The sequence below is a fragment of the Anguilla anguilla genome, chromosome 13 (assembly GCF_013347855.1).
Source record: "Anguilla anguilla isolate fAngAng1 chromosome 13, fAngAng1.pri, whole genome shotgun sequence".
Taxonomy (NCBI): Eukaryota; Metazoa; Chordata; class Actinopteri; order Anguilliformes; family Anguillidae; genus Anguilla; species Anguilla anguilla.
This window is the reverse complement of record NC_049213.1, coordinates 28,339,926-28,466,235: the sequence shown is the minus strand read 5'-3', so window position 1 is coordinate 28,466,235 and position 126,310 is coordinate 28,339,926. Positions and strand designations below refer to the sequence as shown.

General features: G+C 39.1%; 1 protein-coding gene across 18 annotated transcripts; it reads right to left on the bottom strand.

Moving 5' to 3' along the window:
- Nucleotides 1-45,728: 45,728 nt before the first annotated feature.
- chl1b (cell adhesion molecule L1-like b) lies at nt 45,729-120,375 on the bottom strand. Of its 18 annotated transcripts, none has more exons than XM_035388847.1 (31): nt 120,019-120,375; nt 75,645-75,844; nt 74,886-74,903; nt 74,607-74,715; nt 73,987-74,177; nt 70,909-71,031; nt 69,863-70,033; nt 69,592-69,627; nt 69,114-69,225; nt 68,823-69,004; nt 67,946-68,077; nt 67,676-67,816; nt 65,752-65,863; nt 64,607-64,773; nt 64,207-64,372; nt 63,968-64,092; nt 62,860-62,961; nt 62,426-62,623; nt 61,455-61,525; nt 60,428-60,650; nt 59,223-59,338; nt 58,829-59,033; nt 58,503-58,625; nt 57,156-57,335; nt 56,271-56,294; nt 54,425-54,496; nt 52,224-52,337; nt 50,568-50,729; nt 49,651-49,782; nt 48,543-48,615; nt 45,729-47,647 (listed from the first exon to the last, which is right to left on the bottom strand). In XM_035388847.1, the coding sequence occupies exons 2-31, from the start codon at nt 75,736-75,738 to the stop codon at nt 47,446-47,448; spliced, it is 3,876 nt and encodes a 1,291-aa protein (XP_035244738.1). In that variant the 5' UTR covers nt 75,739-75,844; nt 120,019-120,375; the 3' UTR covers nt 45,729-47,445. The 18 variants fall into 18 exon arrangements, with proteins under 18 accessions (XP_035244738.1, XP_035244732.1, XP_035244736.1 ...); XM_035388841.1 differs by having other exon boundaries at nt 56,271-56,312; nt 120,019-120,374; XM_035388845.1 differs by lacking the exon at nt 120,019-120,375 and adding an exon at nt 118,506-118,524 and having other exon boundaries at nt 56,271-56,312.
- Between the last annotated feature and the right edge of the window lie 5,935 nt (nt 120,376-126,310).

Here is a 126,310-nt window from a genome sequence, read left to right as displayed (position 1 = left end):
CATGCTGCTGTAGCATGCACCCTCCCAAATTTACAGATGTGGTTCCAGTAACATTAATGGATTGAAATGGACATGCAAAATGAGGGCGGTATGCTATGTGCTTGCTCCTTTAAGGCTATACAGACCTTGAATATAGGTTCCAGGGAGAAATGAACACAGTTTTCAGCCCATGACTACACTTTCAGCTCCATTAGGGTTTTTTTTTTTGGTATCCTTATGTTAGTAATGGAGCTTGAAGAGGCGATTTAGCTGTTCTCAATTAAAGGTGATAAGAGCGGGCTTTAAGGTGCATAGTTAATGAGCTGCAGTGATCCTGTGCTGACCACAGATGAACTGTGAGTCTTGGTTATGCCCTGATTTGTTAGAATGGGGAGAGCCAGAAAACCAGAACTAAAAGAAAACTCCCTCCCTTTGCGATGTAAAACGTGAAAAATATCCTTTCATTTTAACTACCTCATACTATTTCTGCACACTACATTCACAAAATGCTGCTCATGAAATATTCATGGACACATCATTAAACACCAGCATTAGCATAATATGATTCTATATGATACCAGTGCACACTGGAATGTATTAAGTCAAAAAAGGAATGAAGAAAAAATGGGCTAAAAAGTTCATAGAAATGGATATAATCAGGCCTACCCAAGGAATGTATATTTTGACAAAATATTCGACTCCTACAGAAGAGAAAAGAAGCAAGGATGCATCATACAACTGTTGAGATGGGTAGGGGGATGTTGTGTTTAATTGTAAACACTCTTCCATATGCCTTCACTAAGCATTCCACCACAATGAGACAAAGTGTTATAAATTAGCCTTATCCCATCCTTCCCAGTGTTTTGATCATTGTGTTTGATTTGTGTCCTGAAGGCACGATTGGGTTGCCGTGTCGACGGGTCCGTGGTGCGCATGCTGGAGTCTGGCTGCTCGCTTCGGGGGCCTGACTCTCACTTCCCTTGTTTGATCCTGTGATGAAACGTGGGAGGATTAAGAAGGATGCACACAGCCAGAAATCCCAACATGACAGAGGAGGGAGCCAAGAGCTCATTAACAGCAGCACCCCAGACTGATCCACGAAATGAGCTGTGGGCATAAAACCGGAACCTGCTCTGCAGCTGATATGCATCTCTCCAGAAAAATCAGACCTTTGACAGCATTGACATCAGGTACACTCTACTCATTCTTGATACCTGAACCCCCGCACCCCACCCCCCCGACCCCCCCCCCCCCACCCCCCCCGCCCCCCCGCCCCCCCATTGCGCCCCCTGACAATACAGAATTGCCTGCCGTGTTCTTTCATAACCCGTGACCTCAATGATGCACAGACTTTTTTTATTAAATCTCCAGAGCTAATTAATTGGTCATAAAGTACAGCTGTGACAACCTCTTGAGGATATCTCAAAAAGGATAAATGAAACTGAAAAATCTAGCTGCAGCTTGCGGGCGAAGAGTGAACATTCAGACTTATAACACACCAAACCACCAAAAGGAACTGGTTTCTTTAATGCAGACCAATTTTTGCTTAGCATGTTTAAATAAATTACACATACTGTATGCTGACACTAGCTAAGCAATTTTTCTTGCTATTGTTAGATGTACAAAAATGCATAGCATATATAAGGACATCAAGTATTTAATAGAGAAAAGTAATCTTGCTTTTGAATAGGCATACATATGTGTACAAAAGCCATAAATCTCAAGAGTGAATACTAATACTGAAATGAAAACAGTATATTCTTACCAGCTCTCTTATGCAGAAATAACTATTTCATTTTCATGGGAGATGGCTCACTGTTGAACAAACACAATGTGACAACATAAAATTCAGGCCCAAATGGTCTCGACTGTAAAGTGCTACAGCTTCATACCAACATGAAAACATCTCTGATCTAATTGTGAAAACAAGATGGAAACTATTTCCCCTAGGAACCAAGATTAAAGAAGAAATGAGCAATTCGTTGCCACTGTATGTGTACAAACATGTTATAAAAATTAAGCATGTTTGTTATATACAGCAATATTCCCTTTGTTGCAACCATTGTGATCTGTGCTTGGTGGGGTTTATTTGATCTCTCTCTCAAAACCTCTGTCCATGCAATTTCTTGACTTTAATAATAATTTCCAAGGCCAGTCTCGGGTGGGATAATTTTACTTGAAATAATCTGAACTATATACTGTGTATAGCAGTGCAAGCTTTCTACTGATTATAAGTAGGGGGTGGGCTATAACATAATGAAATACATAATGCAAAATGTGCTTTATTGGTGCTCCTCATATCAGAATGCAGTATCCTTTTCTGCATTTGGAATTATGGAACTCAATTCATACTTCACTTGTAAACCATGTTCAACTTGTTGTATCCTACAATCACAGCATGTTAAAAATGTTCACCAGCGTACATACTGTGGTGCCACAGTGTCTCTTTCCCAATGAAACAGAATAAAGAAATAAAATTTGAAATTTTATTCACGCCTGAAGAGAGGTAAACACAGCGGCAACACAAACCCCCCCCCCCCCCCCCCCCCCCCCCCCCCCACGGACATGCCCCTGGGTCCTAGGTAATCTCAGGTGAAAACAACAGAGGGACAGGAGGGGACAGGAAAGGTTGGTGATGTGAGGACTTGTGCTCAAGCCTTGGAAAGACAACATCCCCAAAGGACAAATGGATTTGGATGAAAAATTGATACAGAGCAAAAATAGAATAGCAGCCAGTGGGAAGTGAGGCCTGTAAGAGAGACTGTCAGGAGAACTGGGCAGGACAGCCTAATTTACCAGAATCAATTATTAACCACAGAAATAAAGAACTGGAGCCAGATATCGGCACAAAGATACACAATTACGAAGACATGAGGTAGAGCATATTTAAAGATACAAACAGAACATGGCTAATTGAGAATGACATGGTGGTGACTGATGCGACAGTGGCAATGCCATTTGTTCAGTTTGTGAGCTCCACAAAGGGTTCCAAGAGCCACATAATTGCTTTAAAGTGAGGGAAAATAATGTCACATCCAGAAATTAATACTGAGGGGATCAGTGCTTTTGACACAACCTTATACTTGTTATGATGAAAACCTCATGTAGTTAGTTAATTATATGACCACATTTCAGAGGCAAAAAGAGCAGGGATCCCACTGATTAGTTTCTTACACAGTAGTATTAAGCAGATTCTCTTACCCAGAGAAAATCTTTAACCATATTATACCATAGCTTATCATACCATCTATTTAAAGTCTGTTTTAACTTTAGAAATACCATCTATTCAGAGTGCTGAGTATTTTGAAGAAATCCAGGTTTAGTACCTTGATCAAGGGCACAACAACAACACCACTGGGATCTGAACCTACTTACACATCTAGGTCTCTAACTATTATACGACACAGCCTCCATGATCATAATTCTGGAGTTAGAATCCAGATAGAATTAATGTGTCATGTGTTGCACTACATGTGCTGTGTTCCACGGTATACAGCTTATGAACATTGGACTGCACGATACATAAAAAAGAAAAGAAAAAAACATTGCAATTACATTGTAAGCTGTCATTCCCTGTGACACTGAACTTGGATCAAATTTTTTTTAAAATGTAATAATCTGTTGTTTTGATTCACAGACAGAATACATTTATCTAACTTCTCAAATCCATAGCTACTTGTGTCTAGTTGTGTTTCGTAATCAGCCAAAAATTTCTGGACTGGAAGCTGCAAATCAAAGACTGAATAGACTGAAGTGCCTCGTTTTTTCTTCTAATCTATTTATACTCTTCTCATATAATCTTGTCTCAGTGTTGTAGCATCCTCCATCAATTCTGGGAAACAGGCAATCATGACTGTGTCTGAAGTGTACCGCCAGCCTCCGCTTCTGTTCGGTACACAGTCCACCAATGAAATGAAAGCTGACCATTCCATCCCATTAGACTAGTAAACTCCATGCAAAATTAGTGTAGGCCTCAACATTTGCACCACTCAGATTTAAGAGAATCCACTCTTCTACAATGGCATAGGGAAAAAAAAACCTGCCCATCTGACACCTGTCCTCCCTGGGTGATGATGCACCATTATTGCACTGCTGTGCTGTAGTAGGCAATGACACAGGATTTGGTACCAAATCATAAAGTGTGTCAGAAGATGAAACCCAGTGTTTTAGCAGGAAGAGCAACCCTGCAGCCTCTGTTCTGTTTGCTGTTTAGCATCCACCAGGAAATGCACATTGCATGAAGTCTGCACTGTAATAGTGAGGTAGGTTATACCTTGTGACCTGGGTAGGACCTTTCTCATCCTAAAACATAATCTGAGGGTGAACCTCAATACATAAACAGTGGGAATTCTGTACTGTATATCAGCCAAATAATTACATAACATAAAAATTTCATAACATGCCACCGACACACATGGAAATAACTTCTATTTGATGTCTCACATGGGATCTGCCCAATGTGGTGCCTTAGGAGATAGCGTACTTAATAAGTAGAGAACTCCCAGTTTGCACAGCCCCATGATCAGTGCTTAAGGCGAATACATAGATAATCAAATAATGACAGTAGGTTTTACATTCCAAACAACCCACGGTGGATTCCCGGCAGTTATTTACAGTGTAAGCGCTATTCATTAATTTTTAACAGACCCTTAAGGTCCCAGTGACAGACAAAGCTGACAGGCCAAGAAAGACTGCACAGTTGTTGTTCTCCCTCACAACGTAAAATATAGTAATGGTTTTAGCCGAAAGTGTTTGGGAATAAATTATTGACTGGGGGATAGGCTTGTTGATGATGTAATAGGTTACTCCCTTGCCTTCCTCAATAGTGAAGTAGATGCAGCATTATTGGATAATCACACATCTACAAAGCATCACTTATAAATGAGATACGTTTTCTGCATTTGCATCGACAGTGTAATGACTTCCTCATCGTAATTACTGCCTCTGTGATTATCTTTGTTCACGGAACACAAGTTAGTGTCATTTGTGCCAGTCCTTCAACAGAAATAAATACATAAAATAATAATAATCCAGTAAAAATGCTTTGCTTATAAAAAATAAATACATCAGTTCTCAGAACCACAGCAGATATTAATTTTATGTGCAAAAACAAGCCAAAAAAAGTCAAGTCAATGTTAAAAATCAAGTGAAAGATAAATTGTTTTATTTGCCCCAGATAGGTTTCATTACTAAAATACCAAAAGTTTTTTTTAAATAAAAATAAAAAAATCTGCAGTAACTGCATTATCTCCATTTCCCAGCTAAGTTTGAACCTCAAAGTTTTTAACATGTCTGTTCTTTTGTACTCTGGCAATGTGAGAAAAATGCATTTTTAAGATATAAAATAGCATGTTTTCATAAAATAATATCCTTGACACTGTATGAATCATTGGTTTCGCTTTGGATAGAAAGGACGCACATTGTTTAAATTACAGTACATTAAAGAATAACCGGATCACTGGATATTTACAAATACGTTCTTTCTTTTTTTTCTGAGGATTGAATAAATCAATAGCAATTCATTTTCCAAGACAGAACACCAATGACAGCAATGCCAAGAATTTGATTAACAATGAAAAAAAATATATATATATTGCCTCACACTCTTGACCTTTAAGAAACTTCAGATAAATAGAGCTCATTCTAATATAATTAGAAAAGGTATACAGCTGTCAGAGTAAATTTGAAAGAAAGATGGGCTGACATTAAGCTGTGAATTATTAGACGCAGAAACATCAGCACCTATGCCAAACAGAAGTGTGAGCTTCTGTGCTGTTGAGGGGCGTGGGGTGGTGTGTCTCTCACAGACATCCGTTACTTTTTGCAGATAAACAGCCATGTCTCTCAGTTGTGCCTTAAAAAGGCAAAGAAACATTGACTGTGCCAGACTAATAAATATGTCAGACAGCCCATAATAATACAGCTGTGTCAGCTCCTAATTATTATCTGTAGGATTGTGCCAATACACATCACGAACACACATAAAATAAGAGTCAAACAATGATATATACACACTTACACATGTACAGAAATGCACATATATTAAAGAGCTCATTATCTACACAGAAACAAATGTAGTTTTATAACAGGCCATCATTCTTTCCTCAGTACTCTTCTGAATTGGCAGTTATTGGATATCATAAGCTGGGGGAGAGGGTCGCAAATTTGAGTGCCATGCCAAAGAAACTGGATATGTAAGAAAAGTTACCATTCAAAGAACTTCTCCATAACAGAAGTCCTATTATGGCATTTTATCTCTGTGTGATGCACTTCACTCTCTATGAGTCACGCATCACAAGGGGTCCAAATAAAGCGAAATGCAAATTAGCTTTCATGCTGGCAGGGAGCTTGGCCCGGAGTTGTCTGTTAAATTGTGGGAGTTTAAAAGTCTATCCGAACGTCAGTCTGATAAAACCCCTACTGGCCCTGAAACCTTTGGTACAGATGCCCCTCTCAGGTGAAAATACAGCTTGTCACCAATGAGAAGACACGCCTGCTCTGTTTTGGCATTGCTTCTGTGCATCTTTTTGTAAGTGTGCAGATGTTCTTAAACCTTTTTCAGTGACGAGGCCATGACAGTGTGTACCCGGTAATCTTTTTTTTCTGGCTAGTCTGGTACAGGTTTGTATTCTCATTGCCGAGGCCTCGGCTCACAGATTTTCCTACATGTCAGTACACCATGGGAAAACTGGAAGTCCTGTTACCTAAACAATGTGCACTTTCTATAGCAAGACCCACTAAAGGTTTTCCTCAGGGCACATGAGAAAATGGGGAAATAACGGTTTCATGCAGTTGCATGGAATTCTGTAATGACTTGAATCATGTGTGTTCAATATAAACAAAATCCTGGAACCCCTGGTTTTTGGGAAAATATATACTTGCAATAATGAGCATGCTACTTCTACTTTCAATGGATCTGTGCTGAAATGTAAATCACTGTTTATTACTCTGCTTTTGAGTGGTCATGGAGTTATTAGTAGCTTTAAGCACAATCACACACATGACTGAGTGGTTAAGTGGTCCTATTGATCTTGTATTTTAAATAATTATGTTTTAACGGATTGTTAATTGGATGTAACATTGATGAATGTAAAAAATATAAGGATCATTGTGGCAGTGTTTGAAAACCCACATCTAGGCATAAACAGCTACACCATGCTTTATTGTCATTACTCTCTGGTGAATACATTGTAACCTAAAGTTCACAATATTTGTCTTATGTGCAAAGTAAAATTTCACAAAATAGCTTGCTCCTTAACATAGTATAATTTTCTGGTGAATTACATATATTGTTCAGGTAATACAAGCTGAGGAAACCAACACAGCCCGTGCATATGTCTACTAAAGCAAAGGACTATGGGAGGTATTGGCTCTTCATGTGAGTAATGGAGTGTTTAGTGAGAGTAACTAGGCTTGAAGAGCAGCTTGAGATGCATTGCATTCATAATGAAATGCAAGTTTAATTTATATTCATCGTGGTATTTGCTTACAGTTAAATGTATGGGCATCCATAAGCATGTTGTTAGGATACAAATAACTTTTATGTGTGTTAATGAAAATGTATGAAATTGTGGAGAGCAACCACAGCAGTTTTTTCTCATGGCGGGTTTTGGTGATTCCACCTTTGCAGTCTGTACTGGGTGCCATGAGGTGTGATTTGTTTGTTTAGCATTTCAGTAGCTAATGCATGGGCTTCACAGTTATCCAACAAAGTCCTGGAACTGATATCTGTGAATGTGTTGCTGATGTGTTGTTTTAATTCTTTCTTGCATTCACAAATGGACCAGAAATATTTTAAAATTGATTCTTGCAAAAAAAAAAAAAAAACTTAGAAATGCTTGTCCCCTTGGTTAAAGGCCAGGTTTTCAGTGGGCAGGGTTAACCAGGTACAATATATGTCATTAAAACACTAAGATCAGTTCAATCCTTTCTACTTGTAATATGCATACACTTTGGCTTGTAGGGCAGTGACAAATCATCTCCACTCCTGTCTGTTTACAGCCAATCCCTGTTCCCAGCTGGGCCCTGGGTTTTTCCATATCAGCCTCCAAAGCTCTTTGCCATGTTGTTTTCAGGCAAATTAATTTTCCCCTGCCTTCGGGATCTCATCCGACTGCTGTCCTGGTGATGGAATCACTCTCCCTCCAGAGTAAACGGTCAGTCCCACACCTCCGGGTGGTCTTTTGGGGCTTTTGGTTGAAGATGATTTTCATTTGAGGTTATTGTGTGGAATCCTGGTTGTGGAATCAAGAAGTCCTCCTTTCCTAAGTGAGTATGCACCACAGAGCTGGCCTCACCACTCATAGTTTAATTTTACTGAATGAGAACAGTATTTGAATGCATCTATTTTGGCAAAAATTTGGTTGTTTGGCTTTATATTTACAGTATATTTCACATCACCCTTTGGTACCAGATGTCCACCCTAAAACCGTAGCCAGAAAGGCATCGCCTGCACTGTAGTCAAATCCTGTCCTGTGACATGCTTCCTGTTATATCTGGATCACACAATCCAGATATAACACAAGTAATGACAAGGTTGAACAACACTAGAAACCCATTTGATTTTATTTGACTTGATTTGTTTTTGTCATTCAGTTTAATGTGCATATGTAACTCTCTAAATTAGAGCAAACACTGTTGATAGAGGGTGAAAAGAGCAATTCTATAAGCTATAGCAGGGGTGGCCAACTCCGGTCCTGGGGAGCCACAGAGTCTGCGGGTTTTTGTTTTGACCTTAAATACAACAACCACTTACACAAAATAAACCAGGTGAGATGAGTTAACTATGTAATCAACTGCTTTAATTGATCGATTAAGTGCCGAGTAAAAACAAAAGCCAGCAGACCCTGCGGCTCTCCAGGACCTGGGTTGGCCACCCCTGAGCTATAGATTTAGCAAAAATGCTGAACTTGTGAAAGTGTGTTGATATTGTATTGCATCCATTGCGAGCCTGAACATTGTTCAGTTATGTACTGTGGAATTGAGATCTGGTCCATAAATCCATGTTCTTTTTGAAATCTGATGCAGTTGATTATGCGCTTTCCTGACCACAATTTAAACAGCTTTCAACCAATGTGTTGGACGTAGATATTGCACAATGCCTTACTCAAGCACATGTGGAAGGACTGGCTGACTGACTACATATATACATACAGATGAGTGAAAAATAAAAGAAAAACCTGAGTGAGAGAAACATACTGAATGCAGATGCTTCCACACAGGTGTACTACAATTAAGCAATTAACATCACATCATGCTCTGTTGGATGTATAAAAATGCTGAGCAGGCCCTGTTACATTTTACACTAATGTACGGGCATCATGGTCATCAAATATGCGCTTTCAATCTCAATTTCCGACCGTAATTACTGTTGTCTTTCCCATAGATCTAAATGCAGTAGTCTATGTGAAGTTGCATAGTCTATGTGAAGCTGCTGCCATCCATGCCCCAATGATGAACCCTCTTCAAAGTCACTTAGATTTTTTCCTCTTGTCATTTTGATCCAAAATCAAGGTCAACTGGGCCCGCTCAGCATTTTTATACATGTCACATGATAGGAGTATGTTAGGATGTTAATTGCTTAATTTTATCATGCAGTACAGCTTTATGGAAGCATCTGCATTTGTTATGTTTCTTCACTCTTTTATTCAGGTTTTTTATTTAATTTATATATATATATATATATATATATATATATATATGTATATATATTTTTTTTTTCCTGAATGCTTTGAGGGTCAGAACAGAGAATGCTAGCTCAGGGCTTACCTTAAAAATATGCATTCAAGCTGTCCTTGCCAGGAGCTTCAGTTATTATGTGAAGTGCTCTATTCAGCACAATCTTTGTACTTCTCCTCTTGTCAGTTGGTGGCCTTGTTTGTTATTAATGACTGTATTTGTTTTTGTTTTCTACTGCTAAGTAGTGTCTTTTTGCAGTCAAGCCCTTGTTCACTACAAGGAGTTTAATCTGACGCTGCAAGGTTATCCAGCAATGGATCAAGCAGCATTATCTGATATACAGAGGTTGACCCTACATTTCATGCCACATTGTCTTGTTCCAGAACAAAAGAAAGTGTAGCCTATTGGTTAAGTGGGACTTTCTTTTATGCAGCTCCTTTTCAGTCTTTTGTTAACATTGTCTTGAACTTCATTTAAAGCTGAAGGATAGTCATGATGGTAATATATTAAATATTTGATTAACTGAAAATTCAGTTATGTTTTATTGTGGCATGGCCAGTTCGTTGACTGAATTATTTAATATGTCCTATTGGATTGTGCTGTTACATTAGTTCCAGAAAACTTAACATGCATAAATCTATTTAGTTACCCATCAACATGAATCCAGCTACCGGCATGCAGTGTGACAAAATATAGCAGGATCCCGGGTGACACGCATATACTTAAGTTGTTTCAAATGCAAAATATGTCACTGAATGATCCCCTTAGAGTTGTAATGCATTTCATTTTCCTAACAATAACTGTAGTGTAACATGTCTTCCCTTTATTGTACTCTAAATAAATCAAAAGGAGCAAATCTAAATGTATAGAAAGTTGCAGGGAATTAATAAATCCTTTATGGGTAACAAAATTTTCATTTGTAGCGAACAACATAAACTGTTAAAAATGGTGCAGCATTGGTCTACGGCAAAGTGTTTCTGTGTATGTGATGCATGTAGCAGTATTGGTGTTTTCTGATTGCTCCCTCACTGTAGGAGGGGGGTTCAATTTAGTTGTGATTGCCCATAAGGAAACAATAATTCCCCCTTTTCCTCAGTAGCCCATAACAATTTTATTTCTGATTTAAATTCTGTTACCTTATTACACCTTCAAATTGATGGAAGGTAGAAGTACCCATCATACTCTGTATTACATGGTTCTTTTTCACAAATTGGCAATATCTTTCTCTATCACTAATTCTATGACTCAAGTTGACATTATCCATGTTTATTTCGGATCACTATAACTTTATCAAGCCCTCCAATAACCCAAAGGCCACTTGGTAGCATTTTAATAATCCTTCATCTGTTATTGTTGCATCCTGCCAACATTTGAAATAATTAGTTGCATGTTACTGGCAACTATGTGTGTTTCTTATTTGGAAATATCATTTCCTTCTGTGCCAAGAATTTGAGAAAGAAATTAGATCCTGTAGAGCGCTAACAAAAACACTTTTTTTTCAGGGCCAATTTTCTTGCTGTAGTAAAAGGGGAATACAATACATTGACTTTGACCTGGGCAGAATTCATCCTGCATTGCACCAGACAAAAATATTACTTGGGGATGAAAGACCAAGTCGATTACCCGCCCTTAGGTTAAGAGAAAATGAAACTACAGCAACCATAAATATGATATGAGGCAAAGATGGACAGGTTATTACAAATCCAAAGTCTGTAAAAATGTCTTTAGAGATTTTATGTGCCAGCCTCAACAAGTCAACTTGACCCACGGCTAAACATTCCTAGATACGTAAGGTTTACTCAAATTATCTTGAGAAGAGTGTCAGTTCCTAGATGTACCTATAACATTGTAAGTGCTTAATGAGGCTGTACACTCCCTTAATAAACAACTTGAAACTAGAGTCTTGCCTGGGAATTTGGATTAGAGTAGCCCCACCCTCCTAGATTTTAGGCTCTTTCAATCACGCTGCCCAATCAAGTAATTTCTGGCATGATTAAAAAAAAAAAAAAAAACTGCATTCATCTCTCTATTAACATAAATCCCAGGAGACTACTGTATTGGTGCATTAGATACATCCAGACTTTTTTTTTTGGCAGAAATGTAAAACTCTGTTTGCTGTTGTAGAAGATAATGATTTTGATTTGATATTTGATATGTGGCTTTTATAAATGTAGGGCCACACAAATAGATTAGCCAGGGATTACACAAATACATTTCAGTCCATTTGAAAAAGCATAGTATTGCTATGCCACCATTTCTAAACAGGCAGCTAGGAATTTTCACAAGCTCAGCAGTGATATGTAAATAAAGACTGGAAATGGCTTTGTACACTGTGTTTTAAGCATATATGTATTAAAAATAGGAACACAGCATAGAGTACGTCGATTTTCTTGATTAACATCAAGTATCTGCACATGTAGGATGTACAAAAGGCAGCCCGTCTTGGCAGTTTATTTTTTGTTTGTTTGTTTCTTGAAACCTTGCATATTGTTCTTGTAAGCTTTTCAGGAAACCTTGTCTGCTAAATTGCTGAAAATATAATTTAGTAATAATAATAATAATAATAATAATACACTCCAATAGCAATACACAGATATTCAGATGATAATTTCTTTTTGAGTATCATACTGTATTCATTTGTACCACAGTCTGATATAGATGTCACAATCCAATTTGTCTGGCATTATTTTAATAACTTCAAGCTCTAGTGGGATGCATTTTCATTCACAACTGACGCCTTTAAGTGAAGTCAAGTACAGATACCTTATTATGAAAGGTAATTGCAATGCCTCAAGCAGTAAACCTCATACACATATCTTGCCATTATATCAATCCCATTCCCTCTAGCATTTAAGGGGAGATTTAGTAGTATTCCTCACATGTAGAAATTATGTTCATCAGAAAATAAAAGTTCATAGCACTTTGTAGTTATTTGTACTGTATAGTAGAGTCACAACAGTGAAAATGAATGACTCCATACTCTTTATATTATTTATATTCTGTGTTCTTTGATGAGGAACATTCCTTGATTTCCAAATTCATTTGAAAAGACTAACACCGCAGAATTATTCCAGTTACCATCATCACCAAAGAAGCAATAGATTTGACAGATTCCTCAGGTCACTTCATGAATGTTTGGACCAAGACCTGCCAAGATCTACCATGGCAGTTAGGCATCACCTAGCCATCCCATTGGACTGTGGACTCATGGACTCTTAGAAAAATGTATGAAGAAGTGCCTATGATAAAGGTACAAATGCTTGTCACTCGGGTGGTACCCTATAGGTACATACAGTTGCACCCCTATCCAGCTATGCATAATTCATATGTGCCTTTTTTTGTTGTAAAAAATAGAACATTTTTGGGGTACATTTCACAAATTTGTTCCCTAGAGAACAAAAACTGTACCACCACTATACCTTTATTTCTGCGAGTGTACTTGTCATTGAATGTGGGACCACATTGTGAAAAGCGTCTAGCTTCCATTCCCTCACTTTCAATCTCTACTTTTACCACTGTGTATAGTCTCATGGACATGCTTCATCTTACACGCACTCATCCCTCAAGTAGACTTACTTTTTCAGATAGCAGATCCTCCAGCATCTGAGACTTCAAAAACACAAATTTATGCTGCAGATTATTATTATTATTTTCATTTTTTTTACTTTGTGACAATCATAGAGATACCACCCTCCATGCTCGGTAGTGTACTGTGAAAAATAATGCTGCACTCCATTGAATAAGGGGTAGTGAAGCTAGGCATTTTATAAATAAAATGATGCATTGCCCTGTCAAGGCTGTTTCTGAAATGTTCCAATCAAAAGCAGTCAAATGCAGATCCGTGAGCCTCTGAGGAGTGCTGATACCTGCCATGCCGGTTATTGCTTCCCCACTCCTGGTGCATGAACCCACCACGTCTGACCTGCTAACCCCCTGAGCTTCAAGGGCTTTGTGGAGAAATGCCACTGAGAGTCGCTCGATTGGAAAAGAAAAAGTAAAAAAATAAATAAAAAAATAAATAAAAAAAATTATTATATATATATATATATATATATAATATTTTCAGGATGACAGACCATAGACGTGCCCATCCCTTTCCAAACCGGCAAGTGCTCCCGTACTTTTAGCAAAGTAAAGGTTCATCAAATCAATCCATAAAAATAATCAATCCAAATAATAGTTTAACAACAGTATATAATGACACATAAAATGAGAATGGAATCGGCTGTGCCTTTCTACTTCTTTTCTCCTTTGTTAGTTGTGAAATTCACTGAAAATTAAAATGTATATAAACAGCTTGTATAGATATAAGAATATATGAGGCAGAATACAGTATGTCATATTCATTATATTCTTCAGTTTCCTGACTTATTGTATGGCTGATGCGAATTGAGGAAGGTAGATTAATCCATTCCAGACTAATTATGCAATTATCACATAAGACTTAGGAACAGAGAGGAGTTTCTCTAGCTTTTGAACAGCAAGATCTTTACACTGACCTTGTAAGCACGGCCTGTGTCTGTTTGAAAAGGACAAGAAAAGGCAAATCACCATGAAAAAGTGGCAACTGCAGTCTGGATTGTCTTTTTTCACACAAAGAAAGCATCCGTGCAATTCTTTAGAACTTATTCATGTTGCATTGCTTGAAAAATGGAAGTCATATTTAATCTACTGCAATAAATCAAAATAGCGCAGACATTTTTTCCAATACAAGGTCTCATTACCAGGAGGATTTTCTTTTTCATACTGTACAAGTATGTGTATAAGTACACAATGAAAAAAAAAAAGTATTTATGCAATTGAAAGATAAGTCCATCTATGTAAAAGTATATCATCAAAAGCCACAGTATAATAAGCACGGGTTTCTATTGGAAAATTATTTACTCCACAAATAAGAATAATAATAATTATTATAATTATAATAAAATGTTCTTATATTATAATTTATGAAAAATGACTAGGTACATGGAAAATAGATGGAGATGGGTGTAGAAGGTAGATGGAACCTCTGGATAGTGTGTTCACCTCAAGTAGCATTTTCAGCAACTCACCTTGCTTAAGTGGAAACTTGTGGTTTAAACCCATGAGCTGAAGGTTCAAATTGCTACCACGTGTATAATTTTGCAACACAACCATTGAATAGCAATTCAATTCCTGAAGTATTTGAGGCCAGGGGCCTCCAACACAATGCGATGTTGTGCATTCCTGCTCAAGCATTGTGCCTCAGCTTGACAAGATCATTTTATGAGGCACTGGTCTACAGGGAAAACTGTTCCAGTTGCACATGCCTTTGTGGTAAATGCACACCCACATGGCCTATGAAGCTGGGACTGCCCGACGTCATTACTCACTGGTCCCTTCAGGTCAAGAGTTATCTTACAAGTAAAGGCATTGCGTATGATGCCAAATACGTGGACGTTCATGGTTTGTTTCACCCTTGTATGGAGTCCTCAGAGTGAGACTGTGGAGTGAAAAAGGATATGAGGTTTTCATGGTTTTAGGCACTGCTTCTCTGCTGATGGAAAGGTTGTGAGTTTGTGAAAGGGCACGAGAACTGCAATGTTTTACACAGGCATGTAAACAAAGCGACAATCACTGTGCCACTGTACTTGAACCCTTTCCGTTGCAAATATGATAGACCTTCATTGAATTCATTACCTTAGAAGGCTGTAATTAAATACAGAAAGACATGGTGTTCTGAAAGTACTGAATCACATCCTTACAAACTGAGAAAAAACATTACCTTAGAAATTTCATGCTGTGGGCTACTGGTGCCATTTAATATTTTTGTATAATAGCTGCACACTTTAGACATTCATATTTCAGCACCACTGAATTAGTTTCCTTAGATACAAGAGTTATTGTGGTCATTATTGAATACTTTACCACTACTGGATTCAAGAATGCATACATTTATAAATTGCTGTTTTGTTTCAGAACCATAGCTTCCATAACTTATGGTGGAATTGCAGTACATGATATTTTAAAATGCATATTGAGAAAATTTTGCACAAAGGGGCAAATTTACAAAGGACAGTGCTAGTTAGAGGCAAAGATGTTAAACAAATGTGAATACAGTACTTTCCATTTAGCATGCATTTATAAACAATAATTATGTGAATTAACAGTCACAGCTTATTGATTTGTTTATGGTATACTGTATACAAAGGACATTTTTTTACATTACATTATAGGCATTTAGCTGACGCTCTTATCCAGAGCGACTTACAACAGTGTAACCAAACTCAGGATCAAGTCCACTTAAGTCCATTGAATAAAATGTAGATAAAAAGCCTTTACTATAGTAGCATACAGTAAGGAGAAACAAGATAATTTTTTTGGTTCAGACTTTTTTTTTTTTTTTTTTTTTTTTTTTTTTTTTAATAGTTATGGGAGAGGGTTTAGGGAAGAGGAGAGAGGTATACAGAGAAGAGGTGCGTCTTGAGTTTCCGTTTGAAGGTGCTCAGACACTCTGCTGTTCTGACCTCCACTGGAAGATCGTTCCACCATCGTGGGGCCAGAACTGCAAAGAGTCGAGACCTTGTTGCTGCTCGTGTAGGGGGAGGAATCAGCCGCCCTGTAGTAGCCGATCGGAGCGATCTGGCCGGCTTGTAGGGTCTGATCATCTTCTGCAGATAACCAGGAGCTGACCCCTTGACTGCTTGGAAAGCAAGCACCAGTGTCTTAAACCGGATGCGAGCTTGCACTGGTAGCCAGTGGAGGGAGATGAGGAGGGGAGTGACGTGGGAGTCACGAGGGAGGTTGTAAACCAGACGTGCTGCTGCATTCTGGATGAGCTGAAGGGGTCTGGTGGCTGATGCTGGGAGGCCAGCCAGGAGGGAGTTGCAGTAGTCCAGACGTGACAGTATCATGGCCTGGACCAGGAGCTGTGTGGAATAATTGGTGAGGAGTGGTCTTATTCTGCGGATATTGTACAGGATGAACCTGCACGACCGGGTAGTTGCCGCGATATTCTCAGAGAGTGCCAGCCTGTTGTCCAGCACAACTCCAAGATTTCGGGCACTCTGCGAAGGGTGTAGGGGAGTGTCTCCTAAAGAAATGGGCAGATGAGAAGTGGGAGAGGTAAGAGAAGGAATATGGAGAAGTTCCGTTTTGCTTGTGTTGAGCTTGAGCTGGTGTTTGGTCATCCAGCTCTGGATGTCACTCAGGCAGGCGGATATGCGATCGGAGACCTGAGTGTCTGTGGGAGAGAAAGAGTAGAAAAGTTGAATATCATCTGCATAGAGATGATATGACATGCCATGGGCGGCAATAACAGGGCCAAGGGACCTAGTATACAGAGAAAAGAGGAGGGGACCAAGGACAGAGCCCTGAGGGACCCCAGTTGTGAGGGGACGAGGAGCTGACACTGCACCGGCCCAGGCAACCTGGAAGGAGCGGCCGGAGAGATAGGACGCAATCCAGTTGAGGGCTGGTCCGCAAATTCCCAATTCTGTCAGGGAAGACAGAAGTGTAGGATGGTCAACGGTGTCGAAGGCAGCTGAGAGGTCAAGAAGAATTAGGACAGATGAACGGGATGCTGCGTGTGCTGCGTGGAGAGACTCAGTGACGGAGAGCAGGGCAGTCTCCGTCGAGTGACCGGGTCTGAAACCAGACTGCTGAGGGTCTTGGAGGTTATGTTTAGAAAGAAAAGAGGAAAGTTGGTTGGACGCAGCACGTTCGAGAGTTTTAGATAGGAATGGAAGAAGGGATACCGGTCTGTAGTTCTGGGTGAGGCAGGGGTCCAGTGTTGGTTTCTTCAGAATGGGGGTGATGTGGGCTCTTTTGAAAGATGACGGGAAGGTGCCAGAAGTCAGGGAGGAGTTAATCAGGTGGGCGATGAAGGGGATGATCTCTGGTGAGATCAGCTGGAGGAGGGTAGAGGGGAGGGGATCAAGGGCACAGGTGGTGGGACGGTGGGAGAGCAAGAGTTGGGAGACATCAGGGAGAGAGAGTGGGGAGAAGGTGGAGAATGTGGGGAGGGTCATAGAGGGGATGGGGGGAGGGAAGGGTGGGGAGTCGGGAGGGTCAAGGGAGCTGCGGATGAGTGTGACCTTTGCTTCGAAGAAGGCTGCGAAGTCTTCAGCAGTAAGGGAGGTCTGAGTTGGAGGTGAGGGTTTACTGAGGAGAGAGGAGAAAATTGAAAACAGTTGCCTGGGGTTAGCAATAGATTTGTGTATTTTAGAGTGGTAGTATGTTGCCTTGGCAGTGGCAACTGCTGAGGAGAAGGAGTTCAGTAGGGACTGGTAGGCAGAGAGGTCCGTTGGCATTCTAGACTTCTTCCAGTTCCGCTCTGCTGCACGCAGGGCAGTCCTGGAAGATCGCAGAACGTCAGTCAGCCACGGGCATGGAGGAGATGGGCGTGTGGGCCTGGAGACAAGAGGACAGAGGGTATTAATGGCAGTGGAGAGTGATGATAGCAGGGTGTCAGAGGCCGAGTCAGAGGGAAGGGCAGAGAAGACGTCAAGAGGGGGGAGGGAGGCAGTGACACAAGGGGCAAGAGAGGAGGGAGAAAGGGCGCACAGGTTACGGCGGACAGAGACAGTAGGGCTGGGTGGAGAGAAGGGGTGTGGGTGGGAGGGAAGGGGGAGTGAGAAGGAAACAAAATGATGATCAGAGGTATGGAGAGGGGTGACGTTTAGGCCAGTGGTGTGATGGAACCACGGTATAGCTTGCAGTGCAAGAGAAACTTCAGTTTTCAGAAGAGGAATTGCAGGTCTTGATATTAAGCCATCATATAGTCACCGTTTCACATATCGTTAATTGTCTCTGAAAAAGATACTTAATTTGAGTACTAAATGGTGCAAATGAATAAATGAAAAAAACAAATAAAAAGTTGTAGTCCAACAAAAATGAATTAAAGATTAGATAGTACTGTATAATTACCCATGACACTGCCTGAAACCTATGCTGACAGTACTCTTCCTGTTGCCAGCATGACCAAAGGTGCTAATGATTTCTACACCTAACCCAATAACATTTTTTGTGCTTGAATGAAGTTTACACCTGCTTTCTCAAGGGTTTATATAATGGCTGCAGTCATTACAGTATGTCACAAGTGTTGCCAACCACCATTGTTTTATCTATTTTGCCCTCACGTTTTTGCAGTCTTAGATTTATAACTCCTCAAATGACAATAAGGAAAACATTTCATTTAACCATTGCAGAAGGTACTTATAAATCTGCCCTTAATATTTAAAGAGGATTTTACCATATCAAATGTCGGTATTCCTTGCTGTTGTAGGAGCACTGATGTGCTGACAGTGCCTTTCTGAATCTCATGCACTAGTATAATCTGTCGAGGAGTCAAGTGCTAAAATCAAAAAAGGAACAGGCTTTAATATATAAACTTTAAATGATAGGTAGTACTCTAGAGTTTCTTTAGACCAAACCATAAATTGCATCCTTTACTGTCACGGTACGGCGGTTAGGACCCAGGCGCAGAGTGGGAAAAAAACACGAAACTCAAATATGTTGATACAAATAAAGACTCACAAAACAGAACAAACAAAGAGCCACGAGGGGCATATAACAAAAACTAAAAGAATACAACAAAAAAAAAAAAAACAGAACTTCACAAGTACAGAAAACAAATGGCAGAAGCACAAGCGGAGACAAAGGCAGAAACGCACAAGCAGGTCAAAAACACGGGCAGGTACATACGGTCAGAAACAAACCCAAGTCGGAAACAAACACAAGGAACCAGCACCTGAGTCAAGGGGACAAAGAACTTAAATAGACAGGGGGTAACAAGACACAGGTGAACTCAAAGAACAATCAAACCAGAAAAGGAGGGGATAACAAGACACAGGTGGGAACAATGATAGAATAACGAGACATTAATGGAAAACAATAATACAATTAACATGGGAAACCAATGAGGGAATGAACAGAAATACAAAAACTGAGAAGTGACGCCAACTGGCGGCACAAAAAGGAAAAATAGAAACAAAAAGACAGAACCATGACATTTACTTTCTCAATCTTTTTGAACTTTTTTTTTTTTTTCAAATTTGTCTTACATATGTATTTCTTATGAATGAAAACAAGATTATTTTATGAATCAAAGACATGTTAAATTCAGGAAGGGACCATAGCTTTGATCTTCATAATTATTGTGCCATGAAAAAGTATTTCCCCCTTCCTGAGTTCCTCTATTATTGCATATTTGTTACAATGAATGGTTCCAGATATTTATCCACATTTTAACATTAGATAAAGGTAATCAGAGTAAATACAAAACACATTTTTTAAATTATTGTTTCATTAACTGCCCTGCCACCATGCTTAGCAGCAATAACTGCAATCAAACTCTTCTTATAATTTGACATCAGTCTTTCACATTACTGTGGATGAATTTTAGCCCACCCTTTTTTGCAGAACTGCTCTAATTCAGACAAATTGGTAGGTTATTGAGCATGAACTGCTGGTTTCAAGATCTGTCACAGCACAGAGCTATTGGGTTAAAGCTACTTCAAAACTTTTTAAATTTTTATTATTTTCAGCATTCAAATTTGGACTTGCTTTTGTGTTTTGGATCATTGTTTTGCTGCATAATTTAAATATGTTTCAGCTTCAACTAGCAGATGACCATATATTTTCCTTAAGACATGGGTGACATGGGTGTTTGATAACTTTTTCATTTAATAAATTAAATAATTATTTACAAAAATGTGCCTCCCCTTTTTCTAATATTACATTTTGTCTAAAGATCTGAAACCATTCAGTGAGAAAAATATGCAATAATAGAGGAAATCAGAATACTTTTCTGGAAAATACTTGTTCACGGAAAGTCTCAAATAAAGTAAAAAATGTCCTGAAACATTCACATTCGATAATTGTGTTCTACACTGCTTTCAGATGTGGCAGTGAAATTATGTATTTTTTTAAAAACTTTTATTTTTGGTTTCATTTGTGGTGTTCTCATGACCCTGAAATGTTGCCTATGAAAAGTTCCAATTATATTTCCTTTAAGCTCATGGTGCATAGCGAAGAGCAGATGTAAAACAACACATTCATGTCTGGTTAGGGCTAACCGAGAAAACAACTAAAGTTTGACACCTTCATCCTACAGTATACCTACCATAGCAGGGCTATTTAGCTGGCAGCCTCAGAGCCAGAGAAAATGGGATAATTAATACGAATCCAGAATTGTGAGCCACACACATTTTACGAAGGTGTCTGTTTTGTTAGTGCTCACAATATATTTAATTTCTATATTGTGTTATAAATGGCATGTGGAAACTGCCTGGTCCATATGCTTCATATACCACCCCCCCCCCCCCCCCCCCCCAAGAATAAATTGAAGAATCAGGCATTAGAGGCTGCAGTGCAGAGGATATTAATACTAGTATGGAAGCATATCAAGAATGGAGCATCATACACATACTATACTATAGCTCTATATCAGACATGCATTTGATTCAATATGAATATAATAATTTATCAGAGTTACAAAAAAACTAATTGATAAATGAGATGTAGGTTTATTTTATCTGAAATTCTACAATATGTGATTAGTAAATAAGGATGAATCAACACAATGTACTTTCGAAAGTTTAGTTGAGGACTTCTCTGGACTGATTTCCAGAGGTCCCTGGATCCTATCTTTGGAAGCCTTTCATACATCAGAGGGAATTGTAATATTTTTAAATTTTAGCAAAGCATGCAAAATCCATAGCAGTTGATAATTCACATTGACACAAATAAAGTCTAATTCCAAAAGTAGAAGCTTTGGAAATTTCAATATGTTAACTTATATTTAATTTGACATGTTTCACTCTGTTAAATTCAACAAATACAATATACTAAGTTGCTGCTGGAGGTGGTGTCTGTGGGCCAGTTTGGGGCAATCTTTCCTTTGGTCAAATAGTGTCCCAGTGCAGTGGCGGGGATGCTGTGCTGTAGGAGAGAGAAAAAATATTTTGGATGAGATGTTTAACCGAGGTCCTGACTCACTGTGGTCATTAATGATCCGGCAAAACGTTTTGTTATTTTAACTGAGTGATGTATGCTTGCACATGATAACAAAATTAATTAAACAACGCAGTAGCAAATGCAGTAGCTAAAATAGTTACTCTAGTTAGCCTAAACCTGAAAACAACAGTTCACAAAAAACAGCTATCTCTGATTCTGAAAAAAAATAAAATAAAATAAAATAAAATAAACATAATACGTATGTATTATCCTCTGTAGTCAGTATGTGTTTTAAAACAAATTTTAAAACGTTTTTCTAAAATTCTTGTGGGCGTTTAGGGCCCCTCTGCTGGTCGGGCTGAAACCGTTGAAAGTGACACAGCACACCTCTGGGTAATCATATTCAATTTAATTTTGTGGTTAAAAATCCATTCTATCAAAAGATTCCAAAGAACAGCTCCTGTCCTTCCAGCATCTCTGGGAAAGTCGTTCATGTGCATCAAACTGCACGGACTATAGGGACATTGCATTCTTACACATCAAGTGTTTAGTAAAGCGTTGCAATTTCCTTTCAATTGAATGCATTTTAGATGTGAGGTTAGGTCTTAGACACTGCTCAAAGTCAGGGTTATTGAGCTGTTCAATACTAAGCATGGGTTTCACCTCTGGAGATTCTTGAATCTATCCTGGAGAAACACTCAGTTCTGTTCTTCTGTGTGACAGCCCTCAAGGTGCAGAGATAAGAAAAATGAAAAATGCCGCCTTGGGGAATGTGGGCACTATTGTTCTGAAAATGAAGTTGCTGGACTCGTTTCAAAAAGTTGTTTGTTCTGCCAGTCGTGCTTTCAAGCTGCAAAGGCTGGTTTCAATAAAAGACCATACTGCATTGGCAAGTGTAACTTTAGCTTTGTCCTCATGGCAAAACTTTTCTTTGCCTTTTTTCTAACAAGGGGCATATATCCCTGGCATTAAATGTGAGAACATTGTCCACTGCTTTCATTTAAGATGCAAGACCATAATGATGTCTGATGACAAGAACAGGCAATTTAGCCTATCTAGGCTTGTTATTTTGCCTTATGATTGGAGTATATGTAGCACTGTATCAAGTCTGTTCTTCAACACTCCAAGGGTCTCTGATTCTTCTACATGAACTGTTCCACAAATTGGTCACTCTCTGTATGAAAAAAAGAAAAATAGATAGCGTCAATCAATATCCATAAATTATGATCTAAAAAATCAACAAAGCCCTATATATATATATATATATATATATATATATATATATATATATAATGCATAGCAAAATAACTATGATGCATATAATAACTGATACAGTATTACTACAGACTATATACTTTCTAACTGCTTGTGGCAGGGTACTCATTGTTTACAATCCAAAACCCATTATTCAACATAGTAATGTCTCACCCACAAATAATTAGACCATTTCCTTTTCATGTCTACATTTTTTCAGCATATCTATAACTGTATTTTACTTCAAAGACCCTTTGTAATATTCTGTTTTGTGTTCACCTTTGTACGTCGCATTGAACATACAAATAAAAATAAAATAAGCCTGAACAAAACTGCTAAGGTGAGCGAGCAGAGATTGTGTGCTCAGGGATGACAGGACTCTGTGTGATCACCCACAGGAGGGGCTGGATAGATGTGTCGTACATCACAGTGAGAGTGCTGACACTCAGCCCTTCATCCAGCAGAGTGCAAACACAGTCAGAGGCAGGAGCTCAATAACTAATCTCATATTGTGAGCGCTGGCCGGTCGTGTCATCTTCGGGGTCGAACAATCAAAACATGCCAACGTGCCGACTGGATGCAGCCCAGACTGCTCTCTATATTTTTACTCTGCAATTACACAGCCAGATGAATAATTTGCAGGCCTGTGAAATGAATGGAAGTCAATTTTTTTTTTGTGCAGACGAGGTGTCCATGCTCAATATGTCATAAAGAGCAAAGAACATAGAGCAGGCAGAGCAAATTTTTGTGGCCAACAGTCACAGATATCTTCTGCAGACCAATGAAAGCTTGGATAGGCAAAATCAGCAGGAGTACTCAGTACTCAGAAAACATGTTATTTTTGTTACTACTGCTTATTTCTGTTACTACTGATGCCTGAAATTCAAAAAATAAAAAGGATATATTTGTTTAGGTTTTAATTAATTAGCACGATTGTATCACAAAAATAAACATTCTAGTGGGACATTCGAGTGGTTTGTGCAGTGGCAGAGACATCCAAATCAATGCAACATCATCACAACATGCAAATCAGAAAACACATTAACAAATTACAAAAACCCAAGTACAAATATGAAAACACAAATGCACTGCATTTCTGAAAAATGACAACGAAAGTGACGCCACCTGCATATATCCTACAGGTAAAACTCACAAATAAATTGCACAAAGTGATTACACAAAGCGCAAACTTCACAGTATGGGGAGTAATGAAATGAGTTATGAATCATCATATAACTGCTTGATTTAGCCATAAACATCTGAAACTAAATGTCAAGTAGCCGCCTGAATAAAACAGCCATTGTATAATCATCCACAGTACTGATTTATTGAGAGTTTCTAACGTCCTAATGTGATTTTTGAATAGCTTAATGACATTAAAGCTATGCCATGGTTCAGACCTCAATTTTTATTGATTCACAATTACATTTTGGTTTATTGGCCTTGCAGTTCCTTGAAATGGCCAATTTATTAAAGGCAATGAACCATTAGCACATCTTTTTAGGCTCAGCAAGGAAACTAGAGAAAGGGGACATTTTACATCAATTCTTAATACATTAATTCTGAGAGAAACTACTGTCCACCAGCACAAAGAGAGAAAAGAGAGATTCTGTTGTCCAAATGTTGATCAGTCTCGCACGCATGCAACGGTAAAAGAACAAATGAGAAGAAGACCGGGTGGCACTGATGACAGAAGCTGTGATGCAATTTCTCCCACATGTTTTCAACAGTTTCACCAACACCTGGATAAGATGAATGTGCTCTAAGTAGACAGTATGTGGAAAGCTTGTCTTTATATAGCTATGGCAGCACAACTCTATTGACTGCTTCGTAATCACCATACACAGTCCCATTTGTCACAGTTTTGATATGGTGTTTTATACAGCACATACTACCCTCTAAATAAAGCAGAGCTGTTCAGAGTGTGAGTTATAAAAGAAGGAAAGTCCTAAAAGTGAAATAATGAGATCCCCAAAACAAACAAAATTTTTAAAATGTGTTTGGATTTTTTTTGTTTTGTTTTGTTTTCATTGTAATTGAAATTCATTAATTATAAGATGACTGTATCACAACTGTACCTTCTAATTAACATCAACCTCTCATCAAATGAGTAATTTGTACTATAATTCAAACTACTGTTGCCTATTATGACATTTTAAAGTTTATTTCCTCAGTCAAATACTAGCTAAAAAGTTTCAAAATTGCCTCACTGCTGTCCTTTACATTTGCTTTAAAATGAGTTTGTAAATTGTGAGCTCATCAATATGCCAGTTAATCTCTAGTTTAAGATAAATGTTCTGTGAAAAGAAGTAAAACACAATTAAAATGCATGAGTCCCCTGTTTGCAATGTGTCCCTCATTGTGTGTGATGGCTCCAATTGGGGCCAATGTGTTTTGTTAAGGGAAGCAGTCCATTAGTAAACAGTTTTGGTGCATCGACTGTATGCGAGTGAGCATATCAGGAGAGACACAGTGCCAGACATTGACTTTCAGTACACCATATCTGAAGAATGCAATTGCGCAGGTGGGGAGCTTTGTGTAGAATGCGTCCCCATTGTTTCTCCCACCTTTCAGTGCTTTTGTGTTCTGCCACTGAGCTGGATCTGCTGTATTCACTGTGGAATTCTAAAATAAGGCTGGCTCATGCAAGTGTGGGAGAAGACTAGGTATTTCAAATATGTTTTTCTTCCATTTCTATCTTTTATTTATGTTTTTTTTTAGCTTTTATCTGGTGGTGGCATGGGCTAGATATTGAACTGAAATGAACTGAAGAGACAAGTGGTTAGCATCCATATCTGAGATCAGTTTAGAAAAGTTATTTCTGCAAAATAAAAAATAATCTCGGTATAAAAATCCCCTGAACACCTCATAAAAGCTAAAACCAGGTCAGATGGCCATCCTTTGTATGGACAGGGGTTAGAGCTGATCAGAATATTAGAGTTATGAGCTGACCCATGATATCTAATGAAAAAAGTTGAGCTCACTTTGAATGTCAATCCACCTGAGCATTGCTAGAGTGGACCTCATTGCAGTTCACATAAATCGCGGTGAGTGAGGCCACTTTATCGAGCAATGTTAGTTGCTCATACATAGTCTAGGAAAAAATGGTTGCAGTGTAGTGGTCTCAAAAGCCACTGCTTGAGTAAACCTGCAGTTCTTCAGTATATATCCAGCTGTATAATTGGATACAATGTAAATGCTACGTAAAAAGTTGTGTAAGTAGCTCTGAACAAATGCCTGTAATGTAAATGTACAAAAATAACCTTTGTATTTTTATACATAACCATTGTATTAACCACAAATGAATTGTTTGATTACAAATCAAAAATTGAGGAGTACAGAGCCAAATCAAGAAAAAAACATGTCTTTGTCCCAAAACATTATGGAATCTCACCGTAGCACTGTGTATCTGTAACTGCTTAAGTACCTCTGCTTCTATGACTAGCACAACAGCTTACAATGTCCCATTGATAGTTGATATAAAAATATTCCATATTTATTCCCAACCAAACTTCCTATAGTCACAGAATCCGGAGAGCAAACATTCTCCTTTATTGTCGACTCTAGTCTTTCTTAAACCCACTGCCAATATAAACGCCATGCCTAGAGTGGTTTCAACTTCAATACAATAATTTATTTTTTCTTTATTTTTTTGAGGATCAGCTTTATTTGCGTCTGTGCTGGATTCTCAGCTAAGATGAAAAAACCTGCTCTTGGCACAGTTTCCCTATATCCAACTCTAAGCTTGACCATGAACCACACTTGAGCTAGGTGATAGAGGCTGTGTCCCAATTCCAAGGCAGCTGTCTCATTGCTTAGATCCTTAGAAGCCTGCTCCCTCTGAAGGCAGCATCCTAACAGAAAAGGAACCTCAAAAGGCAACAAATTTGGGACACACTTTAAAGGCAGGATGACCTCACGGAGCAATCACATACCCACACAAGATCAGTGTTTACTGTTACAGCTGAAATCCTTTACTTACTCTCCAGTGCTGACTGATTAACCAACATTTTTCAGTGTTTAAGTAATTAATAGATCAACGACGGTTCGATTATTTGAATAATTGTATTCATTTGGTGGATAAACGACATTTTTCTCCAAGCTCGGTATGGTAGTTTTTTAAGTTGAAGTTTTTTAAAGCCAGCTACTCAAAGCACATAAATGAGCACCACAATAACTACAACGATCATAATCCAGTGCACCTACAGACATGTAAGTGACGTGACAGCTCGGAAACACAGAACCTCGTACTCACGGGACACGAACGATAGAGCTGGACTGAAGAGGTATATAGGCCTACTGTGCGAATGTAACTAACAACATATATACTGTATACATATTCCATAACAGCACTTCTAACAAATTGGTAGTTTATACTACACAGAATGTTATATCTTCCTCAAAATTGGTCTAATGATTCTGTCAATGTTGCTAGTTAACTGCTAATCTGTCTCACTAGGAACACTGTTAACAATAGGCTAGTAATGATCACCTGCCGAAGAGAAGATCTCGATTTTTTCCAGAAAAAATACTTCCGGAGCCAATTGTGTATGAAAAGGGAGATACATGACATGTGTGAAAATTTTTGAAAATAGTGATAATGCTGCCTTCTAAGGCAGCTGACTTTGTATTGGGACATATTCATTGTCTGCCCCATTGAAATGAACAGCAGTAATGAAAGGGAACAGTAGTCCTGTGTGTGAAATGTCTCCCAATACACTGCTATTCCCAATGTAATAAACAAAGGATGCTTGCTTCCTGCTTTAGTCTTGAAATACATATAGTGGACAAGGTGCATATGTCTGACATGTCTTGAATTGTTTTTATTTTTTAAATTTCAGCTTTATTGATTGCATTTTATTTTTATCCCACTGAGAGGGTTTTAAAGTTTTAAAGCAGCAAATAAAAAGAGCCAGGTGTTAAGGGGTGGAGTAAACCCTGCAGGTGTAATGCTTACCCTTACAACTGCTTTTGACCTCAAAACTAACACCAACTAAAGCCTGGTATATGGAATAATAATAACCCTGACTCCTCAAGTGTGAATAAAATGTAGGTACTTTTTCACTTTTTAGGTTGCTGGCAAAGTTTGCTGGTGTTCTGTCAGATGTCGAAAATAAATAATTTTTTGTTACTATTACAATTTTTTTTTTTTTTTTTACAACACAGGTTGGAGTTGTAATTACAATAGAACCATTGCAATGGAAACTTTCTAGCTTTGATATTCGATGCGATAAACTAGGGGTGAACTAACTTTTGTATCTGGGCTTGGCCAACACTCTCTTGGCACAAATAAATTTGCAGGGTTAATGTCTCCAGCTCACCCCAGGTATATCTGATCAACAGCTAAAGTGGGTGAGTGAAGCCACAGCTCTAGATTCCATAAAGATATCTATGAAGAAAGCAAACAGTAATGTAGTGTCAGGGAGAAGAAAGTCAGTACCGTAGATTTGTAACAGAGGAGTGAGATTGAGTGGGAAGGCAAAGTGAGAAAGGACACATTGAAACTTGGAAAAAGGAAAGAACTGGAAACTGGAAAGAACTAAACAGTGTTGGCAGGGAAGCTTGGTAGGAATTATAGTTAGCCCTTGAGAAGATTGGGACGTAGTAGCTGAAGAGAAACAGACCACTTCTTCAGATGGAATCAACATTTCTGGGAAGGAAGCCTACAATGGGAGAAGGTGAGAGTATTATCAGGTGCTTTCTCAATTATACGTGGTGATCTGGCTGTAGAAGAGATGTTTTCCAGGTAGATGCAGAGGTCCTGGCTTGCTACAGTCAACTCTGCAAAACAGCGCTCACTAGCTTAAGAAGGCTAAAAATAATACCAAACTTGTTCTGCAAAATCACTGAAAGACAAAGCATATGTTTGGAGCCAATGGAAAATATTAATTGGCTGTAATTGAATTATATTATGTTGTTTGAGAAGTATAACACATTTATGGGGTAGATTAAAACATTTGTTAAGGCCAGCTTTCCATCATGGTTGCTACAGGACTCATTTGTATACAGTGATTTATCACAACTTTTCTCAACAGTCACAAATGATGTGCATTCTTTCAGTCTCTTTCCCCTCAACAATTATTTCATATTTGTATTAATCAATGCTCAAACATACTCTATTTTGCTGAAATCAATCCATGTCTTAATTTAATTGAAACTGTGAACCTTATTATTTTAGCTTTCAAGACCAATGGCAAGTAGCCGGAAATTTGTAACAATTTCACATATGGACACCTTCCTGCCTGATCAATCTTGCCCAGTAAACCAGTATAAAGCCTTAAGAATTATTTAAGGTGATGAAGCATATTTAGGGTTAGGACAGGCAAATCATTTCACTCTCCTCTGAGCAGACAATGAAATCTTGAAGGCCATCCCAATAATAAGAATGCATTTTAGAAAAACCCCACTTCCCCTCTTCAGAAAACGTTTCACACTGCTAGAACAATATATACTCACCAACATTGGGTGAGTATACATTGGACTATAAAAATGTATGGAAAACTTAAAACAGGGCCTCTATCCTACTATTTTTGTTTAATTTTTATAAAGGTACATTTTGTTCTCTTTTGTTAACAGTCGACATATGTATTTGCTGGGTAATATCCCATTTGGAGCATGAAACATCTTTTCATTTAAGTTTTCATCCAGGTCATTTATAAGAAAATAAAATTTGACTCATATATTTCATCACAGTTAGGGTGGTCAATCGAAAGCCTTAAACTGTATGCATTATGAGGTTGTGCAATGTGTTCTCAAAATGATTAATCTTATATTGAGAATGAGCAGCCATGTACCAAAATATTGTAACATTTTTAGGATTGTATGTTAAATCCCTCCAGCAGAGGCACATTCACTTAAATGGCAAAATTGTGTGACCTTTCCTGTGTTTGCATTTGTCTCCACTGGGGTGGCACCATGTGTCACTTCTGCTCAAAATTTACACTAATCACAAACTCACAACGAGATCCACATCCTTAATCATTTACAAGCCCAGCAGTCCCTTAATACACCACCAAGCGAGCTGTCACCCAATAAATTACCATTATTCCCTTAAGTGGCAGCAACACATTTTATCAATTTATCATTCTCACATGTAATAAAATTACATTTACATACCGATCTGTTCATGTCAGCCCATCCTCTGAAATGTAGCTCCCTGAGTCCAGTGCCAGTGAGTTGTTGTTGTTTTGATAGAGTGCTGCAGCAATACGTTTTGTCGCCTGTAGAGTAGTATTTGGAAAGTTCTCAATGACACTGAAAATGGACCCCCAGTTAGTGCCAGAAACTGCATTAACATGAACACAAAGCATTCAAAACATTCATTCTAAGCCATATTTTGTAATAAAAAACAGCATGCTATTAATCCTACCAGTTCAGAAGAAAAGTTTGTCCCTGTGTCAGGGAAATTGCAATGTTGCACTTGTAATAAATAAGTAAGTATGTAATTAAATAAATAAATCAATAACATGATTAGATTACATGATTAAATTATTAAATGTATTGTTGATTTGTGTGTGCAGGAAATGTGTGCATGTGGACAATCTGAAAAATGACTCTCTTTAGTACTGCACCTTGCATATTCACTATCAGGAATTCAATGGGCCCATATGAGAAAACACTTACATCTTTCCAATCTCAAATGTATAGCATTCCTAAAGAGCTCATGCAGAGGTTTTTCCCTGTTCTTGTGGTACAGCTCCACAGCTATAGCATAACAATTCAGAAGACTATCAGGCAGAATCTCAAGAGCTGTAGGCATTTCTTCCCACATACATTTGTGGGTGTATTATTGATTCAATCACAGAGAAATGCTGTGAAAATTTGCCCTGCATAGCATTAATAAATAAATGACCTATTGAACAGAAGGGCATGTTTACATTACAAACAATATTCTCCTCGTCTGATCAGTCTGCCGGAACAGAAAGTATTTTGAATTTGAAAGTTTTCCACATGCAGCAGAAAGTATTATCGATATATCATGTTGATCAAGCAGGATAGCACTTCAACTTTGAGTTGAAGATAGATGTATTCAAGTAACAATAAAGTAATTTAGAGCCTAAATATTAACTTTATAATAATCTTTCAGTTGTGTGGACGTTGAAGTCACTGTTGTGACATAAAGGTGTTGACACTGTTTATGTGTTCTATCATTCAGCTGAATGAAAAAAAAAAGTATTTTGTTGTTGTTTGGATTGTTTTATCTGCAGAGAAAGCAATTTCAGACTGGATAAAGAACTAATCCCCTGTATTGTGGGGATTATCTCTCCAAATGACCTTTATTTTACCACAATGGTTCAACTCCAATACCCTAAGGCTTGTTTTTTATGACTATTTGAAACCAAAATACACAAGATACTACTGGTAAAGCAATAAGTCTTCACATACAAATTATGAACAAGTGACTGAAGCACAGAATAAAGTGCAATTCAAAGGTAAAACATATTGTACTGACTACTGATTGCATACATTCTATTCATTTAAAAAAAACGATAAATGGTGGTTATTTATCTTTTTGTGCGCTCTTTTAAATCAGGACTTGAGAATGTTGATTCACTCTGGGCTTCATGGTAAAGCTTGCAATTGTGTATTTTCTCACGTTTTGTTGTTTCATGATTCTTTTGTTAAAATTTTCTCTCTCATTTGGCAGTAGTTAAAAGGGATTTGTTTCAAAGAGAGGCATTTACAAACATGTTTAGTCCTGCATGTTCTCAATGAAATGCATTCCTATGCTATTGCTTGTAGAAAGCAGTGTTATTCTGGGAAACAGGCTTTAATGCTTTGGCTACAGGAGTGCAGAAAAAGATGAGGGCAGTGTGTACATACATACATATGTATATACATGAAATGTTTTCATGAGTGGATTCTGAATTAACTGATATAAACTAGGGGAGAGCAGGACCAAATCTAACACGGGGTAAAATGTAACACAGACTCTTTAGGTAGGTGTATCGAGCTTGAACGATGTAGTTCAGATTCAAAACGAAGAATTACCATTTCTTTGTCTCCAATGAACACCGGGAGAGTTCAAGAGATGTCAAGAAATCCAAATGTATGTAATCATAAATAGACTAACAGATCACATAGTTTTGATATAGCATGCTAGCTTGCTGGGATTGCTAGCCAGGCAAAAGTGCAAACACCTCCCCCAGCAGGGTTAAACCTAACAAGGTTGTTAGCCTGTTGTCAGCTAGCATTTGATTAACCAGTTGATTAAATTTGTTGAACTCAGACCTGATCTTCGTAAATATATTTAACTCAGCTTTAACTGTTGTCTATGTGGTGACGTGTTCAACTGATACATCTGTTTGGATCAAAAAGACATTAGACGGGAACTGAAGAATAATGTACAGTCTACACAGACTGTTTGTATCATATAACCAGGAATTGTGTTGAATTGCCTTACTTTGTTTTAACCTTTTAAGCTATTAAGAGTGTTAGGTGTAGGCCTACCCTGTGCCGTGTTAGTTTTTACCCCACCCACAGGGTTAAACTCTCAGTAATTTTTGTCAGATTGCTAGTGAATGTCCCAGAAACTTAATTGTGGTGTGTAATCATAGCCAAGGGATGTAGGGGGATGTAGGTTCTTTGTATTAAAAATACTAATTATTCTATCTCTAGGAATATTTTCAGAATTGAGCCAAACACAAAAACTGTTAGCTATTTCCCCGCTCTCCCTTACTGCTGAATATGAAGTATTCAGCAGTAGTTCATACAGATGCGCAGATACCCCGAAAGAGACCCGAGCCCCCAAAACACCAGCGAATCAACCCCCACCGCCCCCACCAGTGCTTTTATCACTGGCACCATATCACAAGTTATTAACTTGAATAATGAGCATTTGCAAGTGTCTGTTTTTATTGATGAATATCCTTGCTTCCTGTGACATATTCACCTTGTGGTTTCACTTCTTAAATGTTACTTATAAATATACATGGGCCAAACTGCTGGGCATGGAATAAAATGTTAAACTGGCTTCTGTTAAAGTGTACCATGTGCATGTGAATAGACTCTATTCTGTTATTGATTGGACATACTTTGGCCTAACTTCTATCAACATTTTTCTTAAACTCTTGACTTGTAGATATGAGTGTTTTTTTTTTTGTTTTTTTTTTCAAAACTATGTTTGTGAAGGAAAAAAGGAATGCAATAGTGAGTTGGTTTGTATGGGAAATGTTGATCAAATCAAAGAAATTACTTACTTAACATACAAAATGTGTTTCATTAACTTAATTAATCAAATAATTAACTAAATAATATCCAAACAATTCTGAGTTTCAGGAACTGGCATATGGCCCATTTTGCTAATGCAATTGGCTGTATGGCTGTGTCTGAAACTGATACTGCCAGTGCATGATGTGTCCAGCAGCATGCGATCCAGAGTTTGTCAGTGGAATTATATACAAATTATGTCCAAGCCATAAGCAAGAGAAACTCCTGTGATCAATTTGACCATTTGTGGCCTGTCAGTACAACAGTATTTTCCCTTTAACTGTACTTCGGTAACAGGGCGCGGGAAGACGTTCTAATTAAGGGGTGCTGCCAACCGAATGTAAACGTGTGACGTCATTATCATTTAAAAAAAAAATCAATTTACCATATTTTAAAGATGCTTAAAGATGGCAATGAATGGTATTCAAAATTATGAAAGCGTGTGTTTATCACTTTAACAGAAAGTGATGTATAGTCTTATTTTTGTTAAACTGACCCTTAAATACAAGATCAAAAATGCAAAACACGATCTAGATGCTCCAGAGGTTCGACGTAATTCTAACCCAAGTCATTCATTGGAATCCATTGTTGGAAATAGTAGCGTCGGCAAAATCATCCCACAGTAGCATATCTGAATGAAAGAAGGAAAGAAAGAAAGAAAAAAAGAAAAACAATTGATTATGTTTTCTCTAGCTAATGAAGGAAGACAAAAGTAACGTTAGCCATCGGAGCTCGACCAACGCAACGATTGTGTTTTTATTTCAAAAGTGCGTATATCAGCATCATTCCACATCAAATTTAGCTGGCATCAAGTTGCCTAGTGACGGTAAACAATTGACGTATTATTTCCTGTTAGCGTATGGCTCAAAGTTAAAGCAACGCAATCTAGCAAAGTTAGACACTTACGCCACCGTTTTTTCACTCGATTTTAATTATGGTGTAGTTCTGTTGTATAACAGTAATAACTCAGCCTACACACACACCGTGACTGAATAAACAGGCGGTTTCTTTAACATAATGCAACCATCTCCATTTTTCAAACCAACTTCGTTGGAATGATCTCTCAAAACTCTCTGTGCCAAATGTTCTCCCAGGAAATGTAATGTTCGGTTGAAAGGGCAGTTCTCCTGTTGGCAGAGGTAGTGGCATGTTGATTCCCAGTATTAGCGTTGTTACAGACCCCGCTGCTGCTAGCTCTGCTAGGCATAGGCTCTTCTGCTGGAGTGGCTGGCTCGGTTTCAGCGTCAGTGATATCGTTGTTGTTGTCATCAGCTTTGCTGTTATCCTTCTCCTCAGTACCTTTATTGTTAATTTTCTTTTCTTTTTTTACTGTTGTTGCAAAAAAAATCAGATATTCGTTTCTGGTTGCTGCTCACCATTTTGCTTGCCAACTGTGCGGGCTTCTCTGTTTTAGCGCGTTTGATGTCAAGACTCAAGAGCGTCATTGATTGGCTAGTCTGTTGTTCAAATGAATATGTTTCTTCAACAAATCATTTCTTTAATAAATAATCAAAAAGATTATTCCACGCAACCCTCCCCCACTGTTTTAACCATTGATGTTTTTATTTTTTATTTTTCATTTAGGCATATGGCAGGTTAGGCTACTGCTGCTTCTAAGATAGCAGGCTATTCCCATCTCCACTAGGGGGTGCTGCAGCACCCTCAGCACCCCCCTTCCCATGCCCCTGTTCGGTAATGACATCAGATCTCAGCTAACAGCCTGCCGGATGAAAAGAAGCGTTGGTATGAGCTTGAGAGGAGAACACTGATTGTTGAAGGACTTTACTGCTATAGGATGGGCCGATAGGACTTTCCGGTTGCCATCTTCAGCCAAAATCGAGGTCAACTGGGCCTGCTCAGCATTTTTATGCATTCCACAGAGTACGATGTTAATTGCTAAATTGTATCATACAGTACACCTGCATGGAAGCATCTGCATTCGTTATGACACAGATGCACATACACGCTAGTGTTACATTTGGAAAAATTATGAAGATGTAAAGTCCAGCAGTCTCCCTTAATTTTTTTTTTTTTTCAGTAAGTGGCGCATAATATGCACATCCATGGGCTATGTGCTTGTTTGTATGTCCGTGCATAAAGCAAGTACTCCACAGTGTGCACACGTATTACAGATTAGTACAGCTATGTCTGCATGTGTGTGAGTGTGTATGTGTGTGCGTTTGTACCTGTGTATGTGCATGTGCTGGTGAGATTTTCTGCATATGTATGTGTGCATGTGTGTGTGTGTTTGTGCATGTGTGTGTTTGTGTGTGCCCTCTGCTTTATTGCTTTTTTTACTCAAGGACTATCAGCAGGACATGAAGTGGCCCAGTGAAGATCCATCAGGGGAAAATACTACTTAATAATACAAGATGGAGTGAAGTGACTCTGAGGTTAAAGCAAAAAGCAAATTTAACTGTCTGGGAAATATGACAGAGAAAGTCAGAATTAACCGGATGAAGTTCCCCATATCAATCTCTGGAGAATAAGTTGGTATATAATGTCTGTGCAGAAAGATTCTTTTTTCATGACATATCACTCAATGTGTCTGTTACCAAGGTAAACTCATAAAAATAGGCCTTTCAACCACTTCTCAGTGGTCCGTTGTCTGTGCACTTAAATATGGCCAATCTCAACACAAACTTGTCTTATTTCACAAGGAACATCAAATTTTTTTTATAGATAAAAGACAACAGAATAATTGCTTTTTTACTTTTCCTATGAAACTTCCCTATCACACTGGCTGTAGACTGCTCTCATGCAACTAGACTGTCAGCTCTTTTAAATAACTAACTTTCAGACCAAATAAAACAGGCCTGATAATTTGATTTTAAAAAATCATCTTGATAGAATACAGAAGCTACCCAACCTCAGCATCTAAGGTAAGATAATTAGCTAAAAGTAACATTACTTACAGGTCCAACAGAAAACATCCAACTCCAAGTCCCTTTTCATCCCCTTGGCAAACTTCAGCCGAAGTAATTCCAAGGCCCTGTCGGCTTGCTTTTTGCTGTGCTGTATCTAGGCTTCTTAGCATCTTCCATTGCAGCAAATGAGCGACAAACACTTTGTTGGAATCTGATCCCAAACCACAGGTGGGCAAGAGATCATTTTCAGGGGGAAATATTTAAAGCAAAGAACTCACGTCAAAAATCCCATAAGAATTCTATATAAATGGTTTAGACATATGTGCATACCTGTGTACTTTTCCATCCATCCATCTGTTATCTATACTCACCATCTACTGACATAGCTAAGTGATCTACTAATGACTATCCACCTAAACTGTGCACTTTAAGAAAGACTACTGGGAGGTTGGGTTAATGAACTGCTACTGCATTTGTGTGTGGTGAAGGTGATTGATTGACCCTTTGCCTAATACAATTGCTAACTGTGGATCGAATTCCAGCAACAGTGCAAAAAAAATCCTTAAGTTCCAACCCTGTCTGTCTCACTACCTGCTGCTTTGCAGTCTCACAGACCACAGCTGTTGTCATGGCAGACACTAAATGTTTAACGCTAGAGGCTATGCCATGCAAGGTCAATCGCTGCATGTCTCGTTTCCATGGTTTCATTAAAGTTATCAGGTCCACACTACAAATTTTTTGCAAAAGTGTTTAGCTGAACCAGGATAAGTGATGCTACTCTGGCCAAAGAACCCAAAACCATGAAAGGCTGACATATTTGATGAACTGGGTTCCTAAGAAATGGTAAATACTCATTTTAGGCCATTTGTTTAATACTCTGAAGACAAACATAGTCTAAGTGAAATCAACTAGGTTATTCAGTCTGTATTTGTACTGTGTTAGCAACATTACTCCATTAAAATTGAATAGTTTTCGCCCTCATTTGATTTTACATAATTATTTTCTTGTTTATTTAACTGATGTGGTCTTAACTATTATTTTCATGAAACGACAGCTGTGGAAAATATTTAAGGGTATCAATAAAAAGTGAATGCATTTTTTTTTAGAACGTGAAAAAGATTTTTTCTGAAATAATAGGGCTTACCAATTAATTCATGTCCAGGCCACAACATGACATTTCTTAATAGGGACACGTCTTGTGAAAAAAATATGGGTTGCATGAGGGGATATCTATTAGATAAACCTTTTTAATCTGTAAAAACCTGAGGATGGTGAAAAATTGTCAAAATCACCCTGGGCCTCTAAGGGTTAATAAAGCATTTTTTGAAACATCTGAAATCCTTCCTGGCTGGAAAATGAACGTATCAATTATTCCTTGCCGGGAGAATGTTAGAATATCCCACCTCTCCAAAACTAATCAAACACCTTCTTAGTTAACACGATTATTAAAGGGGAACTGAAGAAATGCATCACACATAGATGTCTTTGTCATTACCATGTGCAGTCTCACACAACTTTAATTGGGTGTTTTGTTGTTCCATTTTTTTGAGAATAATTGTGCAGAAGATAAAAGAACTGCAGGTTGTTAAATAATGCAAGAGCTGGGGTGTTTTGTCACAAAGATATGTCTGCTTTTTATCTAGCTTGTTTTCATAGCATATTGATCACTTCACAGCCCATATGCTGTGTGTTTCCTGTAAGGAGACATTTTAAATAAATCAAGAACCTTAGAGGGCAAAGTAGTTGTTTATTTATTTAAAAACAATCTATGAGGATAAAAGAACATTGTATTTTCAAAGAGTAGTGAAGAGATAAAACAGAAGTTACAAATTTCTTAGTGAGTACAATGATGCCATTTAATAAAATTGTTTTCAATGATTTTAGTAAATAACTTATTCTTAAATGGTTTTGCAGCTGCACATTTTCAACATAAGCAAAAAAACTTTATATCTGAGTTCATGCAGACAGGAAAGTGTACCCTAAATAAACATGTTTATGCAAAAATTATGTGTTTTTATACAGTAAGAGTTCAAAATTAACCTGCCTGCTACAATATATTAGTTCTACTAGCTGATATCCTTCACAATCACTCATTTCACTGTAGAAGTAAAGCTGTTGTATCAGTGTTGGCTTGACTTATACTGTACAGGCTCAATACGTTGAAATGAGAGAGACAGATTTATTAAAAAAGATGCCAGTGGGTAGATTCCATGATGCAACTCTTTGCTCATTGTCCCTCAGCAGTTGCTCTGTATGCATGATTTACTCACTAGTGGACTTCTGTGATTCTGTGATATGCATGTAATACACACTCCCACACCACACACACACACACACACACACACACAAAGATAGGAACACATATATTTGTATGTAGAAGTGAGCAATGGCTTTATATTTTGTATTTATTCAGCCTGCCTTATATAAAGCTAGCTGGACCAGCTTTTTTTAGACATTTTTCTCTAAATGTCTGAAAAACTGACATTTCACAATTGTAGTGCATTTTTTTATGCTTGGCAATGCGAAATGTGGGAAATTTGAGTAGGGTTTCACAGTGTGCAACTTTTTTTACAAATGATGCCCCATATGTACGTCTCTTTAGTCAGACACTGTTGGCTGTGCTGAAAAGTTGTTCCCTGTGTTTTGTCACATGCCATCCCTTACCAACAACATTTTTCATATTGAAAGGAAAGAAAAGGGGAAAAAAAACAAACAAAAAACACTATATATGGCTATGCTACCATATCATCCTGCATCTCCAAAGTAACAGTTTTTCTGTCTCTGTGTTTCATTCTCTGTTATTAGTAGAAGGCAACTTCAAGCAAGTAAACTGCATTAAACTTGTGGTGTCTCGTAAGTCCCTCCCTCTGTCATAAATGGGTTTCTGAATGCAGCTTTTAAGACAAACCTACAGTGTTGAATAAGTTAAGTGTTTGTTTAATTTGGATATAATATCTGTCAGTCTGGAGCATTTAATGAATAAAGATGTCAGCAAGAGTGCTTTTCAGAAATATTGCTTATAAATATTTATAAGAATGAAGCCAGGGTGCAGGATTTATAGGGTGTATTCTTGGCTCTGGTGGAAGTATTGTTGCGTTTAGTTGCAAGGAGTGTTAGGAGAATTTATAGCCTAGATTTATAATAACTTTGGTTATATTAATCTCCTGGCAGAGTTCAAAGTGTGGTGATGGACTTACCTATGACTAAGTGTCTGTTAATTATACAGTATCTTTCATTTATTTTTTGCTTTTTGGCTGTGTGCAAAAAGTTAAGCTGTGTATAAAATTACCAGAGGACATTTGTGGCTTTAATCTGACGTCTCTTACTGTTCACACAGTACACAGTAGGTCTCTGCAATAGATAGTTTGTGTTTTATATTTAAATGTGTTGGCTCATTATTTGTGCATTTATTGACTTGCCAAAGCACAGATCTATAATAAGCATAAATGTAACAAAAATGTATTTTTATTACAAAAGAAATTATGCTTTGTATGTTTCTTTTTCACTCCTTTACTCTTTTTGTCTCTTTTAATTATATGTCAGTTAAGGCCAGCAGTCTAATATTCAGCACTACGCCATTCTGAATGAAATGAGGAATGCTAATTCTGCACATCCTCACTCCAGTTTGATACAGAGGGAATTGTGTTTCTTTCTTGCAATTTATATTTGGGAAAATATTGGCGTGTTATCAGCGTAGCCGCCATTGAAATATATATTTTATGGATCCGGTAACTATTGTCATATTATAACAGTTTTCAATGTAAAACTCATGTATGACCCTAATTGGGAGGTCAAACCCGTTTTGGCAATTTATCCGAAAACATATTTTCTTTTTTTTATTAAGTCAAATGAATTCATGCTGATTAAAAAAAACCTTCATTTTATATTATACAAATATGCATGAATAATAATAAAAATACAAATAATACAAATATGCATGAATAATTTTCACACTCAAGTAACCCTTTACAAATCACCACGTAATGTGTTGATTAAATTAAAATATTTTCTTTTTTTAAGCCTCCGATCACCTGGTAATGTCAGGATCTGGGAATGTTTGAACAACCTGTTTGTGGCTGAAGTAAATGTCCAACTTTGAACAACACTTCAAGACCACCATTTAGCAGGCCAGTAGGATGAGTTTCTGAAAAGTCCAAAACTATCTAAAAAAAAACTAGTATTAATAGCGTACAAATCACCTTTTATAATTTCATTAAATTCATACTAATTGTGTTCATGCTGGCTTCAATCCACAGGAAATGTAGTACAGAGTTTTGTGTTACTGCAGCCCTGTGGTTAATACATTGCGTTCAGCACCAAGGTGGTTATAACATTATTGTCAGTATATTTTATTTTCAGCTTGTCCTCTGAGAAAGTGGTGCGAAAAACGTGGAATAAAATCAAATCTGGGATGTGGTCCTCTTGCTTCGCTGACCCCAGTGCCTGGCGGACATTCCCTTGCAGGAGGTCAGTTGAACAGGGGAGCGCAGCGGATAACGTAGCTCTCACTTGATTGGATGTGAGAAAATGGCTTCGCTCTCTGTGCTCATGAAGAGCCCCATGCCAGCTGTGAACTGGGGGCGGCAAGGAGGCTCTGGTCACTCAAACAGTGAGTTTGATTAGCTTATTAGCCACACTCAACACTGATGGAAAGCTGCAGGCTGAGGGTACCTTGGAGAAAACCAGAAAGGCAAGAAGTCTAACTATGCCTCAAAAAGGTTTCCGGTACAGGACTTAGCAGGCAGCCATGTTTGCTAAGTGAAACGCATCCTGTTACAGTATTAGTATAACACAAAACCATGTGATAATGGTCTACGTTCACAGACGTAGTGTTAGTTAGTTTAAGTTAGTTTAAGTTAGTTTAACTTTCATGGCTGAAGGAAAATGATTTTAAATGATGGCCATAAATCACTAAATTGATGAACAAGTTTAAAAATCTTTCTTCTCTACAATATATTCTGAAGCCACACCTACAACAACATTACCATGAGACTTAACATTGCCTTGATCACTGCTATGTTAAGCAGGATGATGGATAACTCTAGACATCTTTATTTCATTGCATACATAATTCAGTAAACCTATAATAATAATAATAATAATAATAATAATAATAATAATACCGTAATAATAATAATAATAATAATAATAGTTTCATAATTATCTATTTCATGAAATGAAATGCATAATAAATAATCAAAGACTGGCACATCTTAGTGTATCTAAATGAAAAATCAGTTATATAGTTTCACATGTTCATATACCTCTTTGAACAAAGTACATCAATAACAGTTTGCTTTCGGCATGATAAGCAATGAATTACAAATTATACTTAGATCGGACATATTTTTGTTTGGGGAAGCTATTACTTTCTTTGTTCTCCAGTACCCCCAAGCACCAGACCCTTTTCCAAATGGAGGTGCTGACACTTCTGCTTTTGTGAATGTGAGATGGTCTCTTGAAGTCTTTGCATCACTTTAGAAATGAAAGTAAAATGATTTATTGTTCAATAAACTCTGGTCATGGTTTGCTCAATTAACTCTATTTATCTGAGTAATAGTATTTCACTCAATGTGGCTCCCCACCCCTTTTTGTCCGTGGACTGTACATGTTTCACTGAAGCATGACTTCTCATTTCATTCCATTCCTGTTGTAAATCAACAGCAGAAAAAGCCTGGACCATAGAAAGATTAGGCCATATATTATCTCCATTATTTCTGAATGCAATGTAATGGAATCATTTCAGATTCATGGCTGGTAACATATTCGTCAAACACACATTTTCACATGCTGGTGTTACATTATATTCTTGTCATACTGTTTTCGTGGAATCATTCAAGGCAACCGTGTGCACAGGGAATAGTCGTTTTGGCTCTAACATCCTCCTTGAGATATTCTTTAGAGCAGTGAAGAAATCGGTTGAACTTCTGTCCCCAGGATTGGATAAGTAGCTGGTTTTGTCTTATGCTGGGTTTATTCTTTGTGCTTTAGAATTGTTATTTTTCCTCCTTGGTTGTTGTTGCACATCAGTGGTTTAAGTGTGCTTTGTTCTTTCACATGGCTCCTTTTCCTTAGCCGTTGTGCTTCAGTTAAATGTGTTTTAAGTATGTTAAACCGAGAGCATTGTTGGAGTCTAGGTTGCACTTGAAACATTGTACGCCAGTTTCAATAGACAAACTGTATTTTGTTCGCTGGCAAGGCTCCTGAGCACCAAGCCCTCCACCGTTTGTTGACTAAATCTTAAATACTGGACATTTGTCAGTAGTGCAGTTGATACATTTGTAGAACTTCTGTCATCAGGACTGGATAAGTAGCTGTTTTGTGTTGGTTTTATTCTTTGTTAATTCTAGTTATAAAGGATTACCTATAACTGGTGTGTTATGGCCTGATCATTACACTCTCAGTAATTGCTACATGGAATGAAGTGATTTACAAATATTTGTTCACCAATTGTAAGTTTCTCTGGAGAAGAGCATCAGCTAAATGCTTAAAATATAAAATGTAAAAATGAATTCTTATCCTACAGAATGTACATCCCAGGGATATTAACATAATACCACTACTATGGGGAGAAACAGTCATCATCATCATCGGTGTTCCAGTATCTAAATGTCACACATTTCACAAATTTAAAGAAACAAGAAATACCCCCTAAATTTCAATGACCATGACCTGATAGATAAGAACTAAATTTCAGTGAAATTAAGTTGGTGTCATATACAACAATGAGGGCCGATAGGGCTAGCTAGAAAAAAAAAAATGTATCAAAATCATTGATGCATGAGTCAAACTAAATATTTTGCACTTCATGGACTGGACATCACGCAACACATTGAGTGACAGCATTGTGTTATAATCCACACTGTCTTTCCCCTCTGTAACAGACTTCATGCTCTGACTTACTCCACGGTAGATGTCTGGGACTTTGGATCTGCATGCATGGCTTCACCAAATGTATGAACCAGTAGAACTGTGGCATGTGGCCAGAGAGGAGCATCTGGCAAAGCAGTGCACCACATAGTGTTCAAACTGGGAAATACCCACTTTAGCCTGGTGACCTATCAGCTCAAACAAGGTGCCTCCATCCCCATCTGTCGCCGTCTATGGGGACTCCTGTTTCCCGTGCCCAGCAGTGTGTGTCCTGCATGGCCTACATTCCAGCATCAGTTAAGTTTGAGTGGGGAGAGTTTGCTGCGTGTGCTAGATACGTCAATCCCACAAGGCCACTGCACACTTCGCAGCAAGCCATAAGCTGAAGTGTCACAGCGCTTGAAATTTCATCTCATGCTTCACCGATGATGTTGTTTTCGAGTAATCATTCCAATGAAGCTTAGGTGGCGTTCAATTACAGAAAATCAGGAAGCTGTCTAAAATCCCAGCCAATCACGAAGCGACAATGAATTGCAGCTTTGATTATTGTCACTGTCATTTTGACTGAAATCTTGAGCAGGATAAAATGTGGGTGCCCAGTTATGATCTGAATGTGTCCTTTCTTGTTGAATCCTCGGTTGGCTGATTCAATGCACTAATGATTGATTCACACCAAGCAATTCAGGGAAATGAAATTTTGTTATTTATGTATGGTGTTAATACATTTCAGTAATAAAATAAATAATGTTTTTATATGAAGTTGTCATCTTTTTTTTTAAGCTGCAATTTTAAACTATTTTTCTCATTGTGCCATGTGCTGCACGCACACATGCCACATACACACGCGCGTGCACACCCACACACACACACACACACACCAGCATATTCCAAAACAGCTGTCATTTTCAGCTTCGCCTTTGTGTCCGGCACAAAAAGGATGGATACATGTTTTAAAATTGCTGCATATGGGGGAAAAAAGACTGTTGATGAATGAAGCACTCATACAAAGTGAGTTTCTGGCCAGCTCTGGAACCAAGGGAACAATTTATTTGCAGAATAAATCTGTTAGGCTGAGGCCATTCCCTTAGATTTCCCATAAATGCCCTGCAGAAACACATACGCTCTCATCTGCATGCACGAGAAGTGCACCTACCTTATAAAAATTCACAACTGTTTGAATGCCTGGGAATGTGTGTGATGGTGATGGTACTTCCTTAATTGCATGTACAGTTGTACATATAGTCTGTCTGATAGAGCATCTGGAAAATGTCCTCTAATTCGATGGGTAGTGGTAGATTTCTTACTCTGGTTGGTTGGCTGCAGTGGTTTCATTTCATGCTTAGAGCCCAGGGACATTTCAGCCCATGCTTTGCCTGGACTTGTGTTGTTTCTTGTCTATCTATATTGATTTTTTTACCAAGTGGTGTCAGTGGATTATAATAGGCTACTTGTACAGGACTTCCACATTCTGTAAAACAGCATACAGATGTTTGATCAGCACTTTACAGTAACATTAGTATACTATATAGCCTCAGTGAGAGTCAGTTTGTTTTGATGTTTTTTTTTTTAATTGCTCCAAAACAATAGCACATTACATTGCAAGGAAAAAAGACAATGAAACTCCATTACTGTAACTACATTACATTGATTTGTTTGTCCTCTATATTTAGCCTTGAAGACAATTTTAGCTATATAATGAATAGATGTCAACATTTATATTATAAAAAAGAATCAGTGTTAAACTTGATACAAGCTCAAGGTAGTGAAAAATGTTTATTTTACAAGTAGAAAAAGGACACAATTTGGTTTTAAACTCAATGTATTTTACTTCTTGTGTCATTGTGTGCAAAGTTAAGTAAAATTATTGACAAAAAAATGTTTGTTGCTGAATTGGGCTTGATTTTATGAGATTATTATGAGATATTAAGACCATTTCCCTAAAAGTGAGCACATTTAACTATGAAAGAAGAGACATGGATGTCTGCACCATCCCACAGCTGGCGGTGCAGGCAGATTTATGATGTGGGAGCATCCATTATTCTTATGCATTTAGAAGATCCATTTGTCCCAGTGCTACACAAGGTGAGGTTTCATGAGACCTCCTGGGCAAATGCATACTGAGACCAGCATTTTACATTATTTATAATGTTCTGGGCAATTTAGATGAAATAGATTTGGAGCACATCGTCTGAAAATGTCCCCTCATTTGCAGGCCTCCGCAGTAAATTTCTCCCTGTGTTCTAGTTCTACTGATCCATCTAATCATTGCTCTTCTTCCTGTTTAGTTCCAGTTATTACACAAGTTAAATTATCCACAAATCAACAAGGGGACCCAGGTCAAAACAATTAACCCAAAGTGAAGGGGTGGGGTGAATCTACATTGAGATACACACGCAGAATAGGTCTGCTAATGAGATTTCATCTACTATGCACACACACACGCACACACACACACATGCACACACATTGTTTTAAGTCAGCTGATCCACTGAAAAGATGTGTAAATTGTCTAAATAATATATTTATTTGTGATTTTATTTGTGATTTGATGCTCATTGTTTTTTTTTTTCCAGGGATCTGCCACGAAAGGTGGTACTTACATGTTTACCCCCATCTTGACCCCATTTTAGTGCACTGGAATTTTCAATAGCTAGCATCACCCTGGGATTCCACACTGTCTGCTGCCTATCTTCTCTGCATTATGGTATCAGCGTATATTTTGAGTGTGACTGCTGTAGGAATGGATGCCACTCCTAAATATTCTCACATGCCCACATTTACAAGTCCAGTCTGTCCTTTTTTCTGACTATTGCGTAATCCTCCACTATAATAATAATAATAATAATACGAAGAAGAAGAAGAAGAAGAAGAAGAAGAAGAAGGGATTAGATGCAGGCAAGCCACTTTCATACCTGTCACACAAAGATATTGACACAAAAATGGAAAAAAGAAATGGAGTAAATTATTTCTTATTTACATCCCAATACAGTACATTTTTTATAAACAGAACTTTGCAGTGACTACTGAATACTGCATTTTTTTTTTAATTCCCAAAACTTTACAAAATGTTTTGTGGTTGTTTTTTTACAATCACAACAACATGCATCTTGAAAAAGGTTTTTTTTTTTTTTTTTTTTTAAACAGGAATATCACATTACATGTTTAATGTTGGTCATTACGGCAACATTAGTGTGTGTCTGGATATGAAATACCAATATCAAAGATAAAAAGGTATTACTAACCCACATAAAAGCACGGGGGAGCTTCTAATATTGAGATCGTCCTTCCCTGAGGCCTTGGTATGGGTATTTATCATTCGACAATAAAAAAGACAAAAAAAAAAAAAGAAACTAAAACTGAAAGGGTCAATTGCAATGAAGATGGTCAACATACTACAAAGTTGGTATGTGTATAAAAAATACACCCTGTACACATGCAAATGAATCCCAAATACTATGAGTGAAGGTGTGGATCAGCATTCTAGACCCACTGATCTCTGGACCTAATGCACTGACTGACAGAAAAGTTGTCATGTAACAAACATTATGATGATGGTAATGACAATGACGATGATAACTACTATTACTGCTTTATTGTTAAAATGCCAAAATTAAAGTCACACAGTCATATTGGATTCCAACCCTAACATCCTCCAGCGTGGCAGCCATGGACTGTTTTGGGGCAGTTAAAAGGAAATGAGTGATAATCAAGGGCAATGTGTTGTTTATGATTCAGGTTTTTATGTACCTAGACAGTGAATACAATATCATTATTAGTCTGAAATACTGCTATCATTTCATTGCAATAGACCCACCTAACTGTACAAATCAAATGAATATCTTTTCTTTTCTATAATATGTACAGCTAGATAAAAAACAATATGTGAAACAAAAATATTAAAGTTGGCAAAAACTAAAAATATATGGATCACATAAGTTCTGCTTGCATTTTACACAATAATCTTGAATTTCCTTCACTGCAAACTCTTACTTGTTGCTAGAAACCAGTGTATTTATTATTGTAGTTTATTTGTTGTATTATTTTTTTTTCCACTGACTTAGCCCTTGTACAGACCTTTGAGTATGTAGCACTTTACGGGGAATAATTTAGTAGTAAACAACTTTTATACACATAGTACATTGCATTTAATGTCTGCATCTGAAATACAAACTAATAACATTTGCTGCGGCAGAAAAATGCTGAGTTCATATATTCACATACACTTGCATGCTGTAACATGAAAAATGGGCATGAGAAAGTAGAGGAGAAAAAAAAAAAAACTTCCTGCATAGCAGATAAAAAAGAGAGGATATGTGTATGTCTATGTGTGTGTGGGTGTGTGTGTGCATGTGTGCGCATGTGTTTGTATTTTACATTTGAGCTAAGTACAAACAGTTCCTGCATTCAAATACATGATCTGGATCCACAAGTCTGAAGTGATCTATTGTAATACAAAACAACCCCCAGATAAATTTGAAATGATCACAAATCTGTTACAGTATGCAGGCGCAGAACTATCCAGAGTCAAGATGGCAGTGTGGCTGAAACACAGAACATTCATTTTCCCTTGAAATTGTGCTTCACATTGATTAAGCCATTTATTTCTCTATTTTCCCTTTCCCACAAATTGCATTACAGTGTTGTCCTAAAGATGGATTAAATCCCCTTTCCCTCAGGCTGTGCTTTGAGTCGTTCCTTTGACTTCCATGGATTCCCTCTGCTTGTGGCCAGCGTACTCCCCAATGAAGGACCCGTCCTCGTTGAACTGCCCGTCCTCGTCTCCGTAGTCCACTAAGCTGTCCCCACTGTCTGCTGCCTTAATGTCTCCACCGAGAGACTGCAGGCTCCCTTTCAGTGGCTTTTCATCATTGTCACTGCAGGTAGAAATAAGGGAAGGGAGTTAGTGTGCACCTCAGCTCGTGCTAATTACACAGCTGTTAATATTGAACTAAAGGTCTTTAAGGTCGAGTTACAGACACTGCAGAGTATTTCCTTGACATGACCTCCCAAATGCTTGAGCACCAACCCTCTATTATGCCAGTAAACTTTAAAACTTTTATTTTGACAAAAATTTAATCCTGTGTATGGCTCATTACTTAAGGAGTGTAACCTTGTGGATTTGAACTTCTCCAGGAAGTCAGACACTTTTGTATCACTGATTCAGTACCAAGAGTTATAAGCCACTTGTCAATATCATTAACGTTGTCTCTTGTTTTAGTGATTTTCTGAGCCTTAAGAATGCTTTTTTGTGAGCTGTGGCAGCAAAGCTTTATTCTCATCCTTACTGTACCTCATTCACTGAAGCTTGGTTTGAAGGGAGTATTAATGGAATATCACTGCCTTGGAGATCTGCCATTTTCACATTTATTGTTTTAGCCCTCCCACTGTGCTTTGGGAGGTCTCAATTTAGGGTCCTATCCAACAGCAGTTAATAAGCACTTCACAATGAGGTGGCTCATCCTAATGCGTGCTACAACCACATCTAAATTACAAGCACTAAATACATCAGCACTACGATGTCACATGACATGTAAACAACAGCACATTTCCCGCTGTTGTTTACTACCTACATTCCGAGGTCACTCATCCCATAATGTGTCTTGAGCACTGATGCCTGTGAGGATCCTTGTAAAACTCATGCATGTGAGGTTTGCTTTCAGGTTGAAAGAAATGCAGAAACAGGATTACGTAAACACAGAGCAATGCATATTTACACATGCACTTTTTTTACCGGTTGATACGCAGAAGTGAGCCGGAGAACATCTGTACCTGTATTCACAGAATGTGTCATCATTCATCCCCTGGGACTCAAGGTCTGGATGCATAGCCTCCTTCTCTTTCACTGTACATCAAAACAGGTGTGACACAGGTGTGTTAGAAGGCTCAAGTGCAACTTTGAAATTTGTCATTAATTAAAATGATTTCATCTTCTGTGATTCAGTATACAGTACATAGCTTGGTTGTGTTTTATTTTTTAAATCACCAACATTTTAAATCAACATAATGGCTCCAGCATCATGGTCATGGTTAATTATTTCAAATAAATTTTGTGCAAATATCCAAAAATGTTTTCATATCAGACAGAAAAAAAAGTGTGCCATTATAACTGAGAAGAAATTCTGCAGCAGTGCAGCAGTGAAATATTCAGCGTGTTTCGTCAATAACACTTGCGGGAACGAGACTACCAATCTTTTGTGTGCCTGAGTTCTATAGTCTGATGAGGGGGGGATACAGACGGTGGAGGAAGTGCTGGAGGCGTCTGCAGGTGAATACAGAGAAACAAAGCCATGTGATCTCGGCCTGTCTGTTTGACATGCCAGGCAATAATCTTTGTGGAAGGAACATAGGGACCCAGTAACTCTAAAATGAAGCTAGCTTACAGTAGAACAAACTGTAAGACTCTGCAGCTTCCCGATGGAGGACTGACATTAATCACCATGGTGCTTTTGGATGAAGGAATAAAATCATTTTTATTTGAAATTGAAACTGTAAGTACATAATAAAAAGATTACTGTGTGTGTGTGTGTGTGTGTGTGTGTGTGTGTGAGTGAATAAATATATTCTGAACGTTTTGGTTAAATGATATCAATCCCTATCACTTAAAAAAAAGTTTTAAAAATATCACTGAAGAGAAACAGGTTAAAGGAGATAGTTTCCATATTAATGAAGTTTGGATTCGAGGGTAATTTTTTTGCAGGCTCTTCAGAAAGATAAAGACGTGCTTTCAGTCTGGATTTTGGCGATAGCAGTGTTGACACAGGAGATGAATGGCTTCTGAAGTCTAAACCGAAGAAAGTAGTGCAAATAGAATATACACGGTGGAGGGCTGGCAGCACTAACAAGAGGGCAGGTGGCATGTGCTGGTGTGAATACGCACCGGAGTACTTTCCCCCTTTGTTTCTGTTGACAAAGCAGGCAATTAGCGCAATAAGTGTGAGCAGTGCCACCGCAGTCATCACGCCGATGAACCACCCTTGGGTGGATATTCCTCCACGCATGCTGGACGGACCTATCGAGCACAAATAGCTTTCGTTATAGCATCAACAATCGACATGAAAACACATTAACAATCTTTTGTGAGACACACTGATACATATAAATACATGTTAATGAGTGCGAACAGCTATCTGGCACTGGATTGGCTGCGGACATTTCAGGTTGTGATGTGTAATGTAATCAGGTTTTAACAATAGGAGCCCAAACTGCATTTTTTGGCTGATGAAAATACCTGTGAATATAGCAAACCTTTCAAAAGTAGGAAAAAAGCAAAAGGAAGCTGATTCAGCTTGCATTAGCAGCCTATGCATGTAAATGCCATTATTATATAAGTGTTATATACGGATAGTATGTGTTATGCTCTACTTTCTGTATCGAATATCCTGATCACTTTCATTTGCATTGCCTTCTCACTTTCACTCTTATGTAAATACTATGTTTTATAGAAAGACTATTAAAATGAAATATTTGTGTATTTTCAATGCAGTCAAGAGTAACAAAGTGTACTTACACAGCATTTTCACATATGTACTTACACAGACACAAGGTCCTTGAACTGTAAAGTAACCACAAGCTCAGAAAAACTGAAAATGATTATGCTACCTAACTTAATATTCCACTCTATGTATATCACTTGAGAAATGTAATATACCAGAAACCAAATGCTACATCTATCAGAATCTTCTCAACACCCCAAATATGGTCTGCATAGCTTTCATTTTTTATGTAGATACAGAATATCTTCATATATAAATGCATTTTAAAATATACTTCTTTTTTTCACCCTTTACTTCTCACCTGTCCCCCTGGTCTTGATAACATCTTCAAAAATACTAGAATTATCAACCCAGTTCTTAGTCATAAGCCGCACTGTGTACACAGTTCCGGGTTCGAGCCCCTCAATGATGTGGAAACTCTTAGACGTGTTTACTGCCTCTGAAATCTTCCAGTTACCTTTACCTACAGAAGGTGCACAATCAGGGAGTGTTAGTTCTTTTTATTTTATTTTTACCAGCATTTTAGAATGTTACGGATTATCAAAATGTCACTACAATAACACAGATGTGAAACATCTAAAATAAACAACTTCTATGCTTAACATTTCCCCATTTTTTGGAGATGAGATATTTAATATCTAGACAGGCTTATTGAAATTGGAATTTTCATTTTTCAAAAAGAACTAAAGAACTTCATTGTAGAGGTCTGCATCGGGTAGAAATGAGGGCCAAGCCCACCTATGCCTATCCTCTTCACGGCCTGACCGAAACCAACCCGACAGGCTCTAGCCAATTTTAAAGCCTCATAGAACCTGATCGCTGAAATAGCAAGCTGAAAACACCATACAGCACAATAGAAAATAATGTAGTGTTTCCCACTATAAAAGCTGCCAGTGAAGGTGTTTGCGATTTGCCTCTTTGCGATGGCACAAAGCAAAACTTCTAGTTTTTGTACTGTACCGTTCCACTCAACTAGCAAACTAGGGCTGCGTTCACACCAGACTAGCTTTATTTTCAATGAGTTATCGCCCAGGGCATTACAGTTTTTAGGTGCGCATAGAGATGAAAGGTTTAACCCATTTGAAGCACTCCAAGAAAAAAGCACCCTATGTCACTGTTATTATTTCCTATGCTGTCCAATCGCATGAAAATAGAGGCAGTTTCTGCCCACTCAAAGTTTTCACAAATCATAACCAACATGACAAAAATAAGCCGTCAAAGGCATGCCAACAAATTAGTGCCATATAGACATAGATGGCAAATTATTTTCAGGTGAAATTAGTTAGCTAATGCCGTAAATCCATTATGCAAGTAATTTACAGCAGCTGAGTGTGGTTGCCTAGCAACAGAAAAAAAAATGTCTCCTGTAGCTTTTTTAGAGTAGACTAGGCTTCATAAATGTATTGTAAAATAGAGGAATAATTTATATTTTAATGTTCGTAATGATCAGAACAGGCAAGCCAGTTAGCTTTAGCTGAGTTTTTTCTTATTTTACACGTGGAGTTAACATGTTTACTGCTGTTTGGACTGATAAGAAAAGGCTAGCCAGCTAGCTTTAATGGCTTTTTACCTTCAGTTAAATGTTAGTAGGTTTGTTGCCCCTGTGTTCTCAAATACAACAAAGCATAACGGCACACTACAAAAACAAAGGATTTGCGCCATTGTTGTCAATCGTTGTTAACAGTTGGCAGACAAGTTGCTACGCTATATTTGTAAACTTTGGGTTGGCAGCACTATTCATGAGGAAGGCCGATAGGGGCATATCCATTCTGATCCAACATCACAGAGCTAAAAATAGGCTCGATACCAAACAAAATCATAGCATACCTTCGGGATAGGGTCAGGATGCAGACCTCTACTTGATTGCACAAACACTCATGTAATTAACACAAAGTGTATCTAACTTAAAATAAGATGCAAATGTATGACCAAATACAAGTAAGTAAGATTAGCTTACGGTCGTTCATATACGCAACATAAAACTCTGACTCCTTTTGCTCGCTCCTGGGAATCCAGCTGATTTTTGCAAACTTGTCACTAACAGAGGAGCTAATATTGAACAGGATCGGAACTGATTGACAGATAAGAGAGGAGAGAAGGGGCAGAGAGGGTTAGTGAAAAGGTGATAGCATAGACATAGATATTCAAAAGGAACTCTCATTAGGAGTGTGAGGCTCCTGTGGCTATAGGCACTGGTTGCAGATGCTCAATCTTTTGTAAGTGATCCTGCACAGTAAAATACTCACTCTAAATTGACCTTAATTGAAATGAATCCAAGAGAGATTAAATTTCTCCATTGGAGCTGAACATTTTACTGTTATTGGGTGGATGTGACATCCTTTTAAATAGTATACCTATACGTACAAGTTTTGTTAGAGTTATGGTCAAAAATGTCACATCTGTACACAGCATCACTTCACAAAAGAGGTTTACATTATTTGTACATTTCTGCAGCCACACCCTTCTAAGCATTCCCGGCCTTTTCATAGTGTCAACATGCACACCTCTACTAAATATAGCAGTGTAAACAATGCAGTTATGGATGATAAAATAAAATGAGGACATGCATATATGACAGCTGCTTATGTTTTCATAGCAATGTCAAAGTAGGCCTACTGTGAAAAAAGGAAACGGCAGAATTACAAAAAAAGAAAAGAAGATTAGATGTTAAAAAATGAAATAGAGCTCGAAAAAGGGTATAGGAGAGACCTTTGAAAAATGGTAAAGAAATATCACTCATTATAGGCACTATAACTATAGTCCACTATAGGCCCATTCTTCTTAATTACCCAGGTGTTTTCATGAGGGTAACTAACGTGTATTTTCTTGGTTGCCATGAGTCATATGCCTTACATATCAGATTCTTCGGTCTCTAGGGACTTCTCTGACCCTAGAGCTATTAATACCGACTTCAGATGTCAGTCAACTCACTGTGTGCTGTGGTGGAATGCAGGTGCATATAGTTGTGACCACCAAGATTAAACTCATTGCTGGTTTCTCTGAGAAGGTAGAGGAGCTTTTCGAACCTGCAGCGTGGGGGCCAGGTCTAAAAATATCGCTGGGCTAGAGCATTTGTCATTCCCCTGCTCAGGCTGCTATTAAATCCCACGGAAAGCATCTGCAGCCACAGCAGGGAGCAGCACGGTGACACATTCTGAAGGATGGCTCTCCCATGTCAGGGAATTTCACTAATAGGGGCACAGAGAGCACTGAAATATTCTGATCTACAGCTCTCAACAGCTCCTGCTTACACACTTATATCGGGTTCGGCCTCCCTGCCAGCGCTGAAACCCACGGAGCGCGCCGTTCAAATTCACATGTCTCAGATGGGCTAGCAAACGCTCCCCCATCGTCTCTCCCTCTTGTTATTTATTCACTTGATTGCAACTCTGAATTGTTGTGTGAAGCCCTTGGGTGAATATGCTGGCCTGCAGAGGAATACTGAGGTCTGGCAAATGAATCCCTGAAAATTACATGGTGCTACAATTTATGCATTGTGACAGAATATCCCCTGATCTGGGAACGGTTGATTACATTTTCAGTTTAACAATGACACCCAGAGGCAAAGAGAACAACCAAATAAAAACACTGACACCCTAGAAACAACAATTCAAGAGTGAAGCTGCAGCTGGTGAAAGCATATTTAAAGGGAATATTCTTGAGGAATAATATACATTTGTGTCATGTTTTCATGATCAAGGTCCCTCTTTTGTCATAGCGTAGCACTGAAGAAGACATTTTTATTCCCTCTTTCAATGTCATGGTGCGACTGGATATGACTCGTATGTCCGTATGCCAATGTGCACATCTGTGCACATGCAGGTATATAATTTTAAGTAAGTGGTCTGTATTATTGTAAATTTGCACAAAATGTAGAGTGCATCCACAACTAGATATCCGTGACAATAGTCTAAATTCACACCAGGATCAATCCAATTAACCAATTAAACCAATGAGGACCTGCTTGGTTAAGCATCACTAATTTAGAGGAAGCTGCATAAAAAAACGTCCAATACGAAGGATGGAGAGATGAGGGCCTGCATTCCTCCAATGCACAATACCAAACTAATCTTTTTTTTATTATTATTTTTTAGTGTATCAAATTTGTTTTCACTCTGGAGTGTATCACAATATGAATGCGTGGATGCAGCTTTATACCTAAAGATGAAAGTGTGGCATTAGCCACAGGAGATAAGGGAGTACTTGGAGAGGAGGGTGTGGAGACCTGCCCTGAAAAGAAAGAGACATCTTGAGATTATGTGGTCGTGGGGGGGCGGGGGGGCGGGGGGGGGGGGGGGGGGGGGGGGTGGCTTATGGTTTTAGTATTGCACGCATGAGATGTCTAAGTACAAAATATATTGCTGTAAACTAGCTCTCGTTAACAAAGAGCATTAGAAATCTACCATACAGTACATCAAATTAGAAGCAAGGCCTATGTTATGAAAGTTAGAAATGCATGTATATTAACTCGACAAATCCCAAGTCTTGCCTCTCTAGCTGGATATTGTACTAAATTCTGTCAATATATGATTTTCTCCATCCAAAAATCTATTTAGAGGGTTGATTATGAAGTATTCATAGATAATGCCTTGGTTTGCACTGTGTGAGCAGCACATAATGATTATGCGATGATTGTCTGTCATAGACTAAATATCACACCAAAATGCTAAATTTAATCCCTTACATCTTCATTTGCATGTCAGTGTCTGTTGCTGTTTGAGAAATCAATCATTTTCTGTAAAAAAGGGCAGTGAGTATGCGGGTTTATCTAGGCTAGTTTGCCATTATTTTTAGAAACTTGACTAATATTGAATAAGCAAAATCAGTTCTATCAACCTTTTTTTCATTCTTTTTAGAAACAGTGGGCATTTGTGTCAGATAATAAACTGGGGTAATGAAGTTCTTATTGCTGAGGGCAAGAACACACTGCCGCAGACAAGGACAATCTTGCACCATGAAGTGAATCAATGCAGGTCATTGTAATGCAATTGGATGTTTTATGTCTGTAAATATATACTTGCTACAACACCACCAACTATACATTCTACAACAGCAATAACTATAATAGTTGTTGAAGTAGTAGCAGAAGTATGAATGATAGTGGTGATCAGTAACAGGTTGTTGTCATTCCTGAGGATTTATTAAATAAAAAATGAAAATAACAATAAAAACATTGGGCCTCATTTCCCCAGAGAATTATGTGAATTTTCCGCTAGCTCAGCTCAGTGCTCCCTGAGCCAATAGCAGGTTGCTGATCACTCCAGCAGAACAGCGTACACTCCTACCGCACTGCTGCTCAGGGTAGACATCCACCCGAACACAGGCTCTCTCTCAAGCTCTCAGTGCAAAACTGCAAACGCTCCTGAGGCTCCTTTCAACATAATATGCAAAATATATGTTATGCATACATGAGGGACTGCATTGCACATAACCTTATCTGTAACCCACAACTGCCTTCACTAAAATAATGCTACTATTCTTTCCAATTCATTTGGATTGGCTACAATAATTTATAAGTATCGTTTATGTTCTGTTATTTAATAACTGATGTTCCGATAGTATACATGCATTTATATGTATAAAATAGAAGGGGAAAAATCTTCACAAAGAAACATCACTAGTGACTCATAATCTAATCCAGAGAGATACTGTATCACAGATATCCTTCTGGGTACTACAGCTACAACAAGAGATCTAACAAAGTAAGCTGTTATCTATGTTTAATAGACTAAGCTTTATGATAATTATTCCTGCAGGCATATTTAAAAGCCAACTATTATTTGTACAGCATAATGATAATTTACAAATGAATAATTTCTGGCATAAACATTATTTCACTCAACATGTGAAAAGTTTAAGCAAAATTCATGAATTGCTGGTTTGATGTTTTCCTTTTTTATACTTTAAAAATGCCTGAGGATATGATTAGTAAAACTAGGGTTATCCAATGTTAGAGTATGTGATTCTCTTATGCTACTTCTGCAATACCAAGAAATCTACATACTGAGGTCGACAGTGGGTGCCGCAGCTGTGGATGAAGAGACATCTTCAGAAAGAGAGAAGAGCAAAAGTGATCACCAAGGAGACAGTGAGGAGGGTGGGCCGAACTATCGCTCTCATTTTCTCCAGCCTGAGTGACATTATTCTTTCCAAACCACATTGAACACCCAGCCACGGCGATCAAAACAGGTTCCACATGGTGCAATGGTGAAAACATAGCGCATGTGAGATAGTAGCTCATAATTCATAGTGAAAGAACACAACCAAGCAAATATAAATATCTGATACTAATGGGGCAGTATATGAAATCAAGTACCGAAGATCATACAGAAATATGCCATTTGAATTGGACGTTGTCATCAATACCATGACGTACACCTGAAGACATAACTATGGCATATACTTTATGTGTGAATTAAGGACAGATCTTAATTGAAGTAGTAAATAATAATGTATGTAATAATAAAATGTAAAAAATGAACAGCATGTATGTTAAAGCTATTTTTATTATTTATTGATATTTATACAAAGAGAAATCACAATTTGTGGTTTCTATGACCAAAGGCATTTTTTTTCCCCCAACCGATTGCTTCATGGCCGGTTTTCACTTTCAAATCAATAAGCACTTGTTCCTTGGTGACAATGATAAATGAAGCTCAGTCGCACATCCTTGTGGTGTTTCTTACCCATAAAGCAGTGCGGGGATGGAAATATGAGATGCTTGGCAATATGGGATATCTCACACGCATTCTTTTTTTTCCCTCTCTGGATTGCCCCCAAAACCGCCCTCTGCTGCCCGCTCCCAAACCCCACCCCACTCTTCTGCACCCTGGGGATCAAACCTGCCCTCTGCCAGGTTCTGAAAGACACTATTAGCCACATCACTTACTTGTTTCTGTGACGGTGCTTCCCTCTTCGCTGACAGGGGAGCCACAGCCCACCCTGGTGCAGGACCTCAGGTAGAACTTGTAAAGGCTGTGCGGCTCCAGATCCTGCAGCACCCACTTGGTGGTGTCGGGACTCGAGATGTTCACCGTCTGCAGCTCTCCCACCTCCTCAGTGTCATTGACTTAACATGGACATATGGATTATTAGCATACATTCCACAGCTCAGTTACATTGCACTAGAAAGCTAATTAACTAACATTAAACACACCCACATTGTTCCAGAGTCAATATGGAAGTGTGACCGAGATGTAGTGCTGATTAGCGTGAAAAGGCTAAAATCGCTGGGACGGGTCACACATTCCACTAGCATCGCCTCACTGGCTACGCTCCCTCGCTAGCCTTCAGTGTTACAGTAGGGTTATGTGAGAGCTGTGTGATATTAACTCTGCAAGCCCTCTCTGGAGCTGGGTTCATCTTTTGAACAGCTGTGTGCGGCTGCGTTCAATTCCTCTGGTGCCATGGAAGCCACACTGACAGCTGCTGACATTATCTTCAACATTTCGCACATGACTTCCTTCAAGGGGACTTCAAAAGCCCCACTTCAAACACTGCAATGATTGGACAAAGCCAGCATCTTATATGCTGGAAGATTGTGATGTGTGTCGCACCAATACCAGATGCAAATAGCATAGATCTCTTTGACATCAGCAAACGTGCAAAGATTACCAAAGCATCAATTTGATCGCCAGGAATATGCCTGAGCAGCATGTCTGTTAAGCTAATCTGCAATTAGGACTGAGTTACTGACTGACTGGCTACCCATAGTCATCTCTGACAGGATGTCATATACCATACATTTCAGATCCCCCACCCCCAAGCCATTCCAGCAGAGACTAGATCAGGAAATCCAATGTGCTGAAAACCCATTGCCACATGTCATGCTGTTCTCTCTGTTACAGTCCCTTGACGGCCACAAAATACCAGCAGCAGCCATCATTAGTCATATCCAGCTGCACTAGTTACTACTGCACTCTTTTTTCGCCAAGCCAACGACCTCCTGGTCAAAAGCTTGGTGCCATGAAAAAATAATTCACTCTGGTGTCTGTTGCTTGTTGCATGATGTAACAGCTGCCGCTTGATGTAACAGCCATCGTCTTAAAGCCGTTGATCTCACCAGTTCAGCACCTAGCACTCGGCAGGGGGGAGCGGTACAGCGAAAAAGCCCGGCAAGATCTGCGCTTTGCTGGAAACAGCCCTGGGGGCAGAGGTTCTCTGAATGATGACGATGGGGATGTTTCCTGTGTAATCACACAGGGCACAGAGAGGGCGGCTGCAGGGAGGTACGTACTCAGCTGGTACTGCAGGAGGTAACCCGTGTGGACGCCGTTGGCTTCCTGTGAGGGTGCCCAGACCAGTGTGAGGGAATCCTTTTGGACATTAGTGGCTCTCAGAAAGGGGATTTTCTCAGGAACTGCCAAAACAAAGAAAGCATTTTTTTTTTAAATCAGCAGGCCACATAGTTTCATTCTGTTAATTTTCCCAGCTATAAAAGCAAATCTATTTCAAACCAGCCAACTGAGCAAATTAAAATTCATCGTAGAGCGTTGTGGCCATTTACTGAATTGAAATGGAATGGCGGTACCCCGGTGACTTGTGGCCAATCCGCTCTCTTACCCCCCTCTGGAGTCTTGAAGGTGACAGGGTGGCTGCCGGGACCACTGCCCCTCCCGTTGAAGGCCTTGACCAGCAGACTGTATTCAGAGAAAGGCTTCAGACCTGGGACAAACCCGTGGTCCCTGTCCCCCGGAAATGTCATCAAGTGCTTAACATCGTGGGGCTTCTTTGAATCCAGGAGGCTTCTGAGTCTCCACCAGTTCAACTGTAATGAGGAAGGTTGGGCAGTCAGACAGAGGAGGCCCAGCTCACATACAGCATGATGGAGTGCAGAATACAATGGCATAGCCCAGACACAAAGTAGACAGACAGCAAACAGAAAATAGGCAAGAGCTCCCTTACAGCGAAAGAGGCAGGCAGAAGACACAGAGGAGTCATCTCTCAGCCTGATTACCTTGTATCCTCCCAGGTGTCCATTCAGCTTGTCCTTGGCAACCCGTGTCCAGCTGACCTTGATCAAGGTGCTGTTCAAAACCTCTACGGCAACATCGCCTGGGGCTGCGGCAGGTACTGCAGGAGCAAATTCCCTCATATTACCATCAATCAGGCTAGAAATTCAACCCAGTGCATATGCAAGGCATAATTACTGTGACACATTAAAGGGTATATATGCACAGCTCTACATGCACACCACAAATACACCACAGAACTAGGTACCCACAAAAATATTCTGCATTCTATTTGTGATGTGAATGAAGACATCAGGACATATTCTAAGATGTCCTACAGTGGCTTCAACGTAGCCTATTTGCCCAAAAAGCATATCACACTTCTTGCTACATTATAAAACCTACATAAGAGCAGACACCTTTGAAAGTCAGCTCAAAAAGGAGAATCGCATTTAATCAAAACACAGGAAACAAGAAGCAGAGAACTAACAAACACGCCGCTAGAGCAGAGTGAGATTAAACAGTGCGTTTAACAAGCAAGCTGTCAGTAGAAAAAGAGAAAACACTATCTATTGGAACACTCCTATGAGAGAAGGAAAATGTAATAACCTGAGATAACACCTTGCGGGCAACTCCAATAGAAAACTGAGAGCAAGAACGTAGTTTAGAAAGTCAGAATTCAAACACAATTCAGAAGTGATTTGAGGTAATCTGTGGAAGATGTCAATTCTAACCAAATGAAGGAACTTTTTCTCTAAACCCAGTGGTTCTCCTTTGTGCCAGGTAAGCTCTGGAGAACTGAAAGTGCATCATGTGCTCAGAGAAAACAGTCAGTACTTGAAACACTATTCTAGTGTTTTCGTAGAGAATTAAAAGAGTAAAAGTGAGTATTAATACCTAGCAGAGTTACATTGCCAATGCTCCTTACCGCCATTTGTTAGGCTGTAGAATTTTGTTTAAAAAAAAAAAAATGCATGGTTCCATCCATCCATTTCTATACATGCAAGAGTGTGTGTGTGTGTGTGTGTGTGTATGTATATGTGTGTAGGCATGTATATGCAAATGTGTGTGTGTGTGTAGGCATGGATATGTGAGTGTGTGTATGTGCATGAATGTTCAGTACTTTAGCACCTTTCAATTTACAAATACCATAATTCCAAAATCGTGGTTAACTACACAATGGCCATCACAGGCACCCCATGGCACTTACAATCCTCCCCAGAGTATCCAATCACTACTTTGGGTTCTGGTCCCCAGCCGTGGTGGTTCCGTGACTGGATCTTGATCTCGTAGGGGACGTATGTTGGGGTATTCTTCACTACAAAGGAGTGCCTTTTCACCACATGCTCCTCCCAGTCCTTGTCTGTGCCCTGAAGCCTGTAGCTCACCTTGTACTCCAAACCAGGGCCATTGTGTTCAATGGGCAACAGTGGCTAAAAACAGGAGAGAAACTCATCATGCAAAATCAGTCAATAAGCCAACCTAAAATTCTTAAATAGTTCAGTATTTATACATCACACTTTTCAATCCCTCTTTTTTAAACATAGTCTGGAGAAGCATGAGATTTTGAGAAAGTTTATGCTTTGTATCATTAGGCAAGCATTAAATGGGCTTCAATCAGACCTGTAAATGACAAGTTTGTTATTTGCAAGCCTAATTGGTAAAGTCTGAATCCAGATAGAGTTATTCATTCAGTGAGAAAATTCTTGCTATGGAGTACCCACGTACAATAAAAGACAATTATTGGCAAAGTCAAAACATTAACAATGAGAGACCTGGCAAACACTATGAGCTTCTTGGCCGCTCACAATTCTAAAGAAAAGAGGGAATAATTCATCTCATTTTACAATAGCGTGGGTCTGAGTGCATGTAAAACTCACTTTCCCATTGCCTATCATTTCTCATGCTTTTCAAATCATTACAATGAATGACTTTGAAAGGAGCCCAACACCTAAGATAGATCGGTTTAAGAAGAGCTTTGTGAAATTCAACAGAAATATAAAAGAACAGGAACATGGATTTCTGTATGTTGAACTCTTTTTAAAGTTTCCTCTGGTAATTTCTGAGATGAACAAAGGTGATTTCAGTATATTTTCTCATCACACATTCTCAAGACATAATGAAACAAAACCTCAATGTAATTTACCTTAAAAATAGAATTTATCTGAGTTGTGTGCTACACTTAGTAATTTAGGTGGCTATAAACTCAGTGTGAAAGACCATGCCATGTTTCTTACCTCCCAGATAATATCCATTTCATGGGGCAAATGACCTTCAATTTTTATGTTTTCAGGGTTCTTGTCTGGAGCTATAAAAGCAAAGAAATATGGATTTTGTTAGGAGAGGAACTGTTTGTGAAAAAACCGGCCAGTGATATGTGCACAGTGCGAAGAATGACCTCAATGATCCCTAAAGGCATCAATTTTAAAGTTCAATGAGCATCACAACAGACCAAGTGAAATATTACTCAATTATGCATCCATGCATTTATTCATTTGACAGACACCTTTATCCATGGCAATTTACTGAGAATTAGAACATACTGTACATTACAGCATGTAAACAGCAATTAGTACAAGGTCAGAGACAACAGAGAGACAGCGCGTCCAGTTAAAGCACACATGCCAAAATCCACTAGAAATCAAGATGAGATTTCAGCCTGACTGTGACAAGATGTGATTTCTGCCTGACTGTGACAAGATGTGATTTCAGCCTGACTGTGACAAGATGTGATTTCAGCCTGACTGTGACAAGATGTGATTTCAGCCTTACTGTGACAGGCTGTGATTTCAGCCTGACTGTGACAGGCTGTGATTTCAGCCTGACTGTGACAGGATGTGATTTCAGCCTGACTGTGACAGGATGTGATATCAGCCTTACTGTGACAGGATGTGATTTCAGCCTGACTGTGACAGGATGTGAGATCAGCCTTACTGTGACAGGCTGTGATTTCAGCCTGACTGTGACAAGAAGTGATATCAGCCTGACTGTGACAGGCTGTGATTTCAGCCTGACTGTGACATGCTGTGATTTTAGCCTGACTGTGACAAGATGTGATATCAGCCTGACTGTGACAGGCTGTGATTTCAGCCTGACTGTGACATGCTGTGATTTTAGCCTGACTGTGACAGGATGAGATTTCAGCCTGACTGTGACAGGATGGAAACATGGGCAGAATGCACATGATGGGTAGGGGTACATTAACAACCTGAAGGAGGAGTCCTGATTCGCTCTGTGGGTGCGCTGGGGGGTCCCTCTCCAATGGCATTGATGGCAAACACGCGGAACTGGTAGTCCACGTGCCCGTTTAACTTGAGGAGAGCTGACGCATGGTTTCCTGGAACTCTCAGAAGCTCCTTCCATTTTCCAGGTTCCCACTCACTCTCCTCATATTCAATAACGAACTCTGTTTAGACAAAACCCACAAATCAATGCCCAGACACCAGACCAGGTCACAAGTTCTATGAATTTTGGGACAGGGATGCTCAGGTCATCTGCACAGTGCAGATGCTAGTATTAGGAAGGCTTGCAATGCGCAATAAAACTATGTAAAAGGACAGACAGCTTCAAGGTGCACATGATTATGCTGTGGGCCGATGCTAGGTTTGCAGTCAGCCAAGGTCAGGTGAGCAGCCTCGTTACCATTTCTGGAGCTGTTGTGGTCGTCCCCGGGGACCCATTTCAGCTTTGCACTCTTGTTCTTGTGTTCCGCCACCACTACGTCCTCCGGAGCATCTGGGACATCTGACGCAATACCGCAAGAACACGTTAAAGTACAACACCCCTAATGCAGGTGAAAGCCAAACCGACAACTGTGATGTAATGACTCCATTCACGCCCACCTGGTTATTTCTGGAGACACACAGCATCGATTGGCTGAGAGGAAAACTCCACAAACGGCCAGACTAAAGCACACAATAATCCTTTGACTGAATAATCTTTTGCAGTTGCAGACCTAGGCAAAGCCGAGTTTCCTCAGCTGTATTCTGCAGTGTAGAGCTACTGTAAGTGTACTAATGCGTTAGGATCCCTGATGTGTTGAACGGCCCCATGTTCTGGAGATCCCTGGTGAGAAATACAGTGATGTGTGTCATGTAGCATGTTCCTTTTTATGTAGACTGTATGCTGAGTGGGATGAACAGTGGAGAAGGAAGCTTTTATCTCATATATGAAAGATTCAAGCACTTCTGGGCTTCTGCTTGTGAGCAGGAGTCCATCTACTGTAGCACTGCACCTTGCATACTCTTATACTCATACTGTCTTATGACTATGAGTCTGTTCCATGAACCTATTCCATCCATCCATATGTTTTTATGAAAAAAAAAACAGCATCAGTGTAGAATATACCTTCTTGGCATATATACCCTCTTTTTATACTGGCAGAAACCCTTAAGTGTGTGTGTGTGTGTGTGTGTGTGAGTGTGTGTCTGGTGTGGTGTGTGTGGGTCTGGTGTGGTGTGTGTGTGTATGTGTGTGCGCGTGCATCTGTGCGTGTGCTCCGGGAACTGATGTGTTGATGAGTTGAGGTCTCTGAGCTGCTGAATGGAACAGGTTTACACACATCCCTGTTTGAATATTCAGTAATGTGTTACATGTACATCGCTGAGGGCCTGGAAAGTGTAGTGGTATTATGCAGATCCCTGCTGGGTTGAACAGTGATGAGATCGACTCTCTGATGTATTGAGTGTTGTAGAGTAGATCAGGTACACTCACGTGCATGTTGAATATGCACAGTAAACGTGCTACTTACCCAACACGATGAGCTGAGCTGTGGCCGTGTCCTCATCCAGAGGGGTTACGGCCCTACATGTGTACGTGCCCTGGTCTCCATGGCTTACATTGAAGATCTGCAGAATCCCGTCGTCCACAAAGAACCTGTCCACATGGAGATAAATGAAGGTTCTGATTTGTACAGGCAGAATCCCAGAGATCACAGGAAACTCCCGCTGGGTTAAAAGGCGAAGTACTGTGACGAATCATCCACCTTACCCAGCATTCTCAGTGTGGTTGAAGACTAACTCCACATCATCCTTTTCCCAAAGCATTTCAAGGTCACTTTGGAAAGACTTGTCGTATTCGGCCTGGCAGGTGAATTGGGCAGTGCTCCCCTTCAGGATTCTCAGGTCTTGCGGTGGGTCCACTATTCTGGTAGGATCTTAGACACAGATTTTTTAAAAAGACATTTTTTATCTGTATTATTGTTTTTTTTCTCTTCTTTTCTTTCTTTCTAAAAATTGCTCTGTACCTTTTTAGATTTATTAATGTGGGTAAATCATTATGGCCTTATCATTTCCACAAACAACAACATATGTTAAATTCAGGCATGCACGCACGCACACACACACACACACACACACACACACACACATACTTTTTAATTAAATTATACCTTTTATTTCCAGCGAAGCAGTAATTGCAGATTTGCCCTCAGTATTTGTGGCAAAACAGGTGTACTGTCCCATGTCCCCCTTCTCAGCAATGTGGATTTCCAGTGAGCCATTCTCATGAACAGAGAATCCTGGTTCCTCCACAGAGCTTGTTGTGTCATCCTTGGTCCTAAAAGATTTATAGTCATATTTATCATATTATTGTATACATTTGTGTAACGGCAGGTACTTCTAAAATGAATGCTAAAAACAATCTGCATAAGATCATGTTTACTGGCTGTGCAATACTATAAATGATTACATTTTGCTTTTTCTGCATTAGAAAATATGCTAAATATAGTAAATATATAATAAAGAAGAACACACTAATTTCTGGAGATTATTTAACATTTATACAGATGTTCAGCAAATCTTCAGCAATCATGATGGGAACAAGGATGAGACACATTTTTTGATGTTACACACCTAAGTATTGATCTTGAGACAATTAGAATTTCAAATGAAAGCTTAACAGCTGTATTGATCATTTCAGCTTTGTTATACTGTAACTTGTTTTTTTTAAAACAAGATACATTTACGAAATGTTCACATCCACAATTAGGCATTCTGAACCATATCCAGTAAGCACAATCTGACACTCATGTCGATAAAACAAGCTGGCCTTACTACCACCCGTAGCTTTCATTAGAGTTTAAGTGAGGAACTCAACATCCTGTCAGCTAGCTTCTCTGATCACTTAAATTCCCCATGTTCAGCAGTGCGTGCACTGTAAATACCCAACACATATCAGCAAACATATTCAATCTCAGTTTTTCACCAGAGGTCTCCCCAAATGGGAATTGATGCACATACACTCGGACTGCAGAACTGGCACTTACAGTATCATCTGTGTCACTACTAGGAACAGTGAAGAAATCCTTTAAAAATACGTTTATCCTAAGAGAATGCCATTGCTTGCATTGTAAATGTTAGTTCTGGCGGGTTGAAAAAAAGGCCGTTAATAGAAGTGCTCCAAAGCCATATTTTGTGACCATATGGTCGTGTCTAGCACTAGACTACCACTCTCCACAGGGATGGCTGGGGGCTTGGGGCTCAGGCGGAGTGGAGGGTGGGGGTGGGGGTGGGGGCAGATGGGGGTGTCACTCACCAGGTGATTGAGGAGGGTGGAGAGCTGAAAACCTTGCAGTGCATGACCACACTTTTCCCCTCTGTAGCGGCGTACTCTTGCTTGTCCGCCGTGAGAATCATAGGAGGCAAGTCTGTGAGTATAGACAGCGGTTAAATAACACCCAGCTTTATTCTGGAAATACTGTCCGCTACAACAGACGCTCACATACAGTAGCCTGCCAGTTTATTAACTGATGTGACTGAAGTTTCTTGCCCATAAGCTGCTTGTGTCAAGTGGCTCGATTGCATTTCTGAAAGCCATTAGTGTCACAATGGCCAAAGAGTCATTACACTTGCTGACGCCAATGGGAAGGTCTGGATAATCCAAAAAATCTTGGGCCAAAAATCCAAGTTTTGATCAGTGAATAAAAATGGGAATAAAAAAAATTATAACAAAATTTCTCACAATGTCAAAATAAAGTAAATCAAAAATATTATGCCTAGTACGATGTGACTACTGCATAATTCACAGCCATTTCTCAAGATGAAACTTGTTTAATTAGGTGGAACAGAGCGCTGCAAATAACTAAAATTGATACGCAGAATCTTTTTTTATAGTTCTGTATATAGGCTAAGTATGAATAATACAGTGGCAGGGGGGAAATAATTCTCATCATGATCGCAGTTGCCCTGCAATCTGGACTCTCGATACGATCGTTGAGGATCGGGCCGCGCTTTCTCAAAGCCCCGGCAGCCGCCTCACAGACGCGGCAGCGGAGCAGAAGCCACGCCGGAAATTTCCAGATGTCCTGTCGACGGATGCAAATGGCCCATTCCCCGCACTGGCGGTGCCGAGTGAGAGGCCCTTGCAGTCACATTCACGCAGCGTTCTGAAGGATCGTATATTACTGGGTATGAGCGTAGGGTGGCGTTTTTCTCCCGGCATCGCAATTTGAAACGTGAGAGCCTGTTAGCACATAAAAGACCCCCGGCGCTGTGGGTATGCTAAGAGGCTCGCTCCTCCGAAGGTGCTGCACTGCTCACTCTCAGACCAGACGCCACTTTACCCACAGGGAGCCAGCATGTACTGTCTGCCTCCATCTATTAGTCAGCTGCAATAAGAAACTGCTTCTCATCACCGGCCCTTGAGCTGGTGAACCCTAGAGTGAGGTGCTTAGTCGGACTGCCTTCAGTAAGCATCCGGTAAAAGGGACATATAATGCATATAATACTAATAAAATGAATGCGTATTAGGTTCCTTTGATGAACGGATTTGTGTGTGAGATTTTAGAGGGCAGTTCTTTATTGTAAAGTGTTTCGAGATCCTGAGGGGAACAGTGCCAGACAAACGCAACCCATTACTATTATAGATAATCATTATCCAGCATAGCTGCCTTTTCTACCTCTATAATCTGACCATACATGAGAACGGAAACATAATAAAAAGCTAAAAAGATTTAAATGATTTGATTTTTTTTGAATAAGTGCGCTTATGTAGATCTTCTTGTTAAGCATATGCATTTTTCTAGGGATGTGTGAGGATTTCACACGTCATTAATCTATATAGCTTGAGCTAAAGGAGACTTGATCATGTTCAAGGGACCAACAAAAGAGTTCTGCACTGTATCTGAACCCATAACCTCCTGGTCATGTCTAGTGACATATTCAGTACCCCAGGCAATATAGCACTTATTTTTATGACCCGTTAATTTACAGTAAATAGCCCCTTAAGACCTAAAAATCCATTTTTGTCCCCTGTAGGGGACATCCCTGGTCTTATTGTCAAGAACCATATATTCCACTGAAACCTCCACTACATGGGACATTCAATAGAAATAAGGTAAATACACATTTTGAAATTATTATTATTATTATTATTATTATTATTTTATCACCCGGGTCTCAGCAGGATTGTGGTGCTACTCACACCTATGTACATATGCAGGAGCAGATACTGAACTTACTCATAACCATGATGTTAGCGTTGGCCAGAAGGGTCCCGTGCCTGTTTGATGCTTCACACTGATACACTGCACTGTTGCTAGGCTTAACATTGCGCAGAACAATGGTGTCATCAAGCACATTTCTGTTGGGCACCGATGTGGCTGTGGAAATAAAAAAATTTAAAAAAAAGTATAACTCAATGAAATCCATTCATGCTGCAACTCATAAAACAGGGATGAAAGATTCAGGAAGTAAACCGAATGATTGGAGGATGGGCATCCTTTACACACCCTCGAGAAGCTGTCCGTTCATTCTCCATTTTATTGTGGGCTGAGGTAATCCTGTGGCTGAGCACTTAATGTGCACATCTGAGCCTATGGTAGCCAACTGGCTCTGTGGCTCAAACAGCCACCGGGGAGGCTCTGAGGGAGAACATTGAGAGAAGGTGTTAGTGAAGTCCTGTAATGCAATGTGGCAATTAATACAAGTGTATCTTTTTAAACCAGACTAACAACTAACAGCCGTACAGATTCAGAGTTGAGTTGAATGCAGGCTTCAGGTTTTCAGCGCCTTTGGACAAAAGTGTAAGCTCTGTCTTTGAATTATTGCTTATTGATTTGTGATACATTTCCTGATCAATGGTTCCCTTTAGCCCCTGTGGCACTGTAGCTTTTGTCTATAAATTAATTACATTTTTAATTTATTTATTTGCTCAATGGCAATAAATAAACACTAGGTGGTGCTTTTTCCATAACAAAAAAATCATTGCTTTAACTATGTTCTTCCAAGTGCCTTAAATACATTATAACCATGACAGGATGAATATTGAACATATATAAGTATGTAATATCAGAGGACTAATTAGCCACCACAGGCATCAATCACGATTGTGCGGAACATGCTATTCAGAATTCATCACAATGTAAAAATACTGTATTTTTAACTTTAATGAGTGACACTCTATCGTTGCTCTTAACATCCCAATTTCAATCCTTGCTTCAAAGAGAAACAGTGCTATCCTGCGTATGACCCTCTCCCAGAATTGTTCAGATGGTATTACTTAATCATACTGAATCATAACATCATAACGTCAGCCTGTGAACTGTGACCTGTAAAACATTCAAAATCAATGAAAGGTAATTGGAATATTGTATTTGCTTAATTCACCTTCGACTCTCACATGGAAGTAGTGGACGGTTTCTCCGTGGGAGTTCATGGCTTTGCACATGTACTTCCCCTCATCATCTGCATCAACCTCCAATATGGTCAGGACCTTCCCGTGGTTTTCGATGCTTGCTTTATCCGACATTCCCTGGCCTATTTTGATCCACTCTATCCTTGGAGTTGGACTTAAGAAAACATGGCGAGAACTTAATGTGGGTCATGGTAATTGCATATTATAATGAAATAACTTGAAAAGATGGTCTTATCTGTAGGAATAGGTGACAGCCTACTCACAATCCTTCAGCAATGCATTCTAGCTCCAGTTTGTTTCCTTTCACCAGTCCTTTCTCCGTATTGTCACCAGGGGGCACCAGAAGACTGGGTTTTCTTTCCAGAATGGAATTGGCTGCGTAATTGAGAGATGTTTGGCATGTAATGCTTTGCCTCACAGTTTTGTTATATTTTTATAATGTCTGAGAAACGATTAACCCAGCTGGATGACACGAGAGATGATTATGTCTGCATTTAAATATTTAGATGATCACATACTACACATATCTACATCTAAAAAATGTATCATGCATTGTGTATGCACAAATTATATTCAACAATTTGAAATACAATTTCAATTTGAAATAATTACATTATTGTAGTAATGCTGACAATACACTATCACTGTATGACTTAAAATCGAGGTGCTTTCACTAATTACTGTAGCTACGCAGAGCAGCTTGGCGTCATGGGAGTCACAATGGTATGAAATGACACTCACCACTTGCATCGCTATCGGAGTCATTGACAGACTTGGCTGAAATGCAAAGATGGAGAGCAAATGACGTCACAATACCAGGGGATCACATGATGTACAGCCCAGCACGCGGGTGCTGGTTCATGATGAACACAAAATAAAAGTATGACATAAATATGAGGACAGTGAGAAATGTTATGCATTCCAAAGTGCTTTGGCTTGTTTGGTATGAAAACAACTGTTCCGCGAGACTTGTAGCACTCTGGGGGGGGGGGGGGGGGGGGGTGACACTCACTACTGCTGACAATCACGGACATGGCCGTTTTCTGGACGATGGTGCGTATCTTCGGGAAGGCAGCGTAACAGCAGTAATCTCCGCGGCTGTCCTTATCCAAGGCGTTGGAGAAGTACAGATTGCCGTTGAGGCCCATGGACACCCTATCATCCTGCTCGATATGCTGGAGCCCTGGGAAGGATGCAGGAGACAGTTAAAACTGGAATCAAAATGTGTCACATCATATACTGCAGTACTAATACAACATGAGCTACTTTAGAATATTTCTATATGCTTTCATTCTTGATTCCATGCTGGGGATGTTTTTTTTTTCTTCAGCCAGTATTCATTGATTATCCTTCAGCTCAATTGGTTTTCTGCCAATGGTTACAATCTTTACATCATCAAAACCATGTCCACACACTTACTGTGTGGCACTTACTGAGATACTGTAAGCTCCATAATGTTTGCGACAAATCCATTTTTTTTCAAATACATATATACATATACACAGACACACACACACACAAACACACACACACATATGCCTTTGACATTATGCCCCAAACATTATGGAGCTTGTACTGGTACAAAGGTCACTTAGCTGCTGGCACACAGATGCTAAAACTGCTCATACGTATGTCTGTATATATATTTTATTTATTTTTTGGGGGATCAAGTGTGGTGTACGCTCTGACACTCACTTAACATCATTACAGCTGTAGTCCTCTACAATACAGTAGATTGTGTGTACACTTACATTTAAGCATTTAGCAGACACTCTTATCTGGGGCAAATTATATAAGCGCTTACTACATACTAAAAAGCCTTAGGAAAATGAGCAGATCTAGTGCCACACCATCTGAATAATTGATGGTAGTAGTTCATACATAAAGTTAAATCACCTAGTAATGCAACAGGGAGATTGTATTGCATCACGAAACAATGGATATAAATATATTTCAGGATATAGAGGATATGGAGTTAGATGTAGCATTGGTACAGCTAGTGAACACATGATAAATGCTTAGAACTCAGCATTAGTTGAGCCTTAAAAATGAACTCACCTAATGTCATCCAGTAGATCTGCAGAGGAGGAATACCTTTGGGGGGGTTGCATTCTAAAATGAATGCTTGCCCTTCCTCTACTCTGAGGGGTTCAATCTTCTCTTTCGGGAACTTTGGGACATCTAACCAAACAACAGAAGAATCATAACATGATGTGTTGTATCTGAGAGGATTGTTCAATAAGCATGTAGTTCCATGAATTCCCTGTAGGTGGCAGGCATCTATTCACAACATGCATTCTCTGTGTATCAGACCACATTACTGCAATAAGTTGGATGGAGCAAATAGTTTCTATTATCAGTGGAGCCAGCATTGAATGTGCATAGGAACACAGTTGCCATTGTTCAGATTGTTTGTGCACCTTTGATCTCTACTTTTGAATAAGATTTGCACGTATGTTAGAAATTTCGAGAATTTGAGAATTTAACAGATTTGTACAGGGAAATGGGGGAAATCTAACAGTGAACAGGATAGCCATTGCCCACATTTTCAGGGAAAAAAAAAAAAAACTATGCACAGTAATGCTGTTTGCCATAACAAATATGTTTCTTACATGTACAGTTGCTTTTTTCTGTTTGAAGCAAAATGACATAAGCTTTTTGGAACCTGCTACCCAGAAAACATGATTGGTTTGCTCAGCAACAAACTAAACACAAATGCTTCAACACTGGCCACTCAAAATGGCCCTTAGCAAATAACATGACTAAGCACTGTGCTATTCCAATGCACCAATATATGGCAGATGTAGACTATCATATCAGGTATATTCTGTATAAACCCAGTGAAAACTTTGGGTTTGTTAATTTACATGTATTTCAGTAGTCCATCAACAAGGCACCGATAGAGACTCTATTTCAAGCCACCTGTCAAACAATCATTCAATTAATTGTGGCTGTCATCTCAGTGATTCATTCAATTAGCACTTGGCAGAGCAATGTGTATGCTGACATATCACAAATTGGATGCAGAGTGCAATGTAGTAGAATCTAATTAAAACATTGATTTAAAATTAAAAACCCACTACAGTGATAAAAATATTGTAAAACAATAAATGACTAAATAAGTAAATAAAAGCAAATGAAATTCACACTTTTAAGTAAGGGAAAAGATCCACATTTTGTAGTTAAATGTAATCATTGTTTATGTTTTACTATTTCTTCTTTCATGGACTGACATTGATGTGTGAAAACCCTTCCATATAAAAAAAGATTCTCTCCCTGTGGCATTGACAGAATACGTAGCAACTGGTAAATAGTATTTGGCCTTCTGTGTAAAACCAGGGAAATACATCATCTCCATCCGAAAGCTGACAATGGGCATTTTTCTTTAACAAGCTGTTTCAGTTTTTTACATCCGGTGAGACAGTCCAACTCAAGCCTAGAATGGGATCAAGCGGGAGGTTTTTTACATACAGACTTCAACTTGTTTAGGTCAAGCATCCTGACAGCCTCCATCAGCTTTTGTGAGTTGATAACTAAACTGTTTTTTGACTGTAAACTGATTGGGGGTTGAGCTTCTCTGTCACTTAGCTGACATTTGAAAATGTTGATGGTTTATTGTTCTTTGTGTGCTGTGAATTTGCTGGGCCACTGCTTGATATGCATTCTTCAGCAGTGCAAGTTTATTCTTGTTTTGCTATTTCTGCACAAGGTCAATCAGACTCTTTCTGTGTCGTGAAATGAGAGAGAGAGAGAGAGAGAGAGAGAGAGAGAGAGAGAGCCATTTCCCTGAATGTCCTAATGCTCTAGCTCTAATTCTTCTGTTAAATCATGCTGCCCCTCACTTTCCTTTACCATTATGATGTTTGGCCATTGAATGTGTCCATCTCAGGTTCATTTTTTTGTGCATTTTTGTCTATATGTGCTGGTATACTGTGCTGTGTTCTAAAGATAAGTTGCAAGCTGAATATGTCAGGATATAATGTACCAGTAAGAATCTGTGTATTTTGTCATCTTCAATCTATTCCAGTGTTGGTAGCTGAAGTAAGTCCAGTTAAGCAAAGCTGATTCTGGACATTTTCAGGGACAAATGTATTATAGGGAACTTCAGTTTCCAGCACTGGAAACTGTTAACACTGAATTCCGTAGCACTGATCTATGGGCATGTTGTAAACTGATTTTCATTAATCATGGACATTATCTTTCGCCACTTCTTCAACCACTAAACATATGAACATGTGGTACGCATGATCCTTGGGGTGCTGCTTTATCAATTTGTTAGAGGCATGTTTCTTTGATCACAACATACCACAATGAGCTGTTCAAATGTAAGGTGTGCTTCAAAGACCATAAATCCGAAACAGAGTTTGTTCACACCAAACAAAGCTTCGGAGCTTTGCACAGGCAATAATGACAGTCAAATATCTTGGTCATCCAGTAACTCACTGGGTACTTCTGAGAATTTGTTGTAACCAAATAAATATAAAATAAAAGTACAAAGTAGACTGCAACTGGGATGTACTTCTAGAAATTGCACTTTGGAATTTTTTAGAAAGCAAGATATTACTTTTCAGGCATGAAGCTGCTCAATTTCCAATATCTGTATAATGGCATTAAATACAAAATATATCCTATAACATACATACATATATACAAATATTTCAAGGGTCTGCAGTTCTGCTCGGTTATACTTTAATTTGCTTTGCACCCATACTTGCTGCTATATCTGTGGTTGTTTATCATACATATTTTTTTTAAATTGTATGTTCAATATTGTTATTTGGATTTCACAGCACATATAGTGCTGAGTGAGTGGAACCCAGCCAGATTCTGTCACATGCGTGCTAGTTCCCACTGGCCTGGGTTTCCTTTGATGATTTATGTACCTGTTCTGAGATGAAATGAAAAATATATTGAGCGGGGGTGATGGAAAGGCTGCATCACTCTATTTCTGTTCTACAGTCTCCAGGTGTAAATGTGATGGAACTGGAGGGTAAGAGGACTCTGGGGTTTCAAAATCATTCTGCTCAGCAAGTACAATGTTCACTATCCAGCAAGTAAAAGAAAAAAAAAAGCAGCGGATTTCTGTTCCTGAATCAATTTGAAAAACTCTTAACCTTGGAAAGACTTGTTACTCACGGGGCACGATGAATTCAATCTCCTCAGATATGGCCGTTCCCAGTTTATTGGACGCGTGACAGCGATACTTTCCCTGATACTGTGTCAGGTTTCCTTTATTTAGGATTGCAAACGTCCCAGAGTTTCCCTCCTTTATCACCCTGGAGTCTTGCTGTGGGTCAAACTCCCGGCCATTTTTTGTCCACCGGTATCTAGTGGGCCAAAAGAGAACTGCCATATATACACAAAAGCTCCAGTAGTAACAAAAAGGCATAGCAGTCAGTAATTATAGTAAGTGCACTAGCCAAGCCCAGTTAGTGTGATGCAATGGTTAAGAAACTCAATTCATAACCCAAAGGTTACAGATTCCAATCCTGCATGGAGCACAACTATAATATAGATGTCACGCGCTTAACTTGAATTACTCTGCGATTATATACAGCTTTACAAATATGCAGTACTTCAAACATAAGTCGTTCTGCGTAAGGCAACGTGCTATGCAAACAAACAATATTACAATGTAAAGTCAAGCATAGCACTGCGGTTTCAAAACCTGAAAGGCAAGCTGTGGAACATGTTGCAGCCTGAGTGGTGAACAACAAGCGCGTATCGGCGGAGCCTCTCCTGTGCGTCTCACTCACGTGGGCTCGGGATTGCCTTTGGCTTCACACGTCATGGAGAAGCTCTCGTCAAACGGGAAGGCAATCAGAAAGCTGGGAGCCTGAGCAGTGATGGTGGGCAGCTGCTCAACTGGATAGTAACAGCAAAGACAATACTGAGAGGTTAGCCGAAACAAACAGTCATATGGTGTCAGGTGTGTGTTAGGGCGTGTTAATGTATATGTGGACACACACACACACACACACACACATAGAAGGATAAAAAATTAATATTTAAATGAAGTAACATGATAAACTTACTGTTTACTTGATCTAAAACTATAGAATCCATGGCAGCAGGAAAAAGAACAGAAACACATTCAGTGGTTTTATGCATATTATATTAGCAAGTTCAGCACATCTTTGGGCCCATTTTATTTGTTTGAATGATTTGCACGTACATTCCACATTGACAAAATGCCTTTATACGTCTACAGACATCAAGACATATTGTATTTTTCAAAGATTTCCAAATATTTCATTAAAATGATCCCTCAAAGTCGGGGATCTGAATAATGTATGTGAAGAATCCTCGAGTCAGGTTTCCAAGGAAACCATAATATATGCATCGTAACTCCAGCATCAGTGATTGCAGAATACCTGCATGCAATATGAGCAAACCTGCAAGGGCTTTTCATTAAACATTTGAGATTAATTTGGACAAATATGATTCTGTTGACATATATTCTGCTTTCCAATTACCTATGAATGTTTTGTGACAGAAAATCATTTAGTGAAAATTAAAATCTGTTTTGCTGTGAGGGTTCATAAACCAGGAGGGCTTCACTAGACCACTCCTGGTCTTGCAGGACCAAAGCGCTTATGACAGTCAAGATTAGACAGTCAGGTTATACACAATATAAGGTACCTTCTGGCCTTGTGAGGAGCACAGCGATTCAGTGAAAATGGCAGACATTTGTGAATATAGACAAAAGATGAAATCAACACAGGGGAATTAAAGAATGTGTCATGAAGCAAATTACACAACAAACCTCAAGCGCGGCAAGGGAGAGCACTTACCCTCTAGTGGGATGTCAAGGGCAGGGGCAAGGCAGATGATGCTGGAGGCCACGCCCAACAGGAAGGCCACGCCCGGGCCCGGGAGCAAACGCATTGCTCTACGGCTGAGGGGAACCTTTGGAGTTCGGGGAAGAAACCACGCTGCTGCTCCCTCCCGCTTCTCAGTTCATCTCAGTCAGCGGCACGTCAGCACGCGACACCTGTGAGCACACGGAACTCTCCGTTAATCCCGCCACACTCCCAAAGTAAATCACGCACAACCCCCCCGGCGGCTCAACGGGCTCTCCGCTTCCCGCCGTACTGTAACAGTCACTGAAGCTTCTGAAGGCCCCCACCCCCCCCCCCCCCCACCCCCCACCTTTTCAATAAATTTCAAAAGCAGCCCGCCACACTGATCTATACAGCAACGCTCTATACAGCACATCCTCCCGAGAGACCCCAGGGGCTTTCGGCTTGTTTGTCAGTGCACATGACAAAAGCATATTAATATGCACAACTGTACAACCTTTTATGAGTTTTTCTTATTTTTTAAAGGTGGAACTCTCTGCAGTCTTTTTAATACACGGGTACTGTTGCAGCAAACAGCAATGATATGAAAAAATTACACATTATAGGAGCAGATGAGACCACCAACAAAATAAGATGATGTTTAGCTTGGAAGCATTGTTTTATCTGCTGGAAACTATACCACATGCCTTCCTATCTAATGAGATGCGGTTTAGCTTAGTTAGGGCTTGAACAGACTTCCTAGGGAAACAGTGGCACGGTTGCGTGGGTTGTTGGTGGGCCAGTAGGGAGCAGTAGTCCCTGCCAATGATGAACCGATTTCCCAGAGCAGTTGTGGAGGCTGAGATGGGGATTATATTTTAACCACGGTTTCGACTCTGTGGTCTTTAAAAATCCCATAGCATTTGCTGTAAGAGTTAACCCTGGTGTCCTGCTCACATTCCAAAACTGGCTCTTTCAATCCAACCACCTGATTTTTTTTTTTTTTTTTTGCATTTCATTGGACATACAGATCCACACCATTGCCTACTTACTTATTTACTCAGGTCATCTCTGTAACTGAGAAAGGAATCATTTGGCTCCTGGTTAAATAACATACATTGTCAAATTAACTTGGATTTAAGGCAACTATTTGCATACCCATTGTTGCACTGTTCTTATAGAAATGTAGGCAGTTTTAATAAAGATGTTTAGAGGTCATTAGAGATATGAATTCATCTGGGTCCCCAAACTCTTGTATCTGAAAGGAACTTCGACATTAAGAGTGCTAAATTAGCAGTCGGCTGTTCTTACAGCCGGACGAAGCTGCGTGAAAAAAATAAAAAAATAAAAAAATAAAAAACAGGCATATTTTGCACCCAGAATATGAATAGGGCAGACCATAATGAGCTTCATTTTACAAGAACAGAATGGGGGAGGAGGCAAAGGACACAGGAATGCACACACTGGTGGCAACATTACCCATAAGCCTCTGCGATGGAATCTCCTCTGTTGTTCATTAGCTTCCCTTATGCTGGCAGTGACCCAGCTCATTAGGTTGCTCTCATTTCAGCTGTAAATTGTAAAATGAAGAGCAGTGTAGGATGCTTCAGAGTTCAGAATTCAGTACTTCACTACTGCCTTGCTTTTTTCCTCAAAATCTGGTGTGTGTGTGTGTGTGTATGTGTGTGTGTTTGTGTGCATGCGCTGGAGGGTAGACTTGTGACTCTAAATAAATCTACGTAGATCCCAACACCTGAATCATAAATCATAGAGGGCTCACGGAGAGTTGCCGAATACTTAAAGATATTAGCCATCCTCATAAACACACATAGAAAACCTCCATGGTAAAACTAAAAAGACCATATATATATATATAGTCTTTGAACAGGAATAATAATACTATTTCAATACCTTTGGGTTGTAACAAAAGCCAAGATATGACTGCCTGAAGAGCCATCTACTTGCCATGATGTCTGAACTTAAAAGCCAGAAAAAGATTTGCATTGGGACAGGGGAATCTCTGACCGCAAAGCTCTTTATTTCAACAGGAGGGAGCTGCCGTTAGAGATAGCCATGCTCCGATGGACCTGCTGTTTTCAGCAACAGCTGGCTTTTTATCTTTTCGGCTTCAGCTTTTTAGAGTGTTTTCAGGAAGACAGTCTTATGTTTGCTTCCTTAATCTCCTCCCTCAGCTCACAAATCCAATTAAAACATGGAGGTCAAATGGCAGTTCATGAAAAGTAATTGAATAATTGACAAGACAGTGAAAGAGCCAATTTAATTTATTTCTCTGTGGGCTTCTATTTTCAAAATGGACCACTTCCCGTGTCTCCAAGTAATTTCATTAATTCTGGTAAGCCATAGTGGCTCAAGTGTTTGGTCATCTGACATCTTAGATGACCTCTGCGATGTCACCGGGGGGACATGAAACATAAAGGGTTCAAAGTTCCATCCATTTTAATCACAGCACAAATTCAAAGGGGCTTGATCCAGGCCCTGAACACTCTGAAGACACCATGATCTCTACAATAATAATGAGTACAGGAATAAAACATGCAAACAAAAACCGCCCCAGGCGCTACAGTTGTTTGTGGGGCTGCCACCTTGTAGTTTCCCACAGATGGTGATTTGTGTAGCACTACCCAGATTAAAATCAAAAGGTGGGATAGCGCACTAATTGGATTGGTCTTTGCAGGGATGTTTAACGTGTTTAAGAGGGGGGCTTACGGCCCTCACAAGACAATGTGTTCCAGTTTCCCAGCTGTTTTCGGCCCTTCGCTTTATCAGCCTAGCATCACTGAGATGGATTATGGTCCATCCACACAGTGCTCACCATCTGATTTCAGTACTTCCTCCACTGTGGGGGAATGATCAGTGGCATCGCTTTATAATGTGCCTATCAGAATTGAGGAGGTACAGAAATCACAGGTCTAAAGTGGCAGACACAGTAATGATGGGGTCTATGTCTTCCACACATATAATACTTCTGTAGAGTGGCTCTGTTAGGACTGCTGGTAGCAGTTAATCCCTCCCCTCGATACCAATAACCCTCAAGCCTGACATTGATAAAGGCACCAGGAGGTCAAATGCTGCTAACCTTGGACAGAAAGATGGTACCACTGTGCTCCTGACCTCTTTAAGCTACAATAGAGGACAAAAAAAGCCATGAGGTCAGCTGTGGACAAGGGTGCAACACTCAATGAACCCAAAACCTGGGGCCACATTGTTCTATGCTACAGTACACCAGACCACTCAGAGTCACTGATCGACCTCATCTGGAAAAATCATTTAGAATTTTAAACAAAGGCAATTACGAATGCGTAAGTGCACCGTAAAACCAAAGCACATCCATTCAGCCGGTCAAATGAGAACAAAGCTCACACTGCTGTGGGAACCTTTGATTTAAATTAGCAATTCAATCTTTAGAGGGCAGAATGATAGATAACAAGTGATTGACTGCCTGCCGTACCAAAGTCACCCACTCCCAGCTCAGAGGAAACAACTGCCGTCCCACTACTCTGTGTGAATTCATCACATCAGCCATCATTCCAGTTTAATTTCTATCTCCTACAAAACAATAAAGGCATAGGATCAACCAACATTTGAATTTAAATGTCAAACAGTTAAATTAATGTGTTTTTTTCATGGTCACAGTTTGGCATACTCAATAATACCAAAATTAAAAGAAAGTTCTGGCAATTACTTGTTTATATTTTGCCATCGTAAATGACAAGTTCAGGACACTGAATCCAGGCTGAAAACTGTGATCATGTTATAAACCAAAATAAATCCTGGGGCCAATGTTAGTAGGCAGCTGTTACCACTGTCACCCTACTACTTTTCCTGCTCACCTCAGCAGGTAACACCTGCTTGATTTTTTATTCACGTTCAATTCTTGCAACTTTACATCAGCCAAGAATGTCATGATAGTTTTCAGTATGATTTCAACATGTTCAGTTGATTTCATGTACAGTATGACTGCTGCATGAACCTCATCTCTGTGGTCACTGGGCAGGGTTCACATATAGTTTAATTTCCTCTTTCACTTAAAGCTCTGCAGCCTTGCAGGCCGTATGGCACTCTGCATTTTATCTGCAAGCCTGTAATAGGATTAAGTACATCCTACCTTGTCAGGCTGGATTAGAATACTCTGCGTACCAAACAGCCAACACTGGAAGACAAGAACGCCACTCTCCACCGGCTCTCCAGATAATCACCGTGATGGCATCCCGATTTCAGCCATATTACAGAGTATAATGGAGGAATGAATTAACATTAAAAAGCAATTAGTCCATCTGCACAGTGCTGTGCTTGATCATTTGTCATATCTTTTTCTTCCTTTTGGCCCTCCCAACAGGTTCCCATTTTGTTGTGATTCACTACTATCCAGCTGTCGTTCCCACGTCGCCCCAGTTCTGCATCTACTACGACGGCTGAATATCTGTCTGTTCTAACTCTACATTCTGGGTCGTGATGCGGGCCCCGATGTGACTTGTTGAATCGTACCACGCAGTGCAGCTAATTGACTCTGCTAAAATATGCCATTACATCGCTCCCTAATTTGTCATTTGTTCCAGTTTGACCCGTAGCTAACAGAGGTCCTAACAGCACAAACAAGATCTGAAAATTCCCACAGATTCCGCTCTGCGCTCGTGAACGCAATTCATTTATTATTAAAACTTCCACAGTCGCAGCTAAACAGCAACACGCCTCCTTAATGAGATCAGGAAGTTAGAGCAATATTAAATAATAAGCTTGTCTAATTGAGATTTGGCTCAGTCTCGCTCCTTTTTGCATGCATGCCAGCAAGCGAACAGTTCAATTACAACACCATTAATATTTCAGCAGTCTGTGTTGGGAGCAGGTGGATGAGGTGGGGGAGGGAGAGGAGGATGGAAGGAGAGAACGGTAGCCGGAGAGCAGGACATGGGGAGGATGAAGATGGATGGTGTGGAGCCACGCAAATGAACTGCGGACCCCCTGACTCCCCTCCCCGGTGGATGTGTGAACTCTCTCGCCGACCTTGAGCGACCCCCGAAGGACCAACAACTGAATGTGACAAGCCTCAAGTGACAGCTCCATGGAGGAGCCTTTTTGGTTAACCATAAGCAATGTGACCTCACAGGACAGTTACTTTTTTACTGGTCAGCCAGCACTTTGCTCTTGGGACTTTCGTGTACCACAGTGCTCCATGAGATCTTGCATAAGGATTTTCTCAGTACCACTGTGATGGGCTTCGCACTTGGTGAATGGCTCACCATCATGAACATGAGATATTAAGCATTATAAAATACATAGGATGCCTGATTAAATGAAAAAAATGTCTGTGGTCTTTTTTCTGTCTTTATCTCTGTGCTAAGTATAGCTAGTTTCCCTAATGAGGTAATATAGTTCTATAGTTTATTTACCTAATGAGGTGGTAAATGCTCCCATTTTCCCCATTTTGTATCACAATTGTTGTCCCTGGCACAAATATCTAGATCCTTTTTGATCTCATCAGTGAATAAACAGTGCAATTATGAATTGTGCCGTGCATGAAAATTTGAAATGATCAAATTTGCAATGCACCCTACTGTTCAATGTAGGGATTGCAGCATATTTATTGCATTCATAAATTATTTCATTTAAAGAATCCAAAAAAGAATCCGCCACAGATGATTCAATGATTCTGATTCAGTCAATCTGAGAAATGGCATGATTTGGTAGTGAATCATGATATAATTCACTATGTACTTAGCAGACATGTTTATACAGTATGTCCAACATTTGTACTTTGAATGCATTTAACACATTTTCTATTTACAGGGCATGGCTGGGTATACAGTGAAAGGATTGCCCTTCTCTCAAGGGCATGCAGAACAGTGTTCCACTTTCTCGTTTCAAAACCTCTGGCCACCTTCCACAAACGAAGAAAAATGTTAACACCTGCACTCTGCCATTTCTGTTCAGCTCCTGAATACAGGATATCTGCAGGGTTAAAAACCACACCCACACACAGACACACAGATGCCTACACAACAAACATTGTGATTGTGATGAACATGACTCATAAAAATGGAACAAAAACTCCACACCACAATGCTGCCCATCAGTTGAAGAGTTGATTTCAAAGAGCTTGGTGGCCAGAGGACACATATAAATTGCTCCCTAGCCCTGAGAGGGTGCAAACGAAGTGCCAATTAAATGATTAACAGCTTTGTGTTTAATACACAAACTGTTCAAACTATGAATCGCTCCATTTTGCTGAATCAGCAATGGTTTTTTTCTCAGTACTCTTTGAAGTTCTGAGCCACTGAGGAGAGCATCTCACCGTGGACCGTGATCATATTATTCTCTGATCCTAAACGAGTGGCCTGGAGTGTAATGGATGTGAAACAGGGACTGCAGAGACAAGGATATAATTTTGTGTGAGCGAAAGTGGCGAGGTCTTCGCTGTGTTCATTCTCAGGAGCTGACTGATGTTGGTAATTTCCCAGGATAAAGCCCTGCCAATGTAGGGCATGATGGATGGTGCTTATATCCCAAATCCCTTCTTCTGTCAAAAGCCTGAAGCAATTTACTTTGTACTATAGAGGAAAATACTTATTTCTTAACACAGATACAGAAATACATTGAATAAAGTAATATTTATTATAAGGGATATTTTGTTCAGTCCAAATAGCCTATACATCTAAAATGTATTTATTTATTTATTTAACTTTTTTTTTTTTTTAATACCTGAGACATATTTCCAATGTATGACATATGTTTGACAGATTCACTGTATTTTGTACTCTACTTCCGGCTCTCAGCAGCAGCTGGGCATCTGCACAGTATCCCCAAAGTTTACTGTTTGAAAGATATGCCAGAAATGAGCAAAAAACCAGTGCTTCCTTCACAGAATAACAAAGGAGTTAAGAATTAACTGCAGAGTGCTGCTTCCGCGATGAGACTCAAAACATGTTTTGTCATTAATTATTCCAATGACTAGGCCTACTATATCAATGTGAAGTCGAATAACATATTTTAATTAATATTTTCTAACAGCACATCTTCGCATGCAATACAGACACTCTGTGGAATGAGACTAATGTCATTCATGACACCAGACATGCAGGGCAGAATCCAGCTGTGAAAAGGCTCTTTATCTGGGTTTAGTTCAGCCCATATGACCAGACAACATTACAGCATCTAAGCCGGCGGGAGTGTATTGTTCACCAATACATCGTTTTAAATAATAAATTATATATTTAAAAAAAAAAAAAGTTATTCTATAAAATATAGGAAATCTATTAGTGCAGGGCTTCAAAACGATATCCATGTGACATCCTTATAATTATAGTAGCCTAAAGTTCAAGAAACAGAAGCAGAGAGGAGCAGCGGCAGACTTTCGAATGATTAATTATGATTTCTTAGCCGTTTATTTTTCGGTGTATTTTAACCAACAACTTCTTTAAAAAATATCTTACGCGTTAGTAAGTGAACAAAGCGTGAACAATCTTTTGATAGGGTCCACCAAGCAATCCGCTCTTCTCCTTCAATGTCAGAACAACGCAGGTCTGTGTAGCCCATTCAACTTGTGAATTCGGAGAAGCATGAGGTTCGCCTTTCTGTCAGTTAATTCGCAAGGCAGATGACAGTACGGATGCTCTCTGCGATAAAACGCACCAAGTCTTCAACAAGCGCCACTACCGCGCAATAATGACAACAAATATCTTGCCCTTTTAACTGTCAGCGGAGAAACAACGACGTCGGGAAAAACGGCGTTACTTACAAGAGAAGACTTCATCTCAGCGATCTTCTCAAAAGGGTCTGAACAACAATTTCCCTCGTGTGCACTCAATCCAAGGGAAAGCGGAGCACGGCATGCAGGAAGTGTAATGTGTGACGATATCCAGGGACAGTTCTCTACAGGGCGCTTTGTGGCGTTCCCCGCTTGAGAGGAAGTGTGGAGACATGTGTTGCCAAAGCTTCTCACTTGGCAAAGAAGCTCATTAAGCCACTGACAATCATTCCAACAAAGCCAGATCTAAAGGCTATTCACTGGGTGTGTACAAAAGGGAGAGGAAAAGTAGAGGAATGGCAGATGAGCAAGCTCCATTTTCTCCCCCTGGTCTTTGCCTTTACAAATATGTACACTTTATGTTTGAAAACACCAGGATGCATTTGGAGGACACTGGAGGACAGCACAGCTGTAGTAGATGGCAGAAACCATAGTATGTGCACGAGCAGCATTTTGGAGATTACTCAGACGGTGAGTAAATTCTCTAGTGACAGGTCTGTGCAGTCCTCTGTGAGGTATAGACAATTCCTAACGCCAGGGAAATTTTCTGTATGTCTTTGACAAAAGATAGAGGATGCATAATGTTCAGCTGTTATTTTTGTTTGTTTGTTTGTTTTTTTTGTAGAGACAATCTGTGTTGGTCTGATTTCTTGTTTGAAAAAAAAAAAACATGGCATTAACTGAATATATTAGATCAATGTCTTTGGCCATTGGCTTGTATTATTTATTTTCCCTATTTGCTCAAAGCTGTGAGCCAATTGGATTAGAGCAATAATAGGATTTTGCTAGGCATTGGTTGGTTAGGTGTGGTGGATTGACACCAGTTGGTAATCAGTCCAAGCCTGCACAGATGGGAACCAGCACAGTGCGTGATCTGCTGACAAAACATACAACACTGGGACAGCCAATTACACATGCTGCACGGTCCACCAGAGAGCCCGGATTTCTATCGCCATCCTGGGGGAGGGCTGCCGACAATCTGTATGATATATGGTGTGGACCATGATCTCAGGCTTGGGGATATACTGAGGAGAATGGGGAAAGGAGAAGGAGGGGAAGAGACGGGTGGAGAGGGGAGGAGGGAAAAGGGGGCGTCTCACTTGAATTATGCTGATGTGAGCTGTGGAACTGCTGCAGAAACGGTTAGAGTGATGCTCTTTCTAGGCCGTACTGGCAATGTACTGTAAGACTTGTAAGGTTATCTTTGTTGCATGATTGTACAGTAGTGGGAATTAAAATGCATCTTATAAAGCAAAGCATTTGATTTTATATTATCAGATTCTTCAGTGGGAAATCATCAATGTGGTAATACATTTATATATGTTTTGTGTTTTATAGTAATTTTCTGCATGCTTATAATTCATACTCACAGGCATGCATGCACACACGCACACACACACACACACATACACCACGTTGTGGACAGCAGTATGACATAAAAGTCTGCATTTTACAAGAACCAGTGGTTTAAACTCTGCCAAACTGTCTCATCTTATCGATATTCACCAAACTCAGAATTCTCATGGAATATTGGAACAGTCCTTTAGTGACCCTGGAATTAAGTGGGAATTATAATCATGCAAACAGAGCCTTATAAAAACAAAAGCTTATGGCAGTGAGCATCTCAGCTTTGGTCGGGAGGTAGGCATGAAGGTGGCAGGAAAAGCTGCCAGTTTCAAGTCCAGTCTTTGTGCGTTAAGCTTTGACAGTCCTGACATATTCCTGGGTAGTTCCTTGGCAGTGGCTACCCAACACTCCTTTTGACTGCTTGCTCTGACTCCTATATCAGCAAAGATTTAGCACACTGAGCATTTCAACCAGCAGGTTAAAGCAAACACTTCTTCTCCCATTTGCAAACCAAAAGCAGCAAGCATGCCATTAAAATGACAAGTTCCAGAGATGGAGATTATGGCTGTTCATTAAGAGTGTCCTGGAAGCAGGCAGTGAAACAGAAAGAAGACCAGCTCATATGCTTGTTATTTTAAGTCATTACTGTAAGTTGTAAATGACCTACTACAAAGGTCTGGGAATGGTACAGTTGGTCCACCCATTGATTGTCCCCATTGAGTGCCTTTTGTTCTTTTGAATTACAGTTGTTTTTTTATTTTTTACCTCAGTGACGCATCTAGTCCTTTTTGAGATCCGTTAATAATTGTCTCACACACCTTATGCGTACATTCTTTCTTGTTGATTGATGTTGATTGCAAAAGAAAATGTAAAAGTGTTCACAGCTCTGTTCCCCTCCCCTCGCCCCCACAGTAACCACATCACCTGCAAGATCGACAGGTGCAAAGACAAATCATGACATTTGCGTATAATGTCATTATGTGAATCATTTGCTTTGTACTGCCGAAACTAAGTCCCTCTTCTTAGAAAAAAAGTATAACAATGAAATGACTTCTTGAATTTTCCAACAAGAAAGACTAAGTCAGAACCGCGTTGGGAGGAAGTGAATTAACTTCTTCAGAAGTGATGAGCGTCCCACATGATTCAAGTACTTTTTCCAGGATGTTTGTGACTATTAACTGTACTTGTAAACCTGTAACCAGTGTGCTTCGTAGACTATATTTATGATCGGCCTTTAAAAATGGGGCACATATCAAACACATTTAATTACACTCACAGGCACCAAAACCTGGCAATCTGGAAAAACTACCATGTGTCCTTTAGTTGGTGTTACCAAGTGAAATTCTATAGCATGCACAGTAAAATAAAAATGTTTACACTACACCCATATTTCCATTTCGTCATTGGGCTGTCCCAACAGATAAAGTATACAGTAAGTACCACAGATCAAAACAATCTTTCATTTTTTGTTATAAGGGTGAGATTAAAACATTTTGGCATGATGCCTGCATTGCTGACATGTTATATTCCATTGGCAAATGTTATGCATTTGAGCTAAATGTTCCCATAGATGTACAAGGACATTCAGGAAGGTTCCTATTTCAGAAACCTCACTGACACACAGCTGTTGGTTTCTGCCACAAAACCAAATTCCTCATGATAGGAACAGACATGTCCAAACAACCCTCTTAGCTTGTCGGGGTGATAGATGTTTAAACTATTGAAAAGTGCCTTAAAACCTACTGGCAAAATTCATACAGTCATAATGTAGAAGTGAACAACGATACTAAAGGGGCATGTTCAGACAACGTTTTTCCAGTAAATGCGACACTGTGGCAATGTATTACATTAAAATGATTTACACTTACATTGAGTTTTTTTCATTATAATTTCAGCTACAGCACAAAGAATAAAGTTGCAATGTTTTTTGTTTTTTTTAATACTCTAGCTAAAGGTATCTAATACTCAGTTTTAGATACCTTTAGCTCAAGTGTGAAGAATAATGAGCCAGCCATTTACCTGAATTATTTTGACTGTATAGTATTTATGTTAATGTACTTCATATTTCTGTTTGTACTGTATGTATTACTGTGCTCAATATACTGACCTTTACCAAAGATTTCTATTGGCCCTATTTTGAATGCAAGTAGTTTTTTTTTTTCTCCTCACAAATAAGACTGTACACCAGCAATGGCAGTATAATACAAGTTCTTATATATGTTGGAATACATGTAACATACAACTTAAAGCCTTCTTCAAAACTCTCTATTTTCAGCTACCAGTTGCGTTAAAGACCAGAGATTTGAATTCCATAAAAAATGCCCGTTTCAGACGGTTCAGATGTTGTATTGAAAGACACCTCATTTTATGTTGAATCAGACTTGCCCTTTCTTGCCCAAATCTTTCCAATTTTCACTGTGTACATTGGGGGTTTAAAATATATGATTGATTCAGATAAGGCTATATTTTATCTGCGCTGGCTCTGTCACTTGATGCATCTGCATCATTAAAATAGGGGCTCTTGTGTTTTAGGTTGACATATTTGTTGTAGTTACTGCCGTTAAATTCCTTCTTTCGGGTTTTGAACGTCCAGCACCAGGTGTTTTGGGCTCATGGCATGAGTGTTTGATAATCTCTTTATAAACTTCCTGTGCCCTTTTTTTAAAACAGCTTTGAATTGCTTAATCGCTGGACCCCGGATGGCTGCACAGCTCTAATGACAAGCATATTGCTGTTCAAATACCAGAATTGTAATCACCCATGTTTATATGCAATTCTCCATTATCCCTGACACTTTAATAGGCTTTGGAATTACTTCCAGGTTCATTTTTATAGGTGAGGTGGAAATGTATTAAAGTTAAAAAAAAAAAAAACTTTTTTTTTTCTTTTTTTATGTTAACATGTGTAACAATGTAACTATACACAGGAACGTTTGTAGCCTCTGGCTTCCTGACCACTGCTGAGACATTCAGCATTAACTTTTTCTAGTTAGCCATGGCATAATTAGCTGTCTGTCACCTCCCTCTTGTGACTCTGCAATAAACTTACAGCTTGATCAATTAGGCATCAGCTTGGGACAGGAACACCCATTTTAGGAGGAAATGGGGAGTCCGATTTAACAGGCTTAGACATTAAAGCAGTCGTCAGCGGTTTATCTATCTATGTATCCATGTCAATTGACCGCTCCAATACCACAACCCAATTAAATGTTTGTGTGCCCTAAATAATACGCCAATCATGTTAGTGATCACACACGGGATTCCGTCGCGTCAGTGACTTTGCGAGCATAAAAACTGACCAAAAACCTCAAACCATTGGATAGCGTAAAACTGCGTAAAATTGGATACCTGATGAATATGCATAATACCTATGCATATGTTGGTCTGGAATAGCACATTCTCTGACCTTGTTGTTTTTGCTAAAACTTAATTTTATGAGACTGGATAAACTAACTAACCATGTAATATAAAGTATAACATGAATTAACTTTTGTTAAATTGTAGTACTGGCAACCTCTATGTTTAGCCGTCACAGAATTATCATTTCCTCTGATTAAAAATTGTAAAATATTATTCCTCATTTTATGTAAATTATTGTTTTAAATTAGCATATTCACATATTCATTGTCATAGCCAATAAATATATATGCTTTATACAGAATTCTGACTGGTTGTTGAACTCAATTGTCCTGAATAAACCTGACCAAACCTCACTATATGTATATGTATTGGTGCCCAGTGTGAGGATTGTTGAAAAGGACACGTTTTAATTATCTGTCCTCACTATTCTAAAATTCGTAGAGGTATTTTCCCCAACACATGCCTGGGTTAGGAACACAGTGAGAGGTATGCTCTGTTCATGGCTTGGTTTGCACTGTACCGCATAAGCTGTTATCACAACAGATATGCATGCTGTCCACTTGAAGGTTGGATCTTCTGAATTAAATCCATTTTTACATGTTGACAAAAAAAAAATCTTGTTTTGCAGTTTCCTAAACATTACATTACCTAACTGCCAGGCCCTTAGTACAGGGCACACTGAACTAGCTTGCAGTGTCCCAAAAGAAAAGAGCTGGCAGCCAACCATGGTGAGGCGGTGAGAGACCGCCTTTGCCAGACAAGCAACTCTGTCAGCCAGCCCCTCTCACAGATGGCGTGTTCTGTGATCATGGCTGTGATCATGTGATTGCTCATCGTGATAAGAATACATAATGGAGACCTAATAACTCGCATCACAAAGAAGGGCCTGCTTCTCACAGATAACAGAAATACTACTACTACTAATAATAATAATAATAATAATAATAATAATAATAATAATAATAAACTTTATTTGTATAGCACCCTTCATACAAGAAATGCAGCTCAAAGTGCTTAAAAATCACTTTAAAAAATCACAGAAAGTGCCAGAAATCACTTTAAACCAAGGTCCTTGGTCTCCAGTGTAGGCACAGATGAAGCATTCATTGGAAATTAACACCGAGGATGAAAAAAAAGTTCTGATGTACCTACATCCTTATACAGTATAGTCCATTACTCCTATATTTGAATTCAAATGAAGTCTCTTGAAACCCATTTCAATCAAGTTTCCCCTGGAATCAATAAGTTATTCCCTAAAGGTCACCTCTCACAAAAGGTCTTGCGTGAAGGTTCTTTAGCCCTGAGATGTTTAGAGTGTGTACACATCAGATTGAGTATACCAAGCAAACAGAGGATGAAGACAAATTCATTAAATAGCCAGGCCCTGCTTTCAGTCAAATATGTAGGCATGGCAACCTTGCCTACAAAAGGGTACATATAAGTAAACCAGTCATATGGGTTTTCAGGCTCAGCCATGTAACTGTGACAAATAATCCTTTAAAAAAATAAAGATCCAGTTCAATAATAGTTTAATGGAACGAACCTGGAGGCAAAACTGTATAGATCATCACTATGCAGTGGTACAGGCCTACATGCTAGATAAAAGAGACCTATTATATACCACTCCAGGCAGAATTTGCACTGCCAAGAGGCACCACTGTCCCTTCAATCTGATTTTCAACAGGCTGGTTTTCAATTCTTGTGGATACCAGACATGGCTTTTTTTCCTGAAGGGAAAAAAAGATCCACATTTGGTAATTTGTTTTGCTAGATGGTGAGACCAAATGAACACCAGAGGACTTTAAAGGAAACACAGCTGCTGCCCATCCACACTTTGACCGGCCTGCTGAGGTGGACAATTCATTTAGACGGCTTTCTAATCCGCCAGTGGAAAATGTCCTGGATTGGAAATGGGTTGTGGATGGGTGAGCTGAGCCCCATGTCACGTGGACTAGAGGCAGACGACCGCAGTATGTGTGTGTGTGTGTGTGTGTGTGTGTGTGTGTGTGTTCTGAGCCTCTATGCATTCACAGTGCTCTGCTCCAACATTCGCTAGTTTCTATGCAAGAAGGTTGCAACTTGGATTCACAAGAGAGAAATCACTGTGAAACAGAATGACGCATTGTATAAATCTAAATATAAACAGAGCAATTCTAATTGTGAACTGTCATTGTGATAGATTTCTCATTAATTACATGTCCCATTCGATACAGCAGTAATCGTATAACCATTCTCAATAAAACTCTGCCGCAGAGACACTGCATTAATTATTTACCCGTATAATCTTTGTGCTGTGAGTGGTATCTTATTAAACATGCATTATACAACATATCTCACCTGAATAGCACATTAAATTTACAAAACAATATCATGATATTAATTTCTTTGTTAGAAATAGATGATAGCTATACCTAGTTGGGGTAGAACAGTGTCTAAGGAACTGGATTTGTAATGAGAGAGTAGCCTGCCCCCTATGCCTTGCTGTTGCCAGTGATCAAAGTACAGAATTGCTGCATAAAAGTTCCAGTGATGTGAAAGTATGCTATGAAAAATGTCCTGTCTGTTGAGAAAATAATAATAATATTTCTATTCAAGACCACAAACCAGAGTTAAAATGTGTTAGTTGTGTATACTGATGGTAAATGTAATGAATAAACCTAATGACCACTAAGAACAGAGACTGAATAAAATAGAAAAAATAAGAGTTATGTTCTGTTATGAAGGAAGGACTGTCCTTTTTGACTGTATATTCAGCCACTTTACTTTCATGTGAGCCAATTAGTAGCCTCCAGGTATAATGCCTAGGGGAAGAAATCTTTAAAATTGCAAAAGGAAACAAAATTATTATGCAAATTTACCTTCTGGTACAAGTGATTGATTACATTAATCATCCACCACTAGTTTATCCACAGTGCCGAAAGTGGGCCAACATACGGTATGAGACCTCTACTAAAACACAGAACCTAGCTGGTAAATAATGTTTAATGCACTGCGATGGATAGTTAAATTCCTTACATCAGGAATGTGAATTTCTGAGGGTTTCAGACACTTTGTTACACACTGTTTGACTAAATAAAGTATAGAAATTAGCAGCCGCAATAAGATCATAAAATATTCAAGTCAGAATTCAGTCAGTCGTTGTCTGAACAGTGGTGCTGTGTCTGCCCACCCCATCCACCACCACAACCACCATCACCACCACCATATGCAACAGCACAATGAAGAAATAAAAACTAGCATGGGTTCAGCCAAAATATTGAACATTTATGAATAGCATTCATCTAAGGACAAAATGTATTACTCTGTCACAATACACTGAGCTGTGTACACAGAACAACACCCATCAATGGTGACTAAGCTACTTTTCTGTATAAGTAATACAATAACAATGTCGTACTGTATAACAATAAGAGTGCTATTTAGCGATACTTTGCAAACTGAAGGAGAAAATGCCACTGTATCAAAAACCACTGTATCAAAGGCCCTGGATACATCTGTCTTTGTATGTGACAGACACAGGATTACCTGACAAATCCAAAACTTCACGTTCAATGATGTAAAGGTCCAAAAGACCTCTTTCCATATATCAACCACTCCATTTATTTTTCAGCTGCTTCACTGCTTTTTTGGGCATCCATAATTTTGGCGTACACAACATTTCTATGATGAAATCATATTTTTTATTATTTTTACCGTACATTGCATGTTACAAATATCCCTGTGACCAAGACATGGTTTTCCGATATGAGCTATGAATTATGCAGGAAATTATTTGAAGGAAATAATATGAGCATAAATGAAAACCTGTTGCACATTTTTTCCATATCAGTATGCATGCCTGTCATTGCATCCGTTTACAGCCACAGTACATATCTCCCTTGAGTTCTGACTGTATTTCCCCCTTCAGGTGGATATGGGATAATTCCTCCAAATAACTCAAGTATCTCTAAATTGAACAGATGCCATAACTGTGTCAAGCTGACTGTGTTATCCTTAAATGCCACAGGAATGCAAATAATTTACTCAGAAGCAATAAAAACCAAGTACAATAAATGCTCTAGGTTGTCTTCGAAGGCAGCACTTGTCCTTATCAGAGACTCAAAATTAAATGAAAGTTGTAATTGGCTTCTTGACAAACTCAGCTACTTCAGAAATCCAAAAAGTCTGTTACCATTTAAACCAAAGTCAATGACACATGTTAATTGAAACCAGACCATAGTGTCAGTTCAGTTACACGACTATTTCATTCTCTCCTTGTACAAAATTAGTAGATAGAGAATAATCAGATAAAATACACCAACGTGTATTTTTACAAGGACAGGCATAATTTACTAGGGTAATACAGTACCTTTTAAAATACAATTTAAAAATTATGTCTCATGCAATATTGAATTATTTCATGATTTAATTGTCGTTTTTTTCCCAGTTGCACTCAGTTGAAAGCATTAAACAGATGTAGCCCTGTCTTGATTCATGGAGAGATGAAAGACTACATACAATCAGAAAGTTATCTTTCTCCAACTTATAAAGGACAAAGAAGAACATTTAAGCACCCAGTCAAAGGGCTTTTAAACTGATGCCTTTGTCAAGCCCGCATCAAACGGCCAGCCTTGAAAGTGAATAGTATTGCTTTGTACTCTTTGCCTATGGTGGAACTCTAGTGCTCCATTACAGGCTCAGACAGACACCCTAACGTTCACCCTCCTTGAATCACTTCACTGCCATAGAACTTTAGAAAGAGAGAGTGCATGAGAGAGAGAGAGATAGTAGTACTGATATTTATGCTGATGAGAGGGAAAGATATTGAGAGTGAATGTCTTTACCTTGGAAAAAACTGTATGTTCAGTAAAATGTCTTTCAGAGTGTGGCTCCTCCTGTGTGTCTCAAGTCCTCCATAAGCATGCAAAGGGTGTAAACACACAGTCACACGCAACATCCACACTGCAGAATCCACCCTTATATTCCAACAGAAGCTACTCTCTCACCCAAACCTGTATTACCAGTATTGCGTGGAGAATTATAATAAACCCAAGGGCAAAAAATCTACATGTTTAATTACGGAAAAAAAAATTTGAAGTTAAAAAAAAAAAAAAAAAAAAAACAGTTTCTTTTTTCCTGTGCAGCGCATTCAGCACCATGCTTCAGAATATATGTGCATATGCCAATGTATATTCATTATGGTCATAGCCTCTGAAGCATTACATTTACATTACATTGGCTTTGCAGACACTTTTATCCAAAGTGACGTGTACTAAGTGCATACCAAAGGTCACTGTTACAACTGCACAACACATTCTCATAAAGGACTAGCCATGAACATCAAGTCTAGTTCATGCAGTAAGCACAGGCTAAGTCAGTAAAGTTATGACAAGTCAAACTAGAACTGGAGCAAAAAACAACTTACAATTTTAGATCTCAGCAACAGCTATGTTCAATAAATGAGGCTAGCAGTCATTGTTTTTCCACTCTGTGCCAACAAGCTACCCATCCTAACTTGGCTGAAATCAAAGATGCTCATTTCACAGCAGAGTCACCTTCACAGGCAAAATTACACCCTGAAACATGTGATTTCCCAAAGCAACTATGCTGGGTAGTGCACAGTGTTCTCTCAGCTATATTATTGAAGTCAAGAACACTGGCACTCTGCAAACTATTAGTTGTTCAGGCTAAACAAACCTCAAACCATCTTCTCATTTCTTGTTTCACCAAAAAATGGAAAGCAGTTGTTATGTGTATACAGCATATATTGTTTGTAGTTTACTTCAGATATTGTCACTGCATTATTGGATTATGGTAAACTGTTATGGTATGGCATAATAATTTGCATAGAATTCACAGGGATAGCTCAAGACGTCACAGAAAATTATGCAATATTCATAAGTACTCTGTAAGGATGTGTGCCAGAGTTTATGTTAATTGGGAATCCTGAAGTTCATCAACGCTCAGGTTTTTCCGACACCAATGACCTTAACCAAATATAAACCTCATTAGGCAGATGACATTGATGATATTTCACATGTGTGCCCTATGACAAAATCTGTAGAAGATAATGAAATCATCTTTGGAAGTGGGAAGATAATCAGATTTTGGCTACATCTCCAAGCCCACAAACTGGAACTAGCACTGATCACTGCTCCTTTGTGTCATTATTGGTTATGTCTCTTCTTGTAATCCTATCCAGACTGCTTTAAGCTTGTCTCACACGAGAGGGTCAGTTTCTATTAATTTGCCCCCCTATGTATTTTTACACGATTATAAGATGTGTACACATGGGCAGAATCTATGCTGGATGATTCCCTAATAAACCATTTTAATATACCACTGCCATCCATTATATTATGCAGGCAGTATTCCATCTGTACCGTTCCGTCTGCACTTCCCACTTAAATTAGACAGGGTAAATCAATAGTGTTGTCTTCCTGTGAGTTGACAGTTCAAATGCTATTCTATGACATTTTGACGGCAGATAACGCTGTGATAAACTGACAATTCATGTTCTCTGCTATCCATACACACTTAATAATGCTTCATCTCTACAGTAGTACAAGACAGCAGGGTTGACAATATGAATCGTTCCAGCTATGAGTGCTTTGTCCCGGGCAAACAAGCACACCACCTATAGACCATAAAAGCTGATGATTGTACTTACTTTGATTACACTAATGTGTGCTTTGCATGCTGATTTCAGTGTGAGATGAATGTGAGTGTAAAGGAAAGATTTAATTAATTTGCAGGTTCTACAGGCTTGCACCAGAATAGTCTGCCATCTATCAGGATAATATAGATGTGCATGTCATTCTTTGCTCATTAACTATTTATTTATTTATTTTGTAATTGCATTCAGCTGATTTTTGCATTTATATCGAAAGGCTTGTTAAGCGGAGGTCTAATTTAAGATACAAAACAAATCCAGAATTATACACATAAACACAAAAACAGATCGATCCAGTTGCTTCATGAGAGCCAAATCCATATAACACGCACACACACACAGGCCTAGGCTAATATTTGTTTATTAATTGCCTGTCATGTAAAGTAAATCTGTGTGCTCTTCTCACGGAGGAAGACAAGCTAGCTAGTTTGCTTAACAGGTGGAGGATGCATTGTTCATAAATGATGTTTTCAGTTGTTCATACAATGGCATTCAGAACGACAATATGTAAAGGAACAATACTGTTTGGTGGAGGTAACATAAAAGAAAAACCTTGCACTGAACTTTTCTTTTTGCTTTGTTAATATCAAAGTAAAGGAAATGCTTTGTAATGCGGAAATATTACTTGGTGATCTCTTCAAATATTAGCCTTGGCCAGTCCCTTTTATCTTATGAGCCACAAAGGCTGCTATTTGTAATGCACCCACACTACTAACCTAGCAAGTTTTTTTATGTTGATGATAAGTTGGTAATCCAACCAATGATGTTTTTACTGAAACACTAAAAACAAGAAATGAAATGTATACAACTGTATCCTCTTGGTGCAACACTCAAAGGGTAAAAGAGACAGGATGGCAAGGGAAAATAGGTTACATCTCAAGACAGTGCTCATAAAAATTCATATATGCTAATAAGAAAAGCTTTGAACATTTCAATTTCATTGAATATTACATTTCATGATAAAGCTTTGCTTTCGAAGTAAATACCTTACACATTAAATGGGTGCAAAATTCTCCTCCAGATTACTATTTGGTAGTTAAGGTCCCTGCTGGAAGCACAAAATAACAGGCTCAATTGTTTATTATTTATTATTTTTTTTAATACATACACACATCTCAAAGGAGCATTGTGCAAATTTCCTCCTGCACACTTTTAACAGGCACTATTTCTTTAATCCGGTTAAAGCTAATGTTGGAGGATGATCAGACATTGATCCAGTATGAATAACTTGACAATAACTTCACAGTCTGACCCAATGGTGCAGGGGTTACCCTCTTGAGCAGTGGATACGATACCCACAAAGGGTGCAATTAATCAACATCAATAGGACTCCACAAAAGCTCAGCACTGGAAACACTGATCGATATTACATTCTCTTCTCTGGGTTTGACTGATGAAGGATCAAATTTCTCAGTCAATACAGAAAGCTTGGAGAAACCAGGAGCCACAATCAAAGGGTAAATAAACTTTGTAGGCTCTACTGTCATGAACTGCTTAATTGTTCCGTGAAAATCCATGTGTATAATTGGGTTTGAATGGAAGATTTTAAAAAGCCTTAAGCTAATATTGCATTTTCATGTAGCTCACACAAATTTGCAAGATTGCAATATGAAGGGGAGGAGGGTGGGGGTGGTGTGTTTATGTGCCACAATGTATTTACATCTATCCATTCATGGGTTCATATGATATGTATAGAATACCAGCCCATATCCATATCAGGCAATTCATTTTCAACTGCTTTAAATCTGGTTGAATGGCACACATGGAACTTTCTACAACATTTCTTGTATGACATCTGCAAGGACAGGGACACACAGCAGGCCAATCAAAGCCCAGTGCCCACCCCTCTATCCAACAAAGGGGAATCTGTGATGTTCAGTCAAATGCGATGTTCTTCAGAATCTGACACTACTGAGCATTGCTGCAGACATTGCCACATCCATCCTCGCCTCTTTTTGTTTATTTGTTTGCTCAACATTTATCCTCCAGACAACTTTTTGCTCTATGGATTAAGACATAGATTAAGAAGTAAGAATTCAATTCCATTCCCTAGAATTGCCTTTGGTCAAAACAACACCACTTGCTTTGTTTTCACCGCAAGGTCTTTGTTCTACCCCAAACTCACACAGATGGCCACAAAAGCCACGAAACGTCTAGGATAGTTGCAGCACCATATTCTCACAAAGCCTTTCACTTCTCAGAAAGATTTTATTGAGAGTAAATGTCACAGCCAACTGAGTTTTTGTCTTCTCATTCTCTAAAGATTTGAATGGTCTAAAACCACACTGGCTCAAAACCTGTCCTATGCAAGGAAAGAGTAGTCTCAGACATGCTTCCGCAGGTTTGGGAGAAAAAATGTCAACAACGTGTGCACACCACATTGCATATGTCTTTAAGCCAGATAAAATCTGTTAAGAGAAGAAATGCATCTTTCAAAAAAAATTATTTAAATAATATTATTTTGGTATTGTGTGATTCACTGACTGCTTGATGTGTCTACCAGCATGAGTGTACAAGCCCTGCCATTCCAGCTGAATATTTTTCAAGAACCGGCATGTGATCCTGTTTTCTTGGAGTGAGCTGGGGTGAGTCAGCTGAATGGTATAAATTATGCAAATGATGTTTTATTTCTCTTGTATTTTTTATTTTCTTGAATTTCTATTATAATATCTTCATAAACACAGCTTAGCAAGTCGATTTTGAGAGCATACCTGTCTACAGTTTTTAAAGAAAATAATTGCTTGAATTTAATTGTACATGATGTTGTAAAGGCCAAATGTTACAGTGAAACTTTATGGTCATCATTGTATCATCACACGCAGTTAAAAATTATCACTATATTATGAGGAACTATCTCTGTTCGACAAACAGGAAACTGTACTGTTGTCAAAATTACCAGGAATGTCAGGCACAAGCATGTTCACAAAGCCAGACCTGTCCAGATCTGGATGTGCCAAAGCAGCTGAGGTCACCAGAGTTCACATGGGAGTGGCAGCTTTAACACTTCATGGTGTTTACTGAAAACATTCTTCAAATGTCAGCCGGGACACGTAAAGTGTGGTACACCTTTACTCTGAACCTTTAGGTAATGTCTATATACTCTACAAGAATGCAGTCAAAACCACTACTGCACTCTAAGGAAACATGCAATTCATTGTAACCAAATTTCAGTTCCGCTGGATTACTCTCGAACCAGTGTTCTGTTCATAAGAATCCCCCCAATGTTCCTAAGCACTAAATACCCTGGAAACAATAAAAGGTACGGACTAATGTGACCACCTCTCCTGGGTTCCACAAGACAGTCCCTTCAAACATTAAATCCTTTTTAACATTCTGTGCGGTAACATTTCAACAAGACACAGATCATTTCCACACAGCCTAGACCTAATTCAAACATGACAACATAATTGTATGTTTCCATATACAGTTGTGGAATTGTACTTTTTTGGAATGTATTATTAGCCTGTCATTATTATTAGCCAGTGGTGATCAGGGATGGCTCAAGCTTTTCTTCAGCCCAAGGTGAGGTAGCGAATGTGGAGGGTGGGTTATGGTCAAAATTGTTGACCCGGTGGGTGGGGAGATGCTGGGGGGATTTGGTAGGTATTGTAAACCAGGGGAAGTTGCACTCAAGGATTGGGGGGTGGGTTTTTTGCTGGCTACTGTATCATGAACATCACCTTCATTTGGCACCTCCCCCCAGATGGTTTCCACCCTTCCAGACAGAGGGCGCATTAGGCAACTGCCTATGTCGCCTATGCCTAAAACAGGCCCTGATTGTTGTTGTTGTTGTTGCTGTTGTTGTTGTTGTTACTGCTGATCTTCATGATAAATATAATCAGTGATTTCCAGTTGCATGGCAATGCATATAATCAGAGCACACAAACAAACTACAGGGGAAATAGAATTTACTGGCATTTAAAAAAATACATATTTTTACTCTTCTTGATCTATCACACTAGGAAAAAAAATGCCAAACCTGTATATTCCAAGAACATTATGGAACACTGTTCATCATTTATACATTTTTTAAATATATATTTGCACAGGCTTAGCATTATGCTTACACAGCTACAGTAGATAATTACATTCAAGAGATACAGTAGCTCACTAGAAAAATAGATGGCTTGAACCCTTGACTGTACACATTTACAAAGTGATATTATTGTAACAGTTCAGGCAGGATTGCACTGTGGATGGCTACAATGTTAAATAAATTAGCTTGCTTGCAGTACATATTGCAACAGCTATCTAGGCAGATATCAGCAAATCATATAGCCTGTGCTGAGCCTAGCTAGTTTTCTCAAGAACATTATCTACCCAATCTGGCATGGAGAGTATTCGTATCCACATTAATAAGAACTAGGTGTCTAGCTAAATCTAGCTAACCAAATGGCTTACTACCTAACCAGTGACTGATATTACTGATCTTCCTGCCACCACAATGAGAAACTGGATCATGCTTGACTTAATCACATCACCAGTACAATTAAATATTATTTTGGCTGTGATACAACATAACTACATCAATGATACTATTTAACGCTAGCTACTGTAACAGTAACTGACTTAAAATATGTAGTCACTTAATATATGTATTAAAACCTTTAGGATAATAATGATATATCTACTTCATCACAGTTAATTATGCATTGTATCACATTTATAATAAACAATGTGCATGTACTTCAAATGTACTTCAGACATTATTGCCAAATGTCCTTCTGCATAGCATTTCAGATTTAAAAAATATATATATATATTTTTTAATATATATATTTCAGTCTACCCAATGAATTGTCACCCTGTGTGGATTGAGTGTTCTACACCTTTATTTCCTGTGTTAGCCTTTTATCCTTATTTCCTGTGTGTGTATGTGTGTGTGTGTGTGTGCACATGTATCAGTGTCTGTTTTGTGTGTGTGTGTGTGTGTGTGTGTGTTTGTGTGCATATGCTGTATTTCTGCATATCAAGATCCCAGTGCATAACTTTAACAGTGTCACTAGTATTTTCCTGCCCTCTTCAATGTGGCCTTCATATGCTCTGAAAACAGTCTGATGGCCCATGTGAGGCCCCTACACAACCTGCTGCTATTACTGCACACTATGCTAAAGCCATGACATGGGAAACCCTGTAAAAGTGTTAAGAGCCAGGAGCATTAGCATTTTGGAAGCAGATGAATGAGTCCATTTGTTCTCCTTTCAGTGCTTCTCTGAAAGACTCTATTAATGTGAGGTCCAGAGATCGCACTGTTTTGCTCATATTAAAGTTGGGATTGTAAGGGAGAAAGTTTGTAAGTGAAGTGAAGTTTTCCCTGGAGATTTTTTTTGAGCTATGTGCCCCTCTTTTTTCAACCAGTTGCTAGAGTCCCCTTAAGGACTATGTGAGGTCTCCTTTGAATGGTGGATTTGACGTAAAGTAATAAAAAGTGACTCCCTGCTTCTCCAGCAAACAACATAAACTCACAAATACACTACAGATTCCTTACATGTAAATGATATTCTGTTGAGTAAAAGCAAGCTTCCCATTCAAGTTTTAGCTGAGAATTACTGCCTAAGACAGCAGGAAGTCTTTTTGGTGTTAATGGTATTCTATGTAATATTCATGAAGTGCTTGCATTCATTCACAAAATAAACTAAACTAATGTAATCATGCTAAACTAATTTTAGTTAACTAATTACTTATTTGATGGAAAGACAGACATTTCAGGGTTTTTTCAAGTAATGATATACATATAAATGATTTAACGATTTCACGTTTTCACTTTAGTGTCATTTATAATGTAGTAGACAGATAGACCAAAAGCTGAGATAAATACGATAAAGTGAGATATTTAAAAAAATCATACCTAATCATACCTTCCCTTTGGAAATCTCTTCACCTTGTTCATACTGTCACATTTCACATTCCCTGTCACTCATCCGGTTCTCACCATGCAGTATTTGTGAGTCATATGCGTGAGTAGATAAACACAGTCATCATGCTTTCTTGCGTGAGTTCTTGTGAAAGCCTGTGACATTGTCAAAAAAATGACATTTGTATGACTGGCCAAGGAGCATGTTGTGGTTAAACCTTTTTTTTTTTTTTGGATTTCATTGGCCGTACTATTGGTTAATGTTACTGCGTGTACTGTAGGCATACCCAGGCAAAGCAGTCTGGAAGTTTTCTCTCCTTCTTAATGGTTTTCATTTATCTCTCCTTTTCTTCACTCAAAGAAACAGCAGATTTGAGCAGATTTCCATATGTCTGTCAATTGGGGTCTGTCAATCTGAGGATGACTGAAGTGGAAGGGAATTTGGAATCACTGGTGCATGGAATAGCCATCGTGTTTACAAGTGTACCCAGTATGTATGTATCCTGCTGACAGGTCGTAAGTAAAGACCTGAAGAAGTGATTTTGAGAGAAGCATTGGATTTCCGTATTTTCCAGGCTCACCAGGGTCAAGTTGTTGAGATTGTGCCAGAATGGAAAATAGACCAAATCAGAGCTATTTAATGCGGTATGCCTCAATACTGACCTTTTTCATCATCACTGTGGACAACTAAAGAACAGCATGTTTGAGAGGAAATGCCAGACCGAAAATAAATTAACCTTGGGTAACCCCCTACAGCATATCTTCACACTTTAATCTAAACTGTATAATAATTCAATTTCATGCAAACAATCTCCTAAAAAACCCTGGTACTGGAAAACTGCGTGTCGTGGATTTAATATGAATGCTTTTTTAAGAGGGTTGTAATAGACCGTTCAAAAGCCTCTTCTGTTGTTATCTGTGCTAATGACGGCTGTGGTTTGTCTCTGTGGAAACAGCAGGACTTCTATTTGGTCCAGCGGTGTGGTGCAGCTCACAGCTCCCTACTGTTTCGTCTGCCCTTAATCACACCTACTTGGGAGTATAATGGTGTAAGTGCGTGGTTTTACATCTTTGCATCAATAACGAATCATACATGTCTGACTAGTTCAACTATCACAGGGTCTAAACTGACAAGTCTCTCATAACATTCCATGTTCTGTGCAACCACAAATATAAATCGCATTTGTCCAGGGTATAAAATATTACAAGTGATTAAAAAATGTATCAAACTGTGAAACTGATTGATGAATGGATGTATGTAAAAATTTAGCGGAAGAATACCAAGGCCCATGTATTACTACCACTAGAGTACAACTACTGACTCCTTCTCCTTGCTGGAGTAACACTCACTGTACTCAACTGAGAATGATTCAAAGACGAGGCAGAGAGAATCAGGTAGAAGGAAACCAGATCTGACACAGACAAAAGAACCCTTTTTTCTTAAAAAAAAAAAAAAAAAAAAAAAAAAATAGAACCCTTGGAATGTTTTATCCATCAAGTCAGTGGTTTTAATGCAATGTAACCAGCTATAGACATTTTTTTGCTTTATAGAAATCGGTACTTTGTTAGCAAAAAAGGTCTTACAGAGTTTATGAGTCCACTATGGCCAGACTCTGAGCTGTCATTTTCCTGTGCAGTATAGCAATTGTTTCCATCAATCTGGAGTGATAAGAACATTGACCTATATCAGGAAGTAATCAAAGTAACTGGAAGCAAGTCATTATCTGTGTTTTCTCATCTAATATAAATTCACTTTGCTTTTTTAATCTTCTAACGTCAAACGGGAAGCACATATTGATTTTGAGATGAAATATTAAAGTAATGCCGGGAACAATCATGTCCAGTTACATCACTTCCTATATGTCGCCATTTCATGGTAAACTGGCTACCAAAGTACCATTGTGTAATATATCACTAAACATTAATCAGCGAAGCAATAAATACATACACTGTCAATCCTTACAATATGATTAAAAAATCATGTGTATACATCAGCCTATTTGTATGAAATGAATCATCCTTTAGATCAGTGGTAGTCATTCTTGCCCCTGGGAGAGCTGCAGGCTGGCTGGTTTTCAGTTTAAAATCAGCACCTAGTTCAGACCAAAGAAAATAGGTGAGGTGAGTCATCTATGTAATCAACTACTTTAATTTACCCGTAAAGTGTTGAGTAACAATGAAAACCAGCACATCCTCTCCAAGAGCAAGAGGAAAGTGAACACAAGAAGGGCTTGCTGTGTAATTATAGATATTAAAAAAAGGGGCCAGTATCGGATCGATACTCAAATTTCTGTACTCAAAATCAGTATTGGGAATGGAAAAGTGATATTGGTGCGTCCCTATTAGCTAGCACTTGATGATGGAATGCAAATGGAATCGTTAAAAATACATTGCTAATACATCCATTTTTTGAATAGTGTTTGATAACAAAGAGAACAGCATGCTGTGGCAATGTGTTAAATTGCAAGTGTTGCAAGTGTTAAATTAAGCCCTTGACAGGGCAGTGCATTAATGCAGTGTAGCAGTGTGCTGGTTGAAAAAAAGAGCAAACTGCAGGACCCAATTACTATGGATTCCTCAGCTAACTGTGGGTTTGGATCATCAAAAATCCATAGAACTCAGACAAGATGTCAGAGACAGCTGACACAACCCTAGTGTGTAATTGGCAATTGATTAAAATCATTTTGCAGCTTTTATGTGCCGTTGTGTAGCTGTGATGAAGCTAAACAGATAACAATTTAAATCAAATATTTTGGACTGTTTTAAATAATTGATTTTACATGCTTCAAGATTTTGCAAAGATTAGAATATTTTACACCCAGTTCTCGAAAGCCTGAGGTGGTATTGTACCTATTATATATTTATATATCAATATGAGTCTTAACTTAATTAGGAGTCTAGGGATAGCTACATCATTACCTCAGCCAGAAGCACCACTCCCCCACCACCAGATTTACCACAAATCCCTGCACACTGCCCCCTGAAATCCGGTCTTCAATAATGAAAAACAGTAAACAGTGCAATTTTAACCTCTCTGAAAAAAAAATGAGCACTAACATTTTAGCCCTAAATGAGGCTAAACGAGGACAAAAGCTCTGGTTTGTGTCCTTGGGGGAGGCTGTTGTGTTTAATGGAGGGAACCTCCTGCTTGCACGCTTCGAGCGGCTGTGATAACACAGATATTTCCCACAGACACACTGGCACTGGCTTCAGATGAGCCTGCGAATCTGTCGAAAGAGCAGAAGAGGGGCGGCCATTACTGTATCCCAGGTCCCCGGGTCTGCAGCTCCCGCTCTAATGATGATGACTGTGGGGCTGCTGTGCTTTGCATTCCACCCACGACCTGCTTTACAACAGCATCCATCTCTCGCGGTGCTGGTGCTGCTCGCAGTGCCTTTTTCTCTTCCTCTTTTTCCCTTTGCCTTTCTTTTCACTGCGGGGTTGTTTCATCGAATTCCAGCCTTTCAACCGCACTGGCTTTCTCTGAATGTTCTCTTTGCAGCTTCAGTTATCTAAGGCCCATCATCCTTGAATGTTGCATGCGTTAGAGAAAGGAGGGCACCGTGAGCACCCAGCCAGTGTTTTTGGCCAGTGCGTTTTCACCCAGTCCAGACACTCAGGTCCCTGCCAGTCACACATGAGGTCAGCCAATGAACTCAGAGCCTTCACTGTTCTGCATTTGATGTGGTTTTCCACCCATATAACCTCATTACTAATCTAATGCACCCACGCTGATAGATATAGGTCTCCATAAGTCCTGCCATAAAGACCCTCAGCCCCAATCTTTTTTATTAAAGTGGAGGAATGAGAGCCATATACCTGCATATCACATTTCAATGTAATTTTCTGTGTGCATTTGAGTAGAGAAAATCTTCATCCATTGCCGTTTCAGCACTGCATTGCTAGATTCCATTGAAGAGTGACTTAATGGAATTTCTCCTTGATATTCTGCTCTAGCCTTGTGTGGACCCAGGTTCCAGCTGCCACACTTCACAGCCCAGGGACAGGTAGACATGACTTTGCTGCCAATGCTCAGGAACAAAGTGCAACGTACTGTGCGAAAACAGAGCAGTTATTACCGTCCTCCACCTTATCATCTTCACAAATGGGAATATTGTCCCAAGACATTTCCATAACACTCCCCCCCCCCCTTTTTTTTCCTTTATGTAATTGGCTTGGTATAGATAGGAGCTAAAGAAGAGAAGATCAAAGTGAGTATTCATTTTCATATTATCTGAACAAGACTGTGGTTTTACTAGCTTAACAAACTTAAAGTGATTTTTCCATAATTTTTTTAAATTTGTGTGTGTGTGTGTGTGCGTGTGTGTGTGTGTGTGTGCGCGTGTGTGTGTGCGCGTGTGTGTGTGCGTGTGCGTGTGTGTGATTTTATTCCCAAGTGCACTTGCATAGAAGTTATAAACTCTTGTTCTGCGACACATACATCAGATGAATTTGTTTTCAGTTCTTATTATGACAGAAGGACCAGTTCATGTTCCTCTGGTAATAATATTGCCTGAGAGGACATATTAATATATAAGAAAGCAAGCTAGACAGGGAAAGGAAAGCAAAAAAGAACACACTCATTTAATACAGTATATACACGCCTAATATATCAAGCGTATTTAGCTTTTGATGTGTCACAGAGTATGTGTGACATTTTACATCAATGGTGACAATTTCAGTTATCTCAAGAGGGTAACTGCAAAGAAAGAGTGTACTGATTTAAATCTGTCACATTTACTTTAATTATTTCATTTATTTAAAAACCCATTTGTTTAATTGAACTATTCTTCCTGGGTTAAAACACAAATATTGTACTACAGATACATACAAATTGAAGTAACGCACAATAATTACATGAAGGTACAAAAAATGTTAATAATTTTAACTCACAGTTCAAATAATGACAACAGTATTGACTGCACTTACATCTTGGCCTGTCTTTTGAATACTTGCATATCCTTGGTTAATTGTACTTCTGGTACTGAGCTCTGCCTCCATTTTGCAGCATGATGTATAAATATGTGGCCCTCACAGTTTCTTTTTGTTTTTGGTGAATTAAAAAATTATAATTTAATGTAGTTCATAAATAGCAAATGTACTGTTTTGCAAAAAACAATAAGTCATAACAATTAAGCGAAGGATCATCAAATAAATAATGTGCAGTCTCTGCACTAGTCTTTACTGCAGCTTACCATGGTTCATGTCCTGCTTTCTCCTAGAGGGAAAACGTGTATTCTTCATGTTTGGGATTATTGAGCACACAAATAGAGAGTATATTTAGCTCTGACCGGGCTGGACTGTGAATACTGTGGGGAAATGTGGGGAAAACAGTGAGGGCACTGTTCAGAGGCACAGCTCTGACTGAAAGCAGTGAATCACACTTCAAGAGCCAGCAAACCATGTCCATATTCAGCAGGAGGAATGCAGACTATTTCCTAATGAATGGAGAGGATCTTGTCTGAGTGCCCTCCATACACTGTAGATGAAAGGCTGGTGCTTGGGGGGGCTTGCCCTGGCACACTCAAAACCAGACCCTCTGCTTCCCTCTCACCACAGGTGGTAGTAGGGCTAAACGGTGCTTTCCCATTTCAGAAGATATCAGGAGACAACACAGGGAGGTTATAGTGGTTATTGGTTTCCTTATGGGATAGTAATAATATTAGGTATGGAGTACTGGGGGTGTAGTCGGGGTTCCATGTGACAGGAACAGAAAGCAACATGACAACAGGGAGTCAGAACAAGAGGACAAGCTCAGCAGGGGAGATAGTGCTGAATATTCCAGACATGTTCCTCACAATTAATATCCGACAAAGGATGTGCGGGATGAGAGAGTGGAGATGAGGCTCGTGTTCTACAAGACAGCATCTGTGAGAGTGCTCCTTTCGGAGCTCTCTGGAGACAATGAGGAGCAGTGCCTGTGGACAGGTTTGTGTGGTCAGGAGCACGAGTGCCAGAGCCATAGGCAACTCAAACTCTGGTAATTTCATCACTCCATAGTCCCCGCTGAAGCAGGTTGCCAATGGAAATCATGTACAGCTACAGCCAATGGAACTTGAGGGGGAAAAACAGGCTTTAAATACATGAAACCTGAAAGATTCAATTTGGTGGTGGGCAGGGAATGATTGCAAATTATGCCTGAGGGAGCTGTCGGATATGCAATTGACTCTGGTTGTCAATCAAACCCAATCATCTGCAAAGCTGGAACCACTCACCCTATGGTGGCTATCATCCTGAAAATGCATTCCCTTAAGCATGGCACTTGAAAACAAGGGAGATGTAGTGAAATATAGTTAGAACACCCTACCAAGCACAGAATATTTTGTCATTTGCTTGAATTAAAATTTGATAGTGAATTCTACTAAGAAGTTTGAGCATATTACCCCAGTGCTCGCATCGCTTCACTGGCTACTGATTAAGTATTAGATAGATAGTAAGGTTTTGCTTCTGACTTTTAAAGCTTTGCATGGATTTACATCAGTACATAACTAATATGTTACTATCCTTTAAACCCACAAGGCCACGTCCTTCTCAAGATGTAGGCTATTTTGTACTTCCAAGAATATCTAAACAATTGACGGGTGGAAGAGCTTTCTTCAATAGAGCCCCACTGCTGAGGAACACCCTTCCAAAATGTATCAGGGAGTCTGACACAATTTCAATATTTAAGTCTACGGTAGATAAAAATGTACCTTCATGATCAGAATTATAGTCTGTTATAGTCTGAAGGCAGGGTAGAAAAAAGCGAGTAGCCATAGAGTATTGCGAGATGCCATCCTTTCCTTTGTGTCATCTGTCAACAGTAGTAACCCCACTTTTTCTGGGCTGGCTCTTGATATGTGGGCATGTTTGTTTCCCTCTCATGACTGCATAGGTTCTCAATTTCTCTGTCCTAGCAGCTATGCATCTATATAAAATCACTGCTCGGCCAGTTTCCATGTTTGAGCTGAGACATCCCAAGGATATCCCAAGCCCGCCATTGCTGAAATAATACACATGGCTATTCCATCCTGACGAACAGCAGGAAACTTTCAGAAAAACAGAGAGGCAAACTCACCAGAGCCAGATTAATCAAAAACAGCCTTTCCCATTAATTCCCCTGATGAGATTGTTCCCTAGTTCAGGCAGTCTGACTTCAAAGATATATTTCTGCAAGAATCTTTCTATTATTTATTGATTTGTTTTGTTTTCAAAGCCACTGCCTCAAGGCTTTAGGCTACTGTGAATTGTCTAGGCACTGTGATTAGACTGAATTGTGTGATATGTGTGCTGGAGCTTTATTTATGTAGGAACGGTAAATCCATCATTTTAATGAATCTGATTTAAAAAATTGTTCTCTCAATGGATAAAACTTATGCTGAATATAATCCTGTTTCCTGATCCTTCAGAGACAAGTGGTTGGTAGACATGCCATATTCAAAACCCGCTACCCCCTCCCCCACTTAAAGAGCCAGAAGATTTATTCTTGAGTTTCACAAACTATGAGCTCATACTGTATGAGAAACAATGGAAGACACACATCTGATTTAATCAACTGAATTTCCATAAGCTACTTTCTTAAATGTCTGCAGCCATAATATTTTACTGGTATCTCTTGGGATCTGAACAGATTGAAAGGCCTCCCAGTTCAATTACCAAAAAAAAGAAAGAAAGAAAAAGACGCAGACACCATGTTGATTCTGCTGACTTGGAAAACGAGAATGGAAAACCTTGGGGGCTGCTCATAATTGAAAATATAGCCCAGTGGAGAGAGCCATCGACAGCAAGACACTAAGAAGCATGTTTTTCCTACCATTCATTTTTTAGAATTATAATAACCATTCAAGAAATTTCATATCAATAATGTCAGCACCTGGGAAACAAGGTAATTTCCTTCATGTTTATTTATTTATTTATTTATTTATTGAAAGGGACAATGCACGAGAGCAATGACACATTGTTGAGGGAAACAGTGCTGACATAAGCCCTTCTGAAATGGTAGCAGATGATTGGTTCTACCATACTGTACTTCACTAAAGAGTAAAACATCAACAGGAATATAAATGACCCTCTCCTGGAAGACTCCAGAAAAGCAAGTAAAGGAACACTAGGCTGTAACTTTAAATTAGTCCCACTGCAGTGCATATCTGAAGACACACGTAAGAAACTACACAAATGCCCCCTCTCCAAATCTAGCCAGACCAAACTAGTACCACCATGATGCCCATGAACCAACTTGCACAATTAATCAATTACATCCAACTGTTTTATTTTAGAACACAAATATACATTACATATATATAAATATATGTATAAATAAATGTACATATACATATAACACTAAATTTTGAAGCAATTTTGCCACTATAGGCTCCTGTGTTTGTCATCTGTAATGTTCTGTGCGACATGGACTCCATAGATTATCTAACAGATTATCTAAGCAAGGTTTTCCATATTTATTTTTGTCTAATGAGATAGTATAGACTCAACTATTGTCAAAATTAAAGGAGTAGTCGCTATATAAAATCAAAATTTTCTGATTATTATTATTATTATTATTATTATTATTATTATTCAAATGATATCAAACCCAGAATGTAATATCAGTTCATTTAGCTGTATATTATAATTTGTCTCCATGAAACTACCAATTAACATGATCATATGCTTCTAAATGTCACAGCAATCCAAATCCAAGAGGATATTCACACTAACATATGTTGGGGAGGGAAAGGGTAAAATCATGATGCACTGCTCCAACTGGACTGGCCTGTATTTTTTCCAGAGATTATTCTCCAATGCATAAATCTGCCCATTCAAAAACTGAAAAAAAAATGGACATGGGGAAATCGCATACGGCTGTGTTAGGTTAGCTTGTGTAATGACCTGATGTTTTCATCCTTGTTCACAGAACATTAACAACCGCAGGTGTTTCCCGTGTTCTTTCATGACATTTTGAACATGCCCCCCGGCTAATGGAGAAGGAGCTCTCTCAGGTCCCTGTTCAATCTAACCGCAATGCACTTTGTCCATATATCTGAGTTATGAGTGTACGTGACTGCTATGCACTTCCATGTCTTACTCATCGCTTTCCATTAACGTCAGTGGCCACTACGCTCATGACGAAAGGAAATGTGCGACACTTGCTGAATGAAGGGACAGCATTGTGGCTACATGGAAAGGCCTTTGTTTGGATGATTTAAAAAAAACAATTCTGTCCCATATTCACCCACTTTGGAATGCACTTGTAAGCCTGTCTCACCATAGTAACCTGCTCTGACCTTTCTGGAGAAGGCAGAACAGTGCACATTCTCCTCCAGTGCTTGTACTGAGCATGTACCCGTTCCCATCCCTTAGCACATTTTTATTATATACTTATTTTTGGACTGGATTTTCCATGCCTAAACATATGGCCAAGCCGTGCCCATTCCCCTGCCCAAATACTGTATATGAATGCTAGATGTTAGCCGTATTGAGATATTGAGCCTCATTCACGAAACATGTGTATGATCAAATTAGATCTAAAATGGCGTGTAAGAACATTTCCAAGAACATTTCAGCATTCTCTTATCTATATTTCTTCCTGGATGTTCCTTTATGCAAATCACATGAACAGGATTCTGCAAAAAAATTTACAAACAGCCAGCATTCATCATTCATACACCTGGTATATGCACAGCATTACAGGCTTATAGCAGGTGCTCTTATCCAGAGCAACTTACACAACTTTTTACATAGCATTTACATTGCATCTATTTATACAGCTGGACATATACTGAAGCAACGCAGGTTAGGTCCTTGCTCAAGGGTACAAGGGCAGTGCTTTACCTGGGAATTGAACCTGTGACCTTTAGGTTGAAAGACCAGCTCCTTACCCATTATACTACACTCCCACATAAAAACAGAGATCTGCACATGCGTCATGAATCCCATATTGCTTTTTAGGGGTTTTTGTGGGAACATTTTTAAGAACAAAAGTAAGAATAATTTAAGAAAAGTTTTGTGAATGAGGCCCATTGTGTGGCACAGCCGTCACTGAATGCACTTTATAAAGGCCCTTGTAAAACACTACTTCCGTAGATCCCAGTTTGCCTACGGCATAACTGTCATACCCATGTTATTTACAAAACTAATTCAAGAGCAGTACCTTAGGGCAAAAAAGTAACATACGGAAGTCTGACAGTCTTTGGAAGTACATCCTGTCTGGCTACAAAGCCCTTTTCTCACATCTATAACCATATTCATGGAGTGCTGAAACTTTGTTAAGCTTGGGAAATAATTCAGCAAGCTAGTTATGACTCACTGACTTCTGAATCAATCAAAGTGCCATGTTGAGTTCAAATGAGTCAGTAATGGACAGCACACGGCAGTTCCACCCAATAGGTGACCCGTGAAGACATGCATTATATTATTTGCCGTGTTGGCTGCATCACACCATTATTTTAGGGAAAACATATTTGCACATGTTCATAGTTTTTTCAGCTGACAGAACTTTCCAGACAAGCAAAGGTCTATTAGGAAGAGACGCGTGTTCAAGAATAGCTGTATAAAGTAATTTGCCTTCTGATACGGTCACCCAGGAGATGTACAAGTTATGCGGGGAGGAAGCGGACATGAGCACAGAGACTGCTGAGGGCGGAACAGACAGAAAACATGATTCTTTTTGGCACCTTAAACAGTATCAGTGATTGTGGCGGCATATGGGACCGATGCAGGCACAAGACTAGAGAGCCACGTCTGTCCCTGCGGAGATGGAGCGTAGCGAGGATTGGATTGGGGTGGGTGAGGGGCCGGCTGCCGTATAGTCCATTGTGTCCAAGTCTGTGTTTATTAAATACACAAGGGGCCCCTCAGCCACTGACCGTGGAGAATGTTCACACACCAGAGCGGAATCGACACAGCACACCATCCCAAGATCAGCGCACACAAATACAAATCCCGCCATTAGCTAGCCTCCAGGAAACCTATATCACTTTAGCTGCAAGAGCATCTATAATCATGATTGCGGCATTAAAAATAAATGGGGTTATTTAATCTTTTTTTTTGGTTCTGTACCCAAGACCCCTTATGCAGAGCTAACAAGGTCATATGCTTTTCCACAGCTCTGTAGGAGTTTCCTAGATTAAATTAGCAATGATGAGCAGAATAGCCGCCCCTTAGTTCTCCATTGATGAATGGTTTTGGGGCCTAACTGCTTTGGCAGTGTTCTCACACTGCGTTTCCTATTTTGGGGAGAGGGAGAAATGGATCAAGGCTGTGTTATGGCCTTCTGTTCAGGGGACTGCCAATGTACCAAGGGCATGCATAATGGACATGCCCTTCTTACAAAAGTAAGTTCAACATTTTGCTTTTACCTTAATATTCTGATTAAAAAAATAAATGTATAAAAAACATCTGTTTGTCAGAATACCGTTGTATTTGTCTTGGAATTTAGTATGCAGTTTGGAGAGTGACGACAAAGGGAACACTTTATCCTTTTTGACTGTGCCAACACCACATTATTTAAAAAAATTACAATCATATTTCTTATAAACTGAGGATAGCTCAGCACAAGAGAGTTTTGGGGTGTGGAACTAGCCTACATGCTGAGGCTCAACTAAGCTGGCAAATAACTTCCTGTCCTCAAGCTGTTTTATTGTATTCATCTTAAAAGTTGAATTATTTATGGTTTACAGAAACTCCTTTTGGCTTCCTATCATGTTACCGATACGAGACATTTCACAACTCCTGGAGGAAAATAGGGGAAAACTAAGTACACACCAATGTTACAGGCTGGTTTCACAAATAAGCAGGAAAAAAAATCCAAAACACACAGTGAAATGCACATATTGGCAATTCACAAGATATAATCTGTAAATTTAATTTTGCCTTTAAAAATAATTGCCTTAATTTATGATCTATTACCGTATCTATCGATTTACTACGCACAGGAAATGCCAAAGTGGTTTATTCAATTAGTGGCTTTGGGTCTTTGATGACTTCCTCCACAGATGAAGAATATCAACTGCTGTTAGCGCAGTGTGTTTACACGCTTGCATTATAAAGCAAACCTCGGAGCAAGCCCCTCATGTAATTTTATTCTAATGAGGGTCGATCAGCACGTTGATCTTCCATGCGGGGATGGCAGCGTGGCTACAAAGCTAAAGAGGCCGTTACTATGCCGCGCGCAGTTTGGCCGAGCTCACGCTGGCGACTGGGCCGCGAGCCACTGTGTTGGAGGCCTCTCTGCTGGGATCGCCCCGCTCTGTCTGCCCAGAGCACCCACAGGAACAGCGAGCGCCGTAATGAGGTCTCAGGGGGAGCCCCGGCCAGAAGGCACGGCTGTTGCTTTCTCCGAGCTGAAGTGGCCGCCATGCTGCCGCAGAGAGAGGCTGGCCGCAGACAGACGGACATCGGGGATGCTTTAACGCGCCAGTGCGGGGGAGGGGTTTTATTAGGGCCATGCCTCATTCCCAATAAAAAAAGATGAGGAAGCATTAAACACAAATCATGTGATGCGGCTGACTACAACAAACACGCACACACACTCACACACAGGCACACACACGTACTCATGCACACACACACACACACACATGCACACACACACACACACACACATTCACACACACACAGGCAGGACATTTATGTTGAAACACCAAGTGTTCCGGGTTCCTCTCAGGTGTATGCATGAGATATAACCTGGCAATGGAGTAAGCACCTAGTCATAGGATTAAAACACGCAACTGTGATGTAATTTTTGTAAAGATGGCAACATGGATGTATTTTTCTATCACAGGATCTAGTATAATAATTCTTGGCTGACAAATCTGACTGCAGCTACATTGCTTGTTTGATGCATTCACTTTGACAAAGAACACCCATGCCTTAGGAATCTGGTGCATATAAACAACTGGGAAAAAAGATAAGATATTATTAAGGTTTTCTTCACATTTGAGATGCCACATAAGACTTTGGGCTTGTGTTCTGATTGAGGGGACTTATACTGGGTTTACAAACAATAGCCGATGGTGATGGGAAAAGCTCAGGATGGCTTTGCTGGTTCCCATCATACCTATCAACCTGTCATGCATCTGTGAGGCTGTCATTTTCCACATCCCCTATCATCCCATTTCTCTCCTTAAACAGTCCCTGGGGTCGTTCCACAAACATGCCCCCCCGCCCCCTCCTCGCCCCCACATACAGGCAGGCGCGGTGCCGTCTGTGAGGACGTTCAGCCAAAGAGGCAGACTGCATAACCCCACGCCTCAACCAGAACACCCGCCATTTTCACTTCTGTGTGGAAACACTATTGAATCACAATCCTTAGATAACCTTAGATAAAGGAAAATATTTGCCAAGTGAACCTCTAAAATATGGAAGACAAGCATTTCATTCATGGAGGTGAGTGCTCAGATCATGTCTGTCTTTAATTGAAAATGCATGCTTTATACACACCTGTTTCCTTTATGCCATTAATTCTGGTTAAAATTCCTACCACTGAAAAATATGTGTATTTATGTGTAAGGGCAATGTAAATATGACTCACTAGGCCTATATAGACATTGGGAAAGGTAAGAATGAGAAAGTAAGAGAAAGATTTGGTTTGAAGAAATCTTTTAGTTCCTTCACAAAAAATGACTGTGCTTTCAATGCACACGATTTCCTGAATGCAGTCAGGGAACATACATTTTTACATTCTTTTTTTACTGCTAACATTTTCTATTAAAACAACGATGGCACATTTTTCAATTGGATGTTTTAAACAGTAGTCGCATAGTAAGTCAGAGTTAAATTGATTAAAATCTGAAGCAGGCTTGTAGTCTACTTCAGAGCATTTTGGAACAATATCTCAAGCCTGGTGCCTCAAGCAAGTGCAGGGGAGCCTATGCCAGCCAAACACATTGCCCTCCTCTATTACTCCCTCCGGAATATTATGGGAACAGAGAACCCTGAACATGTGTGATAACATTGACCTCCTCTTGGGTTTGTCCTTCAGTATTACCTTTGCAGATTAATAGTGCGTGTAGCCTGGCTGTAATTGCTCATGTCCGCCCAGTAGCCCCAATAATGCACTGATCTGTTAAATAAGATATGAGCTTGAATTCTGGGGTGATCTCAAGCTCCTACCCTTATGTCTGTATATATCCTTTCCCAGTCCCCCCACAGAATAAACAAATTCCCTTCTTCTGTCTTTCTGGCACTTCTTATTGAAAAGCGCGAAGCGATCATGGGTTGTAGGGATACATAAATATTTAATGAAACCAGTTTTTATTATTATTTCCTCCCTCCCCAGAACATACAGGATGTGTCTGCCCCCTGTCACAGGCAGTAAATATGAAAGCAGGTGCCTATGGGAGACCTGCATTGCTTTGAGGGTCGTCTCCCTAAGGGAACACAAGTCAGTGCTGTAATTGCTCACACCAGCAAAGCCTCAATTAAGCTTGTTGTGTCGCTGGGGCCCAGTAAAGGGTCTATAGTATCACCAAATGTTACTAAACACTCTGTAAATTGTTTCCAGGGTTCCACAGAATCTGAGTAACAAACTAAAAGAGAAAAACAGCAGTGTCAAATAATAATAATAATAATAATAATAATAATAATATAACATTTTATATTATATATACTGTGTATATATATATATATATATATATATATATATATATATATATTAGGTGGTGCCATTTGGTGGCTTTTGGTGCATTGCTATCTATGGATTTTATTTTGTCAACAATAAAGTCAAGTTTGTCCGACACTTATTGACTTAACCATCCATATTATGTACCAGTCAAACATGTACTAGGTTAGGGCCTGACATTCTGACAGTCTGCTTTCAACATGATGCTGTCTGAGAGCAGTCAATTCAACCAGAATAAAATCACTGCGTCACATAAGACATCCTGTTGCCATCACTATGTATTAAAACATGAAAACATCACTGACACTAAAAGCCCTACCCTTGTGTCTCACTTTCTGTTGTGGTTTTGATCTCTATATATTTTTGGCTGGACCGCAACAGCGGGGCCAGCCCTACAAACGCGAATGTCTGTGACTGAGTGAGTGACTGAGTGAGTGATGAAGTTACACCATTGGTCGGCTGGATCACGTGTGTTAGGTCCAGCCATATACTAGGTTTAACCTTCTATTTAACAGCTAGTTTAATACTCAGGCTATAATCTGACAACCACAAAATCTATTTGGACCAATAGATTCCGAAAATGTTACCTCCCTATTATCACTGCACATTTTATATTGACATTGGGCTGGCCAGCAGAGGATGGGCTCCCCACCTATATCTGTGTTATTCCTGAAATTTATTCCCACTGGGGACTCTTTCAGTATTTTTCATCTCACTGGGGATTTTTTTAAATCTAACCTTTTAGATAGAAACATTTTCCCTTAAATTTATGGGGGTTCAGATCTGGTCTTTCCCACTTTTCCTACTTCCTGATTTTCCATAAAGCGTCTTTGTGACAATGTCTCAGTCAAATGTTCTATACAAGTAACATTGACTTGATTTCAATTTCAGATAATCAAATCCCCCTCCAATTCCCCTCATCTGCTCCAAATGTTTTCCCCATCCGATGCCAGTTGGATCTAGTTGCCAGTAGCTAGATATTCGGCTGTCAGCTGTAATGGCCAAAACTCCCAAAAGGCAGGATAAATATCACACTGTCTTGTGCTACAAAGCCCGCAAAGTTGTTACAGTAATTTAACAGCAAAGGTGTCTTGGCTGAACTTCAGTTTAATACTTTACAATGTGAAAGCTCTAATTATTTGGTGATAATAATGTCTGTGGTTGGAGGAAAAATAAAATGATAAAATGTTTGCCTGAAAATATGGCACGAATTTGACTTAAAGAAAAAGTGCCAGAGAGAATGACTATGGAAATGTGCAGTAATTAGACCAAAAAGCAGCAAGGTAACTCAGCTACCTTGCAGAATGGCCAGTTTCTGTGTTCCATTGCCTGTGCTGTTTGAGGAGCCGTGTGAGTCGACTGAAATGTAATTATTCTGCTGTTCATTTGTAGCTCTCATGCTCTCCTCTCAAGTGCTGCCATAATCTCTTACAAGTATCTATGTAATCCAAACATTCCAAGCAAAACTCTTAAAAGCATGACAGATACTGCACTAACCTCACTGGTGTGACCTGCAGTAAGAGAAAGACTGCATATTTGAGAAATTTGGGTGTGAGTTTCTGAGAGGAAAACTGTGTGTGTGACAGTAAATGTTAGCCTGTTTCAATATACAGTATGTGTGAGGTAGTATGTGTCACCGTGATAGCGTTATTGCATGGATTTGTGACTATTTTTGTATAGTTAGCTTGCCTGTAAGCTTTTATTCATAGACCTACACTTCTAATGGACACAACAGCTTCTCAGATTCTGTGCTGGGGCCGCTAGGTGACTCACCCTGCTAAGGCACTGTTCTAGTGCATGCATGGGCCGCACGGTCTGGCATAAAATCTGCATTGCACATAAAACTGTCTGGGTCCATCAAAAACATGGTCTAAAACTGAAATGATGAAAAACCCAGATATACGCTTTAAACTGCACAAGTTTGTTCCTTCAATTCATGCCTGTCGATAACAGAAGTCGTCACAGCGAGCGCTGATATATATGATTAGGCATTCCAATTTAGGGAGAAACAGGAGTAAACAGCATTAAAGAAACTTTGGCACATTTGTACAGTATGCAGACCGGCTGCATGTTGGCTGAAACAGAACAGCGGGGAGCTGGTGGACCCCTGGACTGCCCAATTACTGGCTCTCCATTGAGCTGGACCAGAGTGAGAAGAATTCAACCTACTTCTTAGAAAAAGCCAAAGTGGCCTGAATAGACAGAGGGTTCGAGGAACGAGCTGTTCCAAGCGCGCTGAGAGAGACCCCCTTTTTAACGGGGAGGGGGGTCAATCACGAGGTGCTGACCGAGTCATTGTAAAACACTCGGCCGGGCTCGCATTGAAAACATGTCGTTGTGATGTCGTTGCTACATCATTTCAGTCCTCTCTTGTCTTCTCTGAATAACCACTTGGGAGTATATATATGACAAATCCCATTGCCGAATATCAAACCGAGCAGTTGCATGCTAGTGTGGAAATAAAACATAACCTGTTGTTTGATCATTACACGGAATGCACCAGATGAGTGCTGAGATGTCACTGTGACCTTCATTTCAAGGATTTTATAAGTGACACTGCACTAGAACAAGGCAAGAGATAAATCAGCCAAAAAGAAGAAAGAAAAATTGTGTAAAGATGTGAAGACATTTACACTCAAAGGTCATCGGTAAGAATGCTAACTCCCCAAGGCTCCAGTGCAGCATGATTTTTACTCATGTTGCTTTTTCCTCTGATAACTCCCTCTCAGCCAATCCATTTTTAATGTAGCCATTTAGGGCTAATGGTCTGAATTACTCTACCAAGAATGCTGAGGCAGGCAATACGTGATTCATGACACTCATATCCATCTTTGTACGCAGCAAAAACCAATCACCAACTTTCCCATCAAATCCAAATCAATTTCTCAGCATAAAAAAATATATAAAACACTGAAATACAATAACACCAATCCGATCTTTACAATGTGACTAATTGTTGTTATCAAAAGTGCTATTACTTACCTAATTACAGTGTCAAGCAAGCCCCCATGTTGTACATCTCCCATCACAACCTGAAACTGTGTGTCAAGCAATGACTAATTGACATGAAATGAGAAAAATAATTAAGAGCCGGGAGATGCCACGGTTCATTGACTCACGACCATCGGGTAGGCCCCGTACTCAATGTAGTCAGAGTACCCCTGAGAGCACGCGGCCATTGTTATACCACAGACATCTTGTCAAGGTGAATCACGGAGATGGTCCCGGTTAAACAGTCAAATCTGAGTAAAATGTGAGAGAGCTGAGAAAGGATGTGCAAAAAATAGCACAGCGATTACTGACCAGAACAATGTGCAGTCGGTGATCTGTGCTGTGTTCTCTAAGGTAATTCAAGGCAGGGACTCATCCTGGCCCCACAGTATTTGCGAATCAGAACACACAGCCTTTGTGTGGCGCAAAACAAAAGTCTTTTCAGGGATTTTTAAAGGGGCTACAATCATTTGACGTTTAACTGTTTAAATGGGAAGCACCATCAGCAGACCCACCCACAGAAATAGTAATAAAAATAAGAAACAAAAGCACAAAGCCTTTCAGATATAACCTGCTGTGTTGTTTTGGGTAAATAGGCTTCTTCTTTCACTATGTTGATACGTGGTGCATAATGGGTAAGGGAAAGTTGCAATTACAGGCTCAGAAGAAACAGATGTGTGAGATATAGGCTAGTTACTGCACAGTCTCTGTGATGTTTCTACAACAGCAACATTCAGAACATTCAAAAGATTTGTTTAACAAATCTAGGGGTTTTTACACAATAATACCAATAACACTGTAAGCACATATGGGCAGTAATGCAAACAACATTAAGTTTTCAACATTAAAAACAACATTTTATTTTTCTTTAGGATTTATGTTAAATGCATTAAAAAAATAAAAAATAAAAAATACGGGTGTTTTGACCAATATGTCTATTGACCACTGAATTGCAAACTACAAATCATTTCCCAGTGCGTGCCCCAAATAACAAGGCTTCCAAATAACAGTAAAACCCGCACAAGCCTAGCCTCAAAAATCATGCAGCCAAAGGAGTCATAGGCTATTAAAACCAACATATCATGGCTGCAGTAAGAGACAATGATTGTGTTTGTGTGCATTCAATGATGCGGTACAATATATTTTCGCTTCAATTAAATACCTTTAAAGTAAATACCAAGTCTAAAACTACCTTGAACGATAAAACGCAAACTTAAAAGTATCATATCTTACACAATTACATGATTCTTATTATTCTCCCTGGCTTCAACCTAAAGATGTGGTAGGCTATTAAATTATTCCAGGGCAAAGCGAAGGTATGAAAAATATGGAAGGATAAAACCACTGCAAGTTGCACACGAACATAGACTCTAATTTATGCGAAAGGACTGGAAAGCCGACAGTACTGTTTCAATATGCCATGAACTGACCCGGGAAAAGTGTTGCTATGCAACAAACGGCTCTATGCTCGAGTGTTGGGAAAATCTAATCGAAACTAATTCAGTGGAAGATAACTGCCAAATTATAAAATTAGGGCGAACTAAAACATCTGGAAATAAGAGCTTGTGCAGTGTGCTTCGTAAAAGGCATGCCTTCGGTATGTGCTTCTATATTACAGTTGGCAGAATATACCTAAATCGCTATTGCAACTGCATCACTGCCGTAGAGGCTACCTTGTTTTACATAGTAGGCTAGCCCTGACAACTTTTCAAAAAGACTTCTGAAACTCTGGAAATGAATAATAAACACAGCAGATATCAGGCCAGAGCTTTTAACACACGTACTAAAACAGCAATTTAGAAAGAAAAAATGAATAACTCCTCACCTTTAAGAATCGCTCATTCCACTGCAGTGACAGAGAACACGTTTAAAGCTCTTCAGCTCAGCCGCGCTCGCTACAGTAGCAAAATGTGAAACGAGAGCGAGCAGGAGGAGCTTCGATAAGAGAATATTACTCCCAAGATACTATCCCTCTCTCACCAAAAGAGAGAGAAAAAATCGGTTTTCCCAAACAAAGACGTTAAAAGGAAGGGAACCAATCGTGACCAGCATCAAGAGCTTTTAGGAATCCATGGCAACCAGGAAGACCCTGCACAACTTCCCGACAATGTGAGGGTTCAAACTCCCCAATGACAGCGGCTCCGCATAGGATGGGTATTATTATCAAGACGCCGGGTCAAGTTTATTGTACTGGGGATATCGTGTGAATGGATGTGCTGACTCCTTGAATGGGCTAGATCAGCGGTCACAGACTAATGACAGCCTACAAGGGTATAGCCCCAGTTATTTTAAAATTAATTTGAAGAGTACAATTATGTGACAGAGGATACGTCCGTAAAATAAAACAAACAAATACGTATAATAGCCTAAGAATAATTAGCCTACGGAAAGACCGTATGCCAAAATGTATATGATTTGTGATTTTTTTTAAATTAGTTTTTTGTTTGTTTAAAATTATCGCATTGCAAATATGTTTAGTAGATTTCAGCTGGAAAATAAAGGAATTAATACATCTTTTTGCAATTTAGAAAACGTACAAATGCAGTGTTTATCCCCAGTAGTAACTCCTTAATAATGTTTGAAGCTTGGTAACATCAGGTGGCGACTGGGAATGTTTCAGCACCCTAGACAGCAACAGCATCAATATTTTGCGCCAACGATTGAGTGGGGAGTATCTGAAATTACACGCAACCTATAACTTGACGCGTTTGGGAGAAGGAAGTTTCGGTAATTGCATATTTTAACCGGAAGTTCAGTCATGTTCCGGCAAATAGACGATAACTGAATGAGGGAAGAACATTCTGGTTGCAAGGTTGCACTATTAGCATAACATGACATCACCCTCTGAACGTTTCCCAGAAAGATTATTCATTAAACACTGTTTGTGGTCGATCGTAGCGCTATCGAAATCAGCCAAAATATCAATATTTGTTTTCATTCATTGTCACCTGATGTAGGCACCTTTTCTTTAAAGTGTGAATAACCCAGAAGACAGAGTCAAATCTCTGTTTACAACATAGGGGCACCTGTCAAATAAATAGCTAAATAGAAAAGTGGCATTTTTTCGCCAACACTGAATTCCGTAAAGGCAAAACAATGTTATGTCATGATATGATGTATTTCCTTGTCTGTAATAAAGATACCAGATTTGTGATACAGTAATTCAGTTCTAGGTAATATTTTGCATCCTTGTGTTTATTTCATAGGTATAGCTGACAGAGAAGCATGAGCAGTACTGAGCAGTGTAGAATTGTCACCATCTTTATTCAGTCCATATTTCCAGTGCCTTGCTGAAAATCATGAAAGAGGAGCACTGGCCATTAATGATTATTACACTCAGACATGTGCAAAGTGCCTTGGAAAGCATGCAGGTCCATTTACATAGTGAGGTGCTCTGCCTCCCATTGATTGATTTATTATACTAATATTGCCCCAGGGTTATTTTACAAGAGATCCAAATAATGTGTTAAACTGTAAATGAGGACTGATGTGGCAAGTCACAATATGTATAACCTTAAGATGACATGCGGAGGAAGCACAGTTGTCTGGGACCGCTTTTATTTATTGCAATTGCTATTCAGGTGACAGCAATTCCAGTAAAAGAAATGAAACATAACATAATATATAAGCACATAGCATAGAATGCTGGCTCAGCGAATCCTACAACATGGCAGAAGACATTAGGACAAAGAAGGCTAGTAAGAGCTGACTCAGTTTATTCCTTCACTAGCTTTTATTGTATACATAAACCAAAATCCAAATTGCCACTCTTAAGTCTAACCAGGGGCGATCTCTTAAGGTAATCTATTAAGATATTCTAATGAATGTATTATTTTGTATGGATTCTGTGGAAAGAATGGAACATGTTCTCAGATGGTCCAAATTCACAGGACTCAAGCAGGTACTGAGCACTCCCGGCCATTCCACCTCAATTCTGTGGAGATTTTCATTTGGTCTCGATTTTTCAGCTGAATCCAGGACTCTCAGCACTCCTACCACCATTCCTACCCCCCTTTCTCCACGCGCAGTGCGCTATCATAATGAGGATCAAAATTCAATATTTCCCATGGACACGGAGAGCAAGAGGTAGAGTGAACGAATGCCGTCAGCATTCAGTTTGTACACAGAAGGTACCTTGTGCCAGAGGTGCTAAGGGTACATGCTGGTAGCTAGTATGAAAACAGTATTTCTCTCTCGTTCTTGCTCTCTCTCTCTCTCTCTTTCTCTCTCAATCTCTCTCTCACTCTCTCTCTCTCTTTCTCTCGCTCTCTCTCTCTCAATCTCTCTTACTCTCTCTCTCTCTTTCTCTCGCTCTCTCTCTCTCTGTCTCGCTCTTTCTCTCTCTCTCTCCTATATAAGAAATTCACCCCCTTCCCCCCAGTGACATCCTGGGGGCTGCATAATGAGAATAAATGAGCTGGCAGTAAATATGCAGGCAGTTTTGTTGCCCACAACTCATTTACCACTCATCAGACTTTAGACTTTCAACAAAGAATTATGATAAATTGTGTTGCTGGGAGGGATATAAAGCTATGAAATATAATTTTAAATTATTCATAAACAGAAGCCAGTAGTGTTCATTTTTGGACTGCTATCATGATCCATCTACCTTAGTTTCTTTTTTCCCTTTCTTTTTTATACACATTACATTGTTTATATATTCAGCTGAACAATGCACGCTGCTACATAATATTTAAATTTGTAGGTATTAGTATAATTAGGGTAATGTATACAATAGCACCCCATTGTAATTTCTAATTGCAATTGCATTGCTGCAGCACCCTCTATAAATTCAGGAGAAAGAAGACTAACAGGCATCCTCCAAAATGCAGTCATTGCTATGGAAGACTGCACATCCGGCAGTCTGTCTCAGCCGGTGCAGGCAGACCGCAGGCATCAGACTGAGTCACTATTGTGCAACGAGGCAAGGAACACCCTGCCGAATGAATTTTCCCTTGCTGCAGGACGCAATGGGAAACTGCATTGCTTTGTAGGGCTTTGTGTCATGTCCCTGCACTGCAGAGGTAAAGAAATGTACTCTGATTAGATATTTTGTATAATTTAATATCAAAGATATTTATTGTGACAGTTCACAAACTGGGACCAGCAGACATTATAAACATAAACAGATTGGATGCGTAGAGTTCATTCATCCAAGGAGAAAAGCAAAGGATTTTATAAGCATATTTTTGTACAGATTTAAATCCTTATACGTTCCAATGCTTTATGAATTAGAGTATTCTCTGTCCTCTTTGCCAGAAAAGACTGCCATAAAATTCAATTATACAATGGTTGCTTATATATTGGTTTAACACCAAGCTATTGTCAAGTGTAAATGCAGATTGGTTTTATAGCATTAGATAATTGGCTAGGTTAAAATGTCTAGAAGGCTTGAAAATCTTACTTGTTTTTGGTATTCTTTACTTCAGGATTTGCATATGTTTTCTCAGAGGCATCAAAGCTTATCTCATTCAGGAGTAAAGACTGCAGTTGTATACAAATGTTTTTTTTTTTTATTTTTGTTTTTTTTATACAGCTGAATTAACAAATTGGCATGCTGAAGACCTCATTAAGTTTCTTGGTGGCATTTTAAGTTTTAGGAGGAACTGCACCCACAGGAAGCAGACCGGAGGCAGTTAACACACTGCACACTTGATCAACTCTGTGCTGTTCTCATTCAACCTGTTCCCAGTTTGTGAGCAGTGAAATTTATTTTGTGGATGCAAACTTGTCCAAAATCGTAAGTGGAGGTACTGTACAAAAGCCCTTTGTCTGAATGGGGGAGCCCCAGTCAAAGCGCTTCCTCTGTTTTTTTTTTTTTTTTCCTCGTGCTAACAGGTCTTTAAAACAGTTTGTCAGTACAGTAGCACATTTCTCTAAAATGTCTATAATTCTTACACCGCATATGAGATTTGAACCAGTCACAACATTGCCACAGTCTGATGAATGTCCTTTGTTAATTCTTTATCACACTGCATAAACATTTATGACACTGCACATTACATAAGTTATCATTTGCATAAGGTATTATTTCATCAACATTATGCGTTAAACAGAATTACCAAAAATCATCAACAGAACATTGATTTGAATGGTTTGCCCATGGACCTTTACAACTGCCTATGGATACATATGAATTTAAAGGAACCAAAAGTTTGCACAAATATGATCTGATACTCTTGAGATACTATTAAAACTAAGAATGAGTCATGGGAGAGGATGTTCTTTTGTAGTAGTTTCACATTTAGCTTTTGCAGCATTTAAGCAAGAGAAGTATTAAAGTGTATATGTAAGATATCACTGTGTTACACAGTAGATGAGACAGACATGTTGATTTTGTGGCCAATTTCAGAATCACAATCTAGGACCTCCCTCCTCAAAAACCCAACCTTATCCCTTAGAAAAACTCAAAAGGTGTTCAAAAATATTAGTGGGTGGGTGTCAGTCCAAATAATCTATTAAAGTTTTATCGGTTAGAACACAATAGAAAGCTTTTGCATCGTGTCTGTTTGCTTCAGTCTCATTGAAAATGGCTAGCGTGAGCCTGAGAGAACACAGAGGGAGGTTTTGCAATTTATAATTGTTACATTTATCGAAAACATGAATATTGATTTGTCATTCCAATAAAGCTCAATGGATTTAATTAATTTGAGGGATTGTAATATCATGATGCTGAGATGACTTGATTTGTAATGTATTCAGCTACTGATTCTATGTCTTTTCAAGCTTTTCAAATTGTGTTTCAAAATGCTGTCCCCTGTATTTGGTGGGCAGCATATCTGCAAATCAAACATAGATTTTGTTGGATATTATTTGATAATTTTCCCCAACAGAAGGATATATAAATGAAAATAAATAAATAAATAAATAGTACCCACACCAACTCAGATATGCAATCTCATATGAATACAAATGCTCTAACTAGAGAAGAATTCAAAATATATGGGCATGATTATTGAATAGCGATTTTCTGGAGTTCAGTGAGAAACTACAGAGAAACATACAGGCTTTTTTTACACTCAGTTTAGGCACTCTGACAATGACAGACCAGTTTTGACTGAAACATAACTAAGGACAAGGCCATGGCTAAATATGTGTGTGAGTATGCTTGCCTACTGAGCTGAGAATTCATAAGAATACTGGACTAATTAAGTCACATTATTGGTCTGTGGACATATTATTAAAAATCAATCATTGCTTAGGAGTTCTTAAACAAATTCTTATCCTCTTAAATGATTGCCATATAGCTGGGGAACTCCACCTCAGGAAAGTAGGTAATGCTACATAACTTTTTCAAGCACCCTCCTCTGGCTGTAATGCACTGGAAGAGAAATAAATGGAAACGTCTTGATTATGAAGCATCATGTCATATAATAAGACTATACTAACTATTCACTGCAATATGAATATGATATTATAAAATTACATTGCTGTTATTTATTATTACATAATATGAATTACAATGATTGCACATAGCCAATGACATCTTAGGACTATTGGAATACAATATTTTATGAATTCAATATAAAACTATAAACAGAAACAGTCATATTATCAGGCTTAAGTAACACATTTATTATTTAATTGAAACTCTTTTTGACACTTTTTCAATGTAACTGGCTGATTTTGTTTACTCAAACTGAGCCCTGACTACTGATATAAGGACATAAATATGCTGGCATTTCTTTCATTTTCATTTTCATGCAGTCCAAAAAACATATGGGGTTTTTGAACGCTTTCACAAACACCCACACAATTATCCCATCAGCCTGTGATGCAAGAAAGAATGGTCCATAGCTTGTCTGCAGATTACATTAAGTATAGGCAGTAGGCAGAGAATGTTTCCCTTAGGCTGAATACGATGCTTGGAGCCACAGTCCCCGAAGAGCAACACCTCGCTGATGCGGGGCATTATTTGCGCGCCATCCTGGAACTGTTGGCTGTTAATGAGATACACAAGAAGCATAATTTCAAATGGTGAAAGCAGGGAAATCCATCTGGGATTCCGCCAAGCAAAATAAAATAAATGCAGTGTATTAAGGTCCCAGTACTCCAAATGACTGCAAACGACTATGTGGCTTGATATCCGGAAAACAATATCAGAAACAGATTGCATT

Bases quoted from the DNA above. Each gene is read 5' to 3' on its own strand.
- chl1b (XM_035388841.1), bottom strand. From the start codon at position 75,738: ATGCGTTTGCTCCCGGGCCCGGGCGTGGCCTTCCTGTTGGGCGTGGCC. The intron at 71,032-73,986 runs GTGAGTAACAAG...TTGTTTGGTTAG, and splicing joins GATTGAATTCATCGTGCCCC to ATGTCCCAAAGTTCCCGAAA. The intron at 64,774-65,751 runs GTGAGTGACACC...TAAATCTTTTAG, and splicing joins CCACCCTCCTCAATCACCTG to GACCAAGGATGACACAACAA.